The sequence below is a fragment of the Loxodonta africana genome, chromosome 12 (assembly GCF_030014295.1).
Source record: "Loxodonta africana isolate mLoxAfr1 chromosome 12, mLoxAfr1.hap2, whole genome shotgun sequence".
NCBI classification, from domain to species: Eukaryota; Metazoa; Chordata; class Mammalia; order Proboscidea; family Elephantidae; genus Loxodonta; species Loxodonta africana.
The window spans coordinates 85,546,565-85,674,510 of NC_087353.1; the positions used below are offsets into that span (position 1 = coordinate 85,546,565).

At 46.0% G+C, this 127,946-nt stretch overlaps 6 protein-coding genes across 19 annotated transcripts; 1 reads left to right on the forward strand and 5 right to left on the reverse strand.

The window, feature by feature from the left end:
* Positions 1–22,597: 22,597 nt before the first annotated feature.
* On the reverse strand, positions 22,598–28,225 carry PAGR1 (PAXIP1 associated glutamate rich protein 1). Its single transcript, XM_003418849.4, has 3 exons — positions 27,316–28,225; positions 27,023–27,105; positions 22,598–23,033 (listed from the first exon to the last, which is right to left on the reverse strand). The coding sequence occupies exons 1-3, from the start codon at positions 27,786–27,788 to the stop codon at positions 22,834–22,836; spliced, it is 756 nt and encodes a 251-aa protein (XP_003418897.2). The 5' UTR covers positions 27,789–28,225; the 3' UTR covers positions 22,598–22,833.
* A 1,407-nt stretch (positions 28,226–29,632) lies between these two features.
* Positions 29,633–32,054, reverse strand: PRRT2 (proline rich transmembrane protein 2). 2 transcript variants are annotated; one of them, XM_010598510.2, is made up of 3 exons: positions 31,953–32,054; positions 30,304–31,274; positions 29,633–29,923 (listed from the first exon to the last, which is right to left on the reverse strand). In XM_010598510.2, the coding sequence occupies exons 2-3, from the start codon at positions 31,207–31,209 to the stop codon at positions 29,729–29,731; spliced, it is 1,101 nt and encodes a 366-aa protein (XP_010596812.2). In that variant the 5' UTR covers positions 31,210–31,274; positions 31,953–32,054; the 3' UTR covers positions 29,633–29,728. The 2 variants fall into 2 exon arrangements, with proteins under 2 accessions (XP_010596812.2, XP_023414686.1); XM_023558918.2 differs by having other exon boundaries at positions 29,821–31,274.
* A 1,153-nt stretch (positions 32,055–33,207) lies between these two features.
* Positions 33,208–38,254, reverse strand: MAZ (MYC associated zinc finger protein). 4 transcript variants are annotated; one of them, XM_064295833.1, is made up of 7 exons: positions 38,178–38,254; positions 37,452–37,538; positions 36,517–37,373; positions 36,051–36,114; positions 35,601–35,772; positions 34,614–34,838; positions 34,193–34,305 (listed from the first exon to the last, which is right to left on the reverse strand). In XM_064295833.1, exons 1-6 carry the CDS (start codon positions 38,211–38,213, stop codon positions 34,636–34,638), a joined length of 1,419 nt encoding a protein of 472 aa, XP_064151903.1. In that variant the 5' UTR covers positions 38,214–38,254; the 3' UTR covers positions 34,193–34,305; positions 34,614–34,635. The 4 variants fall into 4 exon arrangements, with proteins under 4 accessions (XP_064151904.1, XP_064151902.1, XP_064151903.1 ...); XM_064295834.1 differs by lacking the exon at positions 34,614–34,838 and having other exon boundaries at positions 33,208–34,305; XM_064295831.1 differs by lacking the exon at positions 38,178–38,254 and having other exon boundaries at positions 37,452–37,682.
* A 726-nt stretch (positions 38,255–38,980) lies between these two features.
* Positions 38,981–51,997, reverse strand: KIF22 (kinesin family member 22). 8 transcript variants are annotated; one of them, XM_010598511.3, is made up of 14 exons: positions 51,574–51,965; positions 47,284–47,479; positions 44,613–44,740; positions 44,369–44,523; positions 43,932–44,141; positions 43,622–43,852; positions 43,333–43,486; positions 43,091–43,226; positions 41,570–41,738; positions 40,902–41,070; positions 40,481–40,548; positions 39,361–39,573; positions 39,198–39,257; positions 38,981–39,106 (listed from the first exon to the last, which is right to left on the reverse strand). In XM_010598511.3, the coding sequence occupies exons 1-14, from the start codon at positions 51,629–51,631 to the stop codon at positions 39,059–39,061; spliced, it is 1,995 nt and encodes a 664-aa protein (XP_010596813.1). In that variant the 5' UTR covers positions 51,632–51,965; the 3' UTR covers positions 38,981–39,058. The 8 variants fall into 8 exon arrangements, with proteins under 8 accessions (XP_010596813.1, XP_064151900.1, XP_064151898.1 ...); XM_064295830.1 differs by lacking the exon at positions 51,574–51,965 and having other exon boundaries at positions 47,284–47,935; XM_064295828.1 differs by lacking the exon at positions 51,574–51,965 and having other exon boundaries at positions 43,333–43,852; positions 47,284–47,939.
* Positions 51,998–68,833: 16,836 nt separating this feature from the next.
* Positions 68,834–71,336, reverse strand: ZG16 (zymogen granule protein 16). Its single transcript, XM_003418772.4, has 3 exons — positions 71,282–71,336; positions 70,964–71,096; positions 68,834–69,749 (listed from the first exon to the last, which is right to left on the reverse strand). The coding sequence occupies exons 1-3, from the start codon at positions 71,334–71,336 to the stop codon at positions 69,434–69,436; spliced, it is 504 nt and encodes a 167-aa protein (XP_003418820.1). The 3' UTR covers positions 68,834–69,433.
* Positions 71,337–99,419: 28,083 nt separating this feature from the next.
* On the forward strand, positions 99,420–112,951 carry C12H16orf54 (chromosome 12 C16orf54 homolog). 3 transcript variants are annotated; one of them, XM_064295836.1, is made up of 4 exons: positions 99,420–99,587; positions 100,068–100,152; positions 100,471–100,619; positions 100,837–112,951. In XM_064295836.1, the coding sequence occupies exon 4, from the start codon at positions 100,837–100,839 to the stop codon at positions 101,509–101,511; it is 675 nt and encodes a 224-aa protein (XP_064151906.1). In that variant the 5' UTR covers positions 99,420–99,587; positions 100,068–100,152; positions 100,471–100,619; the 3' UTR covers positions 101,512–112,951. The 3 variants fall into 3 exon arrangements, with proteins under 3 accessions (XP_064151906.1, XP_003418898.1, XP_023414695.1); XM_003418850.4 differs by lacking the exon at positions 100,471–100,619; XM_023558927.2 differs by lacking the exon at positions 100,471–100,619 and having other exon boundaries at positions 100,068–100,147.
* The last annotated feature ends 14,995 nt before the right edge of the window (positions 112,952–127,946 follow it).

The window sequence follows — 127,946 nt, forward strand, 5'->3', positions numbered from 1 at the left end:
CTTTCCAACAGCTCAGCACTTCATCCCTTTGCTTGCTCTGTTGCAGCCGGAATCCTTCCCATTTCTTAAATGTACCAAGTTTGTCCTCTTTGTGTCTTTTCACTTGGACTCTCTAGTGGGAAACTCTTCTCAACTCCATGAAGGGCTCAAGTGCCCCCTCTTCAGAGTGACTTTACTTAAAATGATTAATCTGAAGTGACGACCCACCCCCCAATCATCTCACTGCCCTTTTTGACTTCCTTTAAAGCACTTGTCATAGACTGATGCTGCCCATTTGCATGCCGCCTCCCCATGAGCTTCAGCTCACTCTGGGTCTAGTACAGTGCCTGACACATAAGGGCAGCACAGTATTTGAGAATGATACTATGCTCAAATGATACAGAAATCCTGATATATGATACAAGATATGGGGCAGTTCAACTGCTACCTGATCTCATTCCTCTTCCCTGATGTCTTTCTAGATGTGTTTGCCTCCCTGGCCCTGCCTTCTTTGTTCTAAACTGGTCCCAAGACAAATACCCATCCTCTTCTGCCTTCCCCTACTATCACCTGCATCTCTGGCCCAGCCACAGCAAGGCCCCTGATGGTTTGGGGGCCTCTGCCATCTGTTTGAACTTCTTTACCTCCAACTCACCCAGTTGCTGGGCCTTGCTCACCTCCAGCTTCAGCTGGGCCTGGGAATAGACTAGTTATAGCTCCTGCACTTTCTGTACCACTGGAGCTCAGCCTGGAAGGGAAAAAACTCAGAATTATTCTAATTTTGGTCCCTGGAAATTATCCAGCAAGTTCCTCTAGCCACAAGTCTGATGGAACTAAGGTGAAGGGGATGGAGTTGTAAACTTGCAGTCAATTAGGCATGAATCCTGGCTATGCTACCTTTTAGCTGGTGCATGGGGAGCCCCTTAATCTGAACCTCAGATCTCTCATCTGTAAAATGGAGATAATACCTACCTTGATGGGATTTCAAGCATTAAATAAGATCATGTATGTAAAACATATGCAATACCTATTATAAAGCTGGCTAATGTTTGAGCACTTTTCTGTGAAATAGGTATAATAATCCTTGCTTTCAAGAGAGGTATTTGATAACAATCCTTACCTTCAAGAAAGGTGAATTTATATAGGGCAAAGAACTTTGTAAAATACACAATACTTGAGTAGGGCTTTATATTAGAGCACCTACCTACTTGGTATCCTACCTGGTTTCAGGGACTATAGTGAAAATAGAACAGACTGGGATGGGGGAAGTTGGTAGTACAAGGTATCAGGGTTGGAGAGAGGCCTACTACTCAAGTTGGTTGCTTATAAGTCACTCCCATATAAAGATTTTTAACCAATCTGCCCTTAAATCGGAGGCTGAAATTTCTGTCAGGATCCAAACACATTCTCTATGGATGAGAATACAGATGTAGACACATTCTGGGCCCTCAAAGGTTACAGGGGGACAGCAAAGAGTTTGGAGAACAAGATAATGCTAGAGGATGGAACAAGATGACAGTGTAAGCAGCAGTATGCTGCTATTCCCCCACGACAAAATCAGAAAAAAGCAAGCAGAAATTGATGGAATCAACAGTCTCATAACTGACGGTTAACCAAAGGGTTAGAGCATCTAAGTGAATGCTGAATAAAGAAAAGTTGACATATAAATTGTAAGATAGCATTGGTCCTCCACCTGTCTGTGTCCCACCTTCTCCCCAGGTTGGCACAACCATCTTGGGGCAGCTTCAGTGACTGGAGCACCCAGAAAGGGAGTCTGCTGTTAGAGCGGCAACAATTGGTGCCTTCAGGTGAGGACCTGGTGTGGGAGCAGATGGCTACAGCCTTCAACAATTAAAATAACAATAACAAAAATAGAGGAATAAACCTAGGGAAGGGGAAGAAGCTGATTTCCAGAATTACCACAGTATAATAATCAAATGTCCCAGTTTTAACAAAAAATGACAAGATATATGAAGAAATATGAAAGAATAGCCCATGCAAAAGACCAAAATAAAGTGACAGAAATCATCCCTAAGGAAGGACAGATAATGGACTTATTAGACAAAGACTTTAAAACAAAAGTACTAAATATGCTCAAGGAGCTAAAGAAAAACATGGACAAAGAACTAAAGGAAATCAGGAAAATGATACAGGAAGAACACTAGAATTTCAATAAAGACAGAATTTTTTTTTTCAAAGAGCCACACAGAAATATTAGAATTTAAAAGTATAATAACAGAAATAAAAATTTCACTAGAAGTGCTCACCAGCAGATTTGAACTGGTAGAAGAAAGAATTCATGCACTTGAGAATAAGGCAATTGAGATTATCAAGGCTGAGGAAAGAAAAAAGAATGAAGAAAAAGGAACAGAGCCCAAGAGAATTGTAGAACACGATCAAGCTGACTAATGTACATACTATGGGAGTTCTAGAAGGAGAAGAAAGGAGCAAAAACACTAATTGAAGAAAAATGGTCTAAATCATCCCAAATCTGATGAAAGACTTAAATCTATGCATTCAAGGAGCTCAATGAACTCCAAGCAGGATAAACACCCAAGTAAGAAGATCCACAGTGAACTGTATTATTATCAAATTCTCAAAAACCAAACATAAAGACAAAATTTTGAAACCAGAAAGACAGAAGCAAATTATCACACACAAGGGATTCTCAATAAGATTAAGTGCTGATTTCTTCTTAGAAATATTGGAGGACAGAGGGCAGTGGGAAGACATATTTAAAGTACTGACAGAAAAAAAAAAAAACTGTCAGATACGAATTCTATATCTGGTAAAACTGTTCTTCAAAAATAAGGGTGAAATTAAGACATTCCTAAATAAACAAAAGCTGAGGGAGTTTGTTACCACAGGGCCTGCCCTACAAGAAATGCTAAAGGAAGCTCTTCATATTAAAAAGAAAGACAGTAGACAGTAACTCAAAGATGTATGAAGAAATAAAAAATGGTATTTAGTAAAGGTAATTTAGTGGATAAGTATAAAGGTCATATTTCTAGTATTTTTGTATTGTAATGCTACTCTTTATTTCTTACCTGATTTAAAAGACAAATGCATAAAAATAATGATAAATTTATGTCACTGGACACACAATGCATAAAGATGTAACTTGTGAAAGCAACATAAAGAGGGGAGGAGGAGCAGAGTAGGAACAGAGTTTTTGCATGTTTTTTGAAGTAAAGTTGTTTTCAATTTAAACTAGGTTGTTATAAATTTAGAATGTTAAATGTAATTATCCCGGTAACAACAAAGAAAAGATCTAAAGAATATACACAAAAGAAAATGAAAAGAGAATCAAAAGGGTTCACTACAGTAAATCAACTGAACACAAAAATAGGCAGTATTGGAAGAAATGAGAGGGACAAAAAAAGTAGAAGACGCACAGAAAATAGCAAAATAGCAGAAGTAAGCCCTTCCTTATCAGTAACTACTTTTAATGTAAATGGATTAAGTTCTCTGATCAAAAGCAGAATGGACAAGAAAACATCTTTTAACTACATGCTGTTTACTAAAGACACACTTTAGACCCACTGGTAGGTTGAAGGTAAAAGGATGGAAAAAATATTCCATACGAAGAGTAGCCAAAAGAGAGCAGGAATGGCTATATCAATATCAGACAAGATAGACATTAAGACAAGACAATGACAGAGTGTGTAAGCTGAGGGCCAAAGTACACAATGCTGTCTAGGACAGAAATAATTCAAAGGTGGGCAAGATCAAAGGGCTGGAATTCTTGAAAGCTTCTTGGAGGGCCCTCAAGGTTTGGGGATGCAGGTATTCCAGGCTGGGCATGCAGGCTGGGTATGAAGACTGGGCAGAGGTAAACTTTGTGGCTAGGAGGGTCAGGGAAGTTGGAGAGCAAGTTTCGCATGAGGGGTGAAGTCAAGGTTACAGGCCAGCTGGTGTTCCAGTGACAGCCTTACTACCTCTCAGCTGTGTGTGAACTCGGGCAACATTCTCTAGCTCTTTTCAGAGCTTACTTACACTTAAATTTTAAGTCAGCATCTCAGAAAAATCTCAGACCGTCTTCATCAAAAAGCCACCATACCCTGCATCCTTCACTGTATTTATCATCCTCAAGTTCCTTTGCCTCTTCATTCAGACTTGGCTCAATTCAACAGCACATGGAAGTGGTACAGGACTCTGGTCAAGAGCAAAGGGTCTGGAGCCAGACTTTCCAGATTTTAATCCACTTAGTAGTTGTCTTACCTTGGGCCAGTTTCCTCTTCTGCGTGGCAAAGGACAGTACCTACCTCATAGGGTTGTTGTGAAGATTAAGTAATACATGTTCACAGCATTCTCAAGGTGCTTGGCACCTAGCAAGCTCAATATAAGTATGAGGAGTAAGCTATTTTTTTTTCTACATTAGTTCTGACTCATGGCAACCACATGTGTGTCAGAATAGAACTGTGCTCCATGGGGTTTTTTGTTTGTTTGTTTTTTATTGTGGTTAAGTATATAGGTAGCAGAACATTTGCCATTTCTAGTGTTGTTCAATGGCATTAACTGCAGGTCAGACTTTCACTCTGGGGTCCCCATCATCATCCCATCACAAGGACCTGGATTGCAGGGCACTCTTAGTGGTCTACCTACTGCCAATCCTGTCCCCCAAGGCCCCCTTGTCTACCTAACAGGTAGTAGGTTCAGTGAGATTCAGGTACCAACTCTGCTACTATGGTTTCCCACATTGCTCACGATAAAACCCAAGTTCCTTTCTGTGACTTCCATGCCCTCTGAGGTCCCGCCCTGCCCCCCTGCCATCTGCCTTCCAGCCTTCTCCCCTAGCTCACATGCTGCAGTCTTTCTGCTCCTAAATGCAAGCTTATTCCTTTTTGCACTGGCTGCTTCCTCTGCCCAGAATGCTATCCCCCAGAATTGTGCAAGGCAATCTTCTTCTTCAGCCTCAGCCCAAAGATGACTTCCTTGGAGAGCTTTTTCCTTTCTGCCCCAAGGGAAGCAGCACCCTTTACCCAGACGTGTTCTCACAGCACCCATTCTACTACCTTCAAGGTACTTCTCACTGTCTGATATCATCCCTGTTTACTCTTGTCCTCATGGGAAGGTAAGTTGTGTGAAAGCAGGGCCTCAATCATGCTGTGTTCCCCTGGGTCTAGAATGCACCTGGCTCACAGTGAGCTGCCAAACTGTTCCCTCGTTTGCACTTTGAGGGCCTTCCATGGGCAGAGTCTGTCCTGGATACCAGACAGATTGGCGGTCCCTTCCCTTAGAGCTCATATGCCAGGTCTGGCCCTCTGCTATCATCCTACCTGTCCCCTCTTCTGTCCAAGCACAAAGTTTAGAGACTACAGGAAGAAGCCAGAGGCAGGCTTAAGACGCAGAAGATCTTGGGCCAATCTCAGAAGCTGAATGAGGTCACAGGGAAATTTTGGAGCTGGCGGCTCTGAGGTAAGTCGAGAACTAGAGGAGGAACAAGTTGGCAGAATACCAAAGGTCTTGGAAAAGCAGCTAGTCAGGGAGAAGCAGGCAAGTGAAAGCTGATACAGCCTAAATCAAGTCCAGGGAGGACAGGGCTTCCTCCTGGGTCCTGCATGACCAGGCTGCCTCCTTCTCCAGCATGGCTATGGGGAGCACCAGGACTGCCAAGGCACAGGCCGAGTCCTATGCAGAGGCAGCATGGATCGAGGAAGAAGGCTCTATGGTGCAGGCCAAGCTGAAAGTGGAAGCCTTGGCCATTGAGATGGTGAGTGGGAGGTGAGGCCATGGGAGGGGAAGATTTACCGGGTGCCCACTTAGTGCCTGTAGGGTAATGCTATTCAGCTATATGCATCCACTCCCTAACGGGATTAGCTTTGCTCTTCCCTGAAGCATGCTGGGGATGAATTCAGGATGGACTCGGGCTAAGGTATGAGGCCAGGAGTGGCATGACTGGGCCAGTGGCCAAGGCCAAAGAATGTCTTAGCAACAAGAAGGAAAACACCTGGGCCTGGACGTGAAGTCCCTGGGAACACTGACTGCCCGTGTGGGAGAAAATGATAAGCCTTGGTCCCAGCTGGAATGGTATATAAGCTTGGGTCCCTTGCTAGGTGGTTGGGGAAAATACTCCAGCCAGCAGCCACTGGAGAGCAGTTGCTTGTCCGTGTCAGCAAGTTTCCCTGAACGTATGAATCTGGAAAGTGCTATGTGTCAGTTCTTCAGATTATCTGCCAGGACGCACAGTGAGGGTCTTTCCTTATTGGGCCTGTCCCCCGACAGTGCCAGGAGCTAGGTGGGTATCCTTCACCTGTGTTTATTAATATGCATGACAATCTATAAGAGATATTATAGTCTCATGTAGTTCACAGATAAGGAAATCAAAGCGTGGTAAGCCAGACAGACCACCTCCTACCCTCAAACAGCTTACTGCTCCTATTTATACTGAGTTTTCTATGTGGCAAGCACCTTGTGAATGCCGTGAACATGTATTATTTAATCTTCACAACAACTGTATGAGGTAGGTACTGTCCTTTGTCCTGCAGAAGAGGAAACCTAGTGTTGTGGATTGAATTGTGTCCCCCAAAAATATGTTATAAATCCTAACCTCCATGACTGTGGTTATAATCCCAGTTGGGAATTGGTTGTCTTTGTTGTATTAATGAAGCAAGGTTAGTACATGGTGTGTTTTGAGTCAATCTGTTACAACATATAAAAGGAGCTGATTAAGCAAGCATAGAGGGGAAAGGTAGGTGTCAAGCCACATGGTGATCTCCAAGGAATCAGGAAAAAGAAGCCAAAGAGACAAGGACCTTCCACCAGAGCCAACAGAGAAAGAAAGCCTTACCCTAGATCTGGCACCCTAAATTTGGACTTCTAGCCTTCTAAACTGTGAGAAAATAAGTTTCTGTTTGTTAAAGCCACTTGTGGTGTTTCTGTTACAGCAGCACTAGATAACTAAGACATCAAGGAACACCCTCATGCACACCAGCCTGCTGAGGTACTGCTATCAATGCAGTTGAGGTCCCCTCTCCCACCTCTTCCATGTACCTGCCCGTTTAAGCATCACCCCACTTGCCCAGAGAAGTGACCTTGGTGGCTGCACAGCAGAAACAGCTGCCTATCCCAGCTTCCAGTCTTGACATCCTGCACGTAGATGCCTTCATTCTCATTCAGAGGGATGGTGTCTTAATTATCCAGTCCTGCTGTAACAAAAATACCACAAGTGGATGGCTTCAACAAACAGAGATTTATTCTCTCACAGTCTAGTAGGCTAGAAGTCCAAACTCAGGGCATCAGCTCCAGGGGAAGGCTTTCTCTGTTTGCTCTGGAGGAAGGGCCTTGTAATCAATCTTCCGCTGGACTAGGAGATTCTCTGTGCAGGGACCCCTGTTCCAAAGGACGTGCTCTGCTCCCAGTGCTCTTTCTTGGTGATATGAGGTCCCCATGTCTCTCTGCTTGCTTCTCTCTTTTATATATCAAAAGAGATTGGCTCAAGACAGTCTAATCTTGTAGATTGAGTCCTGCCTCATTAACATAACTGCCACCTATCCCACCTCATTAACATCATAGAAGTAGGATTTACAACACATAGAAAAATCACATCAGATGACAAAAAGGTGGACAATCACAATGCTGAGAATCATGGCCTGGCTAAATTGATACACGTATTTTTGGGGACACAGTTTAATCCATGATAGATGGCCTGATGTTCTTCCACCACCTTCACCTTGGCGGATAGCAAGTACTCCAGGGGCCTGTGGATGTGCCAGCGATCCCTGGCCTGGTGTGAGACTTTCTCCTCATCCTCCCCTTCCTCCAGGGGCTGCAGGGCCCTCAGCAGCAGGCCCTTCTGCTCCGACAGCACCTACACGTCCTGGATGCCTTGCTCCAGCCTCTCCCCTGGTTGCAGGAAGAAAGACTTCTCTCCTTGGTGGGAAAGGTGGGGTTGGAACAGCTGCCACCCAGGGTTACAGGAGCCTTTGGTGTCACCTCCCCCAGCACTATCTGGCCTCAGGCTTGTGTTGAGGATACCAGCCTAGAATGACTATCTACCCCCACCCCCACCCCATGTCACAACACAGTGGAGAGTTATCTGGACTGTTCAGCTCTCTCATGACCTGTAGCCTTACAAGCTCAATGGTTAAGAATTCACCTATTGTTCCTCTTCAGTTCTCCCATGTTTTTATTTTCTTCAGATGATATAGTCCAGGGGTTGGCAAGCTCTGGCCTTTGGGCCAATTCTGGCCTGCTACTTTTTTTTTTTTTTTTTTTTTTAATATACTTTACTGAGATATAATTCACATACCATAAAATTAACCCTTTTAGGTGTGCAAATCAGTGATTTTAGTATATTCACAGAGCTACGTAACTATAACTACTATCTGATTTTAGAACATTTTCCATAACTCCCAAAAGAAACCCCAGGCCCGTTAGCAGTCACTCCTCATTCTCCCTCCCTCCAGCCCCTGGCAACCACTAATCTATTTTCTGTCTCTAGATTTGCCTATTCTGGACGTTTCATATAAATGGAATAATATAATATGTCACCTTTTGTGTCTGGCTTCTTCACTTAGCATGTTTTCTGGGCTTATCCATGTTATAGTATGTATCAGTACTTCATTCCTTTTAATGACATTCCATTGTATAGATAAACCACATTTTGTTTATCCATGCATCAGCTGATGGACATTTGGGTTGTTTCCACTTTTTCTTTCTCCTACTTTTATATATAAAGTATTATAACAACACAACCACACCCATTCATTTACCTGTTGTCTATGGCTGCTTTCCTGCCACAATGGCAGAGTTGAATAGTTACAACAGAAACTATATGGCCCATGAAGCCTAAATTGTCTACTACCTGACCCTTGACAGAAAAAGTTTGCTGACCCCTGGTGGTTTCACGTATAGTTCAGAAAGGAGAAGAGTTGTGTGTGAGGAGAAGGGTGAATCGAGAAATTTTTTAAAATCAGGTATCACTGAATCCAAGGAAGTTACATCCATGTACCCCCAGGGACAACAAAGCTGCCAGAAGAAAGGGATGTGTAATGGAAGAGAAAGAGCTCCAGGGTCCAGGCATGGGGTAAGGCCAGGAAGGCTCTCCCAGGGGAGGCAGATAGAACTACATGGGCGAAGGCCCACAGGGAGCCAAGGCAAGCTTGCTGTTTCTAGAATGTGTACCTGGGGTGGGAGGAGAGAATGGAGCCAGATTCAGAAGAAGACACAGAACAAGAGATTACATTGTGCTGAAGTCAGATGGATCTTGGCTGCAGGCAGAGAATACCAGAAAGATGTTTACCTACGTTTTATCAACTGCACAAAGCATTCGACTGTGTAGATCACAATTAATTTTGTATAACATTATGAAGAATTCCAGAACACTTAATTGTGCCCACTTGGAACCTGTATATAGATCAACAGGCAGCTGTTTGAACAGAACAAGGGAATACACCTACCCCTCCCTTATCAACTATCTCATTATTTGACATTCTCCCTTCCCTCATTTACAACAATAGTAAAAAATCTACTATCCAATTACTTTGCACATTAACAATGTATGTTTGTCAGTAACAAATGCTGAGGTGCAAGGCGAGTGTAACACTGGCTGGATGGTTAAAGTTATGTGTCATCTTAGCTGGGCCATGACTTTCAGTGATTTGGCTTATGTAATGATGTAATCTGGCAGTTATGTAATGATGTAGTCATCTTCCATTTTGTGACCCGATGTGGTCATCCTCCCTTTTCACATAACACTTATATTCACATAATGACCTGGTCTTTGGAACCTAACCATGTCGATAAGTGAGGAGTGGATGTACTTACTGCCTTTGAGACCCCAGAGGTTGTGATCCTACTCTTTGAGACTGAGGCAGCTCTGCTTCCAGTGTTCCTTGTCTCTTCAGCTTCTGTTTCCTGGTTCCTTGGCCTCTCAGCCCCTTGGCCCTCACTGCCCATGTCTGCCCTGCTGGGGCAAGTGTTCCAAAGCTCTGTAGCTTCACTGATAAGTGCCTAGAGGTACCCCACTCCACCAGTAAACTTCAGTCAGAAGGCACTTGACTCTTTTGCCCTGTGGGTCAGCAAGCCTAGCTCCACTGACAAGTGCCTGGAGGTACCCCACTCCACCAGGAAGCCTCCTACCCAAGGCTCTCAGCTCCCTCACTCTATTGGTTGGCTGTAGTCTTGCACTGGTCTCCTGGTTCTGCTGCTGCTGATTCTCATTGTCTGCACTGTATCCAGTTCTGCTCGCTTCCTTCTGAGTCCTCACCAGAATTGTCTTTGATGTCCATAATTTCACCAACACTCTCTTCAAGGTAATCTAGGCTTTCATTATCAGGCACTTTAAAAACTCTTCCAGCCTCTACCTATTCACAGTTTCAAAACTGCTTCCACATTGTAGGTATCAGTTGGAGCAGCACCCCACTCCTGGTACCAAATTCTGTCTTAGTTACCTAGTGCTACTATAACAGAAATACCACAAGTGGATGGTTTAATAAAGAAAAATTTATTCTCTTACAGTCTAGGAGGCTAGAAGTCCAAATTCAGGGCACCAGCTCCAGGGGAAGGCTTTCTCTCTCTGTCAGCTCTGGAGAAAGGTCCTTGTCATCAATTTTCTCCTGGTCCAGGAGCTTCTCAGGTACAGGACCCCAAGTCAAAGGATGCACTCTGCTCCCAGCACTGCTTTCTTGGTGGTATGATGTCCCCATGCCTCTCTGCTCGCTTCTTTCTTTTATATTTCAAAAGAGATTGACTTAAGATACAACATAATCTTGTAGTTGAGTCCTGCCTCAACATAACTGCTGCTAACCCTACCTCATTAACATCATAGAGGTAGGACTTACAACACATAGGAAAATTACATCAGATGATCAGATGGTGGACAATCACACAGTATTGGGAATCATGGACTAGCCAAGTTGACACATATTTTTGGAGGGACACAATTCAATCCATAACAGGTGGGATAGGTCAGAAGCCTGGGTCCACCTGTGTGGAGGGCAACCTCCTCCTCCCCCTCTAACAGGTAGAAGGGAGATGAGTGGAGGTATAAGTTTCAGGGACGAGACACAGGCCCAGATATTGCCAGATGGCCTCAATTTTTAACTAAGTAAGTAATCAAGTTCTTCAAGAGTGAGGGTGTAGAAAATAGGAAGAGAGTTGAGAACTATAAATATTTAGAAGCATTCAGAGGAAAAAGAAAGGTGGCTAGAAAGGAAGAGAGTTATTGAACATGGCTTAGGTTGGAAGGAAACCCTTAATCCATAAAGTATAATACTGTCATCAGGGTGGCATTTGTCTCCAGGGCCATATTCTTCTAACAGAAACTTCCTCCTGAGTGTAAGAATGGAAAGGATAGGTGAGATGTAACACTGATCCAGGACCAGTTTTGCCCGAGGGTTAAGGGTACAGGAATAGAGAGAGTTTGTGAGAAGTGTGGAAGTGATAAGGTCCTGTTGGAACAGCAAAAAAAGACCAGGAAGAGAATCTAAAGATGGGAGAGAAGACAACAGAAATGTGATAAGGAAAGGAGAGAGATGGTGGGAAGGAGGAAGATGGAGTTTAGATCTCAGAGTTGGGACAGATGGGAGAATAACCAAGTCTGGAGTGGACGTGGTACTGGGCATGGGCTGGAGCAGAAAAGAACTTGTGAGAGTCCTCAGAGTTGAAGTCAATAAGGCCAAGTCATTGGCAGGGTCATCTGCAAGGATATTAGTGAGGGATCTGGGGGACAGGAGGATGGATGGGGGTGGAAGGGAGGTCTGAGTTAGGTGCCCACTGAACCAGTAATGGTGGGAAAAGAAGTGATGGTGCTGGCAGAGGTGAATGCCTTAAAGGAGGAATGCTGATTCAAAGACGGGAAAAGAGCACTTAGTGACATTATGCTCCAAGGAGGGAGAGGCCTTGACCTCCTGATCTGGGGCACCTGGGGTTTGAGACATTGAGCTGCCATCATGGGCAGGGACCGCTGGGAAAACCCAAATCCTCGAGGCAGCAGAGGTTAAAACAAGGTAGAGATGAGGAAAGCTTTTACTCTCAGTCCTGGGGAGATTTTAAATACTGATGCCTGGACTAGCCCCGCCCCCACTCACAGGGTGAATTCATTGATCTGGGGTAGGGCCAGGACACGAATTTATTTTTTAACTTTTAATTTGGACAGTTTCAAATTTACAGAAAAGTTTCAAGAATAGTACCAAGAATTCCCGTACACCCTTCTACCCAGATTCTCCAAGGGGTAACGTTGTAATCACATTCTTCATCATTGCCTCTCTACACACACCATTCCCCCCAAGCTGTCTGCATCTAAGTGGGCACCATGTTTTAGGCAGTTCTCCAGGTCACACAATTATGCGCCCAGGATCAGTAACCACCACTAGTTAGTTGAGGAACCCAGAGTGAAAAAATGTAAAATGGAAAGAGGGTAAGGGGACAAGAACACTTAAGGAAATGGGGGCACAATGTCCCCTTGCTCCTGGCCTAGGGCCTGAGGACAGCGTGAACAAGGCCTCCAATGCCTTCCCTTGGAACAGGTCATCTGAGCCTGGACCTTCACTTGTCTGTTATTGCTTTGTCACTGTCTGACATTGTCTGGCACTCTTTGTGCAAACGAAACACACAAGTCATTTAGTGCCAGAACTGGTTGGGAGCTTCAGGCAGCCTCTGAGCTGATGAGATGGGCCAACAGTTGTGGGCATGTGTGGAGGAGGGGGTGTTTGGGGAAGGATGGTGAAGGGGGGATGAGTCATTTCCTCCCCTGCTGAGAATCAGCAACTGTCCTCTCCCAGCCCCTTCCACTGCCCCAGGCTTTTTTCCCCTCAGCAGTGCGGAGCCCTAAGATAGGGTGGCAGGACAGAGAGAGTGGGGCACAGGGGAGGCAAGCCAGGTAACTTTTCCAGCATCTCCCCTGAGTATAACGGGAAGAGGTCCTGGGCCAGCCAGATCTCCAGGTCAGCATGGCGAAGACGTACTTGTCCTGTGACGTCAAACTGCACTGAACCCTGGGCATCCTGGGATACAGGATTGGCCACTGTGCAGTAGTGGCGTGGGGGGACAGTCACCATGGGCACAGGGGCAAACAGTACCCTGCTGGAGTGTAAGAAGAGGGGTGAGGACCCAGGCAGGGCTCCTCCCCACCCCAACTCCCAGAGGCAGTGAATGGGAGAGAAACCTGTCCACCTATTCCCACAGAAATCCTCCTGTCACCAGAGTGCTCCTGCTTAGAAGCAGGAAGAAGGGAACTGAGACCTAATGAGGTCTCCACAGCCCCAAGTGCTCCACACACAGCCTACCCCACACTAACCTTTCATTGTCCTGCAGAATGTAGGTCTTTGGCCCAACCTTCAAGTGGGACATGTTGCTGTTCTGGCCCAGGACATGGATGTAGTGGTATGGGGAGATGTAGACAATGAACTCTTCTGTTGCCATGGTGATTCCAGGGCTGGCCAGAGTGCAGCACAGAGAATTACAGACAGGTGAGGAGAGGACACCGGATGAGCACATGGAGTGTGGGCCAAGGAAGAAGGAGTCTGAGGAGGGACTGTGGGTGGAGAAATGGACCTCCAGCTCCAATCATTCCACATGTCAGCACAGCCAGTGCCCACTGCCCTTCTTTGTCCGACCCAGCATAACATGCCCACCAAGACCTCACCCTTGCCTGATGCATTAATTACTGAAGCTCAGAGTTCTTTGCTGACTCCCTTCCCTCCCACCCACTAACATTGCCTCTCCCAAACTGCCTTAGATCAAAGCACCAACACCCGCAGAATGTGGGGGAGTTGGGAGATTTGGTCCTTCTGGGACCTTCAGCACAGAGGGAAAACACTCTGAACAGCTCGCTGGCTCTTGAAGGTAGGCAGTCATAGTTCCAGGGGATCCTGAGGGCCTCAGCTGTGTTCAAATGTTACCCATAAATATACCCCAGAGCCAAAGAATATTTGCATGATCTTTGTCTGCACCCCCACCTTTCTTGTGCTTTAAACAATCCTGGGGTAACTGTTAAGACATGGTCCTCCTCTCTTAGAAGGAAACCCATGACGGAACAGATGCCCCCAGAGAATCAGCCAGACTGGAAATACACAAACAGTTCTAGCCTTTTCCTCCTCACTTCCCTCTCTGGTCTGTAACCACCCTTGGCTCTCTCATGGGCAGGGATGGGTAGGAACATAAAAGAGGATGAATGAGTACCATATTCCATCCACCTTCATCCTACCTGCTTCTGAACTGGGTGGTTTACCAAAACCCCATCCCAACTGCCTGCACTGTTGGAGTTTGGACATGTTGTAACTCAAAGGGAATCAAGTTTACGAGGTGACTTAGAGCCTTGTCCTCTGAGACGTTGGCCGGACATTTTTGAAGCTATCACAAGAGAGCAATTGCACCACTTCAACTCAACAATTCACCCAGCTTCCAACCTGGGTGAGGAATGGGAAGTGAAAAAGAAAAGGGGGTGGCTCAGCATAGGAAAAATACTCAGGAGCCATAAAATTACAGAATTGAGGCAGGGAGCGGCTCAAGAGAAGAGTTTTACATGGTGCAGTGCAATGGGTTTCTCTTATATATGACCTTTGTGGCTTTGGGTTTGTAGTTCTGCCAAAAATAATTGGTTGGACTCTAGCCTGCCTTATGTTTGGTTCATTTCATGGACCTTGCAGGGCTTGGTTAGTCTACTATGCAACAAAATGTGTAAAACCACCCAATAGGATTAATGACCTGGGGAGGGGGGGAAATTGGTCCATTGGTATGCAAATTAAGCAACTTAGCCTTCCAAGAGGATTGGTCAGCCTGTGGCCTGGTCGGAACACCATGATTTGAAATTGACAAGAAGTGGCCCTGGTGGCGTAATGGTTCAGTGCTACAGCTGCTAACCAAGAGGTCGGCAGTTCAAATCCCCTAGGCGCTCCTTGGGAACTCTATGGTGCAGTTCTACTCTGTTCTATAGGGTCTCTATGAGTCAGAATTGACTCGACAGCAGTGGGTGGGTAGGCTTACATAAGGGCCAAATGCGTAGAGGTTGAGGGGGATCTCACTACCAACAAGAGTCTGGTTGGAGCTTATCCTTTAGACCTGGGGTCCACGCACCAAGAACCTCCTAGACACAGTAGAAAGACAGCTCTAGCAATGAAGACGGTGTGAGACGGCACAAGACAGTGCAGCAACACAAGTGGCAGCAGCACGAGCAGCAGGAACCAAGAGACCTGCGCAAGGCACCTGTAGTGGGCTTGGGAACCCATGCAGCAGCGAACTGAGCACCTTTGGGCAGGTGGTGTGGGGTGCTTCTGGGCAATTGTCAGCAGAGTTAAAGAGCTGTAGCACTTGCCAAGAAAGGCAGAAGCCTAAAGAAGGCCTGGCAGTAAGCACAGCCGAGAGAAGGGCCCCCTGCCTGCAGGTACAGCTGAGAAGCTGACAGTTGCCTTGGTTGGATGTTGTCCTGATTGACAGGCTGTTTCCTGTCTCCCGAGATGCATCCCGTTACTTCCAATTTGATCCTAATTCCAAGTTGAAGCCTATTACTTCATTAATAAGCCACATAATTGTGAGTATGGTCTGTGAGTTCTCCGTGGCCACAGCAACAGATTATTCAACCAAGCAGAGAAGTAGACAGTGCCATGGGAGGGACAGTTGGTGTCAGAAATGGTAAAAAAAAGTTGGAGAGTCATCATAGGAGGTGTTTGTGCTGATGGTGATTCTCATCCCACCTCCTGAATATAGGCAAGGTCTGATGGTAGTACATTACACATGGTCCATAAGTCTTTATAATTTCATTTTTTTGGATGGTATTTAGAAATTAAAGTTTTCAGACAGCTCTGATTTCTACTTCTCTTGAAAAATTAGGAGACCAGCAACACTGAACCCACATTTGCACAGGGCAAAATAGGCTGAAGCCAAGTAGCAGCTGTGCTAAATTCGTGGGCACAAGCATTCCACTCACCAAAGTCCCCACCATTCCCTAATGTCTTATACCTGGGTCATTGGACTTACGTCTTCCACCTGGCTCCTGTGTGCATTTTTTACCACCTGTGCTCTAGTTTCATGAAGCCTTGGTGGTGCAGTGTTTAAGAGTATGGCTGCTAACCAAAAAGCTGGCAGTTCGAATACAACAGATGCTTCCTGGAACCCTATAGGGCAGTTCTACTTTCTTTTAGCGTTGCTGTGATTTAGAGTCTAGTGGACGGCAATGGCTTTGCTCTAGTTTAAACTCTCTAAATCAGCACTGACCAATAGAACTTTCTGTGATGATGGAAATGTTCGAAATCTGCGCTGTCTCTGGACTAGCCGCAAGTGACTTTGGAGCACTTGAAATGTGGCTAGTGAGACAGAATAATTGGCTTTTAAATTTTAATTAACTTAAATGTAAAGGGCCAAATGTGGCTGGTTGACCTCATATTGGACAGTGCGGCTGTAAATAGCTGAGACCCAGATATGGACAATGAGTTATTCAGGATCTAATGTCTGCCCATCTTTCTAAAGTGGTGGTATGGTACAGTGGCTAGGGGCATGGATTCAAAGCCAGACTGCCCAGGCTTACATTTCTGATTTGTCCTGTTCATACCTTGTATTGTTTCCTTAATGTCTTACTTCGTTTTGAAAGAGGTTACAGTTTTTTTTTTTTAAATAATTTTTATTGTGCTTTAAGTGAAAGTTTACAAATCAAGTCAGTCTGTCACATATAACCTCATATACACCTTACTCCATACTCCCACTTACTCTCCCCCTAATAAGTCAGCCTGCTCCCTCCTTCCAGTCTCTCCTTTCATGACGGTTTTGCCAGTTTCTAACCCTCTCTACCCTCCCATCTCCCCTCCAGACAGGAGATGCCAACACAGTCTCAACTGTCCACCTGATACAAGTAGCTCACTCTTCATCAGCATCTCTCTCCAACCCATTGTCCAGTCCCTTCCATGTCTGATGAGTTGTCTTCAGGAATGGTTCCTGTCCTGGGCCAACAGAAGGTTTGGGGACCATGACCGCCAGGATTCTTCTAGTCTCAGTCAGACCATTAAGTCTGGTCTTTTTATGAGAATTTGGGGTCTGCATCCCACTGTTCTGCTGCTCCCTCAGGGATCCTCTGTTGTGCTCCCTGTCAGGGCAGTCATCGGTTGTGGCCAGGCACCATCTAGTTCTTCTGGTCTCAGGATGATCTAAGTCTCTGGTTCATGTGGCCCTTTCTGTCTCTTGGGCTCATAGTTATCTTGTGACCTTGGTATTCTTCATTCTCCTTTGATCCAGGTGGGTTGAGACCAATTGATGCATCTTAGATGGCCGCTTGTTAGCATTTAAGACCCCAGACCAGACGCCACACTTCAAAGTGGGATGCAGAATGTTTTCGTACTAGAATTATTTTGCCAATTGACTTAGAAATCCCCTTGAGCCATAGTCCCCAAACCCCTGCCATTGCTCCGCTGACCTTTGAAGCATTCAGTTTATCCCGGAAACTTCTTTGCTATTGGTCCAGTCCAGTTGAGCTGACCTTCCCTGTATTGAGTATTGTCCTTCCCTTCACCTAAAGTAGTTCTTATCTACTAACTAATCAGTAAATAACCCTCTCCCACCCTCCCTCCCTCCCCCCTACCCCGTAACCACAAAAGTATGTGTTCTTCTCAGTTTATACTATTTCTCAAGATCTTATAATAGTGGTCTTATACAATATTTGGCCTTTTGCATCTGACTAATTTCACTCAGCATAATGCCTTCCAGGTTCCTCCATGTTATGAAATGTTTCACAGATTCGTCACTGTTCTTTATAGATGCGTAGTATTCCACTGTGTGAATATAGAGGTTACAGTTTTGATCTGCTTTCCTGGTACACTTTCCACACCAGAGGGATGTTATTCTGCTCTTCATAATTTCATCTTGCAACTTTGTATGGGACTTGACCTTACACTCTGATACATTTCTGTTGCTTATTTTGACGTGTAGTTAGTTTCCCTGAGCTTGTAAAAAAAAAAAAAATTTTTTTTTTTACAAGAGCTTGTAGGAGGGTGGCTTTTCTAGCTTCAGAGCTCCCTCTTCTGTTGTCTTCCAGTAGTGTTCAAAAATACAGGGGCCCCTTTGTAATCTCTGGGCCCTGTTCCCCTGCTCCTCCTCTCTCCTTCCTCTGTATTTCCTTGTCCTGCTCAGCCTTGTTCCCATCCTTCTAAGTTGTTCCCAGTGTGAGGATTTGTCCTGGAGGTAGTACTTCCAAGAGTCCACGGGGCTGGAACTGCTTGGGTCTCAAGCTAATTCACTGTGTGAGCTTAGACAAGTGACCTCCCTGTACCTGAATTTCCTCATCTGTAAAATGGGCATAGATAATGGCATCTTCCTCAGAGTTATAAGGATTAAGAGATTTACTACATAAACCCTTTAGAATCTGGCTCAGGCTTTTCCTGCTGAGGCAGGGAATAGCCTCTGAGGCTCAGCTTTCCTATCCAGTTAGGGGAAGTGACAACATTAGAGGCTCCCTACCCCCCTGGCATCCCGGCCTTAAGTACTCACTTGTTTACTGTCAGGAGGGTAGCAAGACACCCCAGCTGTCGGGCTAGAAGAACAGCAAAGCAGTGGTGGAGCCTTTTCCAGTCTTTGGCAGGTTCTCTGCAGGGGTAGAAGTCTGGCCAGGAAACCAGATGGGAAAGAGGAAGGGCCAGGGCTGTAGGCGAAGGTGCAGACAAGGCTCTGAGAGACCCCGCAGGGGAGATCTGAATTCTAGAAGGCCACAGAGGGCTAGGAGCAGGCTCTGGGAACAGCCTAGGTTGGCTCCTTGTTGGATGATCCTACATCCCCCAGGGCTGAGGCCTCTTCACCATCTGCCACCCCAGCTGGTCCCAGTCAGGGGGGGCTAAGAGCCTCACCCAGCTCGGTGACTCAGCTGAGAGTCATTCATTTAGCTGATAGGACTGGGCTGGACTCCTGCCTTGTTCCAAGGCCAAGTCCAAGTCCTTATTGCAGTACCAGGAACCCGTCTTTCCTCCCTCACTACCCACCTGACCTAACATGCCAAAAGGCAGCTGTGCCTTCCTCCTAGACCACCTACCAACTTCATCTAGAACAGGTTTTGCCTTCCTACCCTTGCCACCCCATCCTTCCATAGAGGTGAGCCCAACAGGGGCCTCTTGGGGGATCCAGGCAAACCATATGACTCAGCCAGCATGTTCCTGACAAGTCTCAGATTTAGACTTCCGTGGTTTACCAAATGACACTGTGTACAGTTAGATCATTTTACTCCCAACGTATCAGGGCCCTCAAAAGACAATGGTTATAACTGTGGTAACATTTGGAAGGTCCTCCCCAACCCTTGGGTTTGGCCCGAACTCTCAAAATCTACCCACCTACCCAGACCTACCTTCAGTTTTTGCTGCTGAGACCCATCCCCTAGTGTACTCTGGGAATGTGCCCAGCCTTGCCCAAGCACACTTCCTTCAATTGTCATGAGGCTCCTTCAAGAATCCCACTCTACGAGTGCTAACCACTGCCAACATTCACCTGAATTCTTGCAGAGACCAAAGTCTCCCCTGCACACAAAGGGAGGGGTAATGGCTGGGTAAGGCATGAACAGAACAGAACAGCCTACAAGAAGCAGAGAGTAATTTTACCCTCTAGCTAAGAGAGCAGCCTCTTGGTTCAGAAAGTAAATCTATGCTACAGCATAAAGAATGAACGAATGAATGAATGAATCACAAGTCACTACAAAGAGATTTTCAAGGTCAATTCCAAGTAGCCAAAACAGTGAATCTTAAACTGCAAACGCTAAAGAGACTAACCTGTCTAAAGCCTTTACACTCAGTCTGGTCTAGAGTGAGTAGCATCAGCACCACCAGGACGCATGTTAGAAATGCAGACTTTTGGGCCTCACCCCAGAGCCACAAAGTCAATCAGCATTGTAACTAGATCCACACTGATTTGGGCTCCATCATCAGCTGTGGTTGAATGCAGCTACTTCCAATGCCGGCTGCACATCAGAGCCACCCAGAGATCTTTTAAAGTCACCCATCTCTGGTGGTTCTGGTTTAATTGGTCTGAGGTGGGATCTAAGTGTTATTTTTAAAGGCTGTCCCGCTGACTCCAACATGCGGCCAGTGTTGAGAACCGATGGGGGCAATATGAATCTGGCAGGCTTTGTCACTGCTCGTGTCATCTTGGGCCACCTACTAGCCTCTGAGCCTTACTCTCCTCAGCTGTGAAATGGGAATAAAAGTGACTCCCTCTTGGGGTTGAAGGAATTAGGGAATGGAGGATGTCTCTAGTACAGCGTAGAGGCTCACTGAGCAAAGGCAAGAGGAAATAAGCATGAACTCTGACTACACACAGGGAACTTCATTTTTTCCCCTCCAGCTCCTCTCCCATCTCAGGTGCTGGTGAAACACTGGGTCAGCCGCCTTGTTGCCAACACAAGCCCCTTGTCCCCACCCCTGGGCTCTTGGTCCAAGCAGCATGATGTTAGAGGTGAGGCTGATAACCCAGCCCTGCCACCATCACGTCATCAACCTCAGGTTTATTAGACTGGGGCATTATCATCCACTGTCCAATCCCGAGGGAGTGGAAAAGGCATGTGAAGCTCCGGATAAACAGGGGCTCATCTTCGTGGAGCTTCCCTTCACCGGTTTTTAAGTCAAACGTTCTTTGTTTAGAGAATGTGAGTCACATGACTCAGGAAGTACAGAAAAGCTATTTTCACCAGGCAGCCTCTCAGAGGGGAAACCGTGGCATCTGCTTTAGAGGACTATTAGTGGAAAGTCTCGAGAAGATGCCTCATGTAAACACTGTTTTTAGCTGCCAAGTTTTTGGAACGTTTCTTCGTAAGAAAATCTTATCTGAGCTCCAGCCCAACTGGACTACCTTGTGGGAGTAGCAGCTGCCTGGTAGGTCCCAGGTCGGGGGAGGAGAGGTGTGGGCTCTGCCAGCCAAGGGCTCTGTTCATCCCACGGCCCAGATGCCGACAGCTAGTGCCAGCCACTGCAGTCGGAGGACTGCCGATGACAAAGGACCAGGAACCAGGTTTCAGAACCCTAGATCAGTGTTTTCAAACCCAGCCAATCACAGGACTCTGCTGAGATCGTTAATCCTGTTCATGCTGATTCCCAGGCCTCTTCCCAGGCCCACTGGCCTCTGAAGCTCGTATTTTTTGGCAAGCGTCCCCGAACAACAGTTACGACTTATTAGGAAATTAATCTGTACCATGCCATGTGTCTTTAATTAACTCATTTAATCATTATAAGAGCCTAGAAATTAAGGAATTTACCTAGCACCACATTTATCAAAGGGTGGAACCAGAATTCCACCCTGAGTACAGTAACAGCACAGCCCCCAAACCAGGAAGCAGTTTACTTCTCAAGCAGAAACACTAACAAGATTCCAATAAAGGCTTAAGGACCTGGGTGAGGCTGGGCACGCCCCCGGTGATAGGGCCAATGGTTTTTCAAAGGTGAGTGCTTTCTGTAGCTTGGCCAAGTGCCCAGATCCTGCGCCCTCAAACCCAGGAGGAGCAGCACCCAGAATTACCCTGGGGTCCTCAACTCAAGGTGGCTGCTCTACCTGCTCATGGCTACAGAGAGCTGCCTTGCCCAAAAAGCCCAGGCCAGGCGCCCAGTGTGTCAAGGATGGGAATAGGCAGGAGTTTCCAGGAGAGCCACATGCCACCCCACGTGACAGCCAGCCTTTTCTTCATAACTCAGGGGGCCACCCAGGCAGGGAGCAGAGAACGCAGAGGGCATCTGCCCCAACCAGCTCCCCCATCAAGTGCTTCACACCTAAGTGCCAGCTCTAAGGTCACCAGAACCTTGGGTTGGCGGGTCCAACTGAGCTTCCTGGTTTTTATGCAATACTACAGCATGCTTCACTTCCCCTCCCAAGGGGAAAGAAAAGAGCCTTGCTCTCCAAACCCTGAGCCTACCTTTAGATCACCCTGCTAGTGACTTCTCAGCTGATATGCCAAGGTCCACAGTTTGCACAGCCCTGATTGGGGCAGCAGAACCTCAACATTGGGCAGAGTGAGGGGTCTCAGTGGGGAAAAGTCATATTCTAGGAGCTCAAGGGAACAGGTCAGGGCCTAAGAGGAGGGAATGGGAGGCAAACAGGGGCCAATCTAGCTCCAAGATGGAGTTCAAATGGACCCCTTCAAATCCTCTCCTTACTTTGCATGTGGGAACCTGAAGTCACAGATTTTTGGGGTTATGTGCTGATGAGCTGATCTACCTTTGTTTCAAAACGCAGAAAAACCTCCAATAAGGACAGCAAAACCTCCCAAGGCAAAGCCTCCACCCACCTTTTTCCCCCCTCTGGTTCAGTGAGGTCTTGCCTGCCCCTACAGAAGCATGGCCCTATAAAGAGGGCAGCCTAGAGAGATTCCTGAGGGGCACATAGTTCCACCACTGGCTTGGGGGCCAGTAAGAAGTACTTACATCCACAGGTGCAGCTGAGCAACTTCTCACTCGGATCAGACTGGAAACTCCATCACTCAGCCCAGGCTTCACTTCCTGCCCGGCAGTAGGCTTGGGCATTTAAAGGGCTGCCTCAGAGCTAGCTGGCAGTGCCGGCTGAGACTACGAAGGGTAGCAGGGTGCAAGACAAGAGGCAACTGCTGACTGAATTCACCTCTGACCCATTTGGCTTTAATTTCCCAAACTAAGTAAGTGCAAGTCTGCCTTTGCACCCACCTCTCACCCCCAAGTGTGGCCAACTGTCCAGGCTCAAGCCACAGCCCCTATTCTTAAGAGAAGATGTTGCATTCTTTTATTTCAGACTGAGGAAATTCAGCCCCAATCTCCAAATAGAAATAGAAAACATAAACACACACACAGACCCCTTTCTTCCTGCCAGGTACTTTGTTGGAAGCTTGGCATTTCTCTGCTCCGCCCGTGTTCCCTGCTGTCCAGGGCTGAGGAAGGAGGGCCCGGCCTCAGCAGGGGCGGACTCTGCCCCTGGAGGCAGGAGCAGCAGCCATCAGTATTTCCGCTGCCGGGGGAAGAGACTGCTCCCTGAGGACCGGACTGGGGGGCTGGAAGGGCTGGGGTCCTCTGAGTCCAGGCTGAAGAGGTCCCTGCCAGTGCGAAGAATTTGCTCCTCCAGCTTCTTGTGCCGCTTCATGTCTGAGAGGACCTTGTCCAGGCGGGCCTCCCGTTTCTGGCTCCGGGCTGAGCTTCCTGGAGTAGGGGAAGGTGAGACATGTGGAAGGGATTGTGGCAGTGGGCACTACACTTGCCTGCATCTTACTCATCACTTGGGGAGCTTGTTAAAAATACAGATTTCCAGGTCTCTGTCATGGAGATTCTGAGGTTTGGGTTTGGGCCTCAGAAGAGGTGGGCCATCAAGGACTCTCGAAGAGGGTGGTGGTGGTGCACCTGAAGTATGACAAGGCACTAGTAATGTGAAGATCAGGAAGAGCATCCCAGACAGAGGGAAGAGCATGTGCAAAGGCCCAAGGGCAGGAGCAAAGGAGAGTGAGAGCAGGGGGACAGGTGAGACAGAAGCAAAGAAGATGATGCAAGGCCTTACAGGCTGTGTAGAGAGTATAGATTTCTTACTCTATGTGGAATGGAAGCCTTAAGCTGAGAAGTGACATAGTTTATATTTTTAAAGTATTATTCTGGTTGCTGAGACTGGAGACAGGGAGACCAGCTAGGAGCTATGCAACCATCTTGTAAAGAGATGGTGGCAGACATAAACCAGAGACTATATCAGCTTGAGACCAGAAGAACCAGATGGTGCCTGGCTACAACCGATGACTGCCCTCACAGGGAACACAACAGAGAACCCCTGAGGTAGCAGGAGAGCAGTGCAATGCAAATTCTCGTAAAAAGACCAAACTTAATGGTCTGACCGAGACTAGAAAGACCCTGGTGGTCATGGCCCCCAGACCTTCTGTTGGCCCAGGACAGGAACCACTCCCAAAGCCAACTCTTCAGACAGAGATTGGACTGGACAATGGGATGAAGAGGGATGCTGGTGAGGGTGAGCTTCTTGGATCAGGTGGACACTTGAGACTATCTTGGCATCTCCTACCTGGAGGGGAGATGAGAGGGTAGAGGGGGTTAGAAGCTGGCGAAATGGACATGAAAAGAGTGGAGGTAGGGAGCGGGCTGTCTCATTAGGGGGAGAGCAACTGGGAGTATGTAGCAAGGTGTACATGAGTTTTTGTGTGAGAGACTGACTTGATTTGTAAACTTTCACTTAAAGCACAATAAAAATTTAAAAAAAATAAAAAAGAGATGGTGGCGACTTGGATGAGGAGAGGTGTTGAAGGTGGAGAAAAGTGGATGGACTTGGAAATGCTGGGGTGCAAAGTTAATAGCACTTCCTTGCTGCATGCTTGAATGCTGGGGTAACAGAAGAATGAAGAATGACTTCAAGGCTTTTGGCTTGAACTAGGTGGATATGGATTCTGGGAGAAATCTGAGGGGAGGTGTGGAGATGCCAGATTGTTGAGGAATCTGGAGTTCAGGTGAGAGATGAGGGTTAGAGATTTAAGTGATGTCTAAACCCACGGGCCTGGAAGATGGCCTGGAATAGAATACAGATGGAAGACTCAGCCCTGGGACAACCATCTTAAAATAAATAAAAAACAAAAAACTTTTTTAGGGAGTTTATTTAATAAATACTTCTAGCACTTATATGACGGGCACTTTTCTAAGTATCTTGTCTAAGGTCCCATAGCTAGTAAGGGACAGAGCTAGGAACTGTGCCCAGGCAATCGGGTCTCTGCTCTTAACTATCACGGAAGAGGTGAAGCAGAGAAAAAAAAAACAGCAAAGGTGACTGAGAAGGAGTAGTCAGTGAGGAAGGAGAGAACCAGGAGAATGATGGTCTGGAAGCAAAAAGAACAAAAGCAGTATTTCAAGAGTGCTGAGTGACATGAGAGACTGAGTGAGGTGAGGACAGAAGGAAAGCCCACGGGGTCTGGCAACTGTGTGGGTTACTGGTGACACTGCCAAGAGCAGTTTCAATGGAGTGAGCTTCAAAGCTGCTGTGAAGTGGCTTAAAGGAAAAGAGACAGTGACTGTAAACAACCCTTGAGAAATGTGATTATAAAAGGGAGAAAAAAGGGAGTCGCTGGCATTGGAGCACGTTCTTATACAATTATGAACAATCCAGCAGAATGCAACAGACCACTGATGGAGGAGGGAATGGACAGGATCCAGAACCTGGGTGGCTGGGCCTCTGCTGGGGGCGGGGCCCTCCACACAATAGGGCAGGCAGATGGATATGGGCTGGGAGATCTAGTAGCAAAATGTTAAGGTAGCATCTGTCTTATTCACTTTGCTGTCACAGTTAAGTATAAAGGAGACTATCGGCTGGTGCGGTAGGGACAAACAACAGTAGATACACAGTAAATGTAAAGAGAATGAAGTAGGAAACGATTATTTTAGACAGTGAAGATACACACATTCCATGTCAGAAAATGTAGTAAGGCTCATAATCAGTCTGTAGTCAGCGATCTAAAATGAGAGCAGTTAGCACACTTGTTTTTTTCCAGTAGTGCTGGGCTGCTCAGATGCAGGTAGGGACTAGTGGGGAGCTAGATATAAGCCAGGGCTTTGAACTGCTTAGTTCTGGTTCGAGCCCCTGCTGAGAATTTGCATTTCTATCAAGTTCCCAGACCACGCTAATGCTGCTGGCTAGGGACCAATTCTGAGAAATACTACTAGAACAGTGCTTCTCAAAATTTATTATACTTGAGAATCTCCTGGGGGATCTTGTTAAAATGTAGACTCTGATTCAGTGTATCTAGAGGAAACCAAACCCGTTGCTGTCAAGTCAATTCCGACCCATAGTGATCCTGTAGGACAGAGTAGAACTGCATCGTAGAGCTTCCAAGGAGGGCCTGGTGGCTTCAAACCGCTGACCCCTTGGTTAGCAGCCATAACACTTAACCATTATGCCACCAGGGTTTCCATATCTAAGGTACAAATGCAAATTCTCAGCAGGAGTTCCAACTGAAACAAATAGGTTCAAAGCTCTGATTTAAGTGGGATTGCCATTTTATTAAAGGAACTGCAAAGGAAAGAGAAAAGGTGCGGGAAATAAGAATGGTTGTAAGGGAGTGGTTATGAAGACAGACCTTGTATTCCCAGGTGGGTAAGGAGGGGATGGATGGTGAAGGACAAAGGTAGGGTGAACTGGTCAGCATGTCTGGAGCACAAGTACAAACTCACAGCATGAACCATAAGGATATTGAGTGGTTGCCCGTTAAGTGGGCCACTTGAAAGTGAGATTTCAAAGACAGCACAATGTTAGATGATAACCAGATTGAGAGCCTGTCCACAGTACCAAACTAGTTGTTGTCACAGTGACCCCGACCCTGCGTGTGTCAGTATAGAACTGTGCTCCACCCAGTAGGCAGTGGCTAAGAATGGAAGAAAAAAATCATCGGGAATTGAAGTGAGAGGCCAGGGGACTGGATGGATCATTCACGTGCATCCTGACATTATGGGGTTAATGGTGTCAGCATAGGAGAGGAAAGGAAGACTTGAGGAGAAGCTGAAACTGGCAAGGCTGGAGGATTGGTGAGATGACACCCAGAAGAAGGTGGGAATTATACCATCTTACATGAAATTCAAAAAGAATTGAGAGTTTTGAAAGGAGGAGAAATGCTTTGTAAGCGGCAATGAGGAACAAGGAGAGCAACAATTCCACCTCTAGGCCCTGAGGTGGGTGGGTTGCGTGAGAAAAGTTAGCCTTTACTTGAGAAGGATGAAAGAAAGCAGTGTCCATACTCAGTTTCAGGGAGACAGCCAGTTTCAGTTTGGGTAAGAAGGCCAATGTTCAGAGAAGATGAAGAGATGACGGAGGTTGAGATGATGGTAAGTTCTAAGAAGACATGTGGGGCGAGAAGTTGGGTCAGATTAGGAGATGTACGCAGTAGCACAGATGAACAGGAAGACTTGGACTTCTGAGAATATGGAGACAAAAAGTATGAGAAGTACAATGGAATTATCTGAGATGGACTCTTAAAGGAAGATATGGTATCAATCTAAACTAGAAGGATGGCACCACTGGGCAAGCCGTTCTCTCCTGTAGCCAGCTGTCTAACAACCAAGGCACCAAGCAAAGGTCTCTTTTAGGGAGACACTTCTTGGGTAACTGGGAGCAGAGACCCTTCACCTCCCCCCACAACTCTTTCTCTTGTCTGTACCTGGAGTTCGTCTCCGGTCAATCAGGGAGTCCTTTGGTGTCATTGGCTCGTCATCAAAGTCAAATTCCGTTGGCACGTGTGGTCTGGGACAGGTAGACAGCAAATAAAGGGTGAGGGTGGCCCCCCACAAACACCCACCCATGTGCTTCTCCCCAGCCTGCCTGCTGTTCCCCTCCTGCTCTCTTCCCTTCCTCCACTTTCCATGCTCCTGGGTCCCACTTTCTTTCCTTCCCTATTTCCCCCTGACATCAGAGGAGTAGCCCCAGGGACAAGGTGTAAAGGTTGGTCCTCACTTTTCTTCTTCTTCCTCTTTGGCCTCCGGCTCCTCATCTGATCGCTCCTCTTCGCTCTGGGCCTCAGGTGTGGGCGGCCGGCGGGGCAGGATCTCCGCCTGAAGCTCCAGGGTCCCGTGGGCAGCCAGCAGCTCATAAAGCCGCTGGATTTCGGAGGGCGGGGGCATCCAGGCCGCGGGCAGCTCTACCTCCTCATCGCTGCACGGCACGCACCAGTCCTCGGATTCTCCTTCTGCAGGCTCTTCCTGCAGGGCGCTGGGGGCTTCTTTCTGCGCCTTCTGGGCCCTAGGCCCTTCATCTTCGGCCTCCTCCTGGTCTCCTTCCCTCTCGTCCTCGGCCTTATCGGCCGGAGCAGGGGGACCTCCGGTGTCCTCCACGGCCAGAGCCTGGAGGCCGGAGGTCACCTCCCCTTCTTCAGAGAGAGGCGCCGCTGTGGTGGCCGCAGGGTCTCCATGACCCCGAGTAAGGGACATAAGCCACTAGGGAAGTGGCCCCGCGATGACAGGATACGCAGGGGTACTAACCCAGGGGTCCACCCCCAAGAGATACGACTCCCCAGAGATGGAGGCAATGTCTCTTCAACCAATCAGGCTCCGACAGCGGTCCCAGAAGTCAGACCGCGGATCCCCAGGAGGGGGCGCTCAGCTCCCCCCCACCAAGGACCCCGCCCCACGGACCCGATATTCCCGAGGGGCGGCAAAAACCACTTTTCGAGCCCGAGAGGGGAAAGAGAGTGGCAGGCCCACTGTCTCGTCTTCACACCGCCCTTCCCCACACCTAGACCGGGCGCCCTCTCTTCAGACCTCGCAGTTCGGGGACTCGCGACCTCTGCCGCGGTACGCGCCTGGAGCTAAGACCCGCCACCCCGGTGCGAAGGGTCACAGTACGCAGGCGCACAAAAACGGCGCAGGAGGCCCCGCCCTACGGAGCCACTTGGAAGAGGAAAGCTTGCACATGCGCAGAATAGGGGAACTCTGGTATGAAAGGCTTCGGCCCACAGTAAATATGGCCACCTGGAGGACGCATGCGCATATCACCGAGTAGCTCCACCCGCAGGGAGATAGTACTGCTGGCACCGTGGGCCGACACAAGGACCAACTGAGGCTTGAGGCGAGTCTCATGCAGTCTCCGTTTATTGGTGTTTCATACCCATGCAGCATCCGGCATACGAAAAGGGGGAATCAGTTTGATATATACGTATTAGGAATTCAAGTTCCCCCCACTTACTTTAAAAAAAAAAAAAAAAAAAAAAACCCGCCAACTCCGAATCGCGTCGTAGCTTCTGTCCCTGCCTCTCCTGTGGGCCGTCGTGTGCAGCAAACCTCCCTTGTTCTCTTAGAAAATAAATTATAGAGCTCCCCGCCCCCCCCCCCCCGGGAGCTTTGGTCCTATTTTTTGGATTCTTTCCTTACAAAGACGGGAATAACCTGAGCCCCGACGCCTTTAGAAACACACACACTGGAGTTAAAAAAAAAGCCCAGGTGGGGCGGGTCAACAAGATTGACCAGGGAAGCGTCAACTGCTGCGCCACTCCCTTCTCCCCTGTGCTTGTTCGGAAGGCGTGGTCGCCACCCTGCACATGCCCCCAGAAGTGGCCTGGCCGCTAACCCAACGACCCAGGAGGCGCCCTGGGGGCATCTGGGCCTGGGTGATCCCAGCAGAGAACAGTCGGAGCCCTGGGCCCCGGGTTAGGGGGCCCTTTCCAGACAACCCCCTTTCCCCCAGGCTAAGTGCTGGAGTTTTTGCAGAATAAACAGTGGCAAGAGGGTGGGAGGATGCTGAGGGAAGATGAGGAGGCAGGAAGAGGAAGGAGGTGGGGATGTGGAGAAGGAAGGGAATATGATAAAGGAGAGAAGAAGAAACGAATGCGGAAGATGCCAAGACAATGAAAGTTGGGTTGGGTGAGGGAGATGAGGGCACTGGTGGAGGTGCAGGGAGGCCGGCTAGGAGAAATGCAGGGAGGCTGAGAGAGTGTACAGAGTTTGGGAGATGTTCAGGGAGATTGACAGAAGTGCAGGGAGGTTTCAGAAATGCAGGGAGGGGAGGCCAAGAAGCTAGAGGGGATGCGGGCAGAAGTGCAGGGAGGCTGGAAACGGTGCAGGGAGAAGGGAGGCCTACAGTTGGCAGAGGAGCCTGGCAGGATGCAGGAGCAGGAAAGAAGCTGTAAACAAGGCCGCTCAGGCTCCCTTGGTCCCTATGGGTGGGGGCCAGGGCCATCAACTGGGCTCCCCCGAAGGGAGGGATGGACCCAAGGCAGCTCCCAACAGGAAGAAAAGTCTTGGAAGGCAGGGTAGAGCCCCTCACTTATACACTGTGGGAAAGGAGAGGGAGGGACATACGGTGGGGGGTGGTAGAGACAAGGAGAGACAAAGGAGAAGTAGGGAGGACAGACAGGAGAGAGCAGGGACAGGAGTTAGTAAAGCTGCCCTTGCCAACCCTTCCATTCCTTCCCGCCTGGCCCAGACCCCCACTCACCGCCTAAGTTGATGACGCAGGAGGCGATGATGATGAGGACCCCCCCTACCAGCGCCACGATGCTTAAGAGCTTGGCCACGCGGCCCAAACGCTGGGCCCCATCCACGTCCCCCTGCTGCAGGCTGTTCCGGGACTGGGGTTAGGGTGAGGGTGGGGACCAAGGCCCAGGTCAGGAGAAGCCCGCCCCGGCAGAGATCAGGTGAAAGAGTCATCCAGTAGGCCGGCCCCGTGGACAGTGATTAAGGGAGGAAGATTGGAAGATTGGGGGGGGGGGGGCACAGGTCAGCAAGGATGTGTAAAACATAAGCCTTGACATCCCTCCCAACCGAAGGGGCAGGGGAGTGGTGGCTCAAGGTAAGTTCCTGGGAAAACCAAGCAAAGCCCCAGTAAATGGGGAGGTGAGATCCATGCAGAGAGGGGAGGGAAGGCAAAGCCACTCCTGGGGCTCTGTCCCCATGCTGGCAGGAAGCTGGGAGCCATAGGAGACCTGGGCCAGGGTCCCGCGGGGCTCACCATGACGGCATAAGCGAAGGCCACGATGTTGACAGGCCACATAGGGCAGAAGCAGGACAGGATGGCGAGGATGATGTAGTCCCGAGGTTTCTGGGAGCCTTCACCCCCCTCCACCCCAGGCCCCACCAGCTGGGAGCTGGGGTGGCGGCTCAGGCTACCTCGGGGAGATCCTGGATGCCCACTGTGAACCTTTCCCATTCGGTCCTCCTCAACCAGCTGCTGCAGCACACGAGGGGGAGCCCCATTGGCTGGGGGGGTTTTGGTTGAAGGTGGTGAGTGAGCCTGGGAAGCTGGACCCTCTTCCCCATCACCAGCCTGAAGAGGGACCACTGCCCCATTCTCCTGCTTTTCTCCCATACTCTCTGTCAGGGCCTCGGGGCTTGGGTCCTCCTGGGTAGGGGGCTCTGTCTGGAGAGCTGGCTTGGGGGTGGGCTGGGAACCTGTCTGGGGGTCTGGCTGAGGTTCTAACTGCATGTCCTGTTGGGGAGCAGACTCTGAAACTGGCTCAGGTGGGGCTGCAGACTCCAGCTCGGTGGACCCTTGGCCTGCAGTGGCCTCTTTGCTCTCCTCTGATTTGGATGTTAGGTCTTGGCATGCTTCTTCCGGGCTGGAGCTGGCCTTTGATTTCCCTCCTGGGCTTGAGCTGAGGTCTGTGGCCTGGGCTGTTTCTGGGTCTCCAGCCGGGGTCTCTTTGGTTTCCGGAGCCAGCCCAGCCTTGGGCTCTGAGTCTACCGGGGCCCCACTGGTGTCTGGGTCTGGCTGCTTGGCCTCTGGCTCATCTGGGACCCCAGCTGGGGCCTGGGGAGGGCCAGTTTCAGCTTCAGGATGACCAGCCCCTTCTCCCTGGGTTTGGGGACCGTCTGTGACCCCCTTCATCTCAGAGCCCTCAGAGCTGCTGGCTGCCATCTTGAGATGGGAGAGGGGAGAGGGCCCCTGTGGGGAGGATGGAGCAGCAGAGACAGCAGCAAATCCTGCAAGAGGAGGAAACAGGTTTGGTGTGAGGAGGGAAGAGGTGGCCAGGTCTCAGCACTGACAGCCCAAGAGGGCCATGCTCCTGTCTCAGGGCCAGCTTTGGGCTGTCTGGGGAGAGGAAAGAGTTGTGGTTTCTTCTGCCTTGGGTGGGATATCCCTGGGAGGGGGGTGCTCCCCTCAAAGTCTGTTCTTTTTGGAGAGCCCTGGGAACATTAACCCTTTTGTGAACAGGACTCTCCCCATGGTCTCTTCCTGGGTTCACCCCAGCAAGATCCGGACTCGGATACTAATAGATGCCCCAGCAGCCCAAATCAACGAGCTGTGCCGACACACGGAAACTCCGACAGGCAGACTGAGCAGAGGAACATTCCACTCTTTCTGCATCTTCCCCTCCTCCCTGGGCGCCCAGGCGGTGCGGTTTTCTTGCTGCGTGTTGGGAGCGCAGGCACCTCCGCCCCTCCCCGGGAGACCTGGGCATCTCTTCCAAGCCCCTTCCCAGACCCTCTCTCTGGGATTCCCTCGCTCCCGGCGGGTCGGTACCTTCTCCTCCCCTTGGTGCGGCGGGCCCAGCACCACCAAGCCCGCCCGCCAGGCACCCGCATTCCGGTGCAGCCACCCTGATGCCCAATGTCTGTCGGTCCACTCCTACCCGCAGCTTCAGTCAGTTACCGTCTCACCTCGACGCCGGTCTCCGGGATGCTCCCGCCGCCGCGCCGTTGCAGCAGCCGCAGCCGGGGAGGGAGCAAGGCAGCAAGCAAGCGAGGGAGGGAGGCGGCGGGTCTTCCCTCCTCTCCCCTCGCGTCTGCTCGTCCCCTCCTCTTCGGTCCCCTCCCCTGCGCTCTGCCGCCTTGCACCGCCCCCGCCCCTCGCACGCCTCCCGCCCCTCCCAGACGGCCCCAGGGATCCACGCGTGCCTGGCCCCGCGTTACCTGGGCAACCGGCCGGGGGACCACTTGTGCCCCCTCCCTGCCCCTTCCCACGCGCGCCTCTGGGGGCGCCCCTTTCCCAGGCCCCCGGCCCCTCCCGCTAACGGTCACCAGGGGTCCTGGCAGAGGCAGGGGGCTAGGGGAAACGGAGAAGGCTCTGCGAGAGACGGAACCAGTGAAGCAGGCAGGCCCCCGTGGAGGCACCCCATGAGCATAAGGAGGGGACCGGAGATAGGGGAAAGCTTGGAGAGGCTGCAGAAGAGCAGGGTGGGGTTTCAAGAGAAGGGAGCCTGCAGAACAGGAAGTCCCTCCACACCCAAGGAAGCAGCAGCAGAAACGGGCTCTAGAAAGCTCAAGCAAGTCTGGAAGGGGCAGAGTAAGGACTGGGAAGGAAATTCGTAGAAGCAGGGTAGAGACTGCAGGTCAGCCTCGACCCCCTGGACGGGGCTACAGGACGAGGAGCGGCATAAACGGAGAGTGACCAGGCAGTTTGGACCATGCCAAGAACGAGGGGGCGAGTGGGGAAAAGTGCAGTTATTTTCAACTTCACTGCTCACAGTTTAGTAGCTCAGACTTCCTCCACCTTTCTGCAGCGCCAGCATCCACCATCACCTTTCAGGGCCTTTAAGGGTGTGCAGGTATTTGTCTGGGGCTTGGTTGGGGTTCTAAGCCACAGGCAGTGGGCATGGATGGGAGAACTAAGAGCAGCATTTTCATCCAGCAGCTGTTTGGTTGCTAGCCAGGGCCTCTTCAAACCTCCAGTAGGTATTCTGGGCCTGTCCAGATTGGGAATTCCCCAGAGACCTGGGAGTCCTGGAACTTGCTCTCCACAGCCACTGGAGCCTTGGCCCCACCCTGAATCTGGACTGCAGTCACTGGAGTCTCCTCTGGGGAGGGAGGAGCCAGAGCCCCAGAGCAAAGCTAGGACTGAGACCACATCAAGCAGAAAGAAACCCCTTGGGGTGGAGACAGGGGGCTTACTGAGGGCAATTCATTCAACCCAGAGTCAGGTTTTTATTTAAAATTTATTGTAATGGGGTCTGCGCAAAGGGAGGGGGGAGGAGGGTAGGGAACATGCAGGGGACACAGGAACACGATGACATGGTCAGGGCCACAGCTTCTGAAGTGGGGAGGAGGGATGAAAAAAAAAAAAAGGCCAGGGCTGGAGCTGGGGTGGAAGAGGGAAGGGGGAGCCACTGTAGCTGTATTCCCCCACTCCCAGGAAGCACCTCTAGTCCCTGGATTCCCCCCCTTACCCTGGCCCCCTTAAGATTCCATCTCTTGTCCTGCCTCTGGCCCTAGTGGCTCCTTCCTTTGCTCCCCTAGACTTTTTTTTCCCCCTGACAGATTCTCAAGCAGGGGTGCTGTTCAGGGCCTGACCCCAAACATCTCCACCTTATGAAGGTACAACCTTTGACTTGCCCGTTTCTGCCCCTTCTCAAACCTTGCCTTGTTTCATCTGGGACAGAATCTTTGATTCCCCTCCTTTCCCTCCTCCCTCCCCCTGGGAGGAAAAAAAAAAAAAAGCACCAACTCCCCAGGGAGGGACAGCAGACAGTAGTGGGGGAGTGAACTGGAGGAGAGCAAGAAGGACCATTGAGGGAAAAGGCTCTCAAATCCCTGGGAGAGCAGGGCAGGGGATTACAGAGAGGAGAGGGGGTGAGGGCAGTGACCACTCCTGTCCTCTGCCACCCCTGCCCACTGTCCAAGGGACTTCAACACAACCGAGGGGCAAGTGTGTATGGGGTCAGGTCTGACAAGAAAGGAGCAGGAGAAACAAATCGTTAAAACCTAGTGAATTCCCCTAAGAAAACATGTCTTCTTCCTCCTTTCCTTCTGGAGGCTCCTTGGTTGGTGGGGGAAGTATCCAGGAGTTGGTGGGAAAAGGGGGGAAGAGGAGAGGGTATCAAGGGGCTTTCCTCCACTCTCTCCCCCCACCAACTTGGAGCTCACCAGGGCTGGGAGGGAAGTGGCTGAGAGCTCACAGGCACCCCCTCAGCCCCTGAGAGGGAGCCCACAGCTGTGGGAGGGGCTGCCACTGCCGCTGCTGCAGCTGCTGCTGCTGCTGCTGCCGCTGCTGCCATTGGACAGACCTCACCAGTACCTGCAATGAGAGATACCAGGATTATCAGTGTGGTCTGAAAGCAAGAGCCTTGCTCCTTGCCCAGACTCTTTCCCAGGCTCCCTCCCCTGGGACACAGCCGTTGCTTACTTCCTGTTTGGTCCCCAGAGGCTGCAGCCTACATCCTTACCTAGATAGAGCGGTTCTCCTGAAGGTCCTCCCTGTCCCAGAAGTATCCCTAACCTGGGTGATGGATGGGCTTCCCTGGCCTTCCTGCGATCCCCTATTGGGCCCTTTGAGCCCCCTTGTCCCACACACCCTACCCCCTCCAGCCATGCCCCACGCCTTGCCTGGTGGGTGCGGGGGTCCCCCTCAGCAGGTGGGCTGTGGCTGGGGGGCATCTCCCGGGACAGGGGGGGCGGCCCCCCCCAGATGGGTCTGCATGTGGCCGGCCAGCTGGGCAGGGGTCTTGCAGTGCACGCTGCACAGCTTGCACAGGATGCGGTCAGCCCGCGGGGCCTGGAGCCCATGGTCCTTCACCGCGTGGATGCGCAGGTATGCTGCTGTGGTGAAGCCTATGGGGGGGGGGGTGGATTCGGGTGGGGGGGTGGGGGTCAGCCAGGTGGAGACCCCAGAGACGGGGCTGTTCTCCTAGGCTGGGGACACCCTCCTCAGATGGCCCTGTCCTCCTCCCACTCCATCCTTGGTAGCCTGGGGCCAACTATTCTACTGGGGCTGGTGGGGCATAACCCCTCCCTGAGCTTGGGGCTTTGGTGCCCACAGAACCCATTCTCTGTGTCTGAGAGCTCTCTCCTGGTCTGACAAGACTCTGATACCTAGCTACTAAGGTAGCTGACCCTCAGCAGAGACGGCTGTGTCCCCTCCTTCCAGTGTCCCATATTCTTAGCCCAGTTATTCCGTCAATAAGTGACTATTTAAAAGCAGCTTTCTCTGCTACTGGGGTAGGGTTAAACCCCTGCCAACCTACTCCGTTTGTTGTAGAGGCTGGAGACAAGAACTTGTGCCTGTATGATTGAAAACTTGTCTTTCAACCCTTGGGAACTGGCTCTCTTCCTCAAAGCAGCTGTGTCCCACTGCCATTCTCCCCATCCACCCCCAGGAGACTGGCTTTTTTTGGTAGATCATCTTCTCCAGCCACGACCTCTCAAAACTTAATGATGTTCACTCACCCCAATGTTACTTCATTTGTTTCCTAAAGGGCTCTAGCTGATGCCATGAGCTCTTGGTTACAGCACTCTAACCCACATCTATGAAAGACCACTGACTTCTGTCCCCACCCTTTGTCCCTGGCCCTTCCAGCATCCCTCAACATGTACCTTTGTTGCAGAGCTCACAGACATGGTGAGGGCCCTGGCTGTGCACCTTCATGTGGTCCGAAATATAAGCGGAGCTCAGCATCTTGCCACACACGTGACATGGCACCTTCTCCTCGTGTCGTACTGTGTGTGCCCGGAGTCGATCCTTCGTAGCGAAAGCTGCCTCACATTTCTGGGGAGGGGGGAGGGGCGTGGGGGGATGTCACAGGAGAGTTAAAGCTTGGGGGAGTGGGGAAAGGGGGGCAAGAGGTTAAAGGAATCAGAGCCTTGGGGATCTTTGATCTGTAGAAAATGGGAGTGAGATGAAGAGGTCTTGAAGAAGGAAGGAGAAAATGGAGTGAAAAGGCAAAAAGAAGAGAGAGAAAAAGGGGGTCTGAGAGGCTGAACTCAGACAGCTACAATGAGGATCAAAACCATGAAAACCAAGACAGGAGAAGGTGGGCTTCCTACCTCACATTTGAATGGCCGTTCTGTTGAGTGCACTTGTCTGACGTGACTGTTGAGGTGATCCGGCCTGGGGATACGTGGGGGTTGGGGTTAGGGCCAGGGCCCTACAGTGAGCGGGTACCCCAAATCTTCCAACTTAGTACGACAATCTCTTCCAAAGATCCCTGCGCTTTCTCCTGAAGCCCGGGGCTCCGGAGTCCTAGTTCAACAGGAAACCCCTCCCCTCGAGCGGGATTCCTCCTCCTCCTCCCACTCAAAGCTTTCCTTCAACCCAAGAACCCACCTCCTTTGCTAAGTACCACCCCCTGCTCCCTGGTAACCAGGAGAGGCCTTCTTCCCTCCTCCCTGGGAGTGGCTCCCGGTCTCCATCCTCAGGAGAGTCTCCTCCCTCCCTGCCAGCCAAGGCCAGGCCACCTCCGTTGCCCGTCCCTCCCTCCCGGCCAAGTGGGCGGCTGCAGCCCGTGCACACCGGGAGAAGCTCTTGCCACAGTGGGAGCAGTTGTAGGGCTTGTGTACAGCGCCGTCATGTGAGCGCACGTGGTAGCTCATGCGGTCCTTGCGCTTGAAGCGCTGCTGGCACACCGGGCACTGGTAGGGCTTCTCGTCCGAGTGCGACAGCTTGTGTCGGTTCAGGTGGTAGACGTCGCGGAAAGCCTTGCCGCACATCTCGCAGGCGTGGTTCTTTCGAATGCGCTTCCCCGAGGCAGTGGTGGTCACCACGCCGCCGGCGGCCACTGCGGCCGCTCCGCCGCCAGCGCCCGCCTCTCCCCCTCCCCCGCCGGCTCCGCTCAGCTGGGGCACGCTCAGAAGGCTCAGGGGCACCATGGTGGGCATCTTCATAGCGCCCGAAGGGACCCGGCCGGCCTTGGCTCCCGTGTGGATGGCCTCGTGCCTCCGGAGATTGTAGCCGTTCTTGAACTCCTTCGCACACAGGGCGCAGATGTAGGGCCCCTTGCTCTTTGTCTTCTTCTCCAGGGCAGACACGACGGGGGCTACAGCGACCGTCGAGGTCGGGGCTACGACGGCGGTGGCCGCGCCTGCTGCGATGGTGGTGGCAGAGGCGGGGGGCGCGGCCTCGGCAGCGGGCGCCGACACGGGCGGGGGCGGCGGAGGGGGTGCCGGGGGCTGCTTCAGGGCCGCTGTGTCCACAGTGGAGGCGGCGGCCGGTGCCGGGGGCGCGGTGGCGACCGCGGCTGCCGCGGCAGCAGCTGCAGCGGCGGCAGCGGCCGCGGCCGACTCCTGGGCGGCGGCGAGAACCGGGAGCAAGTCCACCTGGAGGGGCTCGGCCGCCGGGGCCTGGGGGGTGGGCGGGGGCGCCGGGGCGGCCTGCGAAGACAAGGCGCCGTGTGGGCCGCGGCCGCGGGTCGGCGCCCTCCCGGCCCGCCACGGCCGGCCCCTACTCACCTGGAATGGACTCTGGGCGCAGCCCTGGGAGGCAAAGAAGCGGGACTGGAGCTCAGCCCCGACCTGCAGGGGGTTCTGGGCGTGACCCTGAGGTGGCGGGAAGGAGTTCATGAGGCCGCCCACCCCCCGGGAGTCCAGGCCCAGCACGGGGAAGGGGGGGGCCAGCAGCGTGCACGGGAACACGGGGAACATGGCCTCGGCCGCGGCGGGGCCTGCGGGGCTCAGCGGGGGCCGGGGGCACGGGTCGCGCGGGGCCCGGGCTCAGGGCGCCGCCCCCGGCCGGCCGGGCTGGGCCGCGCCGAACGCATGGCCCGCGCGGGCCGCCCCGCCGCCCGCGCACCCCGGCCGGCGGGAGGGAGGGAAGGAGGGCGTCTTGTGGGCCGCGGAGCGCGGCGGCGACGGCGGCGGCGACGCCCCCTGGGTGGGGGCGGGAGGCCCCGCGGGGCCGGGGGCCGGGGGGCCGGGGGCGGGGGCCCAGGCGGCGGTGGCGGCGGCGGCGGCGGTTGGAGCCTGGCGGGGCGGGGTGGGGGGAGCGAGGGAGCAGCCTCGGCCCCCGCCGCGCGCGCGCCCAGCCGGCGCCTCGGGGAGGGCGGGGGAGGGCGCGAGGGAGGGAGGGGGACAGCTGCGCGCGCACCGGGCGCGCGGAGGGGGGGTGGGACGGGAGGGAGGGCGGGCAGGAGGGGGTGTGGGAAGTGGGGATGAGGGGCGGGGGGAGGGGGTTGTTACCTGGAAGATGAAGCTGCTCCAGTTGCCGGGATCCATGGCGGAGGGAGGGAGGGAGGTGGCTCGAGCTCACCCTGGGGCGGGAGGAGGAGGAGGCGGCGGTGGGGGAGGGGAGCCCAGGGAGGAGGCGCGCGGGGCGGGCGCGAGGGGGGAAGGAGGAGGAGGGTGGGGGGAGCGGAACACTGCGCGCGGGGAGGGCGGGCGGGGGGCGCGAGGACACACAAGAGGCTGGAGCGGGCGCGAGCGCGGGCGCGCGCGAGGCCAGCGGGAGGGGGCAGGCTCGAGAGGGACTTTGGCGGGAGGAGGGACAGGGGAGCCACCCAGCAGCCCGAGCCGCCCCAAGCGCGAGACCCCTGAGACGGCCGCTGATTGGCTGCTGATGGCGCAGGTGGTGGGCGCGCGGGAGACAGGGCGGCTGCTCCTCTCTTCCCCACTTCAACGATTCCACCCCCCACCTCCCTCCGCCAGCGGCCGTTATTTCGCGCGCACGCGCACAAAACCGCTGTCGTTGCTGAGCGGGAATGGGGGCGCGCGCGCTGGGGGTACGGATGGGGCGGGGCTAAATCCTAAGCGCGTACCCGCCTAACGGTCGTCTTCCTCGAGCGTTCGCTTTTTGTTTCCTTTAGGCCACCGTCCCTTTCCCCCTCCCCATTTCTGTCGTTTATTTACTATCTTTCGTCCTGGTTAGTGTCTTCCCAAAGATGGCGCCCAAAGAAGTTCGCTGGCAGAGCTCGCGGCGGATTCCAAGGGCGGTTTTACCCCCATCTTCTCTCCCTTCTCCCGCAGTCCCAAGAATCAGGCTGAAGCACCGGAATAAAAACTGTATTTACACAACAGGCTGTCATACAAGGATTAAACAAACAGGTAGTGAGTACAGACGACAGTCAAGAGGGGCCGCAGCGCTGGCCCGCGGCGAGGCCCAGGATGTTCGCCTGCAAGACAGGGGGTAAGGGGAGAGCAACGTTAGAGCTGGGGCGGGGGGCCCGGGCCAGGGCGCGGAGAGGAGGCAGGGCGCGACCTCACCTTTAGGAATGACTCCATCTGTTTCCCGGAGATGCCCTCGACGCGTTCCAGGTCCTCCACCTGGTGGGACAGACAGCAGCCGTGGGGACAGGGTCCAGGGGCGCCGGACTCTCCCCTTCCCGGCTCTGGCCGGATGCCAGTGCTGCCCTCCCTGAGCCCTTACCTGGCTGAAGGGGCCGTGGAGCTCCCTCCAGCCCACGATGAGCTGGGCCTTCTTCTGGCCGATGCGCTGCAGGCTGCGGAGATCCCGGGCTGAACCTTTGTTCAGCAGGTCCAAGATTTTTTGGCGCCCATGGGCCAGCAGCTCTGGGCTAATCTGTGGCTCCCAGCAGTCCTCAGCTTTCTCCTCAGGTTCAGAGGCATCCAGGGACTCCAGCTATGAGGTTAGGAGGAGGTGAGTGACAGAAATGGCAGTTTGCTCTCCAGCCCAAGGAAGCCATGCCCTTTGGACTGTTCTGTCAAGACTAGGAGCCTGGTGGCAGTTATCTGTCTTTAAAAAAATCTTTTTTCCTGGTCATTCTCTGGGCTAATTCTCATTTCATCTAACTCGGGAAAGCGATAGTACTGGTACCTATCTCAGAGTTGTGAAGATTCAACAAGTAGTGAGTGTAAAGTACATAGTAAGCTTTTGAATCTAGTCGCCTCCTTATTGGAAAAAGGGAAGAATAAGCTCTCCTTCACCCTTGGGAAAGCACACGGAGAAGGTGCCTACAGCCCCCTGCATATCATCTCAGTGTATGGGTAGTTTTAGTGCAGTTTCGGAAACCCTGGTGGCGTAGTGGTTAAGTGCTACGGCTGCTAACCAAAGGTTCAGCAGTTCAAATCTGCCAGGCGCTGCTTGGAAATCCCATGGGGCACTTCTACTATGTCCTATAGGGTCGCTATGAGCCGAAATCGACTCAACGGTACTGGGTGTTTTTAGTGTAGTTTCATTTCTTGGATGCTTAGCTCGTGATTCCCTAAGGGTACTTTTAAGTTTGTAGAGATGAGGTCTAGACATTGTACTTGGTAAATAGCTACTGAGAGTGAGAGCCTTCAGAAAAAAAGGAAAGTAACAGGTGATGGACACCCACTGTGGGCTAGGTACCTCTGTAGCATTGCGTTTCATTTTAAATGCCCTGTGAGATACCATCCCCGCATTCAGAGAGTAAACAAGTTTTAAGATTTGTAAATAGCTGGTTATGTATCAGCCAGGTCTTATAACTCCAAGGTTAGTGCTCTTCCCACCAAAACTCACTACCCTTTAACAGAACTGGAGGTTCGAAGCCTCTAGTTACACTCACCTTCCTCTTCCGGCCTTTCTTTTTCAGGATATGGATCTCGGTATTTGGGGATGCTGCCTGCTCCTGCACTGAAAGCAGGAATTAGAAATTGGAGTCAGTTTTCACCCTCCGTGGTAGCCACTTGGTTCTCCCATTTCTGATTCCCTAGCTCCTCACCACCCTGAGTTCATCTCTTTTGTTGTCTCCACATTATACCTGTAGTTCATAGTATTCTCAGTTGGTCTTGTATTATAATCAATGATATATTTGTCTGAATTAAACACCCCAGAGGGCAGAGCACCCACCCAACTCTGCTTCAGATCCTCCCTGAAGCTGGCATGTGTTGGAGAACACAAGTGACATTTGTTGAGAAGTCCCTGACACTTCCTTCCTTTTGGGATCCTGGTTATCTGGGCCCCCCGGCCCCCAGAGCCATACGTACGCAGTTGTAGGGGCATCACCACAGCTTTTTTCAGGGGCTTAGCCACAGGGGCTGTGCGGTGGGCAAGGGGTCGGAGCATTGTGGGAGAACAATTCTCCTTCTCCTTCAGGTCCGCAGCCTCCTGGGCCAGCACTTTGGCCTCCAGTTCCTTTTGTTTCACTTTAAGCCTCTGTTGGAAAGGACCAGGGAGAGGTGTGACCCAGACTCAGCTCCAGGGAAGCTTGAAGGAGAGTGTGAGGGACCTGAGCCCCTAGAGGGCAGGGCTAGGACCAATGGGAGAAAGTACCAGGAGACATGGGAGCCAATATAATCAGGGCTTTCTAATGATCAGGGATGCCCAGGGATGGAGCAAGGCACTTTGTGAAATGTTGAAGGGAAGGACTGTTCAAGCAAGCTCCTGATTTAACCTAAGCTGAGATTTAGGAAATGACATCTAACATTCCTTCTACCTGGATATTTTTCTCTCGTTGCCTCTTATCTGATCTTAATCATCTTCCAAGGTTCGGCCTTGTTAAGGACATTCAAACAGAAGCTGGAAAATTGAGGGATTCTAGTGTTGGGTAAAAATTGGATCTAGTCCAGGCTTTGAGTATCCTTCTCTACCTGAAGATTCTAGGATTGCTTCTCAAGACCAGGAAGAATCCCAGCTCCACCTCCCGAACACTTACCTCAATCTCCAAGTCTTTCTCCTCCACTGTCTTCATGAGCACCATTCGCTCTCGCCTTGGGGTGCTCAGCAGAGGGGTCCCCTGGCTCCCCTGGGAGCCCAGCAGACGGTCCAAGCTTAGGAGGCGCTCCAGCATGGCTGGGTCTATGTTGCTTAGCTTCTGTAGGGGGCTGAGCAGACGGAAGAGGTTACTCCCCACCTGCCTCCTCTCATCACATCTTGGTTCATCATCTGGGTCCAGAACCCTGATGCTAACCTGCTCAGCAACCCGGAGCAAGTCATCCAACCTTTCTGGGTGTAGTGTCTTCATCAATTGAGTGAGGATTGAGCACCACCTGTCTTAGTAACCTCTGAGGGATGTCAGGAGATCAGATGAGAACAGGCATTTAATGAACACCTGAGTGTCAGGTATTAGGTATCCAAGACATTGCCATGTTTTGGAGGCATGGTCTAACAAGGGACATAAGAGACCATAAGGAAACAGCAACGGCTGTCCATTTGAAGGAAGTCAGGGAAAGCTTCACAGAGACTTTGAAAGCCACTGAAGTCCTCAAGCACCAAACCTTTATCCTGTGGGCAGCAGGAAAGGCCTGTTCAGAGTTCTGATTTAACCCGAACTGGTTTTTAACATGTGGCAATGCCTAACATTTGTTTCTTCTGCCTAGAATTTTCTCATCTCACATGTGATCCCGAGTATCTTTCAAAGTCAGTTTGATGCCACCTTTGCCATGATGCCCAGCTGATTGTGTGTCTTTCTTACTACACTGTGAGCAACTCGAGGGCAGAGACTGTCCTGTTCTTTATGTGCAAATGCCTGGGGGCAGGATCAGAAAATACGTGATGAACGCTGGAAGTAATTGTTTCCTTCCTGGCTCTCACAGAACAAGCAGTGATTCCTTATTGCATTCTGTACCATCTACTAATGTCTGCATCTTACTTCCCCCCACTCAAGAGTGAGCCCACCGGAAGTCAGAGTCTTTCTAGGTCTGATGCGCCTCATCCCTGAGCTTCTCCATCCTCAGAGTGCCTATCTGTCAGAGCTTGCCTGTTCACACAGAATATAGACGTGTGTGTGTTTCTCTGAGTTTGTGCACACTGCTGACAGTTGGCTTGGGAAGGACAAGATTGAGAAGAGGAGTCATGAGTGAGTAAGCAACTTTCTGTAGCTTCCTTCCCCCAACAACAGTGCCCCGGGGCAGGGTGTGCACTAATTTTTGGCCACCTCAGGTCACCTCTGTTCAGCGTCTTAGGACCTGTACAGTTTAGAGAGGCTTTACATGGGCTAGGGGTTACAACACAAAGTTAGAACTGCAACTCGCTCCTTGGAAGTCCCCAGGCAGCAGCACCAATCTTAAATCACCTCAGTGAATTCAAGAGATTAAGGTTTTAAGTGAATTCAATGGAAGAGAACAAGTTCACAGTAATCTAGCATAAGGCTCCATCAGGCTAAATCCACTGCTGCTCTGCACCAAACCCAGACAGTAGGCAAGGTGACACACCCAGGGCCCTCCTCTCTACTCACCTGAGTTTCTGGGTGTCAGAGGCTGAAGCTGCTAGGGACTCAGGGCTCCCAATTTCCTCTTCTTCAGGTCCACGGGCTCTCTTTGCCTCTGTTGGGCCTAGTGGTTCTTTCTGAGACAATCTAACAGGTGCCAAAACTAGGGGAAGGTGGGGTTGTCAGCCTCTGCTGATGCTTGGTGGCCTCGGCAAGCTCCCCAATTGTTCAGGCCTGGCCTTTCCACCCCGGCCTTCCCCAGTTCTCACCGTGAGGCTGCAGGCTCTCGTTGGTAAAGGGCCGGTTGATCACCTCTTTGGACCTTGCTGCAAAGTTGAGTGCAGTGACTGTGTCTAGGTAGAAGCGTCTTTCAGGGGCAATGTTGGCAATGAGAATGCTGTGGGCTGAGCCACCCAGGGAGTCCTGAGGGATGGGGATTGGGCAGGGTGGATGGGTGAGAGCCAAACTTCCCATTCCTTGGCTTTTGTCTCCAACACCCCAGCAGGCCCCAGAACCACCTTTTTTTAGCCCCTTTAACCATGAGATGGGTGGCCTGACCTGCAACAGGCGAGTAAGCTTGCTGTCCCGGTAAGGTACGCGAGGGAGGCCCTGGTTCAGCGCATCTACCACCTTGCCCAGTACAAAGAGGGAGGTGTTGATGGCTCCACTCTCCTTCAGCCGCAGGCCCTTGTTGCCTGTGCGCCGGTTGTCCTCTGAGCCAGCCAGGTCAATCAGGTAGAGTTTTCCCTCCCGCTGGCGAAATGGGGCCAGCCGTTCCCGCTGATCTACCTGGGGTAAGAGCAAGGGCCTCAGGCTCAGCTCAGGCTCCGGGGGCACGCAGGTTCTCATACCTGTCAAGGAGCCTCACCTTGACCAGGAGCACAGCATGACTGCGAGAGGAACGCTGGTTGAGCCGGGTGGCTCCTACGGTCCGATTTCGACTGGCTGGCAGAAAGTGCCGCTCAAAATCAGCAAAGCCAGTGATGGGCTTCTGTGTGAGGCCTGGAATCAGGATGTTTCCCCGACAGTCTTCGCGGATCACCAGATCTCCTGATGCAGGGTCTAAGAGGTCTAGTACCTGTTTGGGCAGTGAGAGGTGGGGCCGATTCCCCAGATATATGCATCTTACTTCCTGGGTACCAGTCTCATTTTCTCTCATCAGATCTTAGAGTTGTACCATCTGCTACCCCAGCCTGTCTTTGCAGGTCTCACCTTCCCTCCTTGCTAGAGCAGAGCCTCATGTTCTACACCTGGGCCTTACTTTGACCCTTTGTCTCTTCCTCCCGAACCAGAGCGTGGCCTCACCTTTTCCTGGTAGATCTCTAAGTAGGACATAGTAACGGAGAGGGCCCATGGGCGGCCCTCAGCACCCTCCTCCCTTGTGAGCTGCAGGAGGTCCATGAGAGCCCGAGGGATCACCCCAGGCTGCTCTGGGCTGCCCAGCATTGTGTGCGTTTTCCCTGGGGGAAGAGTAGAGAAAGTGAGGAGATTTTCCCACTGCCTTCCCTAGCCTTTTCTAATGCATAGCTGGTCCCGTCTGCTCCCTCACCTGCCCCTGTGGGCCCATACGCAAGCACACTGGCATTCTGTCCTTCCAGCAAGTGTCTTAGGATGGGCTGCACTGAACCAGCATAGATGTCCTGCTGGGAGCTCCTCTCCCCATAGAAGGCATCAAACCTGCAGGCAGGATTAAACAAGAGAATTAGCAGAGCGTTCCATTCTTACCCAGACCTAAAGGCTAATACTGGCCTTGAATTTAAAAGCAAGGTCTCATCGCTCTTCCTGCACAAAGACCTTAGAAGTACCCACTGAATACCTACTCTGTCGCAGTCTCTGCATTGGTGCCAGGGATAGAGTGGTGAATCTGTATCCTGCTCCAGGGAGTTTTGCAGTTTGGTGAATGGATACTTATACTTTGCTATGATTCAGGAAACAAAGATGAAAACATGCTAGGAGTGACTGATTCTGCTTAAGGGAAAAGAAAGATTCGGGATGGCTTTCATAAGCTAAATGCATGTACCGGGCTCAGCTCAATGCCTTGCACCCAGTAAACAATTCATGTTAGGTGAACTGGGCCTTGAAAGAGGAAGGATGATTTTGCCAGTGAGAAGGGAAAGAAGAAGAGTCTAGGTGTAAGGAATAGCACATAGATAAGATATGATGTGAATGGGCAGGACTTCCCCAACTGCAGCATATATAGAAAGTACTATGTACTTGTAAATCATGATGGGGTAAATGGAGGCTGCTGCTTTTGACAGATGAGATTTAATACATCTGTAGCCTATTCACTGAACTCTAGTGGAGAAGCTGGAGTTTATTCCAGTTCAAACCCCTGAAGAGAATGTGCATTTCCACCTCAGAGATACAGAATCAGAATCTACATTTTAACAAGATCCCCAGGTGATTCTTGCATGTAATAAATCTGGAGAACCACTGCTCTACTAGTGGTTCTCAGAATTGGTCCCTAACCAGAAGTCTGTGGCTTAGACAGCAGCAGGGAGTTTAGTGTAGGTGGAATGTAGCATGTGTTGGGGGATGAGGTTGGAAAGAAACAGAAGACAGACTGTCAAGGGCTTAGAATAGGGGTGAGCAAACTTTTTCTGTAAAGAGCCAGATAGTAAATATTTTAGGCTTTGTGAGTCATATGGTTCCTGTCACAAATGCTCAGCTCTGCCATTGTAGTTAGAAAGCAGCCATGTGAAATAAATGAGTGTGGCTATGTTCCAATAAAACTTTATAAAAACAGACTGCTGGTCAGATTTAACCTGTGGACCAGTTTGCTACCCCCGGTCTACTGCGGTGCAATGGATTGCTTTTATATGGCCTTTCTTGCCATGGTCTTGTAACTCCCACCAAATGAGCGGGACTAGTCGAATAAGGTGCTGGTGGCCCACCAAGGGGATTGGACAGCTTGCTAATAATAGTGCATGGCACCCCTGTGAGGGTGGAATCATGCAAATAAGGTATATAGAATCCTAACAAGGGGATTGATCAGTTTTGCCATCCTGCTAGGCTTAAAATGAGCCATCCTGGAGGTGGAAAGGGGGGACCTCACTACCACCAAGAAAGAAGAGCCAGGAATGGGATGTGTCCTTTGGACCTGGGGTCCTGCACTGGGAATTTTCTAGACCCAGAGAGAAAGCTGTAACACTGGAGACAGCACAATATGGTGAGAAGCAGTGGCAGAGAAATGGTGGCAGCAGAACTGGGAGACTGGTATGAGACAGCACAGTGGGCTTCCCGGCCCATGGAGCAAGGCAGTTACAATGGGTGTGCCGACCCATGGACTGAGAGCCAACAGCCTTTGGGCAGGAGGATTCCTGGTGCAGTGAGGTGCCTCCAGGCATTTATTGGCAGAACTGAAGAGCTTGTAACACCTGACTAAGCAGGGAGAGGCCAGGCCGAGGGGCCAAGGAGCCAAGGGAGAGAAGCCTGCCCATGGGCACTGCTGAAAAGCTGTGTTGACCGAAGAACTATATCCTGAGTCATTCCTGATCCTGAATTGTAATCTGTTACTTCCCTAATAAACCCCACAGCTGTGAGCATTGTCTGTGAGTTCTGTCTGGTCACTGCAATGAATTACTGAACCTAGCAGAGAAGTAGAGTGCCGTGGGCAGGATGGCTAGTGTTAGAATTGGTGAAAAGGTTGGAAAGAGGCATGTCTAACCTCCACCTCATAGGAATCAGCTTTGGGCTGATGGTGGTGGTGATTCTTCCCCTCATGAAGTTAGAGGACGTCAGATGACACTGTGCTGTCATTTTTACACCTATAGTGACAGGCCTTTAAAGTAGCTGCCCTTGCAAGTTCTGTCCCCAAACCTGGGTAGTCTTCTTTGACACCACTCAGATATAGCCTGGGTTGACTGCCTGGTGTGTTTTGCTCCTAACTCTTCCCATATCCCCTAGATCCCACCTGGGGATCCCCTGCTCATCTTCACTGCTCTTTCTCCCCTTCGTACCTGTCTCCTTCATGAGACTGGGAGCAAGAATGTGTCTGAATCAGCCTCCAGTCTCTCCTCACAGTATCCTAGAGCATACCTGGCACAGTGGGCAGCATGAGCATTTCCTGAGTGAACAAATGAAAGTGGTAGGGAACAAAGCTGTGCTAAGGCAGAGTCAAGGATCCTGGGGATGCAGGTCGGAGGCACTGTCTGGGCAAGTGATACTGTGAGCATGCCTAGGAAAGAGAAATGGTGGGGGAAGAGTGGACTGAATCCTACTGGTATTTGAGAGTCTCCTGGTGGTTCCTCCAGTTGGAAATCTCCAGAGAGCAGCTGTCCAGGCCTCGGACACAGGGGGTATCATTTGCTCCAGCTATCCCGTCCACAAATGGCCGCAGTCGCACAGCCACCCTGACTCGAGCTGGAGGCGGGCGTCGGCCAGCCCTCACCTTGCTTAGCAGACAGCGACTGGCTCCTGGAGGAGAGAAGAGAAGTTTTAGACGTGAAGTATGGTGGTGGCACAGAGGAAGCAGGGACCAGCTTTGGTGAGAAGTAAGGATAGGGTGTCTTAGAGAAGGATGTGCTTGATTTAGCTGCACCATGAAGGACAGAGGAGCTTGCGAGGCATTCCAGGCAGAAGGACTGCACATGCAAAGGCACTGAGTGAAAGCGTGGCTCCTTTGGAGAACCAGTGAGGCAGGAGGCAGGACTGTGTGTGTTTTGTTAGGGAAGGTGAGCAGGGAAGGGCAGGATGGAACGAACAGATGAATCGAATACATGGTCCCAGGCAGAGTACAGTGGGGGGTTTTGCCTTAGTTTCCTTGCCTGTAAAATGGGGTGGACCTTGGAATTAAAAGAAGTGACAAGTGAAGTGCCAACACAATGACCAGCACAATAGAAGGTAGGTATGTTATTCAAGGTAAGACAGCCTGGATTCAAATCCCAGCTCTGCCGCATACCACTAACTAAATAACCTCGGGGAATTATTTTCCATCCCTGTGCCTCAATTTCCTCGTCTGTAAAATGGGCATAAATAAAAATACCTACTCATTGGGTTGTTAGGAGAATAAACAAGGTAATTCATGTCAAGTGTTTAGAATAGCATCTAGTACTTGGTAAAAGTGCAGTAAATATTGTGTTTTATATTCACCTCCGTTTCCAGATAAGGAAACCTCGGTATAGAGGCTTTAGCTAACTTGCCCATGGTCAACAGCTAGTTAGTAACAGAACTTCAAATGAAGGTCTAACCCCAAAGTCCATGATAGGAATCCGCAGGCCTCCTCATCTCGGCATTCTCAATGACTCTGGAGTCAGAGACAAGTTCCATCTACTAGCTGTGTGACCTTGGGAAGGCTACTTCTGCTCTCCAAGCCTCTGTTTCTCTTTATAAAAATAATAACAGTGTTGAATCCTCACATGTAAGATTGTGAGGATTCAAAAAATAATATACATACAATGTTTAGCAGAGTGTCTGGCCAGGAGTGCTCAATAAACTGTTGGCTATTATCATTGTACCTCTTCTCTTGCTACTTTCTGCGACTTGCTCCTGCCCCAGCAGTCAGTGGAGTCCCCAGTGACCTGTTATGGATTGTGTTGTGTCCCCCCAAAATGTGTTTTAAATCCCAAACCCTATACCGGTGAGCCCTGGTGGCACAATGGTTAAGCGCTCAACTGCTAACCAAGAGGTCAGTGGTTTGAACCCGCTCTGCAGGAGAAAGATGTGGCAGTCTGCTTCCATAAAGATCACAGCCTCGGAAATGCCATGGGGCAGTTCTATTCTGTCCCGTAGGGTGGCTGAGAGTTGAATAGTTGAATGAATTGGTGGCAATGGGTTCGTTTTGGTTTTTACGTCTTTCTAAAAAAGCTAGGCTACACTTAAACATGTGTAAATGAATAGGGGGTCCACAGGCTCCAGCCTGGCAACAGGTTTCAGGGAGTGAGCATGATGCAATTGTACACATTCAATGAGATCCCAATGACTAAAGGAGTCTGAACCTTGGAGCGCTCTTTTTGGGGCCTTCCAGGATTGGTGTGAAAATCCACAGGAGAGGGCGCAGCATGTCCCTGGGGACAATGGAAGCCTTGTGCTGCCTGGCCTCTCCCAGACCGTGCCTGATGGATCTATACACTTGTAGCCTTTCTGGTTATAATAAATGCATAGCTGTAAGTATAGGTAATAGTCTCCTTGAATTTTGTGAGCTGTTACAGAGAATTAACAAACCCACAGAGGGCAATGAGCCAGCAGGGGCTGGCAGCACAGGGTCAATTTGTGTAGACCCAGCTCTGGGGGCTGTTGCTCAGGGAAAGGCTGCGCGGGCAGTCGAAGAAGGATGGAGTCCTTCTAACTCGTGACCTAGTCCTAGGCCAGCTGTTCTGAAGTGCAAGGAGTTCTGCCATCTCATGAGCCTATTCCTGGTCCCCAATGACCTGGCCCCCAGGTGGCCAGGGATGTTTTTACTTGGCTCAGGGTGGTCGGGGGTAAGGTCTGACCTAACTCTGGGTGGTTAGGGTCAGAAAGAGGAAGTACCAGGTGAAGTGGCTGGCATGAGGTATGGAGATGTGGCAAGGTGAGGCTTGGATCCACTTCCAGCTGGGAATTGGATTTAGGCTGATCCTTGCCATGCAGTTAGTGATAAAGGTAGAATGTGCCTTCCTTGCCCCTTTTGTAGTGCAATTAAGAGTCCTCATAGAACATAAAACATTGGCTTGTTTACTTCCAGTTTTCATCATAAAAGTGGCTCTTTGCCATTCTGCCCCAGAGCTGACAGTCCAGGGGAGAAGGGAGGGAGAGGCACATGTAAACAGCTGCGTACAGTACAAGAATCTATTCCTTTCATCATAAAAGCAAACTTGAGGTCGGGAGAAGCTTGGCAATGATTTCTAATCCCCCCCCCCCCACACAATTCTCAAGTTTCATTCAGCTTAACTTTTACTTCTCTCTTCATTGATGAAGAAATTAAGCCAAAGATAGTATCTTTGCCCTGTTTACATCATTAATAAGAAATCACTTGGTGGTCTTTTCTTCCCCACCAAGACCTGGCAAACTCCTATCCAACCTTTGATACCTACCTCAAATATCGCTTCTTTAAGTCCTCCCAGAATCTCCAAGGGTTGACTTCAGAGTCTACATTTCTTATAGCAGATTTTACATTATCTCCTATTGTGTTTCATCATACCTATTTATGTGGATATAAGCTCCTCTTAGGGCAGAGATAATTTTCATTCTGACATTTTTATGATATCTACTATGTGCCAGACACGATGATCTTGGAGGAGTGAAAGGAGTATCTGCTCAGGCAGAAGGAATAGTATGTGCTTGGAAAGAATGGTTAAGAGCAGAAGCTCTAGAGTCAGATCGCCCAAGTGCAAAATCAGGCCCCGTCATTTAGTAGCTATGGTAACTTTGGTCAAGCTATTTAACCATGCCGCAGTTTCCTTATCTGTAAAACAGGCACAATAATAGTAAGCAACCAGGGCTTTGAACCAGGTCATTTTGGTTCCATCCCCAGATATACTGAATGAGAATCTACATGTTTAAACAAGATTCTTATTTATGCGTAAGAAATCACCTGGGGATCTTGTTAAAATGTAGATTCTGATTCAGTATATCTGGGGTAGAAAGACAAATTCTCAGCAGATGGTCAAACCCGGACGAATCAGTTCGAAGCCCTGTAACCAATTGGTAGCACCGTGTGGCAACTAAATGATTCATCATCACAAAGCGCTTACAACTGTGCCTGGCACATACTAAGGGCTCAAAACGTGTTACACATTCTCCTAAATATCTTTTGTTTCCCCACAAGGCCTAACAAACAGTAAATACATAAACAAATTACTATGGTATCCACCACCAATGCTGACCAAAATTCAGAGACTAGGGTAGGAGGGGAGACGTGCATGTAAACAAACAGATTCTGAGTGTCCCATCAGCCCTTCCAAGCCGCAGATAGTATTCACTTTTCATGGCTACAGTGAAAGGAAACAACAGTCCCTGTATTTCCCTTTTCTGTGGTCTCAGCGCATCTTAATTTTTGTCATCATAAAAAGCTGTCAACTCGTACCCAGCTGCTGGCCCGTCTGATCCTCAGCCTGCCCTCCTGCACCTCTCAGGTATCTCCCCGCACTCAAGCACCATGTCATAAACAGAACCCTTTCCCCAGAACACGCGTCCAGCTCCCATCTTTCTGTCCTTAGGTTTGAGTGCTAGCCACTTTTCGCTGCTTACTCAAGTAATCTCCTGAGGTGAGGTTACTGTCCCCATTTTACAGGCGAAAAAACTGAAACTCAGAAAGGAAAAGTGCAAGGGGTTCAAACGAAGGGCTTGTGCCGGAACCTGGTCTCAACCCGGGTCAAATGACCCAAACCGAGCGCGGGAAACAAGAAAGGAGAACGAGGTGGGTTGACCAGTTCCGGATCCCCAAGCTCCCACCTTCCCCCCCACCCGCCGCTCCATTCCGCCCTGGCACCATTCCTGCGGACAACTCTCTAATTCCGGACTAGACTCCGTCGCATTTCCTCGCAAAGCTCCAGACTTCGGTTCTCCACCCGACCCAGGCCGAAACCCATTACCTGAAGTCGCTGCCGCCATCTCGCGTCGTCTCCGCTGCGCCCGGAGCCCAGCGTCCATTCCACCCCCTTCTTTGGCCCGCCTTTCCCATTCGAATTTCCCGAAGCCCCGCCCCTCTCCTAGGAACCACCAATCACGGCTACTTGCCGCCGGAAGCTCCTGCGTGTGGCTGGAGACTATACCGCCCTCTAGGGTTCGCCGCCGGGTCCTACAATGAGCACGCTTGTAGATTCTAGACCTCCCAGCCGTTGACGTCGGTTCCTGCGCTCCGGCGCCAACCCGGGCGTCTGGCGTTGGCGACAGTGGCCTTTGGGGGAGCTGCTGAGCGACGCCCGACACAGGGCTCCCTTTAGCTTCAGGCTTATGGATTTCGAGGCGTAGATTTGAGTAAATGCTGACCTTTCGCCTGATTTTTCGTTCCAAATAGTTACAAATTTTGGTACCAACGAAGCCGACAGAGATTTAAGGCACCTAATCGATTCATCCAATAATTTCCCTGAGCTGAGTACAGTTTTCACTAAAATAAGTGGCAGAAGCAGTGTTTATATGAATAAAGAAGAGGTTGCCTGGAAGTCAGTTTATTCTAAACGTGATCTTCACTTTCAGGTTCTTGCTTCATAAATTGCTTCCAGCTTCATAAATTGCTTCCAGCGTCTGTGGGGTGGCCCTCGGTTTGTGGATTGCGGAACTTGACTTTAGTGTCAGTCAATGGTGCTTTAACGTGTGTTCAGTTCTATAAAATTCTGAAACACACGAGTCCAAGGCCATCAAGGACATCATACATGTAGAAAGCAAGAGATCATTAAAAAGACAGGTGAGAAAGAAAAGACCTAAATGGATGTCAAAAGAGACTCTGAAACTTGCTCTTGAATGTTGAGTAGCTAAAGCAAAAGGAAAAAATGATGAAGTAAAAGAGCAGAACAGAAGATTTCAAAGGGTGGCTCAAGAAGACAAAGTAAAGTATTATGATGACATGTGCAAAAACTTGGAGATAGAAAACCAAAGGCTCAGCATTTCTCAAGCTGAAAGAACTGAAGAAAAAAATCAAGCCTCTAGTTATGATACTGAAGGATTCTACAGGGAAAATATTAGACGACGCAGGAAGCATCAAAAGAAGACGGAAAGAATACACAGAGTCACTATGCCAAAAAGAATTGAGCGCTGTTCAAGCATTTCAGGAGGTAACATATGATCAGGAACCAATAGCACTGAAGGAAGAAGTCCAAACTGCTCTGAAGGCATTGACAAAAACAAGCCTTAGGGAATTGACAGAATAGCAATTGAGATGTTTCAACTAATGGATGTAGCACTGGAAGCGCTCACTCGTCTATGCCAAGAAATTTGGAAGACGGCTACCTGTCCAACTGATTGGAAGAGATCCATATTTATGCCTAGTCCCAAGAAAGGTGATCCAACAGAATGGGGAAATTATCAAACAATATCATTAATATCACATACAACCAAAATTTTGCTGAAGATCATTCAAAAGTGGCTGTAGCAGTATATTAACAGGGAACTGCCAGAAATTCAAGCCAGGTTTAGAGGAGAACATGGAACCAAGGATGTCATTGCTGTTGTCAGATGGATCCTGGCTGAAAACAGAGAATACCAGAAAGATGTTTACATGTGTTTTATTGACTATGCAAAGGCACTCAACTATGTGGATCATAACAAATTATGGATAACATTGCAGAGACTGGGAATTCCAGAACACTTAATTGTGCTCACAAGGAATCCATACATGGATCAAGAGGCAGTCATTTGAACAGAAAAAGGGGATACTGCATGATTTAAAGTCAAGAAAGGTGTGCGTCAGGGTTATATCCTTTCACCATAACTATTCAATCTGTATGCTGAGGAAATAATCCGAGAAGCTGGACTATACGAAGAATAATGGGGCACCAGGATTGAAGGAGGACTCATTAACAACCCGCATTATGCAGATGACACAACCTTGCTTGCTGAAAGTGAAGAGGACTTGAAGCACTTACTGATGAAGGTCAAAGACCACAGCCTGCAGTACGGATTACATCTCAACTTAAAGAAAACAAAAATCCTCACAAATGAACCAATAAACAACATCATGATAAACAGAGAAAAGATTGAGGTTGTCAAGGATTTCATTTAATTGGAGCCACAATCAACACCCATGGAAGCAGCAGTCAAGAAATCAGAAGACACATTGCACTGGGCAAATCTGCTGAAAAGACCTCTTTGAAGTGTTGAAAAGCAAAGATGTCACCTTGAAGATTAAGCTGAACCTGATCCCAGCCATGGTGTTGTCAATCGCCTCATATGCATGCGAAAACTGGACAGTGAATAAGGAAGACTGGAGAAGAATTGACACCTTTGAATTGTGGTGCTGGCGGAGAATATTGACTGCCAAAGAACGAACAAATCTGTCGTGGAAGAAATGCAGCCAGAATGATCCTTAAAAGCAAGGATGGCATACTCTTCAGACAGGGCTCAGACTGGACAATGGGATAGAAAAAGAAGCTGCTGAAGAATGAGTTTTTGGATGAAGTAGACACTTGAGACTATGTTGGTTGGCATCTGCTATTTGGAGGGGAGATGAGAGGGAAGAGGGGGTTAGAAGCTGGCGGAATGGACACAAAAAGAGAGTGCAGGGAAGGAGCGGGCTGTCTCATTAGGGGGAGAGCAATTAGGTGTACGTAGCAAAGTGTATATACATTTTTGTATGAAAGACTGACTTGTTTTGTAAACTTTCACGTAAGGCACAATAAAAATTAAAAAAAAAAAATTCCTTCAGTAATCTCCCATCACCAAGAGCACATAGGCCAGATCCTTTAATATGGCATACGGTGCCTTATGTAAACCGATACCTGTTACCTCCTCTCCACCCTTGGCAGCCACACACCACTTCCCCATCATACTTTATGCCTCATACGAACTGAAGCACTAGCAATTTCCAGAACATGACAACCTCTTTTGCCTTCTGGGTTTTGCTTTCTTCTTGGAACACCCATTTCCTCCTGTCTCTCTCTTGTCCTACCACCCACCCATCTAACTGTTACACTTGCCTCCAGCCTCAGCTTCTTTGAGCAGCTTTCCCTGATCACTACTAATTTTAGCCCATTACCATAACCTACTGAAAAAATTCCCTCTTCTCACTGAATTTTAATAGACTATCATACAACCTCCCTCACTAAATGGTGAGGATATAGTCAGTATGTCCTTTGTGTCTGACCACCATTGTAACTCCAGTGCCTCATACAGTCGCTGATACACAACAGGGGCTCAATAAATATTTGAATAAATAAATGAATTAAAAGCAAAAAAAAAGCAAGGATGGCAAGGCTACGTCTCACATACTTTGGACATGTTATCAGGAGGGTCAGTCCCTGGAGAAGGACAGCATGCTTGGTAAAGTGGAGGGTCAGTGAAAAAGAAGGAGACCCTCAGCTAGATGGATTGACATAGTGGCTGCAACAATTGGCTCGAGCATAGCAACGACTGTGAGCATGGCACAGGACTGGACAATGTTTCCTTCTGTTGTGCATAGGGTCGCTATGAACTGGAACTGACTCAATGGTCCCTAAAAACAACAACATCTACTTTACCAAGCATGATGTCCTTATCCAGGGACCGATTCCTCCTTATAACGTGTCCAAAGTATGTGAGACGTAGTCTCGCCACCCTTGCTTCTAAGGAGCATTGTGGTCTTACTTCTTCTAGGACAGATTTGTATGCTCTTTTGGCAGTCCATAGTGTATTCGATATTCTTCGCCAACACCACAGTTTAAAGACATCATTTCTTCTTTGGTCTTCCTTATTTATTGTCCAGCTTTTGCACACATATGAGGCAATTGGAAACACCATCGCTTGGATCAGGTGCACCTTAGTCTTCAAGGTGGTCCTGTCTAATCTTTGTGTGAAGGGTCAACCTCAGAAGTGACTTCATCACTGAGCTAAAAGGGTGTCCAGGAGTCATACTCTTGGGGTTTCTCCAGTTTCTGTCAGGCCAGTAAGTCTGGTCTTTTTGGGTGTGTGTGTGTGCGCGTGTGTGTGTGAGTTAGAATTTTGTTCTACATTTTTCTCTAGCTCTGTCTGGGACCGTCTATTGTGACCCCTGTCAGAGCAGTTGGTGGTGGTAACTGGGCACCATCTAGTTGTGCTGGACTCAGTCTGGTGGAGGCAGTGGTAGTGGTAGTTGTGGTCCATTAGTCCTTTGGACTAATCTTTCCTTTGTGTCTTTGGTTTTCTTCATTCTCCCTTGCTCCAGACGGGGTGAGATCAGTCAAGTATCTTAGATGACCCCAGACTATGAGCAGTTATTCTATATGAATATAGGGAAACCATTGTGATTCCAGAAAAAGCAAATGGCTCAAAGAAGCTGGGTACAATGAGGCTTATAAAGAGAAGAGGAGGGAGAAATGTAGAAGATCAACCATTGGCTGATCTTAATGTGATTGGCTTAACCTTGCCTTCCCCCATTGACTGAGGTCAACTGCCATCAAGTTACTTCCGGCCTGGCTGGTAATAATCTGGCCCTCCACCCCCTGCAAGGATCACTGGTGGTGCAGTTGTTAAAGAACTTGGCTGCTAACTGATGGTGGTTCCAACCCACCAGCCGCTCCCTGGGAGAAGATGTGGCAATCTACTTCCATAAATATTTACAGCCTTGGAAACCCTACAGGGTCGCTATGACTCAATGCCATTGGATTTATTTTTTTTTGACCCAGCTGCAGCCATGAGGCTTTTTGAGATTTAAATTAGGAGGCAAAGGTTTGACAACTATCCCTTTCTAGCAGGATAAGACAAGTTCACATTGCTGTAGAGCAGTTTCTGGCAGGCTTTGGCAGTTTGGGTCAGGCTTTTTATGGTTATTATTTGGTTTCGTAGATAAGAAAAACCTTAAAATCAAAGTGAGATGTCTGCTATTAATTTTCCTTTCTGACACTAGGAATAAATTTAACCAAGGATGTGAAAGACTTGTACACTGAACACGATAAAACATTGTTGAAAGACATTAAAAACACCTTGTTCAGGGGCCTGAGGGAGGGGGATGGAGGTTATTGCTCAAAGGGTACTGAGTTTCAGATTGGGGGGATAAAACTCAAGTGTGCCAGTCACTGTCCTAGGTGACTGAGGTTTTTTAAGTGTATAATACAACTGAAGATAAGTTTTATTATGCCTAGTACTATCAGGATACATAGGAAGAATATTACTATCTCTTGCAGTAGTGATCTAGCCCAGGTATTTATTCTGATGGTAACCAACCAAATAAATCTGGTGTTTGTATGGGTGTTACAGTGTGTAACCAAGTAGCTTGGTGTCTAATTCTATGTGTAGCCTGTTCTGCATCTCTTGTGTTATTTATCCAAATGCAACAAGAGGTATTTGCTACAGCACAGACTACACTTTCTTGGGCTAATAAAAAACTAAGGTTGTTTTGTTATCTCATGTCACCTTTACTAATGAGGTCAGAGATTAGTGTTATGTTTTTATCTCATTAGCAACTTCACCTGTTATTTGTCCCATGATGATTGATAAAGTTCTTAAAGTTTTTTTTTCTTTTCTGAGGTTTGAGGTTCAAAAGGACACCCAAAGGCTATGGCCTGTGTGCGTTAGCCTAACCTCCATGAAAGCCAGAAATCTGGATTCCAGGAGAATTACAATTCTTTTATCATTCTTTCTTTTGGATCATAATCTTGTTATAAAATCTTTGATCAAAAATGCTCAATAAATGGTAATTGGGCACCATCTGGTTTTTAAGATACCAGGCACCATACAGCCAACTAGCAGGTAGAATATAAACACTAAAAATAATATTAGGCCAGTTGTCCAAAATAACCTGTGAAACCATGACCCTAAGGTCTTTGAACCAAGGAAAGAAATCTTCTGAGGCGTTTGTTTATACACAAGCAGCATCAGTAATGGATTTTCATATGTCTCGGCAGCTACTACATTTTGCAAAACCTCAGATTGAGTATTAGTATAAACACAGCAAAAATATGTCTATTAAGGCACAAACTGTTCCTCAAGAGAATGAATAGGAAATCTAATGTTGTTCTATTTTATGGAATCATAGCTCAAACTTTAGACACTTACCTGGTTATGATAGTTATAACTTTGCTAAGTTTACCAACAAGAACTTCTAATTTAAGAGTTTCAATATCTAAACCTATTAGTTAGATAGTTTAGGAGAAAGGAAAATGGTTTCTTATATCCAGAAAGTAGGACCTTAAGACATCAGCAATGTTCCCATGTTAAATCCATAGTTCTTTTTTTGTTTACTCAGTCTTAAATGGAGTTAATTTCTGTTCGATGTGATCCTGGGTCAGTCACAGTCTGTGAACCCATCAGCTTCTGCATAGGAGTTCTGGAAATTTTGTTCAGTCTAGTTGCAGCCCTTTTCGCAAGTTCGATATAGTCCATTTTTTTGATCAAAAGTTTTCAGCAAATCAGCAAAGTAAAAACTTATCTGTGGATGACAAAACTTAATATGGCCATCATTAATTTATATAAATAATACTCTTATAGTGAAAGACCTGATAGAAATTGATTATAAGCATAACATAAATGCCAAATAAAATCAATTAAAAAAAACTTTAGATAAAAAAATTTCTAAATATAACCATGAACCATATTTTAAGGAGTTTCAGTTACAATACATAATGATATTGATACATAATACCATATAGTCAGAATATACTAAGATTACCAAATCTCTAAATACCTGAATAGTAATTAAAAAAAAATTCATAGGTAAGTGTGAATTCCCAATCAAACCATTGGCTTTGATAAAGTTGGAAACAAGTTAGCAATTAAGAAATAATAATATTATCATATAATATGTGTTTGCTATATAATATTAGGCAAAAACACAAGAGGAAATACTAACATATAAAATTTTAATCCAAAGACAATCAGGCATTTCTCTTGATTTTGACAACACATTTCATGTAATTTATTAAATAAAACTTTTTAGCACTTTTTCCTTATAGAAATTTTTCTTGTGGCTTTCCATGAAGTTTCAAAGTTGTTAGGAGTTTATTATATGTCACTGAGAAATAATATTTAAGTTATCTAACCAAAAATCTTAACGATAAAAACCTTAGATTTTTTAAATTTTCCTAAAGCCATATGGCTTGATTTTCAACTCAAGATTCTTAGTCTAATGAGAGACCGAACATTTGTCTTTGAGGCAGGTAACACAAAGAAAAAATTAACCCTTTAACTCAGAAACCAAATAAAATTTTGTTATTTTAACAGCAAGACACCCAATTCTTTGTTTTATATTTTATTTAGTGTTAAAACTCCTAAAAATCTCATAAATTAAACCATTAAACTTTAGTCAGACAGATAAAACTTTTGACCATATCAAATGTATTTCTTTTTAATAAACCTCTTAAACATTGTCTTTGTTGCTTACCCCTTATAGTACATTCTTTTAAAATGGCAAAGATGAACACACTCATTAGCAGACTTACATATATGTGTACATATATATATACACACATATCCTTTCTCTTGTGACATAAAACAAAACTATATAAGCTTAAATTATGACAAATATCTATTAACTCAATTTAACATCAATAAAAAACAAACAAAAAAAATCAATAAGTTACCTAAATGCTGCAGCTGTTTTTGAATGATCTTCAGCAAAATTTTGCTTGTGTATGATATTAACGATATTGTTCTATAATTTCCACATTCGGTTGGATCACCCTTCTTGGGGATAGGCATAAATATGGATCTCTTCCAGTCAGTTGGCCAGGAAGCTGTCTTCCATATTTCTTGGCATAGACAAGTGAACACCTCCAGCACTGCATCTGCTTGTTGAAACATCTCAGTTGATATTCCATCAATTCCTGGAGCCTTGTTTTTCACCAATGCCTTCAGAGCAGCTTGGACTTCTTCCTTCAGTACCATTGGTTCCCGATCATATGCCACCTCTTGAAATGGTTGAATATCGACTACTTCTTTTTGGTATAATGACTCCATGTGTTCCTTCCATCTTCTTTTGACGCTTCCTGCATCGTTTAATATTTTCCCCATGGAATCCTTCACTATTGCAACTCCAAGCTTGAATTTTTTCTTCAGTTCTTTCAGCTTGAGAAATGTCGAGTGTGTTCTTCCCTTTTGGTTTTCCATCTCCAGCTCTGTGCACATGTCATTGTAATACTTTACTTTGTCTTCTCGAGAGGCCCTTTAAAATCTTCTCTTCAGTTCTTTTACTTCATCAATTCTTCCTTTTGCTTTAGCTGCTCAAAGCTCAAGAGCAAGTTTCAGAGTCTCCTCTGACATCCATCTTGGTCTTTTCTTTCTTTTCTGCCTTTTCAGTGACCTCTTGCTTTCTTCATGGATGATGTCCTTGATGTCACTCCACAACTCATCTGGTCTTTTGTCACTAGTGTTCAAAGCGTCAAATCTATTCTTCAGATGGTCTCTAAAATCAGGTGAGATATACTCAAGGTCATATTTTGGCTGTCATGGACTTCCTCTGATTTTCTTCAGTTTCAGCTTGAACTTGCATATGCGCAATTGATGGTCTGTTCCACAGTCGGCCCCTGGCCTTGTTCTGACTGATGATATTGAGCTTTTCCATTGTCTCTTTCCACAGATGTAGTCAGTTTGATTTCTGTGTGTTCCATCTGGCGAGGTCCATGTGTATAGTCGCCGTTTATATTGGTGAAAGAAGGTATTTGCAATGAAGAAGTCGTTGGTCTTGCAAAATTCTATCGTTCAATCTCTGGCATTGTTTCTATCACCAAGGCCATATTTTCCAACTACTACTGATCCTTCTTCTTTGTTTCCAACTTTTGCATTCCAGTCTCCAGTAATTATCAATGTATCTTGACTGCATGTTCAATCAATTTCAGACTGTAGCAGCTGATAAAATTCAAAAACGGCTGCAGCAGAATATCAACAGGGAACTGCCAGAAATTCAGGCTGGTTTCAGAAGAGGACATGGAACCAGGGATATCATTGCTGATGTCAGACGGATCTTGGCTGGAAGCAGAGAATACTGGAACGATGTTTACCTGTGTTTTATTGACTATGCAAAGGCATTTGACTGTGTGGATCATAACAAACTATGGATAACACTGCGAAGAATGGGAATTCCAGAACACTTGATTGTGCTCATGAGGAACCTTTACATGGATCAAGAGACAGTTGTTCAGACAGAACAAGGGGATACTGATTGGTTTAAAGTCAGGAAAGGTGTGCGTCAGGGTTGTATTCTATCACCATACCTATTTAATCTGTATGCTGAACAAATAATCCGAGAAGCTGGACTATATGAAGAAGAACGGGGCATCAGGATTGGAGGAAGACTCATTAACAACCTGCGTTATGCAGATGAAACAACCTTGCTTGCTGAAAGTGAAGAGGGCTTGAAGCACTTACTAATGAAGGTCAAAGACCACAGCCTTCAGTGTGGATTACACCTAAAAGAAAACAAAAATCCTCACAACTGGACCAATGAGCAACATCATGATAAACAGAGAAAAGACTGAAGTTGTCAAGGATTTCATTTTACTTGGATCCACAATCAACAGCCATGGAGGCAGCAGCCAAGAAATCAAAAGATGCATTGCATTGGGCAAATCTGCTGCAAAGGACCTCTTCAAAGTGTTGAAGAACAAAGATGTCATCCTGAAGACTAAGGTGTGCCTGACTCAAACCATGGTATTTTCAATCACATCATATGCATGTGAAAGCTGGACAACGAATAAGGAAGACCGAAGAAGAGTTGACGCCTTTGAATTGTGATGTTGGCGAAGAATATTGAATATACCATGGACTGCCATAAGAACGAACAAATCTGTTTTGGAAGAAGTGCGGCCAGAATGCTCCTTAGAGGCAAGGATGGGGAGATTGGGTCTTACATACTTTGGACATGCTGTCAGGAGGGATGAGTCCCTGGAGAAGGACATCATGCTTGGCAGAGTGCAGGGTCAGCGGAAAAAAGGAAGACCCTCAACAAGGTGGATTGACACAGTGGCTGCAACAACGAGCTCAAGCATAACAATGATTGTAAGGATGGCGCAGGACCGGGCAATGTTTCATTCTGTTGAGCATGAGTCAGAGCTGACTCCATGGCACCTAATTACAACAACAACGTACCATAAAACGTAACTGTTGTTGAAAGTCTGTTTAAACCTTCTAAGTATGAGACTGTTTTGACTACCATGGCGGTATAATAAATTCTAAAATCAGGTAATATGAGGCCTTCCACTTTGTTCTTCTTCAGTTATGTTTTACTTATCTGGGACCTCTTCGCTTTTTGATTTGTTTCTCCACCTCATTAAAAAATGCCGTTGGAATTTGGATCAGGATTGCATTGTTTCTGTAGATCACCTTGGGTAGAATTGACATTTTCACAATGTTGAGTCTTGAGCAAGGTGTATTTTTCCACTTATGCAGTTCTCTTGGTTTCTTGCAGTAGTGTCTTGTAGTTTTCCTTGTATTGGTCTTTTACATCTCTGGTTAGATTTATTCCAAAGTATTTTATCTTCTTGGGGACTATTGTAAATGGTATTGATTTTTGTATGTTTATCTTGTACCCTGTTATTTTGCTGAAATCTTCTATTAGTTCCAGTAGTTTTCTTGTGGATTCTTTGGGGTTTTCTGTGTATTAGGTCATATCATCTGTGAATAGGGGTACTTTGACTTCTTTCTTACCAATTTGGATGCCCTTAATTTCTTTTTCTTGCCTTATTGTGCTGGCTAGGACCTCCAGCACAATGTTGAATAAGAGTGGTGATAAAGGGCATCCTTTCATTGGTACGTTTGAGTCCATTTTGTGACTAATTTCGTTGAGGGTTTACCTTGTATTTTGCTGGCCCTCAACTTTACCAATCATGATGTCCTTTTCTAGTGATTGGTCTTTCATGATGACATGTCCAAAGTAAGTGAGCCAAAGTCTTGTCATTCTTGCTTCTAAGAAATATTCTGATTGTATTTCTTCTAAGACTGATTTGTTCATTCTTCTGGCAGTCCAGGGTATATGCAATATCCTTTTGCAAATAACACAATTTGAATGCATTAATTCTGCTTTCTTTTTTCACTATCCAGCTTTCGCATGCATATGAGGTGATTGAAAAGACCCTGATTTGGGTCAGGTGCACCTTAGTCATCAAAGTGACATCTTTGCTTTTTAAAAATTTAAAGAGATCTTTCACAGTAGATTTGCCCAATGCAAATAAGTTGTTTCATTTCTTCACTGCTGCTTCCATGGACATTGGTTGTTGATCCAAGTAGAATGAAGTCTTTAATAACTTCAATTTCTTCATTTATCATGAAGTTGTTTATCAATATACTTGTGAGAATTCTCATTTTCTCCACTTTCAGGTGTGATCCATTCTGAAGGCTGTAGTCTTTGTTCTTCATCAGTAAGTGCTTCAAGTCATCTTCATTTTCAGCAAGCAAGGTTGTGTTATCTGCGTATCAGAGGCTGTTAATGAGTTTTCCTCCAATCCTAATGCCATTCTTCTTCATATAGTTTGGTTTCTTGAATTATTTGTTAAGCATACAGATTGAATAAGTAAGGTGAGAGGAAACAGCACTGCCTTGGCTATAGTACTAATCTAGGTGTTGCTATGAAGGTATTTTGTAAATGTGATTAACATTTACAATCAATTGACTTTAAATAAAGGAGATTATCCTGAATAATCTGAGTGGGCTTCATCCAATCAGTCAAAAGGCCTTGAAAGCATAACCGAGATTTCCCTGAGGACTGCAGCATCACCTCTTGCCCAGGAGTTTCCAGACTGCTGGCCTGCCTTACAAATTTAGGACTTATTTAGCCAGCCCTCAGAAGTGCATAAGTCAATTCCTTGCAAGCAATATGGAGACAAACAAATGATTTTCTGTTGATTATATTTCTCTGGTAGAGCCCTGATTGATACAGCAGGTAACTTTACTTCTCATTTAACTGAATGCAGTGCAATGGGTTTCTCTTATATATGGCTTTTCTGGCCCTGAGTTTGTAATTCTGCTGAAAGTGATTAGGTTGGGCTACAGTCTGCCCTGTGATTGGTCTATTTTATTCACCTTGCAGGAATTGGTTGCTTTACTAGTTGGAAAGGTGGTGTGTAAAATCACCCAATAAGATTGAGCAACCTGTGGTCCACTGAGGGGATTGGTCAGTTCTTGGTCCTGTTGGGGTGGCCACACCATGGGATTGACAAGATATTTGCTTATGTAGACAGCCAACATCACAGAGGTTTTTAGAGAAGGGGAGGAGGAAATATCAAGAACAAGAAGAGACTTAAGTGGAAGTTTGGACCCGGAGTTCCTGTGAGGGAAACTCTTAAAGCAGCTGTAGTCAAGAGTCAAGGGTTGTAACACTGAAGATGGTGAGAGGCCTGGAAGGGGCCCAGTGGCAGAGCCAGTGGTTGAAAGGGCCTGGCACTGCATGTCTGAGATTGCCTGCACTGGATGGCTTGAATTACACAGCTGAGATGGCCTGCATGGCTACACAGGCAACTACACTAGCTATGAGCTGGGCCAGTTAGCAGAGGTGAGGCTTACAGTAGAGAGGCAGACAGTGGAGAGCTGGAGGCAGAGAGTCCACGAGCTCGGCCAGTTAGCAGTGGAGAGGCCTGAAGGTGGCTATAGAAAGCAGCTGAAAGAGTTGTCCTGGTTGGAGGCTATCCTGTACTGAAGAAGGAAGGGATGTGCTCCCCACTTTGGGGGGAGTAATCCTGACCTTGCCTGTGTGCTTCCTGATCCTGATCCCAAGTTGTAGCCTGTTACTTCCCTAATAAACCACATAACTGTGAGTGTGAGTATGGTCTGTGAGTTCTGTGTGGCCATTGTAACTAATTCTTGAACCCAACAAGAAGTAGAGAGTGCCGTGGGGGGGAAGCTGGTGTCAGAAATGGTGAAAAATTGGAGAGTGGGAGTATGTTTGACCTCCACTTCACAGAAACCAACTTTGTGCTGATCCCGATTCTTATCCCTCAGGAATTTAGGTGAGTCATGCCACATTACACTGAACAGGTAAAGGTTAGATATTAATTCTCTTAAGTTATACTTCCCATACCCACCACTCCCCATACGAGCTAACCTATACCTTCACTCATCTTTATTTTTGTCCCTCCTTTCTTAAAGATTCCCTCCTCCAGCACCTGCATAAAACATCCTCCCTAATATCTTCTGAGGCCTTGTTCCATCAAGTATCTTCTCTTTCTGAATCTTCAGCTTCTTCCTCTACTCGAGCAACATCCTCTTCATCATATAAACATGCTCATGTCTTTCCTGTCCAAGAGGGGAGAAAAAAAGAAAATAACAAAACAAAACACAACAAAAACCTTCCTTCTCCTCATAACTATGACTTACCAGCTTATTTTCTAGCTTTCCAGAGCCAAACTTTTGAAATATTCAGTTCTGGATGCCTGTATTTCCTTACCTCCCGTTCTTTTCTTAACCTCCAATTCATTTCTTGGCCTGGCTTCAGCTTCCTCCAATCCACTGAAACTTTCTTTGTCACAATAGTTAATGATTTTATGATTGCCAAAGCCAGAGGAGACAGAAGTGTGTTCTTTTCTTGGTTTCTCAGTGGTATTAACCACTCCTTGAAATTTCTCTCTTGTCTTCAAGAACATCATTCTTCCCCTGCCATATATTTATTTATTGGAAGAAGGGAGGGGAGAAGGTTGGGGTGGTGGCCAAGAGGACTTTAGCTTTATCTTTTTTTTAAAAAAAAAAAGCATTACTGTTCATTCCCTTTACCTTTCAGTCCATTCTCTACTTCTTTAGCTGATTCCTCTTCTTTGGATCAGTCATCAAATGGTGGTATTACCCAATCCTCTGACTTCAGCCTTCTCATTTTATATATCTGTAGTTTTCCTGGGTAACTTCTGCCACATCCATCATTTGAGCTTTACCAATGTGCTGATGACTTCTGAATCTGCAGCCCTATATTAAATCTGTATACTAAACTTTAGACACAAATATCCCTCTGCCTAATGTTGGAGCTTAACCAAGACGTACCACAGATACATCAAAACTTGACTGGTCGAAAAGCTGATTAGTTTTTTCTTTTGTATTCCCCATCTCAGAAAATGATATCCTTTTCTTCCAAGTTGCCCAAGAGACTGACATGGAGGTACTCCTAGACTCTCCCTCCCTCCCTCACCTCATGCATTCAGTTATCAAGTCATTCTGAGTCTACTCACCACAATCTCTCAAAAATTTCCCTCCTCTCTTTATTACTGACTGTGTTCAAACGCTCATCCTCCCTAGACTAGGCTTAGTCTCTTAACTAGTTTCTTATCTCAACCTGCTTCACTTCTAGTCCATTCTCCCCACTTACACCACAAAAAATGATGCTTTCATATAAATCTTATCAATCCCCAGGTTGAAATTTTGATTCATTGGCTCCCCATAAGATAAGGTTTAAATTGTTTAGCATGACATTCATGACATCTTTCTCTGGGGTTTCATCTCTTTTGACTAACTGTACTTTGTATTTAAGCTGTACTGAACCACTTGTAGTTTTCATAGCTTCCTATTTCTACATAAGATGGACTCTAGTACTGCTCCCCTACACACGTATACACACATGCACACACACACACACCTTCCTTCACCAATGAAGGGGGAAACAAACTTTGCGAGGCTGAACATGGTTACCCTCATGCTTTTTGTTAGTTCACTGCAGTTTCTATTAGTTCACTGTGTTTTCCAAGCCTCTGTTATGTGACCTTGCTGAGGCAGTCTTATGTAACCCTCTGGCATGGAGCCGCCTTTGTCCTTGACCACCACAAAATCTCTGCCCCCCTACTGCTGCGTGCAGAGAATTTCTTTGGTCCTGCAGCTGCCAGGGACCACTTGGCCTCAGTACGTAAGTCTCCCCTATAAAGGCTCCTTTACTGCCACACTGGAGTTACCCACCTCTTTCTTTGATCTCTCGGCACTCTCCAATTTTGGAGGCAAATTTCAAGGTACTGGTCCACGCCTGAACAACCAAATCTTAACCTGACACACCCAGGGAAAGTTGGTTATTTGCCCTCTTCTGGGCTCTCATAGCATCCTGTGAAAAAGACTTTTGTTATAGCCCCAATGAAACCCTTTATTTAGAAGAGAATAACCATGTCTTTAGTCTTTCTATTCCTAGCACAGAATGTTTGATAAATGTGTGATTAGCTCAGTGCAGCAATTTTTAAACTTTTATTTATTTTTTATTGTGCTTTAAGTGAAAGTTTACAAATCAAGTCAGTCTCTCATACAAAAAGTTATACACACCTTGCTATGTACTCCTAGTTGCTCTCCCCCGATGAGACAGCATACTCCTCCTCTCTACCCTGTATTCTCCATGTCCTTTCATCCAACTCCTGTTCCCCTCTCCCTTCTCATCTAACCTCCAGACAGGAGTTGCCCACATAGTCGCATATGTCTACTTGAGCCAAGAAGCTCACTCCTCACCAGTATCATTTTCTGTCTTATAGTCCAGTCTGATCCCTGTCTGAAGAGTTGGCTCTGGGAATGGTTCCAGTCTTTGGCTAACAAAGGGTTCGGGGACCATGACCTCTGGGGTCCCTCTAGTCTCAGTCATATCATTAAGTCTGGTCTTTTTACAAGAATTTGAGACCTGCATCCCATTGTTCTCCTACTCCATCAGGGATTCTCTGTTGTGTTCCCTGTCAGGGAAGTCATCAGTTGTAGCTGGGCACCACCTAGTTCTTCTGGTCTCAGGCTGATGTGGTCCCTGGTTTATGTGGTCCTTTCTGCCTCTTGGGCTCATCTTTACCTTATGTCTTTGGTGTTCTTCATTTTCCTTTGCTCCAGGTGGGTTGAGACCAATTGATGCATCTTAGACGGCTGCTTGCTAGCGTTTAAGACTCCAGATGCCACTCACCAAAGTGAGATGCAGAACATTTTCTTAATACATTTTGTTATGCCAATTGACCTAGATGTCCCTTGAAAACATGGTCCCCAAATGCTGGCCCTGCTACTTTGGCCTTCAAAGCATTTGGTTGTATTCAGGAAACTTCTTTGCTTTTGGTTTAGTCCAGTTGTGCTGACCTCTCCTGTATTGTGTGTTGTCTTTCCCGTCACCTAAAATAGTTCTTGTCTACTATCTAATTAGTGAAAACCACTCTTCCTCCCTCCCTCCCCACCCTCGTAACCATCAAAGAATATTTTCTTCTGTGTAAATTTTTTTTTAAGTAAGAGAAACTTTTCTTCAAATAAAATCTTCTGTAAAAGCTTAGTATGTAGAATAGACAAGAACCAGGAATCTTACCACTTCCTTCTGTCACGGCAGCCTCTTAGGTGCTGGTGCCTTCACTGGGCACACTGTGAAAATCACTGGTTTAGAAACATCCTGAAATTGACCAGATATCTGATCTTCATAACTGATAGATTCAGTCGTAAAAAGGAATGAAGTACTGATACATGTTACAATGCGGATAGCTCTTGAAAACAAATGCTAAGTGAAAGAAGCTAGACAAAAATGCCACATGTTCTATGATTCCACGTACATGAAATGTCCATAACAGGCAAATCTATAAAGACAGAAAGTAGATAAGTGGTTATCAGGGGCTTGGGGCAGAAGAAGATAGAGAATGACTGCTTCATGGGTATGGGGTTTCTTTCTGAGGTGATGAAAGCATTCTGGATTAGACAGTGGTAATGGTTGCATAATCCTGTGAATATGCTAAAAACCATTGAATTGTATATTTTAAAAGAATGAATTTAATGGTATACGAATTACACCTCAAAATAAAAATTACAATGACATAATATTCCATTCTACAGAACTGATTGCTTGAGAGAGATTAAGGAATTACTATAAAAACAGGCTAGTCGTGAGTTTTTTTTCTATAATGTCAGTATTTCTTTATAAAGTTACATGCATGTAACTGTTCTTTGTCTAACTGGGAAGAATGTGACTCTGACATTCCCTGTAACATGAATAAATCTTCTGGAAGCAATGAGTAACTCTTCCCTGCCAAAAAAAGAAAAGAAAAGAAAAGAAAAAAAACCTATCAGAAGTTTTTAGGGCTGGGAACTAGAGTCCTAAGAATTATTTTAAAGAACCTTTACATCCTGGCCAAATCTACTCAGTCACCGGAACTCTAACAATTGCCTTATGCTAATATTCTTCAACTTGTGAGAGAAATCTCCCCTCTCAGAATTTCCTATTTTGAGGCTGATGTTGGCAGAATATAGGGCTGTTGAGGGGGTGGTAGCCTCCTAAGGAAAGAATTCCAGTTCTAAGAGAGCTAAGCAAGGACACCAGGGCTTACAGGTAAAGGTGGGGAGGAACTGGGCTGGGGAAACAGGGCAGAGTCCTTAGACATAAAAAAAAATAAACTTAGGTTAAATTTTAGGAGTCAGGTAGGTTCTGGGAAAGAATAAAGGGTAATAGCCCAGGCTACCCACATACAGCGAGTAGATTAACGTCAGAAGAGTGAGGTGACAGCCTTTTGGCAGAGAAGTGCTTTCTCAGTGGGAGGACAAGCAGGGAGGAGAGCTTGAGAGTGGAACATCTGGGATTTTGGTAATAAGCTACAACTAGGCCTTGCCCTCAGCCTCAGAACTCCAGTTTAGGTAAACATTCTCTAGAACTATCCTTGAAAAAAGAGTTGGCGCAAGCCAGAATCTTATCTCCTCTTGAGAAAATATAAAAGCCCAGGATTCTTACATAGCACCTCTCTCTCTCATCCTCCCACTCTTCCCCAGATTTATGTCCAACAGACAGCCAGAGAAGAGATTCACATATCCATACCCAGAGTCAAAGGCGGATCCCAGCTGCAGACACCCACATACACACTAGCTTTAGCCATGTTCTTTTATTGAGCCATTTGGATAGGGGTTAGTGGTAAGGGAATTCTCACACCTCCAACACAGTGCCCCTGCCAAGCAGAAAGCTGGGGCTCAGCAGCTGCTACAAACACTGGGGTAGACATCCCAGTGCAGGCCAATGGCATTGATGAAGATGCTTGACCGGCCACTGATGAATCGTAGCACGGTGTTGGGGTACAAGGGGGCAGCATTGAAACTTGTGCCTGTATCTTTCCCAAAAGGTAGGTAGCGGCCTTTGTCGGTCACGAAGACAAGCTTCCTCAGGTAGAACTTGTACTTGCCAGACACCTGGATCACTGATTCGCCAGGGTGCAGAAAGATCTCCTCTAGGTCTCCGAGGGTGCCACCCACGTAGTCGCTCCACACCTTGCCATAGCGCACCTGGAGGCTGGGGGTAGGAAGGAGGAGAGTAGGAAGTAAGGCACTGAGAAGGGTGCTCAGAATTCATTACCTCTTGGCCTGCACACTGGGATCTTCGAATGGGTGACAAGGCGACAAGTCTCCTGCCAGCCCCACAGAACTTGAGGGCTGAGTGAGCCCTTGGTGATCATACAGGGAACTTCAACTCCTCATTCTGGCAACAAACAAATGGGCTCAGAGAGGGAAAACCACTTGCCCAGAGTCACCCAGAGCGCATGTGTCTAGAGCTTGAATTTGAAGTTCAGACTCCTGCTATCCCCTCCCCCCATACCGGAAAGAAGCAAGGGTTTTTTGGGTTTTTTTTTACTTTTTTTTAAATTGTACTTTATGTGAAAGTTTACAATTCAAGTCATTTTATCATCCAAAAACTTATACACACATTGTTATGTGACCCTAGTTGCTCTCCTTACAATGAGACAACACACTCCTTCCCTCCACCCTATATTTCCCATGTTCTTTCAACCCAGTTTTTGTCCCCCCTCTGCCTTCTCATCTTGCCTCCAGACAGGAGCTGCCCGCATAGTCTCCTGTGTCTACTTGAGCTAAGAAGCACACTCCTCACCAGTATCATTTTATATCTTATAGTCCAGTCTAATCTTTGAAGAGTTGGCTTCAGGAATGGTTTTAGTTTTGGGTTAACAGAGAGGCTGGGGGCCATGACCTCTGGGGTTTCTCCAGTCTCAGTCAGACAATTGAGTCTGGTCAAAAGGATTTTTAAAACATGTGAAAAGCTGTCATGTGGAAGAGGGAGGAGACTTGTCTGTGTGCTGTTCCAGGGTGCAGATCCAGGATCAGAATGAGACACATTTTGGCTCGGCATGATAGAATTTGCTAACTATATGAACAGAACGGGAATATCTCAGAAGAGGCATCAAGCAAAGATGGAGGATACCTGGCAGGAATGTTGCAGAGAGAATTCATACCTCGGGTAGGGGCTGAACTAGACAACTTCTAGGCTCCTGAGGGTTCACGACTATATGATTTGCCCAGGGTCATGCATGTCAGGCTTGGAGGGGTTGTAGCAGTGCAAGTATACACAAAGTACTCTAACAATTTTTTACCATATCATGTTATCCCTGTGACTAGTCTAGTGAAATGAATGTGACCCAAAGTATCTGAGAACTTCCTAATTTAGTAAGTTCCCAGAGGGTCCCCAAACCACAGAAACCCAAAGAACCTTACCCTACGATGTAGTATCTGTTGACGCGGACACGGATGGCGGTGATGGGGCCTTCCAGCTGGTTGCCAGAATGGGAGAATCGCTGTCCTCCACTACCTCCATACTCACCATTGTAGGAAGAGGACTGAACCTGAACTGGAAGGGAAAGTAAAAGTTGGAGGGAGCAATCCCTAAGATGTCAGTTTCTCCACACCACCCCATCCCTCCCATAACTCAGTTCCTACCACCCTCAAGCCAGCCTCTGAATGCCTTGCCCACCAGCAGTGCAAGAGGCTGCCTTCCCATGACCTTGGTACTGGGCATCCTGACATCTCACTTACTGGCATTGACAGAGGCTGAAGCACAAAGGAGGGCTAGGAGAGCAATGGTCAACATCCTGGAGTGGGAAGAAAGTAGAAAATGAAGATTGCCCCTTTTCCCTCTGGACTTTATTTACCCAGGCATCCCTGACCTCCAGTTTAGATGCAGGCTTCTTGGTCCTTCAACTCAGACCTAGCAGACCCCATCTTGGGTTTAGAAAGGATTGTCCATAGTCTGTAGTCCCGTTCCTCCCAGATAATATTGTCTGTGTCTTTGGCCCCTTTGGCTCTCCCTGGTCTGACTATAGCCAACCCCTCTTCTTCCCTCCCAAGCCAGAAGAGCAATAATTTACTATCTGGATTAAATTATGGCAAGTCCCATCCCTTCTGGCATAAAGCAGGAAAGGAGTTTTCTGCAGAGAAAGTGAAGGACATCACCAAAGCATAGAGAAGGTTGAGTTTACCAAACCCAAGAGTCTGAACAAAACCTAACTGAAGTTTTCTGCAAGATTGGCCTGGCTTGTGGGTCCCTGTGGAGCCCTGGTGGCACAGTGGTTAAAAGCCCTTAGCTGCTAACCGAAAGGTCACCAGTTCAAACTCACCAGCTTCTCTGTGGGAGAAAGATGTGGCAGTCTGCTTCTGTAAAGATTACAGCCTTGGAAACCCTAGGGGAAATTCTACTTTGTCCTACAGGGTTCCTATTAGTCAGAAGACTTGACAGCAGTGGGTTTGGTTTGGGTTTTTGGTAGGTCATCTGGGGCATAGCTTAAGTCCCCAGCTTCACCCTGGTCTCAAATCAGAAGGAAAGGAGTATTTTAGAGGTGCCTCTGTGTCACCTGGGGAGTGAAGGTGGCATTAGAAGGGACCATACCAATACCATTTTCCAAGCAGTTCTGGTGGGATAGACCGAGAAGTTGCAGAAGGAGTTGGGACCAGTTGAAGACATTAGATCGCAGATGCCTGGTCTATTTGTCATAATTATTTCTCCCCTAATACAAATCTGACCATTTCCACTCCCCTGAGAGCCTGGATGTTCCCAGTTCTTCAGCTGAGACCCAGATATCTTTCTACCTAAGACAAGCTCAGGTCCAGGTGCCCTGCTTAAATGACACTCAGATCTCCCCTGCTGCTCAATCCAAGCATCCTCTTCTCCTGCTCAGATCTGAATTTCCCCCTAAGATCCAGGCTTCCCTGTCACCCACTTAGCCCAGACCTCTGTCACCCCTCACCTGGAAGTTTCGAGTACGAACTAAGCCCCCAAAACTCCCAGATCTCTTATATTAGGTCCAAACCCTCCCTCTGCTTGTTATCATGTGAACCTCACCTCCTGTGCAAACATGATCAGCCTCCTAGGATCAGGTGTCAGGCAGGGTCTGGAACATCTTATTCTGTCCCTCCCACAAAAGTTGCAGGTGGCAGGGTGGGGTCTACTCTGAGTCAAACCAGGAGGAGTAGAATAAACTTGAGAAAAGGTCACTAACCTAAAGGCCTAAGTAGGCAAAATGACTAATTGCCTCTGGGTAACCTGAGGGGCTCTTGAAAGGTTCTTCCTCCTCTAAATGGTCTGCAGTTGTTCTCACCTGAAATCGCCATCTTTCAGGATAAACAGTGTCCTCTCAGACATTTGAAATGTAGATTCTTCCAGAAAGGGTTACACTCCTAATGCCTCATACAGAGGAGTACCTACTATTTGCTAGGTAATTTTTTCTCTCCCTCCCTTGATATTTTATTATGAAAAATTTCAAACATATAGTAAAAGTTAAAAGAATTGTATAGTGAACGCCCATATGTCCACAATGTAATTCTACCATGGTTAATATTTTGCAGTACTTGGCTTTGTTTTTGCTTTTTTCTTCCTTATCCATCCATCTAACCTGTTGCTGTTGAGTTGATTCTGACTCATAGCGACCCGATAGGACAGAGTAGAACTGGCCCATAGGGTTTCCAAGGAATGCTGGTGGATTGGAACTGCCGACCATTTTTGGTTAGCAGCTGAGCTCTTAACCACTATGCCACCAGGGTTCCTCCACCCATCTATGACCCTCAATCTGCCAGACCTCCTCAAACTTTTCTTCTGTGAGAAGGTGACTAGCCAGAGGCCTAACTAAGGCACTACAGGTAGGGGGCATGCCCTGGGCACTGCTTGAGGAGGGACACTAATGAACAGTTTCTATTGGCCATAGTAGTTTCCAACACTAGCTCTGAGAGATCATTGAGCAATTTAAAACTAATTGCCATAGGCAGTGTTTTCCATAGATAGGCCCCTGCTTGGGCTGCAGATGGACAATGAACACCAGCAGATTCCTCCTTCTGAGAACAGAGTCAATGGGCAAGTAGGAAGGTGAGTTAAGTATATACAGGGCCCCTTCTCTGGAGGTAGTTCTGGGCTTTGGGCCCTCAGGTCTCCTAGACCCCAGAACCACCCTCACAGGCTAGGCACCAAGGCGGATTCCTCCTGGGGCTGCAGCCTCTGCCCTGGGAAGACCCACCCAGGCAATTGCTCCTTCCCTGAGGCCTTAAACTTCCCTAGGGATAATATGATAGATTTCTACTCTCTTTAGATCCTTCTCTTCCTCTTGACCTAAAACCCCCTAAGACGGACTCCTGAGTCTTATTGCCTGACCGCTCCAGAACTGGCCCTCTGACTTTCCTGAATCATCAGGTCCTTCCAAGCTGAAGGAAGGATGGAGCCCAGAGCACTGCTGGCATAATTAATCTCAGTTATTAATGACCGGTAGCTGGCAAGTTGCCCTGGTGGTACAGTGGTTAAAGCGCTTGGCTGCTAAAAGAAAGGTTGAGGGTTCCAACCCACCAGCTCCTCTGTGGGAGAAAGATGTGGCTGTCTGATTCCATAAAGATCACACAGCCTTGGAAACTGTATGGGGGCAGTTCTACTCTGTCCTATAGGGTTGCTATGAGTTGAAATTGACTTGACAGCAGTAGGTTTGGTGTTTTTTTTGGTTGTTTGTTTTAGTAGCTAGCATTCAGAGCACCCCACCTCTTCACAGGCTCACCATCTGGGGCTGAGGACCCATCCCAGATAAAGGAAGCCCTGCCCTGAGGAGCCAGAAACAGGGCAGGGCTCCTGGGTGGTGAGATTCTGGGAGTGAAGCAGGGCAACAGGAAAGGATGCCCTTGTCCCCATCTCCTCCCTGTCCCTGTCCTGCTCTCCCCTTCCTGCCCTCTCCTCATATCCTGGTGACGTACATTTACGTCATTCCAGCCATTTTGTTTTATTGTGTCTTTTGCCCTCTCTCTCTCTGTTTGCCTTTCTTACCGTATTCTTTCTCTTTCTCTTAGGTCTTGATCTTTCCCTCTATCTCCTGCTCTGAAATTTTGCCTTTATATTTCCTCTCTCCATGCCTTTTTCCTTCTGCCTTTGTCTCCTCTTTGTCTCTACATCTCTCCCAAGCTCTCTCTGGCTCTCTCCCTCTCTCCCACTATTGTCTCTCTTGGTCTCTTCTATTCCTTACAGGGGCATATCACACAGTCTGTGACCAAACATGGAAAGCCAAAGAGAGGTCTGAGGTGACCACCTCGGGTGAACGCCCTCATATTTCCAGGCATGATACGTCCAGAGCTCTCAGGATAGAGGATCCCCAAATTTGCCACAGGTTCATTCCCTTACACCTATCCTTGGATGAAGATTCAGAATCTCCTCCATTGCCTGGAGAGTGGTCCCTGGCTTCCCACAGCAAGTCTCCAGTCTCCTCTCCAGAGAGCAGAAAATACCTTTCCTTGGATGGGAGGGGTCTCAGGGTCAATTCTCTGCCTGTCCCAGACACAAGGAACACCACTGTCTAGTCTATCTAGTCTGGGGTTTGTGCTGATATAGTGACTGAAGAACCAGAAAGAAGAAGGCAAAGGCAGTGGAACACCAGCCCTTACCTCAGGTTCCTCCTTACCAGCTCCAGTTTAATCTGTTTTACATTTAACCCATGTGTCAGCTGGGGAGTCTACCTGTCCCTTTAAGCTACCTTAAACTTCACCCCATCCTCAGTCCTATAGGCTCCGGAAGTCCAAAGCCTCGCCAAAGCTTTCTGCTGCTACAGGGTAACTTACATTCTCATTGTCTCCTCTGCCCCCTTGGAAAAGTAACTCAGTAAATGCTTATGGAGCTTCTCTACATTGGAGGCACCATACTAGATGCTAGAGAAATAGCAATGAAGAAGAGAATCCGCAAGGAGCTATCATTCCAGTGAGTGGAGTCATACAATAAACAAATGCGTTAATGAGTCATCTGTTTATGAGCAGTGAGTGCTATGAAGAGAAAGAAAGCCAGGTGTGGGCATGAAGAGGGCTGGGGAGGCTGCTGTTTCAGCTGGAAGGTGTCTCTGCTTGGATAACATGTGGGGAGAGACTTGATTGAAGTGATGGAGAGAAATATAGATACTGAGGGGAAGAATGCCCCCAGGTAGAGGGAACAAGTACCAAAGCCCTGTGTGGGAAGTAGGCGTGATGAATTTGGAAACAGCAAGGAGAGCTGGGCAGCTGGAAGGGAGTGAGGGAACCAACAGAAGGTGAGGTCTCAGTGTCAGTCAGTGGGAAGATGGCACAGGGCCTGGGAGGCCTGTTAGGAGTTTGGATTTTATTGTGAGCGATGAGAGCCTTTGAAGGGTTTTGGGCAGGGAAGCCACATGATCATATTTGCATTTGAAAAGGATTACTTTCCCTGAACAGACTTGGGAATGTGTAAGAGTGGAAATGGAGGTTGTAGCAGGAATGGTATGAACCTTCCCCCATTTCACTGGGTCCTTCTCACCTCCTTTCCTGGATTGCCCTGAGAGCTCTACATTCAACTCCCTTTCTCAGCCAAAGCAGTGTTGTCCACTTCTCAAAGTCTTGGTAGGGATTCAAGCCCCATGGTAGGGATCTGCCCCTTCACCTCTGACAAGAATTTTTCAAAATATATTTCCAAACAGTGGTAGATCTGTTTCCTTTTGAGGAAATAAATTTCTCTACCTCCTTATTTACACATTGGGCCTCCATGTGCAATTTCATTTAAACGAAGTATCTCATTACTGAAACAAATCTGAGTACTGCTTTTCTGTTCACCCTTCACTACCCCAATGGTAAACTAAAAACAGTGGAACAGAAGTGACTTGACCAAGCTGCATGGGGGGGGGGGTCCCTCTATTCTCCTGACCTTACACTTCAATACTGCAGATGCTAATCCCACACTCTTTCTGTCTTGCCCCATGCTACTCCAGCTACCTGAAATGCTTTCCTCCTTCTGCCCACCTGATATCTCCTGCCCTCAAGACCGTTCAGACAATACCACCCCCCCTACACACACACCCCCCTGCACCAACCACAAGCCTTGTCTTACAAACTCCTCAGCTGGCTTCTCCCGGCCTCTTCCCTTCAAACAGAATTAGTCACTCCTTTCTCTGGCCCCAGTTGTGCTTTCCACATTATTATGGTTCTAATTACCCTGCATGGTAATTTTCTGTTTACATGAAAGTCTCCCCACTAAACTGAGAGCTTATTCTAGGGCAGGGATTGTTTTATCCATCTCTGAATTCCCCACTGCTAGCAGCACACCTGAAACCCTGGTGGCGTAGTGGTTAAGTGCTGCGGCTGCTAACCAAAAGGTCAGCAGTTCAAATCCACCAGGTGCTCCTTGGAAACTCTGTGGGGCAATTCTACTCTGTCCTATAGGGTCACTATGAGTCGGAATCGACTTGACGGCAATGGATGGGTAGCAGCACACCACTTATCTGTCAGTTGTCTTACTGTGGTGGCTCTCGTGTTGCTGTGATACTGGAAGATATGCTACTGGTATTTCAAATACTAGAAGGGTCACCCATGGTGGACAAGTTTCAGTGGAGCTTCCAGACTAAGACTTCTGAAAAAACTGGCCCGTGCAAACCTAATGAATAGCAGTGGAACATTGTCTGATATAGTGCCAGAAGGTGATCCCCTCAGGATTGAAGGCACTCAAAATACAACATAGCCATAGCCGTTGAGTCAATTCCGACTCCTAGCAACCCTGTTGGACAAAGTAGAACTGCCCCATAGGGTTCCAAGGAGTGGCTGGTGAATTCGAACTGCCGACTTTTTGATTAGCAGCTGCCCTAGGCCGGGTTCTCTAGAGAAGCAAAACCAGTAAAACGTATAAGTATATACAGAGAGAGAGAGATGTATATCAAGGAAACAGCTCACATGATTGTAGAGGCAGGAACATCCCAAGTCCCTGGATCAGGGTAGAGGTTTCTCTTGGTTCACATAGCTGCAGGGGCTGATGAACCCAAGATCAGCAGGCTGGAGTGCAGGGCTCTTGCTCACAGGCTGTGAAGGCTGATGAATCCCAAGATGGGCAGGCAAGGCCGCAAGTCTTCTCCTGATTCACGTAGCTGCAGGGGCTGGTGAACACAAGATCGGCAGGTTGGAGAGCAGGATTCTTGCTCACAAACTGTGAAGATCAACGCGTTAATCCCAAGATCTGCAGGTAAGATGCTAGCTCAGGTCCCAAGAACCAGGGGTCAGATGAACAACAGGCAGCTGCAGGATCCAGAACCAGTCAAAAGACTTGGCAAGGTGAGCAGGAAGGAAGTAGGCAGTGGAGAGCAGAGAGATGAAGGCTGAGGGGGCAGTGAGCTGCCACAGATGCCACCCCAGTCAATACCACTCAGCAGAATCCATCATGGGGGTGATCACATACCAAATTTCAACAGGAAGTGACCACAACATTACGCAACTGCAAAACACTGAGAATCAAGGCCCAGACAGGTTGACACACAATCTTAATCATCACAGCAGCCAAGCTCTAGAGTTGACCCTAATGACATGGATGGAGTCAAGCTTTCAGGACCTTCATTTGCTGATGTGGCACAACTCTAAATGAGAAGAAACAGCTGCAAACATCCATTAATAATCAGAGCATGGAATGTATGAAGTACGAATCTAGGAAAATTAGAAGTCACCAAAAATAAAATGGTCCACATGAAGATAGATATCCTAGGCATTAGTGAGCTGAAACGGACTGGTACTGGCCATTTTGAATCAGACAATCATATGGTATACTATGCCAGGAATGACGAATTGAGAAACAGTGTTGCCTTCATCACCAAAAAGAACATTTCAAGATCTACCCTGAAGTACACTGTCAGTGATAGGATAATAACCATATGTCTGAAAGGAAGACCAGTTAATATGACTATTAATCAAATTTATGCACCAACCACTAATGCCAAAGATGAAGAAATTGAAGATTTTTATCAGCCTCTGCAGCCTGAAATCGATCAAACATGTAATCAAGATGTATTGATAATTATTGGTGTTTGGAAAGTGAAAATTGGAAATAAAGAGGAAGGATTGGTGGTTGGAAAATATGGCCTTGGTGATAGAAATGATGCTGGATATTGCATGGTAGAATTTTGCAAGACTAACAACCTCTTCATTGCAAATATGTTTTTTCAACAACATACACAGTTGAAGTGTACTTCACTGATGGAAAACACAGAAATCAAATCAACTACATCTGTGGAAAGAGACTGATAGCCAACGCTGTCAGGAGGTACTTAGCCATTATCAAGCAAAACCTTAAGCGATGGTGCTGTGTGTAGCTAAATTAGCAGCTGTTCAAACCAAGTGGAACCTGCCCCTCCTGTCGATTGTTCTCAAAGTTCTGGGTGTGGCTCAAGACAGTTAAACCCAGTTTACTAGCCTACATGCCAAAGAACAAACAAAATTTGTCTTACTGTGCCCATGTGCCATGATAACCTATGTAGTCCATAATGTTTGTATGTACTTCCTTGGGAGGGACAGTATAAAAAGTTCCGTGTCCATTTGTTCAGAGAGCTTGGTTTGAGGTATACACCTCCTTGCTCCTTGCCTGCTAGCTTGCAATAATTACTCTTCCTCCCTCCTCACCTCGGTGTGTCTTTATTGATGAGAAGCTGCACCAAGTAGGAACTGCTTTGGGTAACAAGACAATGGAGAAACTCAACATCATTAGTCAGAACAAGGCCAGGGGATGACCGTGGGACAGACCATCAATTGCTTATATACAAGTTCAAGTTGAAGCTGAAGAGCAAGTCCACGAGAGCCAAAATGCATCCTTGAGTATATCCCACCTGAATTTAGAGACCATTTCAAGAATAGATTTGACGCACTGAACATTAATGACCAAAGACCAGAAGAGTTGTGGGACGATATCAAGAACATCATACACGAAGAAAGCAAAGGGTCATTAAGAAGACAAGAAAGAAAGAAAAGACCAAAATGGATATCAGAACAGACTCTGAAACTTGCTGTTGAACATAGAGCAGCTAAAGCAAATGGCAGAAATGTTGAAGTAAAAAAGCTGAACAGAAGATTTTAAATGGTGGCTCAAGAAAACAAAGTAAAGTACTATAATGGCATATGCAACTACCTAGAGTTAGAAAACCAAAATGAAGAACACACTCCGCATTTCTCAAGCTGAAAGAACTGAAAAAAATATTCAAGCATTGAGTTGCAATATTGAAGGATTCTATGGGCAAAATATTGAAAGATGCAGAAAGCATCAAAAGAAGATGGAAGGAATACACAGAATCACTGTACCAAAAACAATTGGTCCATGTTCAACCATTTCAGGAGTTAGCATATGATCAAGAATCTATGGTGCTGAAAGAGAACTTCAGGCTGCACTGAAGGCATTGGCGAAAAACAAGGCTTCAAGAATTGGTGAAATATCAATTGAGATGTTTCAACAAATGGATGCAATGCTGGAAGCATACACTCACCTGTGCCAAGAAATTTGAAAGACAGCTACTGGCCAACTGACTAGAAGAGATGCCTATTTGTGCCCATTCCAAAGAAAGGTGATTCAACAGAATGCAGAAATTATTGAACAATATCATTAATAACACATGAAAGTAAAATTTTGCTGTTGTTGTTGTTGTTAGGTGCCATCGAGTCGGTTCCGACTCATAGCGACCCTATGCACAACAGAACGAAACACTGCCCGGTCCTGCTTCAGTTCATTTTTGCAGCCACTGTGTCAATCCACCTTGTTGAGGGTCTTCCTCTTTTCCGCTGACCCTGTACTCTGCCAAGCCTGATGTCCTTCTCCAGGGACTCATCCCTCCTGACAACACATCCAAAGTATGTAAGATGCAGTCTCGCCATCCTTGCCTCTAAGGAGCATTCTGGCCGCACTTCTTCCAAGACAGATTTGTTTGTTCTTCTGGCAGTCCATGGTATATTCAATGTTCTTAGCCAACACCACAATTCAAAGTCGTCAACTCCTCTTCGGTCTTCCTTATTCATTGTCTAGCTTTCACATGCATATGATGTGACTGAAAATGCCATGGCTTGGGTCAGGCGTACCTTAGTCTTCAGGGTGACATCTTTGTTCTTCAACACTTTGAAGAGGTCCTTTGCAGCAGATTTGCCCAATGCAATGCGTCTTTTGATTTCTTGGCTGCTGCCTCCATGGCTGTTGATTGTGGATCCAAGTAAAATGAAATCCTTGACAACTTCAGTCTTTTCCCCGTTTATCATGATGTTGCTCATTGGTCCAGTTGTGAGGATTTTTGTTTTCTTTTAGGTGTAATCCACACTGAAGGCTGTGGTCTTTGACCTTCATTAGTAAGTGCTTCAAGTCCTCTTCACTTTCAGCAATCAAGGTTGTTTCATCTGCATAACGCAGGTTGTTAATGAGTCTTCCTCCAATCCTGATGCCCCGTTCTTCTTCATATAGTCCAGCTTCTCGGATTATTTGTTCAGCATACAGATTAAATAGGTATGGTGATAGAATACAACCCTGACGCACACCTTTCCTGACTTTAAACCAATCAGTATCCCCTTGTTCTGTCCGAACAACTGCTTCTTGATCTATGTAAAGGTTCCTCATGAGCACAATTAAGTGTTCTGGAATTCCCATTCTTCGCAGTGTTATCCATAGTTTGTTATGATCCGCACAGTCGAATGCCTTTGCATAGTCAATAAAACACAGTAAACATCCTTCTGGCATTCTCCGCTTTCAGTCAGGATCCATCTGACATCAGCAATGATATCCCTGGTTCCATGTCCTCTTCTGAATCCAGCCTGAATTTCTGACAGTTTCCTGTTGATATACTGCTGCAGCCATTTTTGAATGATCTTCAGCAAAATTTTGCTTGCATGTGATATTAATGATATTGTTCTATAATTTCCACATTCAGTTGGATCACCTTTCTTGGGAATAAGCATAAATATGGATCTCTTCCAGTCAGTTGGCCAGGAAGCTGTCTTCCATATTTCTTGGCACAGACAAGTGAACACCTCCAGCACTGCATCTGTTTGTTGAAACATCTCAATTGATAATCCATCAATTCCTGGAGCCTTGTTTTTCACCAATGCCTTCAGAGCAGCTTGGACTTCTTCCTTCAGTACCATCGGTTCCTGATCGTATGCCACCTCTTGAAATGGTTGAACATCAACTAATTCTTTTTGATATAATGACTCCATGTGTTCCTTCCATCTTCTTTTGATGCTTCCTGCATCGTTTAATATTTTCCCCATGGAATCCTTCACTATTGCAACTCGAGGCTTGAATTTTTTCTTCAGTTCTTTCAGCTTGAGAAACGTCGAGTGTGTTTTTCCCTTTTGGTTTTCCATCTCCAGCTCTTTGCACATGTCATTATAATACTTTGTCTTCTTGAGAGGCCCTTTGAAATCTTTGGTTCTTTTACTTCATCAGTTCTTCCTTTTGCTTTAGCTGCTCGAAGCTCAAGAGCAAGTTTCAGAGTCTCCTCTGACATCCATCTTGGTCTTTTCTTTCTTTCCTGTCTTTTCAGTGACCTCTTGCTTTCTTCATGGATGATATCGTTGATGTCGTTCCACAACTCTTCTGGTCTTCTGTCACTAGTGTTCAATGCGTCAAATCTATTCTTCAGATGGTCTCTAAATTCAGGTGGGATATACTGAAAGTCATATTTTGGCTCTCGTGGACTTCCTCTGATTTTCTTCAGTTTCAGCTTGAACTTGCATATGCGCAATTGATGGTCTGTTCCACAGTCGGCCCCTGGCCTTGTTCTGACTGATGATATTGAGCTTTTCCATTGTCTCTTTCCACAGATGTAGTCAATTTGATTTCTGTGTGTTCCATCTGGCGAGGTCCATGTGTATAGTCGTCGTTTATGTTGGTGAAAGAAGGTATTTGCAATGAAGAAGTCGTTGGTCTTGCAAAATTCTATCATTCGATCTCTGGCATTGTTCCTATCACCAAGGCCATATTTTCTAACTACTGGTCCTTCTTCTTTGTTTCCAACTTTTGAAATTGATCCAACATGCAATCAAGATGCAATGATAATTACTAGTGATTGAAATGCAAAAGTTGGAAACAAAGAAGAAAATTTTGCTGAAGATAATCAAAAAACAATTGCAGCTGTACATCAACAGGTACCTGCCAGAAATTCAAGCCAGATTCAGAAGAGGATGTGGAACGAGGGCTATCATTGCTGATGTCAGATGGATCTTGGCTGAAAGCAGAGAATACCAGGAAGATGTTTACCTGTGTTTTATTGACTCTGCAAAGGCATTCAACTATGTGGATCAGGACAAATTATGGATAGCATTGCAAAGAATGGGAATTCCAGAACACTTAATTGTGCTCATGAGGAAGCTGTACTTAGACCGAGAGGCAGTTGTTCAAATTGTGTGGTTTAAAATCAGTAAAGGTGTGCGTCAGGGTTGTATCCTTTCACCATACTTTCAATCTGTCTGCTGAGCAAATAATCTGAGATGTCAGACTATATGAAGAAGAATGTGGCATCAGGATTGGTGGGAGACTCATTAACAATCTGTGATATGTAGATGCTGAAAGTGAAAAGGACTTACTGATGAAGATCAAAGACCACAGCCTTCAGCATGGATTACACCTCAACATAAAGAAAACAAAAATCTTCACAACTAGACCAATAAGCCACATCATGATAAACAGAGAAAAGATTGAAATTGTCAAGGATTTCATTTTACTTGGATCCACAATCGACACCCATGGAAACAGCAGCCAAGAAATCAAAAGACTCATTGCATTGGCAAATATGCTGCAAAGGACCTCTTTAAAGTGTTGAAAAGCAAAGATGTCACCTTGAAGACTAAGGTGCACCTGACCCAAGCCATGGTATTTTCAGTTGCCTCATATGCACGTGAAAGCTGGGCAATGAATAAAGAAGACCAAAGAAGAATTGATGCCTTTGAATTGTGGTGTTGGTGAAGAATATTGAGTATACCATGGACCGCCAAAAGAACGAAAAATCTGTCCTGGAGGAAGTACAGCCAGAATGCTCCTTACAAGCAAGGATGGCGAGACTGCATCTTACATACTTTGGACATGTTGTTGGGAGGGATCAGTCCCTGGAGAAAGATATCGTGCTTGGTAAAGTACAGGGTCGGTGGAAAAGAGGAAGACCCTCAAGTAGATGGGTTGACACAGTGGCTGCAGCAATGGGCTTAAGCATAACAACAGTTGTAAGGATAGCGCGGGACTGGGCAGTGTTTTGTTCTGTGGTAAGTAAGGTTGCTATGAGTTGGAACCGACTTGACAACACCTAACAACAACAACCAGAAGAATGAACAAATCTATCTCGGAAGGAATATAGCTGGAATGCTTCTAAGGCAAGAGTCTCACATACTTTGGACATGTTATTATGATGTCATAAAGAAGGACATCATGCTTGGTAGAGTAGAGGTTCAGCAAAAAAGAGGAAGACCTTTAATGAGATGGAATGACATAGTGACTGCAACAATGTGCTCAAACAACAATTGTGAGGATTGCATAGGACTGGGCAGTGTTTTGTTCTGTTGCACACAGGGTGGCTATGAGTTGGAACTGACTCAATGGCACCTATCAACAACATGTGGCTTTTTGCCTTGGTGCTTCAGAAAAACAGCTTAAGAGATTTTTTCCCCTAAGCTCTTTGCCCTAGTTTTCTATCCCAGAGAGTTTGTTATTTTTGTCCAGGTTAATTGACATTTCCTGGGTAAGCTGTAAACAACTCGATGGCTTGACACGTTTTGTCTTTTTCTGAGCTGCTGTCTTCCCTGTCATTGGTTTATTTTATGCACCTTTCAGAGATTGGTTGGTTTACTATGCAAACTTAGTAATTTACAGCCCACGGAGGAGATTGGTCGGTTTGTGGTCCTGCTGGAAGTGCCATGCCTTGGAACTGACAAGAAGTTTGCTTATATAAGCAGCCAACCCCACAGAGGTTTTTAGAGGCAAAAGAAGAGAGAAGAGGCAAGGAATCTCCTAGAAGAGCTGTAACACAGGTTAAGGGCTATAACACTGAAGATGGTGAGGAGTCTGGAAGGGCCCCTGCGGCAGAGTTGGTGGTGATGGCGGAAAGTTGCTCCTAGGAAAACAACTAAGAGAGCTGAGCAAGCTGTTACACTGGCTATGAGTTGGGCCAGTTAGCAGTGGAGATGCCAGCAGTGGGGAGATGAAGACACAGAGTTCTGCATGGCTGAGAGGGGGCATACACAGCCAAGAGGAGCCTAATACAGTAAAGAGAAGGGCCTGTCAGCACCACTGAAAGAAGACTAGCACAACCGAGAGAAGGGTCTGTTAGCATTGCCAATAGAAAGCATGCACAGCCAAGAGGAGGTATGCACAGTCAAGCAAAGGCCTGTCCTGAGGGAGCTGGGAGGCGGTATCCACAACTGAGGGGACACACGCATGGCTGAGTGAAGGACCTGCCTGCCTGCATGGCCAAAAGGAACTGAGAGCTGTTCTGCACCAAAGAAGGGAAGGATGTGCTCTCTGCTTTGGGGGAGCCTTCCAGACCTTGCCTACATAACTTCCTGATCCTGATCCTGAGTTGTAGCCTGTTACCTCCAAGTTGACCTTGATCCTGAGTTGTAGCCTATTAGCTGCAGCCTAGTCTGTGAGTTCTGTATGACCACTGCAACAAATTATCAAACCCAGCAGAGAAGTGGAGAGTGTCATGGGAGGAACAAGCTGGTGTCAGAAATGGTAAGGAAATTGGAGAGTGGATGTAAGTCTGATCTCCACCTCATAGGATCCAACTTTGTGCTGATCATGGTTTTTATTGTCCCTCAGGGATTTAGATGATTTCTGACACTACTACAACACAGGGCAACTTTTTTTTTTTAATTTCCAAGTTTTTGCCTCCAAAGTTTTCACATCTCTTACTGAGTAGTTTGATAATTTCATCTTTTTTTTTTCTTTGCTTGGTTTATTTTTCTTTTGTTTCCTTTATTGTTTCCTCATTACAAAGAATGATCACTCCAGAACATAAGACAATACAATATTTGGAGGGCTGACATCCCCATCTATGTGGGTTGTTATAATCAGCTGTGTCTTGTGCTCACATGTGCTGGACAAGCTACTAGCAGAGTGAGAATGAGGCGAAGCCATTCTACCAGGAGACACTGCTTCTTGCTTTAAGTCAGGAAGAATTAATGAGACTAAGAGCAAATTAGGTTTCATTTACATATCACATGAGGTTCAAGCAGTCATCTGCTCTCAGGCATGATGTGCTTTGCATTACAACAGGGGCAGTGTGGTATGGAGCCAGGTTGGGCTGGAATCCAGCTGCCACTATGCAGAAGCTGTGTGCCTTCAGCAGATGATTTCACTTCTCTGTGCTTCTGCTTTCTAAACTTAAAAAAAAAAAAGGAGGTCATATGTGAAATATCTAGAACAGGCAAATGTATGGAGACCACGGTCAATTAGTGGTTACCAGGAGCTGGAGGGAAAATGAGGAGTTACCATTAACGGATGGAGTTTCTGTTTGGTGTGACAAAAAGTTCTAGAAATAGATAGTGGTGATGAAAACACAACACGGTGAATATAATTAGTGTCACTGAATTGCATACTTAAAAATTGTTAAAATGGCAACTTTGATGTTATATATATTTTACCACAATAACTTTTTTTTTTTTTTTTTAATGAAAGTAATAACTGTACCTACCTCTTAGAGGTGCTATGAGGATTAAGTGGTTAATGTAAGTCAAGCTCCTGGACACAGCCTGGTGTGTGGTGAGTGCCAGGGAAGTGTTTTCTGTATTAAGCAAGCAAGCACAAGAGAAACAACAGAATTTCATATTCTTAGGAATGGTCCCATCCCATGGAAGTGAGAAAATTGTAAAATCCCTAATTACACATCATGTTTTAGATATAAACCTAAATGATATATTTCTAACATTCCATACACATGCTTTAATTTCATTCTTTTTTTCCTTTCCAATTGAATACACTGCAGATCAAGTAAAGCCCAGTATGTGTCCAACTGAGACCAGACCAAAAAAAAAACCCAAACCCGTTGCCGTTGAGTTGATCCTGATTTATAGCAACACTATAGGTCAGAGTAGAACTACCCCATAACGTTTCCAAGGAGTAGCTAGTGAATTTGAACTGCCAACCTTTTGGTTAGCAGCCTAAACTCTTAACCACTGCGCCACTAGGGCTCCCAAATTGAGACCAGAGAGCCCCTGATATTAGCATCCATATTGCCTCTCGACCTTGTCCTTACTGTACCAGGGTTATGAGAGCTCACATTTCTTATCTAGTGTCATGACTTTTTCATTTTCATTTATTTTTATAAAAGAATAAAGGCAAAATGCTCAACTAATCAGAGAACACTGATGCACAGACTTCAAAGACTGCTTGAACTTAATGTAGTTGAAAGCATTTATTGAGGGCACTTGGGAGATGGAGATAAAGTCAATGTTTCCTGCCCTGGAGAGGCTCCCACCCTGGTGAAGGGCAAACATAACTGTGTAGTGAAGGAGCACAGCGGGGGATACCCAGGTACAGCCAAGCACAGAGAAGGAAATGTAGATCTTGCCCTTGTTTGGGGAAAGTGTGGTCACAGATGCCAGAATTGCAGAGTGAAAAAACTTCAGCCTTTGGAATCAGAGAGAAGCAGCTCTGCCATTTACCTTGGACAAGTGACTTAAAGTCTCTGAACCTCAGGTTGTCGTTGTTAGGTGCCTTCAAGTTGGTTCAGACTCATGGTGACCCTATATACAATAGAATGAAACACTGCAGGCGCCATCCTCACAATTGTTGCTATGTTTGAACCCATTCTTGCAGCCACTGTGTTAGTTCATCTTGTTGAGGGTCTTACCCTTTTTTTTCTGGCCCTCTGTTTTACCAAGCATGATGTCCTTCTCCAGGGACTGGTCCCTCCTGATAACATGTCTAAAGTACGTGAGACGAAGTCTCGCCATCCTCATTTCCAGGGAGCTCTATGGCTGCACTTCTTCCAAGTCAGACTTGTTCATTTTTCTGGAAGTCCATAGTATATTCAATATTCTTTGCCAATACCATAATTCAAAAGCATCAATTCTTCCATATTCCCTTGTCCAGCTTTCACATGTATCAACCTCAGCTTACTTATAAGTAAAGCAGGGATAAGATCCACTTCAAAGGATTATTTTGAAGAATAAACGAGATACAAAATATGTTTGGTGAATTGCTAAGCACATAGAATACACACAATCAATTACGACCAGCAGAAGTAGATAGTGGTGGAGACATTTGATTAAAGAGAAAGATCACTCGTGAGTACGAAGTGAGATGCATTTTCCTTTAATACAGGAGGAAAGTCCTGGGACAGATGGGCTGTAGGAAATGGAGTTTGAATACCCAGGCAGACCACGAATGCAGCCAGGAGGTGACTATGATGTTTATGAGTATTAATCTATCCTTCCTGGGTTGGGGGTGAAAGGAGGCAGAGGGGAAGAACCCCACTCTCAGATGCTTGGGAACTGAGAACTAACAAAGAAAAAAGATGGAGCTCATGCCTGAAGTCCTCAACTTTCCTCATAGAGTGAGACGAAGATATCAGCTGATGGAGCGGTTGTTGGAGTCGGGTAGGACCCTTCCAGGAAGCTATGAAAGGTTTGGAAGGGTCACCGTGGGGAAGGGAGAGAGACCTGCCTAGACCCACGTTATGGGATGGCTGAGGGACCAGATGAAGTTAGAGACAGTAAATGTGTCGGGTTGCATAATTTTCTCCAGAAGGGCTCACTAACCTGGTGTGGTGCAGTGAATTACTTAATATCGCATTTCTAACCATAGTCTTTGTGACTCCCACACAGTGACTGGGTAGGACTATGCAAATAAAGGGTATGGAACCTGTGATGGTTAAGGTTATGTGTCAACTTGGCTGGGCCACGATTTTCTGTGGCTTGGCAGTTATGTAATGATGTAGTCATCCTCCATTTTGTGATCTGATAGAATTATCCTCCATTTTGTGGTGTGTTGTAAATCCTAGACTCTATGCCTGTGGTTGTGGTCCCATTTGGGAGTAGGTTGTCCAACATGTTAATGATGCAGGATTAGGGTGGGATGTATTGTGAGTCACTGCCTTATTAGAGGGTGTGACTCAAGTCACCACCCTTACCGCTCTTATTCAAATCATGACTTTACTTGAGTCACACCTTTTATAAGAGATAAAAGGAGAGAGAAACAAGCAGAAAAGCGGGGGGGACCTGACCAAGAAGAAGAAATGGGAGTGGAGTGCATCCTTTGATTCTGGGATCCCTGTTTTGAGGCCCTCCTAGAGCCATGAGACAGAGAGAGAGCTATAACACTGGAGATGGCAAGATGGTAAGAAGCAACAGCAGAGAGACGGCAGCAGCAGAGGCAGCAGAACCAAGTGACTGGCAGGAGACAACACACTGGGCTTCTTGGCCCACAGAGTGGGAAAGCAGAATGCCTTCAGGCAGGAAACTTACTGGCAGAATGGGATTCCGCTGGGCACGTGGCAGAGCTACGCTCACTGACCCATGGAGCAAGAGAGCTGAGTGCATTCGGGCCAAGGCTTACTGGTAGAGTGGGGTGCCCCCAGGCATTTATTGGTGGAGCTAAAGAGCTTTGTAGCATTTGTCTGAGCAGGGCAAAGGCCAGGCCGAAGCGCCAAGGGGCTGAGGGGCAAGGGCCAGAGAGAGGCCTGCCTTGGGCATGGCTGAGAAGAGGCTGTCCTGATCAAAGAACTGTATCCTGAGTCCTTCCTGATCCTGAAATGTAACTTGTTACTTCCCTAATAAACCCCACAACAGTGAACATTGCCTTGTGAGTTCTGTGTGGCCGTTGCAACACATCATCGAACCCAGCGGAGAAGTAGAGAGTGCTGTGGGAGAGACAGATGGTGTCAGAATTGCTAAAAAGATTGGAGGGATGAGGCATGTCCGACCTCTGCCTCATAGGAATCAGCCTTGGGCTGTTGAACTTGATTGTCCTTCCCCCTGTGTCTCCGACACACTGTTTTTACACCTGGTGACAGGACAAAAGAAGAGTAGTTGTATTGGTCCAAGGTAGAAGATTTATGAGGAAGGCGTTGGCAGAAAGACAGGGCTGGCAAGTGCTGGCAAGAGAGTGGTTGAAGCAATATACTATAAGATCAAGATTATATAGGAAGTGGAGTGAGGCTGGGTAGGGTGAGTTGTCAGTGATTGGGTGAAAAATGCGGGCTCCAGGAAGAAGTCTCAATAAGGTCTACCAGCAGGTGGAGTAGGAGAAAAGAAAGGCTCAGAGCCTGGGGTATTTTATGCCTAACATAGGGCAATGCTGGCCGGTAACAATGTTCAAGTTGAGCTCATAAAGTAGACAGACCCTTTTAAGATCTTTCAGAGATGACAAGTAATGCTAGAATAAGATGGGAGAGGAGCCAAGTGTTGAGTGTTTATGAGTTACTTTATGTAAATGATTCAATATTATCCTTCTTACAACTCTTTGGAGCCCTGGTTGTGCAGCGGTTAAGAGCTACCACTGATAACCAAAAGGTCAGCAGTTTGAATCCGCCAGCCACTCCTGGGAAACCCCTTGGGGCAGTTCTACTCTGTCCTGTAGGGTCGCTATGAATCAAAATGGCCTCGACAGCAACGGGTTTGAACAACTCCTAAAGATGGGGATTAGTGAAAATGTAAATTCAGGCACAAATTAAATAGGTTGCCAAGGATCTCACAGCTGTTAAGTATGGAGTCTCAGATATAATCCCAAGGCTGACTGGCATCAAGATCTGAGTTCTTTCCACCATCCCAGATTTCCCTCAAAGAGGTGGAACTTGGAGGTTTCTAATTTAATCTCATCGTTTTTCACAGCTCTTATGGTTGGGCCCTCTAATTCTTGGATTTTTGGCAGTAAGTAGCTGAGAGATCTGGCAGGCTCTGAGCAATGATGAAACTCTCATGAGTTCAGCTCTGCCTTTATCCCCTGCTGGCACCAAGATGGCCCTGAGTGAGAACTGGACTTCTCCCTCAGACTGGGTTAGGCCCTGCTGTAGAGAGGGTAAGGGTAAAGGCAACTGCAACAGGAAGCACCTCGACTGCTGTGTTAAAAATTTGAATACGTTTTATGTGATTGACATGCTCAAAGAGTAATTCATTCAGTGGAAGGACTTTGAAGTTGGTCAGATCTGGGTTCGGATTCTGCTGTGGCACTTGCTAGTTGTGTGACCTTGGATAACATTAACCAGGATTTCTTGGTTTGCCCTAGATTATGGACAGGGAACTTTTAAAACCAGGAAGGCAGACTGGGATGATTAGTCACCCCAGACAGACCATTTAACCTTTCTATGCCTCAGTTTCCAGGTATAAAATGTGGCTATGTTCTGCTCGCTTTCATTCAACTGAGGCCTGCTTGCTCTGCTTCTCACCTCCTGAGGCTGAGGAATTTTATGCCTAACATAGGGCAATGCTGGCTGGTAACAAGGTTCAAGGAAGGTCCATAAAGTGGAGGGACAGATCCTTTTAAGATCTTTAGAGATGATAAGTAATACTAGAATAAGACGCGAGAGGAACCAAGTGTTAAGTGTCTACTTTATGAGTTACTTTATGTAAATGATTCTATATTATCCTTCTAATAACCCTTTGGGCATTTCAGAGACCACAAGGGCAGGGAGCACCATTTAGTTCTGTCTGGACAGGAAGAAACTCAGAGCTGACGGCATGATCCCTCATCTACTGAAGCTAAACTTGGTTGTGCATGGATGGAGGTAGCTTGAGGCATAAGACCCAGAACTCCAGTCATGGTGCCATTGCATAGGAAGAGGTTCTTAGGCTTTAGCCAGGGTGGGTGATGAAAGGATAGCAGGAAAAGAGCCAGACAAAGTGTTCCTGAAGGATTATCTTCCCTGGTTTCTGCTATCGACTCTCTTCTTGCATGAGGCTGGTGGCCTCTACATTTAATCAGGTGTTGATGGTTCTCAACATTGCGGAGGAAGGAGGCATGGAAGCTGTCATTGCTGTAGAAGGGTGGGTTCTGAGTAGTGAGTAAAGAGAAGTGAATGAAGCCAGCAGTTGTAAATTTAGCCACCCACACTTCCGCAAAAAATTAAAAATAGAGTTACCATATGACCCATTAATTCTACTCTAGGTATACACCCAAGAGAATTGAAAACACATGTTCCTACAAAAACTTCTATATACACTGTTCAGTAGCAGCATTAGCCATAATTGTTTTCCAAAAAGTAGAAACCATCCACATGTTTAGCAGCCAAAGAATGGCTAAATGAAATGTGGTATATCCATACAGTGGAATATTATTCAGCCATGTTACAACATGGTTGAACCTTGAAAACATTATGCTAAGTGAAAGAAGCCAGACACAAAAGGATACATATTGTACCATCCCATTTATAGGAACTGTTCAGATAGGCAAATACGTAGAAACAGAAAGTAAATAAGTGGTTGCCAGGGGCTGTGGGAGGGAGGAATGGTCAGTGACTGGGGTTTCTTTTTGGGGTTATGAAAATGTTCAGGAATTAGATAGTGGTGAGGGTGTACAACCTTGTGAACATACTTTAAAAGGGTGAATTTTATGGTATGTGAATTATATCTCAACATAAATAAATAAATAAATTTTGGACACCTAGTCCTGCTACCTATATGAAGGATTGCAGTGGAATCATCTGCTTAGGATCCAGTCGATTCCTCGTGGCATCAGAGTGTGAGTGCTAGGGGATGCATGTATTCGGACGGAAGGGTTTGGATAGATGAGTCCTTGGGAACCAGGATACAAGTGGATCCCACAGCTGGATCTTAGGTGACTAACGGTCTATGGAGGTGGTAACCTTTCTGATGAATGAGGCAATGATGGCCAGGTATGTGTGGAGGGTGAAACTTACTGTTTTCTTGAGAGCATACATCTCCACTCAGGCAAAGGGCCCGAGTATGGTCAAGCCCATCACACATTGGAAAAAAAAAAAAAAAAAAACCCATTGCCGTCGAGTTGATTCTAACTTGTAGCTACCCTATAGGACTCAGTAGAACTGCCCCATAGGGTTTCCAAGAAGCGCCTGGTGGATTTGAACTACCAACCTTTTTGTTAGGAGCTGTAGCTCTTAACCACTATGCCACCAGGTTTCCATCACACATAGGAGTCATGAAAAGATATGGTAGCCCCTGATCATCTTTGGGAAACCCTGGTGGCATAGTGGTTAAGTGCTATGGCTGCTAACCAAAGGATCAGCAGTTCAAATCTGCCAGGTGCTTTTTGAAACTCTATGGGGCAGTTCTACTCTGTCCTATAGGGTCACCATGAGTCAGAATCGACTCGATGGCACTGGGTTTGGTTTTTGTTTTGGATTGTCTTTGACCCTCCCTTCCCCTCTGAACATCTCCTGGGCTGCAGTGTATCACAGGGTGTAGGCCAGATACTGGCCATGGAAAGCTTCAGTCTGGAATGGGCCTTAGTAACTTTTCAGGAGGTGTCATGGCAGAGAAATGGGACCCAGAGCTAGTGGCCGCGTGGGCAGGGCGCCCTTGGCACATGCTCAACTCACATGATTGCTTCTTTCTGGGGCCACAGAGCTCCATCAGGATCCACTGTCTCCTGATGTGGCCTGTGAGCTTCAGCTTCAGTTTAGGGCTGCAGAGAACAGGTAAGATGCGGCGAGGTTGGGTAGGCGGATCTGATCAGAAGTGAAGGAGGTGTCTGGGAATCGGTTAGCAAGCCCTTTAGGCTGCAGTGAGGCAGAACCTCAAAGGGTAGCTCACCAACCCCCTCCCAAATTCCTGTTCACCTATGACGACCATGTACAGTAGGTCTGGCGTAATCTGGATCCAGAACTGTGGCCTCAGTTTTGCAAATACATATTTCCTCAGAGAGGCTGTACTTCAGGAAAAGCCTGCTTCCTCTCCTTCCCCTGTACACTCACTCCACGCCCCCCACCCCAGTCAGACAGTTTTATCAGGAAGCCGTCCTGAGTTTTCCAGCACGAAGAAGGGGTACCCAATTCGTATTTGCTGAGACCAGCAGATGCTTAGGCCATATTGGCTGCTAGGGCTTTCAACACTGCTTGGTTGCTGTCTTCCTCCCCCAAGTAAGATCTATGAGTGTAGGGACCATGGGTGATCATCCACCGGTGAATCCTAATGCCTAGCACAAAGTCTGACACATAGTAGGCACACAATAAATAAATATGAATGTTTCCACTATTGATTGGATTTGTTGTATTAGCGGTAGCCAGAATGTCCCCAACTCAGTTTAGAGTTGACAGTTTGTGTGTTTTCCCAACAGGTGAGGAGTCCTTAAGAAGAGGCTCCATACCTGAATGGACTAAGCTCCCCAGAGCATAATCATAGCAGCCCCCTGACTAGAGTGCACACACACACTCCAATCTACATTGGCTCCTCGTCCAGAAATTAGGTGTCCAATCATACTCCTAGCATGATGGATCTGCTAGTGAACTTGGCTTGGATACCGCTTTTGGAAATCCAGGCCAGTACATCTGGGTAGTTTTTGATACGTTTTCTTGGAATCAATCACAGAAGTGAAGTCATTACTTTGGAGATCCTGGGTGAATAGACAAGTGTCATTTACTCTCAGAAGCCTTCCATGTGTACCTTCTCTGCACATCCCGGAGAGAACTACATCTCCTAATCTTTGGAGAAGTAATGGAAGGCTCCCCAAAGGAATGATGTTTTAGCTGAACCTTGATGTACTAGTAAAAGTTAGCCAGATAGAAGGGGTGGGATAGAAAGTGTGTTCCAGCCTCGAGGGAGGATAGAAGCTATGTCCCTAGTACTTAGTACACTAGATTTTCATTGGATGGATGGAAGAATAAGTATATGAGAAAGAAAGACAGTGAGCTCAGGGAGCCATGAATTTATACGAACGTGAGGTTGTGGTGCACGTGGTGAAGTTGGAGAGTTGGGTTTGGAGCCAGATTTGGAAGCGATTTCAACTTTTTGGGCAGCAGTAGGCCCTCCCGCAAAGATTTTAAAGCAGGAAGGTGATAGAATCAGACCTGTCTTTTTAAAGGAATATCCTGGGAAAGACTAGAATGGGGAATAACTGAGAGAAAAGGAAACCATATCAGGAGGCTATTGAAGCAGAAAAGGTAAACATCTGAACAAAGATGGTGGCAGTGGATGGAGAGAGCAGACATATCTTCGAGGTTTTGACATACACAACTGCTTGCAACCAGCTGACTGCTGAAAGGGGTGAAGAGGGGAACGGATTCCAGCATATCTTGAAGGTTTCTGGCTTAGCAAACTGGGCAAGTCATGATGCCATTAATTCAGATAGACATAAAGGCAAACAGGTTTACAGAGAGGAGATGATTTTTTAAAAAAAAAACTTTTTATTATGAAATATTATGCAAATATAGAAAAGCAAAAAATGTATTGTGTGGGATGAGTAATAATAAAGCCTTTTGACTTTGAGTTACCTATGAAATCTGGTTGGAAGTTGGCAATTCTGTTCTGGAGCCCAAGAGGCCTAGGATTGTACTAATTATGATTTTTTTGGTTGCAAGTTACAGAAACCCAAGCTAAACTTAACCGCAAAGGGAAATGTATTCTACAGACACAGGAACCCAAGGACAGGAATATAGCTGATGTTACAGACTGAATCATGTCCCCCCACAATGTATACTGGAAATCCTAACCCCTATACCTGTGATGTAATCCCATTTGGGGATAGGGCTTTCTTGTTATGTTAATGTGGCCTTAGCAGTATAGGGTGTGCCTTAAGCCAATCACTTTTGAGATATAAAAAGAGTAGATTAGGCACCCAACTAAAAAAAAAAAAACCCATTGCCATTGAGTCGATTTCAACTCATAGTGACCCTATAGGTCAGAGTAGAACTGCTCCATAGGGTTTCCAAGGAGCGCCTGGCGGATTTGAACTGCTGACCCTTTAGCCACTACACCACCAGGGTTTCCCAGGCTAGGCACAGAAGCAAGGAAACACAGATGGGAGAAGATGGATGCCATTCCGCATGAAGACCACTATGGAACCAAGGAACAGAAGCTGAAAAGAGACAAGGACTTTCCCCCGAAGCTGACAGAGAGAGCCCTCTCCTAGAACCAGTGCCTCCCAAAGAGTGAGAAAATGAATTTCTGTTTGTTAAAGCCACCCCCTTGTGGTTTTTCTGTTATAGCAGCACTAGATAACTAAGAATTAGGCGTCAGGAAGGAACTGGCACCAGGGATTCAAATACCATCAGAACTCTCTCTCTTCACTGCTTCTGCTGGCTTCTCCCACTTGATCGGGGGCCACTGACAGTTCCCAACTTGGTTGTGTAACTGATTCAGTCACTCAGAGAATAAGTCAGTTCCAATTCTAAAATCCCAAGGGAAGGAATTAATTGGCCTAGCACGTGGCTAAGTAGGGGGTAACATTGTAGGGATGTAACAGCTCTTACTGCAACCGTTCAGAACAATTTCTCAAATAGTGGTGTTAGACAACTAATCCAACAGGTGTCTACTACGAGTGAAACTTTTGCATCTCTCAGAGTATATAGATTAGAGCAGTGGTTCTCAACCTTGCTGCACCTTGAAATCACCTGGAAAACCTTCAAAAGCGCTGATGCCTGGGTCTCCCCCAACCTGAGATTCTGATTGGTTCGGCTTAGGATGTGGCCTGAGCATCAGGCTTTTTTAACAACTCCCCAAGTGCTTCTAATATGTAGTTAAGGTTGAGAACCGCTGGCTAGTGCCGTGTTTTTCAAAACTTTAATGTACCTATACAGCCCTGGTGGTACAGTGATTAAGCACACCAAAAAGTTCGTGGTTTGAACCCACCATCCGCTCCATGGGAGAAAGAGGTGGCAGTCTGCTTCCGTGAAGATTACAGCCTTAGAAACCTTATGGGGCAGTTCTACTCTGCCCTATAAGGTTGCTATGAGTCAGAATCAACTCAACTGCACACAACAACAGCATAGATCAGGTGGGTGTCCTGATAACATGCTGGCTCTGATTCAGTAGGTCTGGGCAGAGTCTGAGATTCTGTATTCTAATGTGCTCTCAGGTGACTACCACGGTCTGGGCAGCCAGGTTCTAGCGCAATGCTGTCCAATGAAACTTTCTGTGATGATGGAAATGTTCTATTCTGCACCGTCCAATACAGGAGCCACTAGCCACATGTCTATTGAGCACTTGAAATATAATAAGTGAGACTGAGAAACTGAATGTTTAATGTACTTAATTTGAATTTAAAGAGCCTTATGTTGGCTACTGTATTGGGCAGCACCAGTCTAGTGGATCTCACCAAAAGGGAGGGCGTATCTGAATCACCTGTGGGATTTCTCAAACAACTCTATGCTTTGCTGGTGCTACAGTCCTCTTAACCCTTCCTGTTTCAGGCCCTAAAAAAGTGTAATAGAATCTGAGCAAGGAGAACATAGGAATAAAGGGCAGACTCTTGAGATGGCCCCACAAGTGATTCTGAAGTACTGTCCTCACCCACATGGTGAGAACTGCTGAAATAGGGTGTTCTGGTTATCTATTGCTGTATCACACGCCCCCCTGCCGCCAAAACTTAGTGGTCTAAGACAATAACGTTTCTTTTTCTCAGAAATCTATGTTTTGGGCAGGGCTCCATGGAAATAGCTCATCTCTGCTATAGTTGGTGTCAGATGAAGTGGCTTAAGGACTGGGGCTGGAATCATCTAAAGATTTGCTTGCTCACTTGTGTGGTAGTTGACGTTGCCTGTGAGTTGGGACTCTAGCTGGGTTCAAAGAGTGAGCATGGACAGAGAGCAAGTGAGCGTCAGGTGGGTGTTCTATATCCTGCTTTAAACCCAGCCTTGGAAACCATGCTGTGTTATTTCTCCTGCCTTCTATTCAGGAGTGAGTCTCTAAGGTCACTTAGAGGAGGGGAGGGGAAGTAGACTCCACCTTTTGATAGGAGGAGCTTCAAAGAGTTGGCAGAGATGTTTTAAAACCACCACACAGTTAGGAGTGAAGAATACCAAGTACAGAACTCTGAGGAGTATCACTCTTTTTAGGAGGCAACTGAGCCTCTTCCTGCTTAGATCTTCCCAGCACACAAGATTTAGTAAACTGCAAGCACATGTCAGCTCCCTAGTCTATGAAGAAATACTTTCACTGGTTCTCCAGGCCCAGACAGGCTCAGCTCTGAACACCTGACCCCAGGCGCACTCCCCAAAGGCTTTTGACTCAGTCTTTCTTTTCTTTTTACAGTGACTCTTTTCGACAGGGTAGAACTGTTCCATAGGCCTTCTAAGGCCGGAAATCTTTTAAATTTATTTTTATTATTGTACTTTAGATGAAGGTTTACAAAACAAACTAGCTTCTCATTAAACAATTAGTATACATATTGTTTTGTGACATTGGTTACCAACCCCATGACACGTCCACAGTTTCCTTTCTTGACCTTGGGTTACCCATTACTAGCTTTCCTGCCTTCTAGTCCTTGCCCCTGGGCTGCTGTGCCCATTTAGTCTTGTTTTATTTTGTGGGCCTGTTTAATCTTTGGCTGAAAGGTGAACCTCAGGAGTGACTTCATTACTGAGTTAAAAAGGTGTCCGGGGGCCATAGTCTCGGGATTTCTCCAGTCTCTGTCAGACCAGTAAGTCTGTTTTTTTTGTGTGTACCCAGAGACCTTGTTATTGCACATGCTCACTTAGTAACTTCACAATTCCTTTTTTCAGAAATTCTTGAGTGGTGGGGTGGGAGGAGCCCGGGCCTGGGGATCAGGATGCCTGGGTTCTAATCACAACCATGCAGCAGCCTGTAAAAAAGAATGCAGATTCATTGGGAAATAATTTTCTTCATGTTTCAATTTTCTATGACAGTAGTTTTAAAAAACTTAAGCTCCTTTTTATTAAGCAGTGAAAGATTAAAAAAAAAAAAACCAAACCAAACCCACTGCTGTCAAGTCGATTCTGACTCAGCAATCCTATAGGACAGCGTAGAACTGGCCCACATAGTTTCTAAGGCTGTAAGTCCTTCCTGGAGCACACTGCCACGTCTTCCTCCCAGGGAGCAGCTGGCGGGTTCGAACCGCCAACCTTTCGGTTAGCAGCTGAGAGCTTTAGCTACTGTGCCACCAGGACTCCTGAGTGAAAGATAGTTAAGAGTCAAAACAGCCAGTCTGACATCTTAGAAACAGGAAAATGATATTCGATCTTTCTAGTTTTTAATACCATTTACTCTTCTAGTTTTTTTCAGGAAGATTTAATTAAAAGAGAACATAGGTAACAGTTTTCAGTTTTGATTTTTAAAAAGGCTTGAAATAAAATTCTAACCACATCAGGTTTCTGCATGTTTCATGAGGCTCAGAGGCCTTGGGGCCTTTCATTTCCTCCTGCTCCCACACCCTGCGGTGCTTCCTGCCCCTCTGAGTACCTCTCTTCTTCAGAACCACCAGCAGGGTCAGGCTGTCCTGTGACCTTCTTTTGCAAGATGCTAATATTTCAACATTTTTAAAAATTCATTAATTTATTTCTTTTTCCTTTTTTTTTATTGTACTGTAGATAAAGGTTTACAGAACAAACTAGTTTCTCATCTGTTAGTACGCACATTGTTCTATGACACTGGTTAACAACCCCATCACATGTCAACACTCTCCCTTCTCAACCCTGGGTTTCAACATATTTTTGTAGTCTTTCACATATGACTATCATTTTACAAAACGACTTAAAAAAAAAAAAAACCAAAACTCACTGCCGTTGAGTTGATTCTGACTCAGAGTGACCCTATAGGACAGGGTAGAACTGCCCCATAGAGTTTCCAAGGAGCGCCTGGTGGATTCAAACTGCTGACCTTTTGGTTAGCAGCCATTGCTCTTAACCACTGCACCACCAGAGTTTCCATAAATATATTAGTACCTATTAAAAGTGGCTGTTGTGTTCAGACCAGGTATTTTTTTCATGCCCCACCTCCCCTTGTCTCCCACATCCGTGGGTTGTGTAACTTTGGGCACGTCACCTCCCTTCTGTAGGGCTCACTTTTTTCATCTGTTAAATGAGTAAGTCAAACTAGACAATCTCTGAAAAGGCCCTGGAACCCAGATGCTGATCACTTTCCCTCAAACCCTTCTCCAGCTTCCTGCCTGATGGCTCTTCCTGACCCCCATTCTCAGCACCAAGAGAAAGGAACAGAGATTGCAGATGTTGGGGGCTTCGCCTCACAGGTATTTTCCAACTCAGATTGGAGCTAAATGGTTTGAAGACAGGAGACTTATGTTCATTACGAGTATAGAGAAGGCTGAGCCAAGCAGGCAGGGATGTGGCCTACTGGACGGCAGGGGCAGGTTTGGTCAGGGCCACTGGGCAGGACAGGTGTGGTGAGCAACTTCCCAGGAGTAGGCAGAGAAAGGTACCATGGAACTTGGGCACCGAATGGGCTAGAGTCTCTGTCTCTCTTTCCTGGCCTTGCTGAGTGTTCTGGGGCCTTAGTCCTAGCTATGGGGTAAGACTGAGTTCAACAGTCACTACCCATCCTGGCTCCACCTCACTCCAGGAAATGCCTCCTCACCGCAGTGACCACATCCCCCCAGGTTGCCTTAGAAACACTCCACGGGGGCTGGGGGAGTTGGGGCAGAGTTGCCAAGCAACAGGTGGTGCCCTCCCTTCCGCCCTCATCTGAGGCCAACTCTCTTTACGTCTTTCAGGCAACCGTCCTGTGCCCTCCTGGCATGTGCAGGGAAGAGCCGCTCTGAAGGGTGAGAGAGGAGCCCCGGAGAGACCGAAGGTGAGGTAAGGAGTGCAGGAGGCCCTGTAGGTGGGTGGGGGGTCTGGGGGAGAGAGAGGTGGGCAGAGACAAATAGGAGATGGAGATGCGCCAGAGACTGTGCAAAGCTGGAGAGACAGGGACAGGTGCAGGGTGGCGCTTGAGACCGGTGTGACAGCAGATTCAGTGGACCTAAAGAGGGCAAGACCAACTTCATGAGGGTCTGCAAGGGGGCAGAGGTGGCCTGAGGAGTGAGTGCACACATAGGAGCAGGGGCAGGGGCAGGGGCAGGGGAAGGGCCTGGAGGGAGGTTCCCATTTCCTCACCCACCACTTCCTCTCTAGGCGGGAGAGACCTGAGAGGACCTAGACGGGAAGCAAGAAGCCTTTGGGGCTCTTAATGTTCTGTCTGCAGCACCTTGGGGTCTGGGAGGGAAATGGTATTTGGAAAGGGACTGGGGCTCTGAGCAGGAGGGGCCTGGCTGGGGACTAAGGTAGGTTTCTGCTGGTCTCTCTGGCCCCATTTGGCTCTTTTCTGCCTTTTCTGAGTGCGCTGTCTCCTCTGTTTCTGCCTGGGCCTGTCTCTCAGGCTAGACACGAGTCCTTCTCCTTGTCTCTTTCGCTTTCTTTGACACTTGCTGTTTCTCTCCCTCTATCAATTGTGCCATATCTGTCTCACTTGCTTCCTCTCCTGACCCCTGTGTCTCCCAGATGCCTTCAACTCCAGGGCAGCCCACTGGGCACATGGAGGGGCCCCCTGCCTCAGAGTCAGCCTCGTGGTCCCCGCTCCCCTGCGGGCCCTGTGTTCCCATCATGCTGGCCCTGGCCTGCCTCGCTGCTCTCTTCCTGCTGACCACAGCTGTGTTGGCCGAACGCCTGTTCCGCCGCTCTCCCCGCCTAGACCCCAGCAACCGCACTCCCACGCTGGTCTGGCGCCCCGGAGGAGAGCTGTGGATTGAGCCTACGGGCACCCCCCGAGAGCGCTCCGAGGACTGGTATGGCTCTGCAGTCCCCCTGCTGATGGACGGGGCCCCAGAGGCCCTCAACCCCGGGGGCACCTTGGAGGCCCGAGCAACAGCCCCATCTGCTCCTTCTGCCCCTCACTCCCCTCCCAGCTCCTTGGTCTTCCAGGCTCCACCCCAGGTCCCAGCCCGCAGCACCTTCTGTGTGCCCCAGCCCTGGGAGGAAAGGTCCCACAACACAGGCATGGTGAGCTGGGCTGAGCCTGAGCCAAGGCCAGGGGACAGTGTGTACTTGGGGAGCCCTCGGGCCCAGAGGCATCGGCCTGGCAGCCCTGAGCCTGGATGGGGACTTCAGCCTCTGGTCACCCTGGAGCAGATCTCCGCTTTCTGGAGGCGTGAAGGCCGGACCAGCGTGGGGTTCTGAATGCTCAGGGACTGGAAGACTGGCTACAGCTTTCTAGAGACCAGTGAGGAAGGCCCTACAGCAAGGCTGAAGCCTAAGGCCATCCTGGGGAAGAATGCTTCTCCCAGGTCTTTCACTTCTGGATCTCAATTCCCCTGGACCTGGATGGTGGGTAGGCGAGGTGTGGACGGAGCCTGGGTGGCGGGGGAAGCATCGAGTGCCTCTGCTTAGCTGCCCAGGGCTGTGGCCCAGGGAACTGGGTTGGGTGGTTCAATTCTGGGCCAGAGCCTCCAAGACTACATTCCAGATTAAGAATTCAAGTTAGCAGACATGCAGGAAATGGCATCGATCCCAGCCGCTTCAGCCTTCCTTCAGTGAGCACCTAAAATCCTCCCTATCAATAAAGGAGTCTCAAATATGCTAAAGAACAGACTGTGGTCATAACAAGTGTTGGCATGTTAGTGAGAGATGACAGGAGTCCAGTTCCCCAAATCTATAAATCTTATCCCTCCTTAACGCTCATCCTCATGAAGTCCTCCAAAAAAATATAGAGAGGACATGACCAGGCAAAGGAACATTTTATTACATACGAGCTGTGGTTTTGACCCCAAAATTGCAATGAGGAACTTGGTGAGCCAACTGGAGGGGTTCTTCTTACCTGGAGTTGGGACCTAGAGTCAAAGAAGGCCAACAGGCCACCTTTGCCCAGCCTGGTAAGGCCCTGCACACATCTCAGCCTTCGTGGTGGGGAAAGCCGAGCCTAGAAGAACTGAGTTTGAGCCAATGCAGAGAGGAGAACTGCAGGACAGGGCAGCTCTCAAATGTGGCCTTCGGGCCATCCTCCCACCAAGCCTGCTGGAGTGACCCCCAGAGACAGCTTTGCCCAAAGATAGACCTACTTACAATGCTCTACCCCATAGCATAAAAAAAATATCCCCCAAATGCCCTTGGCCCTACTAGCCATCTGTATCAGCAGACCTCCCTTTTGGGGGCGGAGCCAGAGGATGGGGGAGTGGAAGGAGTTTCCATTTCCCGGGTCTGATTTTCCAAACTTCAGTCATGAACATCAGGCTCTTTGCCACCTGCACTATTATTTACCACATTTTTTCTTTAAATTGGCTTGCTGTTTGCATAATAAATTTATTTTAAAAGGAATCTTTATTGTATCACTTCTGTAAATGGAAAACCAGTATCACTTACCTATAAATAGAAGGTAAAAATGAAAATAAATACAATGTAAACAAAGTTCTTAAATTCTAAATTTAAAGACCTTAAATTCTTCTCTGCTGGAGGCACTGAACTAAATACCTGTTCTTTCTTTGTAAAAAAAAAAAAAAAAAAAAGGCGAGGGGGGAGTTTGGTGGAGATGAGCAAGTGTTAGATATTCTAGCACCAAACCAAAACCTTCTCCTGAAAGTACTAAGAATGCTGAAAACCAAAAGCAAACCAAACCCATTGCTGTCGAGTCGATTCCAACTCATAGTGACCCTACAGGACAGAGTAAAATTGCCCCACAGAGCTTCCAAGTAGTGCCTGGCGGATTCAAACTGCCAACCTTTTGGTTAGCAGCTGTAGCACTTGACCACTACACCACCGGGGTTTCCAAGAATACTGAAAGCCCCTGTAAAAGGAACAGTGATTCTGTGTTATTTAACACTGGGCAGGAACCCCCAACTCCAGACACACCTGGGGAAACACTCTTCTGGGCTGAGGCCAACACTCAGCTCTCTCTGCTCAGGAGGGCTGGGGGGGTACCTGGAGCCCCAGCCTCCTCTACAATTCCTTGGATACTGGAAGTTGAAGGAACAGCTGAGGGAATGAGCAGCCCCCAGACTGAGGAACACCAGTGTCTGCAGACCAAGAGCTGGCCCAAGCCCTCTCATCAGGTGCACTCATCCAGCATGGTTCTGAGAACCTGCTCAAGGCGAGGCCCTGGAAAAGGGAGGAGTCAGATCTGACCCCTGCCCTCAAGGAGCTCACAGTCTCTCTAGGGTTTGGGAAATGGAGGTAGGAGTGAGGTAAGACAGACCCATAAGTGATACAAGCTGGCGATCAGGGCTCCTGTCCCATCTCTGTCTCTTATGAACTTGGTAACTATTTCATTTTTCATGATCACCATCAGCTGACAGGACTGGGTTGTGGGACTACTTCCACCAGGAGTTAACAGTCTACCAGGTGTTCAGAGATTAGATGCCTACATGCCAAGTGTTCAGGATGGAGAGTACACTGTGGAAAGGATTCCAGGTGTCATGGATTGAATCGTGTCCCCCCAAAATATGTGTCAACTTGGCTAGGCCATGATCCCCAGTATTGCGTCATTGTCCACCATTTTGTCATCTGGTGTGATTTTCCTGTGTGTTGTGGATTCTACCTCTGTGATGTTAATGACGCAGGATTAAAGGCAGTTATGTTAATGAGCACTATCTACAAGATTAGGTTGTGTCTTAAGCCAATCTCTTTTGAGATATAAATGAGAGAAGCAAGCAGAGAGACATGTGAACCTCATACTATCAAGAAACAAGAGCCAGGGAATAGTGTGTCCTTTAGACCCAGGGTCCCTGTGCTGAGAAGCCCCTTGACCGGGGAAGATTGATGACAAGGACCTTGCCCTGAAGCTAACAGAGAGACAAAGCCTTCCCCCGGAGCTGGCACCCTGAATTTGGGCTTCTACCCTCCTAGACTGTGGGAGAATAAATTTCTCTTTGTTAAAGCTATCCACTTGTGGTCACAGCGGTACAAGATCTCTGGCTGTTAACCTGGCTCTGTCATCCATTCACTTGGAAACTTCAGAAAAATAATCTTCTAAATTGCTGGGTCTCATATTCTTTATCTGAACAACAAACAAACAAGTTGAAAGTTAAACAAGATTCTCCATTAGGACTCTTCCAGCTGTGACATTTGAGGATGATAACCGTAGTGGCATAGTGGTTAAGTGCTACGGCTGCTAACCAAAAGTTTGGCAGTTTGAATCCGCCAGGCCCTCTTTGGAAACTCTATGGGGCAGTTCTACTCTGTTCTATAGGGTTGCTATGAGTCGGAATCGACTTGACGGCAGTGGGTAGCAGGTAGTGGTAACATAAAATAAAAGATGGATGGATGGATGGGTGGGTGGATGGGCTGATGAATGGGAGAATGGATGGGAGGATATATAGATATTTGGATGGGAGAATGAATTGGTGGATGAATGAATGTATGGATGAGTGGATGGGTAGATAAAAGGATAGATGAATGAATGGATGCATGGATGGATGTGATCTTTTTGAGACAGCCCAACTTGCTATCCCCAGAATCATCTTTATATTCCCAACCTCAGAACGGCCTAAAACATAAAAGGAGCCTAATGAAAGGGAATGATGAGTAAGTGAATGGATAAATAGATGTATTCATTTTACCCTTTCTCCTTTATTTTCAGTGTATCTCTCATTTTTGACACCATCTTATTAGTTTCTCATGTGGATTCCCTCTTTTAGGTCTTTAGGTATTTAAAACATATTTATTATATTATTTCCTGAATTATTATCTAATAATTCTATTATCTGCAGTTCTAGGGTGGGAGCTAATCCTGCTGCTTGTTGTGTCTGCTTACTTCCATTAATGAAAGATTGTTTCCCCTTACATTTTGTGTTGTGAACTTGGCTTTAGCAGGACTCATCAGTGGGAATCCATGTGGCCAGGTTTGAGGTATGCCTCTCTGGAGAGGTTTTGTGTTTGCTTTTGCCAAGGGTACTTCAGAAATATTACCAACCCTGGATAACTTTCTTTGTTAATTTTATTTGGGCTTCCCAGGCCATGCAGACAGTGTAAACTTGAACCCCAAGCCCAAGTGAGAGGAAGCCACTGGTTATGAATTCTCAGGCTGGAACTTTTATTCCCACCAGGTCACAGGGTGAGATAGATAAAGTTCTTTTGTGCTTCCCAGGGTGTTGGGTAGATTTTTTTCTAGTCCATTCTTTCACTAAGGGTGTAGCTTCTTAAGGGTCCCAGCAGTTTTCAAATCCCCAAGCAAGGCGTCATCTCCAATCCCTAAACACAAAACCAAACCCACTGCCATCGAGTCGATTGGAACTCATAGCCACACTGTAGGACAGAGTAAAATTGCCCCAATAGGTTTTCTAGGGTTGTAAATCTTGATAGAAGCAGATGGACTCCGCTTTCTCCCACAGAGCACTGGTGGGTTCAAACTACTAACCTTTCAGTTAGCAGCCGAGCACTTAACCACTGCATCATCAGGGCCTCCAGTCCCTAAGTGGGTGTAAAACCCAAGCCTCTTTCTTACCAAGATCTGTAACCACATCCAGAGTCTCTCTCCTGAGGTCAAAACCTGTCTAACATTCTCCTAGATACACCCTGTGAATGCCTAAAAACGATCTCAGGTCATATGACCACTCCCCACTGAGCTGATCCTCTCTAAACTTCACCCTTGGCTCCTTCCTCCCCCTCCCTCAGAACTCTCATGTGTCCTTGGGTTCTGCCCACTTCTCTCCATGACTGCTTCCATGATCCTGGTTTTGATCCACTCATTGCTTATTTTTCTTAAGTGGTCTCCTGCCTCCATTTTCCACTTCACACTTACAGTGAGTCTCTTAAATATGCTTAAAAGGTTTTCCAACTCCCGTAATTCCAACAAATACTTCCTTTCCTTTTGGCAACAAATCAACCAAATCCCAAAGGACTATCAACTGCTCAGACACAAGGTATCTAAATCCTTTCAGCTACAGTGTGTCCCAGAGCTCCTAGAGCTTTCATTCGGGTTCCCAACATGCCGGGGAGGTATAATATGATCCTATTGGACTTATCCTGGTGTACTTAACTCTATTATAAGGATCTTGGAAATAAAGAAAGCCTGAATTTAGCACTTTCCTGATTAAAACCCATCAACGACATCTAAAGCTCAAATCCCTAACAGAGCTTCAAGGCCGCTCACTATCTGGCTGCTGTCAACCTCTGTAAGAGGCATAATTCTAAAAATGTCTCCTCAAGCTTTCCATCCTCTGGTTATTCAATCAAAGACTAATCTAGTGACTGTTGTAAAGGGAGTCTGAAGATGTAATTAAGGTTCTAGGCCTTAGGATAAGGATGTTATCAGGAATTATTTGAGTGGGTCTTATATGATCACATGAACCCTTAAAAGCCAAGAATTTTATCCAGCTACAGTCAGAGATATGTGGTGGAAAGGAAAACCAGAGGAGAGATGAGGAAAAAGGGAAGGTCAAAGAGATTCAAAGCGTGAGAAGGATTCTACCCACCATTGCTAGCTTTGAAGATGGAAGAAGGGGGCCATGAGTCAAGGAATACAAGCAACATTTAGAAGCTGAGAGTGGCCCCTGGCTACAGCCAGTAAGAAACAGAAACCTCAGTCTTATAGCCAAGTGGAACTGAATTCTGACAACAACTTGAATGAGCTTGAAAGTAGACTCATTCCCAGAGGCTCCAGAAAGGAGCAAAGCCCTACTGACGCCTTCATTTTCTCTTTGTCAAACCCAGAGCAGAGAGGCAGGTTGTGTACTAAATAATTAACCTTACCCCAAGAGAGGTCTGGCCTTTGACCTCAGCTCCTGGGAAGTCACCTCTAAGCCTTGGAATATCCTGCTTGATAAGGGTGTTTTTGTTTACCTGGGGGACTTGGGCCATGCCAGGCTGTATATGTTAACAATGTAATTTATGATGGGGCTTTGGGCCAAGCAGTATCAGCTCGATCTCCAGAGGGGCTGGGGACCAAGTTCGGCCATGCAGTTGGTCAACCATGGCTATGTAAACAACCCCCAATAAAAGCTCTGGAACCAAGGCTCAGGTGAGCTTCCCTGGTTGGCGATACTCCATGAGTACTGTCATACATTGTTATTGGGAGAAGTTAGCCCTGGGAGAGGGAAATTGGGAGCTTTATGCTTAGAATGCATCTGCTCCATTCTCCTCTTCCCTTGGCTGATTTTAAACTGTATCCTTTTACTGTAAATAAACAATAACCATGAGTACAACAGCTTTCAGTGAGCTCTGTGAGGCCTTCTAATGCACTATCAAACCTGAAAGTTGTCTTGGGATACTCCAAACTTTCAGCTGATGTCAGAAATGAGGGTGGTCTTAGGGACTCCTGAACTTTGCACACCTGGACTATGCTGTGCCCAGACTTTTCACTTAAAGAACTGTAAAATAACAAATGAGTGTTGTTATAAGCTGCTAAGTTTGTGGTAATTTGTTACATCAGCAATAGAAAACTAATACAACTTCTCTACCTCCTCTACTCATCATTCCTTACCTCAATCAACCTTGGCCTTCTCTATGCTCCAGCCACACTGAACTTTTTTCTTCCACTCTAGGCACCTTTATACATACTGTTCCCTCCCTAGAAGATTCATCTCCTTTCCTTACTCCTCACTTATCCTAGATAATTCTTACTCTTTAGGTCTCGACCTAGCTGTCACTTTCTAAGGAGGCCTTCCCCATAGGTAAAAATAGTAGAAAATGATGCTATATTAAGTCTAATGTGGACCCTGTATCAGTTAAGGATGCTCTATGCTTCAAGTAACAGCATAACAACAGTTAAAGTTATCTAGTTATTAAATGCCTCGACAATAAGTCTTAGGAAACTGTGGGAAGTCAATATACTGAGTATGCCGGTATGGAGGCTTGAAATGAATTTGGGGTCTCCATAGCCTTCTTGGGCCATAGCACCATCCCTAAACCACATTCTAGAAACCTCCTATCAGTTCTTCTTTTATTGGTCAAAACCATGTCACATGTTACCATGTTACAAAAGAGTCTGAGAAATCAAATAACCTGCAAGGAAAAATGGGATAGCTGTGAGTAAACTAGACAGATTGTGATTCATCCCTGGCACTCAGCTCATCCCAAACAAAATCAGGGCTGCGTTAGCAAGAAAGAAGAGTAGGGGATAGGGGTGATGATGATAGGATAGGTAATGAAGATTGTCTGCCACAGCACTATATATATATATATATATATATATATATATATATATATATATATATATACACATATATATATATCCTTATGTCATGGATTGAATTATGTTCCCCCAAAAAATGTGTGTATCAACTTGGTTAGGCCATGCTTCCCAGTATTTAGTGGTTGTCCTCCATTTTGTGATTGTAAATTTATGTTAAAAAGATTAAGGTGAGATTGTAACAGCACCCTTACTCAGGTCACCTCCCTGATCCAATGTAAAGAGAATTTCTCCGGGGCGTGGCCTGCACCGTCTTTTATCTCTCAAGAGATAAAAGGAAAGGGAAGCAGACAGAGAGTTGGGGACCTCATATCACTAAGAAAGCAGCACCGGGAGCAGAGCGCCTCCCTTGGACTTGGAGTCCCTGCACCTGAGAAGCTCATCTACCAGGGGAAGATTGAGGACAAAGACCTTCCTCCAGAGCCAACTGAGAGAGAAAGGCTTCCCCTGGAGCCTACGCCCTGAATTTGGACTTTTAGCCTACTTTACTGTGAGGAAATAAATTTCTCTTTGTTAAAACCATCCACTTGTGGTATTTCTGTTACAGCAGCACTAGATGACTAAGACACAGTATACTATATTTTTGCCATATATTATGGCTCATCTTGCCATGTATTATAGCCAAATAACTCTGTTAATAACAAATAGCATTTCTTTCAATAAAACCAATCATTTGCTACATAAACCAACCTTGAAACTGAAAAATATAAAAACTTTGTAATATAATAAACAATGAAAATATTCTATCAATAAAAACAAATGTAACAACCGATGGCTGCCCTGACAAGGAACACAACAGAGAATCCCTGATGGAGCAGGAGAACAGTGGGTTGCAGACCTCAAATTCTCATAAAAAGATCAGACTTTATTGTCTGACTGAGACTAGAGGAACTCCGGAGGTCATGGTTCCCGGGCCTTCTGTTAACCCAAGACTGGAACCATTCCCAAAGCCAACTCTTCAGACAGGGATTGGACTGGACTATAAGACAGAAAATGATACTGGTGAGGAGTGAGCTTCCTGGCTCAAGTAGACACGAGATTATGTGGGCAGCACCCGTCTGGAGGCAAGATGAGAAGGCAGAGGAGGACTGGAGCTGGTTGAATGGACATGGGGAATACAGGGTGGAGAGGAGGAGTGTGCTATCTCATTAGGGGCTGATCAGCTAGGAGTACATAACAAGGTATATATAAGTTTTTGTGTGAGAGACTGACTTGATTTGTAAACTTTCACTTAAAGGACAATAAATTTAAAAAAGAAAGAAAAAATGTACATTACTGAAAAAATTAAAGAAGAACTAAATAAACGGAAGGATGATTTGTGTTCATGGGTTGGAAGACTTAATATTGTTAAGGTGTCAACACTACTGAATGCAATCTATGGACTCAATGCAATCCCCATCAAAATTCCAGCAGCCTTCTTAGCAGGAATGGAGTCAATCCTCAAATTTACATGGAATGACAAATCAAACCCATTGCTGTCAAGCTGATTCCGACTCATAGAAATCCTATAGAACAGAGTAGAACTGCCCCGTAGGGTTTCCAAGGAGCAGCCGATGGATTCAAACTGCTGACTTTTGGTTAGCAGGTGAGTTCTTAAGCACTGCACCACCAGGGCTCCATATGGAATGACAAAAAAATAAAATAAAACCCATCACCATCGAGTCAATTCCAACGCATAGTGACCCTGTAGGACAGAGTAGAACTGCCTCATAGAGTTTCCAAGGAGCACCTGGTGGATTCAAACTGCCGATCTTTTGGTTAGCAACCATAGCACTTAAACACTATGCCACCAGGGTTTCCATGGAAGGACAAGGGGCCCCAAATAGACAATGCAATCTTGAAAAAGAAGAACAAAGTAGTAGGACTTATACCTCCTGATTTCAAAACATACTATAAAGTTATAGTAATCAAAACAGCCTGGTACTGGTATAATGATAGAGATATAGACCAAAGGAATAGAATTGGTAGTCTAGAAGTAAACCCATACATGAAGGGTCAGTTGGTTTTTGACAAGGGTGATAAGTTTTTGATGGGAAAAGAAGAGTCTCTTTAAAAATGGTGCTGAAACAACTGGGTTTCCACATGCAAAAAAATGAAGGAGGATCCATACCTTACACTATATACAAAAATTAATTCAAAACGGGTTAAGAACCCAAACATGAAATCTAAAACTATAAAACCCTTAGAAGAAAACATAAGGGTAATGCCTTGCGAAGCTTTTAACAATGGTTTCTTAGATATGACACCAAAAGCACAATCAGCAAAAGGCAAAGAGATGAATAAGACTACATCAAAATAAAAAAGGATTTTATTATAACAAGTAAAGAGACAACCCAAAGATTGGGAGAAAATTTTTGGAAGCCATGTCTGATAAAGGTTTAATATTCAAAACACATAAAGAACTCCCACAACTGAACAACAAAAAGATAAAAACCCAATGAAAAAAATGGGCAAAGGTCTTGAAAAGACATTTCACCCAAGAAGATAAACAAATGGCCAACAAACACATGAAAATATACTCAACGTCATTAGTCATTGTTGTTTTTGTTAGTTGCCGTTGAGTAGGTTCTGACTCATGGTGACCTTATGTATAACAGAATGAAATGTTGCCTGGTCCTATGCCATCTCCATGATCTTTGATATGTTTGAACCTAGTGTTGCATTTATTGTGTCAATCCATCTCATTGGGGGTTTCTCTTGTTTTTGCTGACCTTCTACTTTACCAAACATGATGTCCTTTTCTTGTTATTGGTCTTTGTTGATGATGTATCTAATGTAAGCAAGACGAAATCTTGCCATCCTTGCTTCTAACAAGCATTCTGATTGTATTTCTTCTAAGACTTATTTGTTCATTCTTCTGGCAGTCTGTGGTATATTCAATATTCCTCACCCTCACCACAATTCACATATGTCAATTCTGTTTTCTTTTTTTCATTGTCCAGCTTTCACATACATATGAGGTATTAGTCATTAACCCAAAAACCCAGTGCCGCTATGAGTCAGAATCGACTCGACGGCAGTGGGTTATTAGTCATTAGGGAGATGCAAATCAAAACTACAACGAGATAACACTTCATTCCCACTGGAATAGGTATGATTTAAAGAAAAAAGGAAATCAACAGATGTTGGCGAGGATGTGGAGCAATTGGAATACATATCTGTTGCTAGTAACATAGGTCAAAGACTGTAACTCTGAAGACAGTGACCTATTCCCTGTAGCAGAATAGGTGGTGATGATGGTAGGGCCAAGAGGAGCCCGTCCTCAGGTGACTGAGAGGAGGCCTGCATGGCTGACAGGGGACGTGCACAGCAAAGAGAAGGGCCTGCTTGCTCGCACGGGCCAAGAGGAGCTGAGAGAGCTGTCCTGCACTGAAGAAGGGAGGATCATGCTCTCCATTTCAGGGGAGCCTTCCAGACATTGCCTACATGCTTCCTGATCTTGATCCTGTGCTGTAGCCTGCTGATCTTGATCCCAAGATCTTACGTAAGTAACCCTGTTACTTACTTAAGAAACTACTTAATGCAAGTATGGTCTGTAAGTTCTGTGTGGCCATCGCAATGGGTTATTGAACACAGCAAAGAAGTAGAGAGCGCCATGGGGTGGAAGGATGGTGTCAGAATTGGTAAAAAGGTTGGAGAGTTGAGGTATGCCTGACCTCCACCTCATAGGAATCAGCTTTTTGCTGATGGTGATTCTCATTATCCCCACAAAGTTAGACAGGTTCTGATGCTACTATTACTACTACCCTTTTACAGACCCCCGTCAAGTACTCATCAGAGAACTGATCAGTGCATGTGTGTGAGGAAACTACTCTAGGACAAGGAATGAACCTTTTGAAAGGATTAGAGGGAAGTGCCCAGGGATCACATATGGCCAGGATCAATGCCTTTTCAATTCAGGCAGAGTAGAAAAACTGATAATTCACAAGCCATTGGGTAGAGAACTCAGGAAGGTCTTGCTTCAGTAGTGGAGAATAATTAGCCCTAGACTGAGCACTGTTCTGGACCTGACTAACAAATTAAAAAGATTACAAAATATATGACATCCAGTGAAGTAAAATTCACAATGTCTGGCAGGCAATCAAAGATTCCCAGACATGAAAAGAGTTAGGAAAACATGACCCATAATGCAGAGAATAATCAATCAATTGAAACCAACCCAGAACTGCACAGATGTTAGAATTAGCAGAAAAAGGCATTTAAACAGCTATTATTACTATATTCCATATATTCAAAAAGTTGAGTAGAGACATTAAGATATAAAAAAGACATAAGACAAATTTCTAGAAATGAAAATTACAATATTAAAGATGAATGGAATGAACAGTCAATTAGATATTGCAAAAGAAAAGATTACTGAACTCGAAGCCATAGCAATAGAAATTATCCACAATGAAACACATAGAGAAAAAAGAATTAAAAAAAATGAGAAGCGCATCGGAGAACTGTGGGACAACTTCAAGCAACCTAATATATGAGTAATTGGAGTCCTGAACAAGAGTAGAGACAAAGGAGCACATAAAAAACATTTTAAGAAATAATGTCTGAAAATTTTCCAAACTTGATGAATATTGTAAACCTAAAGACCCAAAAAGCTCAGAGAATCTCACACACAAGAAATTACATCAAGATACATCATGATCAAATTGCTCAAAACCAACAGTAAAGTGAAAAATCTTAAAAGTAGCCAGAGAAAAATTGAAAGACAAAGAAAGCAGATTAGTGGTTACCAGGGGTTTAGAGGAGGAGGGAATGGGCAGTGACTGCTAATAGGAACAGGGTTTCTTTATAGGATAATGAAACATTCTGGAACTAGAGAGTAGTTATGGTTGCAGAGTTTTGTAACTATACTAAAAACCACTAAAGTGTACACTTTAAAAGGGTGAGTTTCTGGTATGCAATTATATCTCAATTTTTAAAAAATAATTTTTAAAAAAGCAGCCAGAGGTAAAGGGCATGTTATGTACAGAGAAACAAAGATAAAGCCAATGAAAGATTTATTGTTGGAAACAATGTGAGAAGTAAGTGAAGCAATATCTTTAAAGTACTGAAATTTTTAAAAATTCAGTCTAGGAGAGGATTCAAGATGGCAGCCTAGTCAGATGCACCACATTGTACCTCTATAGCAAAGACCCAAGAAACAAAGTGAAACAGATACAGATGACAACCCTGGAACTCTGAGCATCAAATGAAAGGATTTAGAATTAATTCAAACACTGGCTGGAAAAAGAAACTGAATGACAGCAGTGAACAGGGAAGAGATATGAAGTAGAGGTGCCCTGCCAGCAGCCCAGCATAGTGGGGCCATTTTGAGACAAAGACAGCAGCAACCCTGTGTGAGGGGCACAGGAAGACAACATCACAGAACTTCCAGTAGGAGAAAGAAAAACAGTGTCAACATACCTGGAGTGAAGCAAGGTTAGTAGGATATGAACTCAAGCTAAGGAGGGAAAGTACAGGAGGGAGGATGAGAGTTTCAGGGATCCTGGCATACACATAGCATAGAGGGAGCCAGGACCCAAAGATAGGGAGACTCTGTAGGGGTGGTATCTGACCCATAGGGCAGGTGGCAAGCACAAAGCAATAAATGAACCCCCCTTTATTTTTATCTCTCTTTCCTGCCCTCCCTGGCTGGCTGCCCCATCTCTCTCCCCCAGAGAGAGTGCCTTTGTGCCCCGGCCACTCCCATCCCTTCCCTGCCAATGGGAGTGCCTACACGACCCCCAGCTTCCCACTCTGCCCCTCCCCTACCTGGGAAAGTCCCTGTGGGACCCTGGCTGCCCACCCCACCCCTCTGCCACTAGGCAGAATGCCTGTGTGACTCCCAACTGACCAACACACCCCCTCTGACAGAGGGAGCACCTCAGTGCTTCTTGGATGCCTGCCTTGCTCCTCGCCCATTGCCAGTCCAGTTGGTGAGCAACTGTGAGCATCCTCATACTGCTGGATAGTGCCCACACAATATACCCTTAGCTGTGTCACATGTACAGTGAACACTGATGAGGGCTTGTCCTGCCGGCCAGTGTTCTGTCCAGCTGGAGGCAGGAAGCGAACGCCCCTGTGATGGCAGACAAGCAATCACTGAAGCAGGCCCAACATGCCCGCACTGATAAATCAAAACAAAAAAGTATAAATAAAACAACACCTTAACGCCTCAGAGACAACAGACAACATCAAATCATAAAGAGAAATGAGACAAGATGGCTCAACCAAATAACCAAAATAAAAAGGAAAAGATGTAATGGAACTGCCTGAAAAGGAGCTCCAAAAGCTTATATACAGAGTCCTCAAAGAGATCAAGGAAAACACAGACAAACCCCTAGAAGAATTCAGGAATACAATAAAGAACAAAATGACAAATTAAAAAGACAATTAGAAATCATACAAAAACTGCAACTAGAAATCCAGATTAACAGTAAAATATCAGAAATAGATAACTCAATGGAGGAAACAGAATTAGAATTGAAACAATGGAAGAAAGAATTAGTGAAAGAGAGGACAAATCCCTTGATACCAATTTGTTTGAGGAACAGTCAGAAAAAAGAATGAGAAAAAAAATGAAGAAAGCGTAAGAGTTATGTGAGACACTACGAAGAGGAATAATTTACACATAATGGGAATCCCCAAACAGGAGGAGACCCCCCCCCAAAAAAAAGCACAGAGAATTTTTGAAGATTTGCTGGAAGAAAACTTCCCCAATATCTTTCAAGATGAGATTTCCATCCAAGAAGGTCAATGAACCCCACACAGGATAAAACCCAAAAGAAAATCGCCAAGACATATCATGATTAAACCATCCAAGTCTAAAGATAAAGAATTCTGAGAGAAGCTTGAGAAAAACAAAATATCACTTATAAAGGGACCCCAATAAGACTGATCTTTGATTTCTCAGCAGAGGCCATGCAGGCAAGAAGGCAATGGGATGACATATATAAAACCCTGAAAGAAAAGAATTGCCAACCAAGAATCATATACCCAGCAAAACTGTCTCTCAAATGTGATGACAAAAATAGGACGTTCCCAGGTAAACAGAAATTAAGGAAATTTGTAAAAACCAGACAATCCTTACAATAAATATTAAATGGAGTCCTTTGGATAGGGAACCAACAACCCGAGAGCAAACCACACAACAGCATCACCAAGATGCCAAGCCAGATAGAGAAATCTCAAAAGTAAAATAAAGCTACAGAACTGAAAACAGGGAACCAGAGATGTCAATCTGAAATTGACAACGACTTCAAAACAAAAAGGGGGAACTAATGGTGTAGTTACAGAGAAAGTCAAGGTGATATCTAAAAATAACACTGTTTTAAACATAGAATGATAAAGGTAAACCTCACAGTAACCACAAAGAAAATTAACAAACTCACTCACCAAAATAAAGAAGAAAATGTAAAAGACTCAGTAAATAAAAAAAGGAAGAAAATGAAAAGACAATCCATGAACCAAAAGAACTCAGGACAGAAAATTAAGCAGAACAAAGAAAATGTCAACACCACAAAAAAAAAGCATGACAAAATGACAGCAGTAAATCCGTATCTATCGATAATCACACTGAATGTAAACAGGTTAAATGCACCAGTCAAGAGACAGAAAGTGGGAGAATGGATAAAAAAAAAACATGGCTCATCAATATGCTGTCTACAAGAGGCATAACTTAGATACAAAGTCATAAATATATTAAAAACCAAAGGATGGAAAAAAATATATCAAGCACGTTTGCTCATAACCAAAAAAGAGCAGGAGTGGTGTCTTAGTCATCTAGTGCTGCTATAACAGAAATACCATAAGTGAATGGCTTTAACAAAGAGAAATGTATTCTCTCACAGTCTAGGAGTCTAGAAGTCCAAATTCAGGGTGCCAGCTCCAGGGGAAGGCTTTCTCACTCTGTCAGTTCTGGGGGAAGGTCCTTGTCATCAATCTTCCCCTGGTCTAAGAGTTTCTCAGCACAGGACCCTGGATCCAAAGGACACACCATGCTCCCACTGCTTCTTTCTTGCTAGTATGAGGTCCCCCTGTCTCTCTGCTCACTTCTGTCTTTGATAGCTCTAAAAAGATTAACTCAAGAATCAACCTAATCTTGTAGATTGAGTCCTGCCTCATAACTGCCTCTAATCCTGGCTCATTAACATCATACGAACAGGATTTACAACATTCAGGAAAATCAAGTCAGATGACAAAATGGTGGACAATCACACAAAACTGGGAATCATGGCCTACTCAAGCTGACACACATTTTGGGAGGACATAATTGAATCCATAACAAGTGGCAACACTAATCTCAGATAAAATAGACTTCAAGAGAAAATCCACCATAAAAGACAAGGAGGGACATTATATAATGATTAAAGGGACAATCTACCATGATGACATAACCATAACAAATATCTATGTACCAAATGACAGAGCTCCAAAATACATAAACTCTAACAGCACTGAAAAGAGAAATTGACAGTTGCACAATAATGGTAGGAGACTTTATCACACCACTCTTGGTAAAGGACTGAACATCTAGAAAGAAACTCAGTAAAGATACAGAAGATCTAAAGGCCACCATTAACCATCTTGACCTCATAGATATATATCGAATACTCCAATATTCGATATATGTCTATAGCCAACAGCAGCAAAGTAAACATTCCTTTCCACACAGGAATATTCTCCAGAATAGACCATATATTAGGGCCACAAAGTAACCCTCAACAAAATCCGAAATGTTAAGATAATACAAAGCACCTTCTCTGATCACAATGTCATAAAAGTAGAAATGAATAACAGGAAGAGCAAGAAAAAAAAATTTTAAACATGGAAACTGAATAACACTTTGCTTAAAAACCACTGGGTAATAGAAGAAATCAAAGATGGATAAAAAATTCCTAGAACCAAATGAGAGTGAAAACATATCATACCAAAACCTTTGGGACACAGCAAGGGCAGTGTTCAGAGGTCAATTTATAGCAATAGATGCACATATCAAGAAAGAAGAAAGGGAAAAAAATAAAAAACATTAACCCTACAACTCTAGCAAATAGAAAGAGACCAGCAAAAGTACCTCACAGCCACCAGAAGAAAATAATAAAGATCAGAGCAGAAATAAATGAAATAGAGAATAGAAAAACAATAGATTCAACAAAACCAAAAATTGATTCTTTGAAAGGATCAAAAAACTATTCACCAGCCAGCCAGCAGACACATGAGGAAATGCTTGCAATCACTAGCCATCAGAGAAGTGCAAATCAAAGCCACAGTGAGATACCGTCTCACCCCAACATTACTTGCACTAACCAAAAAAACAGAAAATAATAAATGTTGAAGAGGTTGTATGGAGATTGGAACTCTTTATGCATTGCTGGTGGGAATGCGAAATGGTACAACCAGTTTGGAAAATGGTATGGTGCTCCCTTAAAAAGCTAGAAATAGAAATACCATACGATTCAGCAAGAGTGGGGAGGGAAAAACTAATTAGATAGTAGATAACCGATAACTTTGGTGAAGGGTAAGACAGCACAACCTGGCCAAGATAAAGTCATAGACGCTTCATGGACACATCCATACTCCCTGAGGGACCAAGTTACTGGGCTGAGGGCTGGGGACTATGGTCTCAGGAGACAGCTAGCTCAATTGGTATAATAGAGTTTATAAAGAAAATGTTCTACATCTGACTGTGGTGAGTAGCATCTGGGGTCTTAAAAGCCTGTGAGCAGCCATCTAAGATACATCTACCATTCTATCCTGGCTGGAGCAAAGGAGAATGAAGAAAACCAAAGATATAGGGGAAAGATTAGTCCAAAGGACTAACGGATCACAAATACCACAACCTCTGCCAGACTGAGCCCAGAAGAACTAGATGGTGCCTGGCTGCCACTACTGACTGTTCTCACAGGGATCACAATAGAGGATCCTGGACAGAGCAGGAGACAAATGTATAACGGAATTCAAATTCACACAAAAAAAGGACCAGACTTGCTGGTCTGACAAAGACTGGAGAAACCCCAGGAGTATGGCCCCTGTACCCCCTTTTAACTCTGTACTGAAGTCATTCTGGAGGTTCACCTTTCAGTCAAATATTAGACAGGGCTATGGGGCAAACAACAACAGACGTGAGAAACGTGTTTCGTAGTTCAATCATATACAAGACTAAATGGGCACACCAGCCCAAAAGCAAAGATGAGAAGGCAGAAAGGAACATGAAAACTGAATAAATTGAAACAAGAAACACTGGGTGGAAAAGGGGAGAGTGTTGACATGTTGTGGGGGTGGCAACTAATGTCACAAAACAATTTGTGTATTAATTGTTTAATAAGAAACTAATCTGTTCTGTAAACTTTTACCTAAAGCACAATAAAAATAAAAGATACAGAAAACTTCAACAATTCAACAATAAAAAGACAAGCAATGCAATCACAAAAGGCCAAGGAACATGACCAGGCATTTCACCAAACAGAACATTCAGGTGGCCAACAAATACATGAAAAGAATTTTGCGATCACTAACAATTGTTGTTGCTGTTAGGTGCCATAGACTCATAGCGACTCTATCCATAACAGAACAAAATGCTGCCCAGTCCTGTACCATCCTCACAATTGTTTTGATTGAGCCCATTGTTGCAGCCATTTGTCAATCCATCTTATTGAGAGTCTTCCTCTTTTTCTCTGACCTGCTACTTTACCAGGCATGATATCCTTCACCAGGGACTGGTCCCTCCTGATAACATGCCCAAAGCATGTGAGACAAAGTCTTGCCATCCTTGCCTCTAAGGAGCATTCTAGTTGTATTTCTTCCGAAACACATTTGTTTGTTCTTCTGCTGCTCCCTGCCCCCCGCCAAAAAAAAAAAAACCTGTTGCCTTTGAGTTGATTCCAATTCATAGCAACTCTATAGGACAGAGTAGAACTACCCCATAGGGCTTCCAAGGAGTGACTGGTGCATTCGAACTGCCAACTTTTTGTTGGTAGCCTGAGCTGGTAACCAGTGCACCACCAGGGCTCTGTTCTTCTGGCAGTCCATGGTATAGTCAATATTCTTTGCCAACACCATATTTCAAAGGCATCAATTCTCCTTCAGGCTTCCTTATTCATTATCCAGCTTTCGCATGCATATGAGGCAATTGAAAACACCACGGCTTGTGTCAGGCTCACCTTAGCCCTCAAAGTGACATCTTTGCTTTTTAAAAAACTTATAAAGAGGTCTTTTGCAGCAGATTTGCCCAATGCAATGTGTCATTTGATTTTTTGACTGCTGCTTCCATGGAGCAGTGGATCCAAGTAAAATGAAATTCTTGACAACTTCAATATTTTATCCACTTACGATGTTGCTTATTGATCCAGTTGTGAGGATTTTTGTTTTCTTTATGTTGAGATGTAATCCATACTGAAGGCTGTGTGGTCTTTGATCTTCATCAGCAAGTGCTTCAAGTCCTCTTCCTTTTCAGCAAGCAAAGTTGTGTCATCTGCATATCATAGGTTGTTAATGAGTCTTCCACTAATCCTGATGCCACATTCTCCTTCATGTAGTCCAACATCTGAGATTATTTGTTCAGCATACAGATTGAAAGTATGGTGAAAGGATGCAACCCTGACACACACCTCTCTTGACTTTTAACCATGCAGTATTCCCTTGTTCTGTTTGAACGACTGTCTCTTGGTCTAAGTACAGGTTCCTCATGGGCATTATGAAGTATCCTGGAATTCCCATTGTTATTCATAATATTCTATGTTATCCATAATTTGTTCTGATCCACACAGGCAACTGCCTTTGCATAGTCAATAAAACACAGGTAAACATCTTTCTGGTATTCTCTGCTTTCAGCCATAAACAATTTGACATCAGCAATGACATCCCTTGTTCTATGTCCTGTTCTGAATCTGGCTTGAATTTCTGGCAGCTCTCTGTCAATGTACTGCTGCAACTGCTTTTGAGTGATCTTCAGCAAAATTTTACTTGTGTGTGATATTAATGATATTGTTTGATAACTTCTGCATTCATATGGATCACCTTTCTTTGGAATGGGTACAAATATGGATCTTTTCCAGTCAGTTGGCCAGGTAACTGTCTTTCAATCTCTTCGCATAGATGAGTGAACACTTCCAGGGCTGCATCCATTTGTTGAAACACCTCAACTGGTATTCCATCAATTCCTGGAGCCTTGTTTTTTACCATTCCCTTCAGTGCAGCTTGGACTTCTTCCTTTAGTTCCATTGGTTCCTGATCATATGCTACCTCCTGAAAGGTTTGAAAGTCAACCAGTTCTTTTTGGTATAGTGACTCTGTGTATTTCTTCCATTTTCTTTTGATGATTCCTGCATCATCCAGTATTTTCCCCATAGAATCCTTCCGTATTGCAACTTGAGGCTTAAATTTTTTCTTCAGTTCTATCAGCCTGAGAAATACCTAGAGTATTCTTCCCTTTTGCTTTTCTGTCTGTAGGTCTTTGCACATTTCATTGTAATACTTTGTCTTCTCAAGCCGCCCTTTGAAATCTTCTGTTTAGCTCTTTTACTCCATGATTTCTTCTGTTTGCTTTAGCTACTTTATGTTTAAGAGCAACTTCCAGAGTCTCTCCTCACATTCATTTTGGCCTTTTCTTTCTTTTCTGTCTTTTTAATGACCTCTTGCTTTCTTCATGTATGATGCCCTTGATGTCATTCCACAACTCATCTGGTCTTTGGTCATTAGTGTTCAATGTGTCAAATCTATTCTTGAGATGGTCTCTAAATTCAGGTGGGATACACTCAAGGTTGTACTTTGGGTCTCGTGGACTTGTTCTAATTTTCTTCAACTTCAATTTGAACTTGCGTATGAATAATTGACAGTCTGTTTCACAGTCGGTCCTGGCCTTATTTTGAGAGATGATATTGAGCTTTTCCACAGTCTCTTTCCACAGATGTAGTCTATTTGATTCCTGTGTATTCCATCTGGCAAGATCCACATGTATAGTCACAGTTTATGTTGTTGAAAAAAAGTATTTGCAATGAAGACGTCATTGATCCTTCAAAATTCTATCATGTGATCTCCAGTGTCGTTTCTATCATCAAGGCCAAATTTCCCAACTACCAATCCTTCTTCTTTGTTTCCAACTTTCTCATTCCAATCACCAGTAATTATCAATGCATCTTGATGGCATGTTTGATCAATTTCGGACTGAAAAAGTTGGTAAAAATCTTCAATTTCTTCACCTTTGGCCTTAGTGGTTGGTGCAACTATTTGAGAAATAGTTGTATTAACTGGTCTTCCTCATAGGCATGTGGATATTATCCTATCACTGACAGCGTTGTACTTCAGGGTAGATCTTGAAACGCTTTTTTTTTTTTAACAATGAATGCAATGCCAATCCTCTTCAAAATTGTCATTCCCAGCATAGTAGACCATATGGTTGTCTGGTTAAAAATGGCCAATACCAGTCTGTTTCAGCTCACTAATGCCTAGGATATTGGTGTTTATGCATTCCGTTTCATGTTTGAAGACTTCTAATTCTCCTAGATTCATACTTCATACATTCTGTATTCTGATTATTAATGGATGTTCACAGCTGTTTATTCTCATTTTGAGTCATGCCATGTCAGCAAATGAAGGTCCTGGAAGCTTGACTCCATCCACATCATTAAGGTCAACTCTACTTTGAGGAGGCAATTCTTCCCCATTTGTATTTTGAGTGGCTTCCAGCCTGAGAGGCTTATCTTCCCGCACTATATCAGACAATGTTCTGCTCCTGTTCATAAGATTTTTGCTGGCCATTTTTTTCAGAAGTAGACTGCCAGGTCCTTCTTCCTAGTTTGTCTTAGTCTGAAAGCTCTGCTGAAACCTGTCCACCAAGGGTGACCCTGTTGGTATTTGAATTATCAGTGGCAAAGCTTCCAGTATCACAGCAACAGGCAAGCCACCACAGTACAACAGTCTGACAGACAAGTGGTAGCATTAGTCGTTAGAGAGATGCAAATCAAAACCACAATGAGATACCATCTCGCCCTTGCACGTATGGCACTGATAAAAAAAATTCAGAAAACCATAAATGCTGACAAGTTTGTGGGGAGATTGGAACTCTCATACACTGCTGATAGGGATGTAAAATGGTAAAACCACTATGAAAAACAATATAGTGCTTCCTTAAAAAGCTAGAAATGGAAATACCATATGATCCAGCAATCCCACTCCTGAGAATATATCCTAAAGAAATAAGACCCATCATATGAATAGAGATATGCACACCCATGTTCATTGCAGCATTATTCACAATAGCAAAAAGATGGAAACAACCTAAGTACCCATCAACAGATAAATGGATAAACAAATTATAGTACATACACACAATGGAATACTACCCAACAATAAACAACAATGATGAATCTGTGAAACATCTCACAGCATGCATGAATCTGGAGAGCATTATGCTGAGCAAAATATGTCAATCACAAAAGGACAAATATTATATGAAACCACTATTACAGAAACTCAAGAAAAGGTTTACACACAGAAAGAAACAATCATTGATGGTTATGAGGGATGGAAAGGGGGGGAGGGAAAATCACTGACTAGATAGTAAACAAGTGTTAACTTTGGTGAAGTGAAAAACAATAAACGATATAGGGGAAATCATCACAACTGACCAAGGCAAAGGAAGACACTTAGAGGAACACCACGGAAAAAAAAAAAAAAAAGGCAAGCACAGCAAATACTATAGCATATACAACCCTATGACAACAGTAAAATCAAATAATTTACAAGCAGATACATAGGCAGATATATATCCTGAAGGAGGGCATGTAGGAGTATGCCTACATATAGATATAGCTTAAGCTTTATGGATATTTTTACATACATATTTTTATGCACAGCATGTATATTCACATATATAATAGAGTACAAAGGGGGCACAGTCATAGAAACTCACTAGACACATCCAAATACCTTGAGAGAGTGAGTCACTGGGGCTGAGAGGGTCTCAGGGGACATTTAGGTCAATTGGCATAAAATAGTTCATAAAGCCCCACGTGTCAGTTTGTCATATGTGCTGTGGTGGCTTACATGTTGCTGTGAACAAAGAAGATCAAAGAAGAATTGATGCCTTTGAATTATGGTGATGGTGAAGAATACTGAATATACCATGGACTGTCAGAAGAACAAATGAATCTGTCTTGGAAGAACTACAGCCAGAATCCTCCTTAGAAGCAAGGATGGCAACACTTCATCTCACACACTCTGGACATGTCGTCGGGGAGGACCAGCCCCTAGAGAAGGACATCATGCTTGGTAAAGTAAAGGGTCTGTGAAAAAGAGGAAGACCCTCAATGAGATTGATTGACACAATGACTACAACAATGGGCTCAAGCAAAACAACAATTGTGAAGATGGTTCAGGCCTGGGCACTGTTTTGTTTTGTTGTACATAGGGTTGCTATGAGTTGGAACCAACCTGACAGCACCTAATGACAACAGCTCATAAAGAAAATGTTCTACATCCTGCTTTGGCTAGTAGTATCTGGGGTCTCAGAAGCTTGCGAGCAACCATCTAAGATACATCTATTGGTCCCATTTGTTCTGGAGCAAAAGAGAGTGAAGAAAACCAAAGACACAAAGAAAATATTAGTCCAAAGGACTAATGGAGCACATGAACCACAGCCTCCACCAGCTTGAACCCAGAAGAACTAGGGGGTGTCCAGCTAACACCACCCACTGGTCTAACAGGGATCACACCAAAGGATCCTGAACAGAGCAGGAGAAAAATGTTGAACAAAATTCAAATTCACAAAAAAGACTAGACTTACAAGTCTGATAGAGACTGGAGGAACCCCCAAGACTATGGCCCCTGGTCACCCCTCTAACTCAGAACTGAAGCCACTCCTAAGTCCAAATCTTTTAGCCAAATATTAGACAGGCCTATAAAACAAACAATAATATGCATGATGAACGTACTTTTTAGTTCAATCAAGCATACAAGACCAAATGGGCAACACCTTCCCAAAGCAAAGACAAGAAGGCAGGAAGGAACAGAAAAATTCAATGAATGGAAATCGAGAACCTGGGGTAAAAAGGAGGAGAGTGCTGACACATTGCAGAGATTACTACCAATGTCACAAAACAATTTGTATATTATTTTTTAAATGAGAAACTAATTTGCTTGCAAGCTTTTGCCTAAAGTACAATTAAAAAAAAAAATCTAGAATTTTATACCCAGCAGAAATATCTCTTAAAAAATGAAGGCAAAAAAAAAGACATTTGTAGATATACAAAAGCCTAACCAGCAGACCCACACCATAAGAAACATTAAATTTATAAAGTTAAATTATTAGAACTCAAAATGTGTTCAGCAAGGTTGCAGGATACAATATCAATATACAAATATAAATTGTATTTCTACACACCTGTAATGAGCAATCTGAAAATAAAATTAAGAAAAAGATTCCATTTACAATAGCATCAAAATGAATAAAATACTTACAAATAAATTTAACAAAAGACGTACAAGACTTTTACACTAAAAACTGCAAAATTTCATTGAAACAAATTCAAGAAAACATAAACAAATGGGAAGACATCCCATGTCATGGATTGGAACTGACTCGACAGCCCCTAACAACAACAAACATATAAAACACTCAAGGAACACTTCAAAACAGTGCAATGTTTTCATGACTGTCACAAAGTAGTGTGTGTGTTTGTTATTATGAACCATTATATTTAACTCAAAATTTTAATATAATAGGCTTTATGACAGCCTGTTTTTAAGTATGCATTGTCCATAAGTTGGACTTTCATAACCAAGGGACTGCAGTAACTCAATTTAAAAATAAGCAAAGGATCCAAAAAGACAGTTCTCCAAAGAAGATATATACGTGGCCAATAAGTACATGAAAAGATGCTTAACATCATCAGTCGTGCAAATCAAAACCACAATGAGATAACACTTCACACCAGGTGGGATGGCTCTAATCAAAAGGACAGACAATAACAAGCTGGCAAGGATGTGGAGAAATTGGAACTCTCCTACACTGCTGGTGGAAATGTAACATGATGCAGCTGCTTTCGGAAATAGTTTGGCAATTTCTCAAAAAGTTAAACACTGCTGGTGGAAATGTAACATGATGCAGCTGCTTTGGGAAATAGTTTGGCAATTTCTCAAAAAGTTAAACATTGAGTTGCCATATGACCCGTAAATTCCATCCCCAGGTTTATACCCAAGGGGAATGAAAACATATGTCCAAACAAGAACTTATACACGAATTATCATAGCAGCATTATCCACGATGGCCAAAAGGTGGAAACAACCCACAAGTCCATCAACAGATGAATGGATAAATAAAATGCAGTGTATCTGTATAATGGGATATTATTTAGCCATAAAAGGAATGAAGTACTGATACCTGTTACAACACGGATGACCCTTGAAAACATTATGCTTAGTGAAAGAAGCCAGCCACAGAAGGCCGCATATTGTATGATCCTGTTTATATGAAATGTCCAGAACAATACATTAATAAAGACAGAAAGTAGAATAATGGTTGCCAATAGTTAATGGCACAAGGGGAATGGGCAGTGACAACTGTTAATAATAATCAAAACTTACTGAAGTTTGAACATAAGGTTTATTCTGATCAGTTATTCTGTATAGGGAGGCTGTTTTGATTCCAGAAAAAGCAAATGGCTCAAAGAAGCAAGGTACAATGGGGCTTATAAAGAAAGAGAAGAAATATAGAAGATCAACCATTGGCTAATCTTAACACGATTGATTGAACCCTGCCTTCCCCCATTACTGAGATCAAGGGATATCAGTTTACTTCTGGCCTGGCTGCTAATAATTTGACCCTCCACCTACCTGCAGCCAAGAGACTTTCTGAGATTTAAATTAGGAAGTAATGGTTCAACAACTATCCTTTTCTCCCAGTATAAAACAAATTTACATTGCTATAGAGCAGTTTCTGTCAGACTTTTGCAGCAGGTTCAGACCAGTTCAGTCACGGCTGACAAAGTGAAACCAGAAAGACCTGGAGTTTTAAAATTTGGGTGATCCGATTGAGTCCAACACAACTAGGTGATGCCCAGATACCACCACTTACTGCCCTGACAGGGGTTAAAATAGAGGGTCCCAGACAGCGTTGGAGAAAAATGTAGAACAAAATTCTAACTCATGGAAAAAGACCAGACTTACTGGTCTGACAGAGACTGGAGAAACCCCAAGTGTGGCCCCCGGACACCCTTTTAACTCAGTAGTGAAGTCACTCCTGAGATTCACACTTCAGCCAAAGATTAGACAGACCCATGAAACAAACAATAATACTCATACCTTAACCATGTATAAGATACTAAATGGCACACCAGCCCAGGGGCAAGGATGAAAAGGCAGGAGGGGACAGGAAAGCTGGACAAATGGAAATGGGAAACCCAAGATTGAGAAGGGAAGAATATTGACAAGTGGTGGGGTTGGCAACCAGTGTCACAAAACATTATGTGTATTAATTGTTTAATGAGAAACTAATTTGCTCTGTAAACCTTTGTGATGGTTAAGGTTGCATGTCAACTTGGTTGGGCCATGATTCTCAGTAGTTTGACAGTCGTATGATGTTGTGATCGCTTCCATGATGAGATTCGATATGCTGTGATCACCTCCTTGATGGGATCTGCTGTGAGTAGCCAATCAGTTGAAAGGGAGTTTCCTTGGATGTGTGGCCTGCATTGATTATCAGTGGACAATCTGTCAAGGCTCATGGGCATTTTGCTCACCCTGGATCCTGCAGCTGGCTCCTGTCAGTCTGACGTCTGGTTCTTGGGACTTGAGCTGGCAGTTTACCTACGGTCTCACCTGCAGATCTTGGGATCCATCGATCTTCATGGCCTGTGAGCAAGAGCCTTGCTCTCTGACCTGCCAATCTTGAGTTTGACAGCCTCTGTGGCTACGCGAATAGGGAGAAGCCTCTATCTTGACTCATGGACTTGGGACATTCCAGCCTCTACAACTGTGTGAGACATTTCCTTGGTATAAATCTCTACATATATATTTATTTATACACATTACTGGCTTTGCTTCTCTAGAAAACTTGGACTAAGACAACCTGCATCTAAAGCAAAATTTTTTAAAAATTAGCGTGATCTGAAACAATAACCAGAACGGGAAAAATTACAGGTCGAAGGCCTGGAATGGGAGACTCAGATGAGGCTTAGTGAGCACGTTCAGGAGCTTGATGGATGAGATTGGATTATGGACAGGACTATGGAGAAAGACACACATTCCAAGCAGTGTAGATGGCTGCCATCTTTGAGCTGGGCACCACCGTTTCCGACTCTGCTTAAAATCTGCCAGGCAAGACAGTTGGTTGCTAGGCAATGCATACGCTGCCCTTGTTTTCTAACAAGGAGATTAAGTTTCTGGCAGGGCTTTGACCTATCATTTTTCCCCTTCTGGTTATCGTGCCAGTTCACCCAAATTTTGAAAAATTGGGTCTGTTCTTGTTTCGCTTCTTTGGCCATGACTGAAATGGAAAGAACGAGTTCAAAGCCCTGTTTTG

Coding starts and splice junctions, on each gene's coding strand:
- KIF22 (XM_064295824.1), bottom strand. CDS start 47,783: ATGTATTCGATTCATCTGTTCGTTCCATCCTGCCCTTCCCTGCTCACC. Junction 43,853..43,931: donor ATGCTGTGCTCCTGGTCAAG/GTGAGGCTCCTT, acceptor CTCTTACCCCAG/GTAGATCAGCGGGAACGGCT. Junction 43,227..43,332: donor CGAGAGCCTGCAGCCTCACG/GTGAGAACTGGG, acceptor ACCTTCCCCTAG/TTTTGGCACCTGTTAGATTG.
- PAGR1 (XM_003418849.4), bottom strand. CDS start 27,788: ATGTCCCTTACTCGGGGTCATGGAGACCCTGCGGCCACCACAGCGGCG. Junction 27,106..27,315: donor AAAGAGGAAGAAGAAGAAAA/GTGAGGACCAAC, acceptor TACCTGTCCCAG/ACCACACGTGCCAACGGAAT. Junction 23,034..27,022: donor TGACCGGAGACGAACTCCAG/GTACAGACAAGA, acceptor CCCCTACTCCAG/GAAGCTCAGCCCGGAGCCAG.
- ZG16 (XM_003418772.4), bottom strand. CDS start 71,336: ATGTTGACCATTGCTCTCCTAGCCCTCCTTTGTGCTTCAGCCTCTGTC. Junction 71,097..71,281: donor TTCAGCCTCTGTCAATGCCA/GTAAGTGAGATG, acceptor TTTCCCTTCCAG/TTCAGGTTCAGTCCTCTTCC. Junction 69,750..70,963: donor AACAGATACTACATCGTAGG/GTAAGGTTCTTT, acceptor TCCTACCCCCAG/CCTCCAGGTGCGCTATGGCA.
- MAZ (XM_064295831.1), bottom strand. CDS start 37,643: ATGTTCCCCGTGTTCCCGTGCACGCTGCTGGCCCCCCCCTTCCCCGTG. Junction 36,115..36,516: donor TGTGGCAAGAGCTTCTCCCG/GTGTGCACGGGC, acceptor ACGTATCCCCAG/GCCGGATCACCTCAACAGTC. Junction 35,773..36,050: donor AACGGCCATTCAAATGTGAG/GTAGGAAGCCCA, acceptor CCCCCTCCCCAG/AAATGTGAGGCAGCTTTCGC.
- PRRT2 (XM_023558918.2), bottom strand. CDS start 31,209: ATGGCAGCCAGCAGCTCTGAGGGCTCTGAGATGAAGGGGGTCACAGAC.
- C12H16orf54 (XM_064295836.1), top strand. CDS start 100,837: ATGCCTTCAACTCCAGGGCAGCCCACTGGGCACATGGAGGGGCCCCCT.